Source organism: Diuraphis noxia, unplaced genomic scaffold (assembly GCF_037042655.1).
Source record: "Diuraphis noxia isolate RWA-SAM2 unplaced genomic scaffold, SU_Dnox_SAM2 contig0001, whole genome shotgun sequence".
Taxonomy (NCBI): Eukaryota; Metazoa; Arthropoda; class Insecta; order Hemiptera; family Aphididae; genus Diuraphis; species Diuraphis noxia.
In genome coordinates this window covers 9084030-9228208 of record NW_028301711.1, presented here as the reverse complement: position 1 = coordinate 9228208, position 144179 = coordinate 9084030, and the positions used below count along the sequence as shown (strand labels likewise).

Here is a 144179-nt window from a genome sequence, read left to right as displayed (position 1 = left end):
TTACCGTCAGCGCAGCAAAGTCCATGGGTTTCATCTTTCCATTTTTTTGCATGGCACTTAGGACATAATATAGTCATTCGTCCAATTTGAAGCGCTTTAATATTTAAATAATCAATCTCGGATTGATAATTAAACGCTGATTTCATACTCAAAGCGTTACGTTGCTCCTGAGCACGTGTTTGAGAACGTTCTGGTGTGTTATTTTGTTGCCTTCTGTTATACATTCGAGATGCATTGGCAGTTCTTCTGCTAATGCGTGCTCTTTGCGCTCTCGGCATGATAATGAATTGGCCACTTACTCAAAATTTGGGTAAGAAAAAAAGGTAAAAAAACTAAGTACAAATTATGCCAGTGTGCTGATGCCAGTGACTGATGTTCTCTTAGATTGTTTACTATAATGTAATATTACAAAAACTTTAGCCACAGCAACGCGTGGCCGGGTCGGCTAGAAATATTATAATATACAAACATGCCCGATAAACCAATAGCAACCACTATATAATACACTACTTATTATTATTTTAATCTGCAACAATAAACTAAATTTTTTATAATTTAGTTTGTTTTTTTCTAGACAGATGGCGCCACTGTTGTATTTTTGACATACAGATTTCCTACATTTCGGGTGGATTTTCATAAAATATTCTTTCATAATAACCTTGTCCTATCAGTATCCAATAGTAACTATATGTCATACAATAAGTTTACCATATGTTTCCATTTTATATAAGAACAACTCATCCTCTTTGGGTCTGCAACCTATAGAACCGTAACAACTAAAAATATTTAGTATATTTTTTGGCCGAAAGAGGGCGCCACTACTTTGATTCTGTTTTTGATTTTGTATGAACTTTATACTTTTTTTTTATTGACAAAAGTGTTACTATAACCTTCAGCGGAGTGTCGGGTTTCAGCCAAAAAAAATTTCAACCAAATCGGTTCAGTAGTTTTCTCGGTTAGCGCGGTCTAAGAAAAACCCTTACAATTTTATATAATAGTATAGATATTCAACTCATATTATGTGATAAATTTTCACAACACAGTTAAAATATTAATAAAGAATGTTGAACGCAAACATAGATACAAGCGTATAGTATTTTTCAAACGTATATGATTAAATCTATGTTCACGTTCAACATTAATTGTATTTTTCACATTACAGATTTCAATGTTAATAATATAATCATACGAATTCATGGTTTACACAAACATAATAAGTTTTAATAGTTGTCAATTAATTTTCTTTTTACGAAATACAATACATTATTTGAAATTTATACAACATTTTGTAGGTAGTAATTAAAATATAATATCTTATAAGAATTATATCAACAATTTTCGTATGTATAAAGCGTATAATAATAATAACCTTAAAAGCGTTTAAGTATAATAGGGTTATATGAATATGGTTTTAATAAAAGAAAAAAAAATAATAATAAATGTTATTTTAAAACTGTGTATAATTGATTATCGTTAAAGAATCGTAGAAAATATTAATGAAGAATGTTGGACGCAGACATAGATACAAGCACATATTAGCACATCTTATTAAATCTATGTTCATGTTTAACATTAATTGTATATTTCACATCACAGAATTCAATGTAAGTTTTAATAGTTGACAATGCATTTTCTTTTTTTACAAAATATAATACATTATTAGTAATTAAAATATAATATCTAATAAGAATTATATTAATAATTTTTGTATGTAGGTATAAAGCGTATAATTATAATAATAATAATAATAATACCCTTAAAAGCGTTTAAATATAATAGGGTTAGATGAATATGGTTTTGATTAAGAAAAAAAATAATTAATAATAATAGTAATATAATAAATGTTATTTTAAACTGTGTATAATAATTGTTTATCGTTAAAAGAATCGTAGCGATTTTAATATTTACTATTATTCTTCGACACCGTTTTTACAATATTATATTAAATAACAATATAATTAATGTTTTAAAGTGTATACATCTTAGGAAATTGTTTTATTGTTAGTTAAAATTTTAACGATGAGATATATTTCTCATCATATCTAAAACAAAAAATGCTGAATATGTTTCGGGTACAGGTACGGCGTTAATACTAGCAGGGAATGGGTTACTTTCTAAATGAACTCCTTTTGTTAAAAACCGATTACATAATATACATCGTGTATAATAACAATGATCTTTAAACGCTTCTATATCATTAAATCGAACAAACTGGTATATAGGATTGTAAGTTCGAAAACCAAAAGATCTTTCATCATGATAACATGCACTGCTACACCACTTTTGGGTTCCTACATTTTGTATACACAGTTCAACTAATGTATAATTTCGAAGTGGATCGGTTAAAATATTTAATACATGATCCTTTACCATAAATGGGTAATAATCTCCTACAAATGTTAAGGTGATTTCTGGGTTAGAACGATGATATTCTAAAGATTCTAGAACATTGTTGATTTTTCTATTCCGTGTATTGTTTGAAACGATTGAAGGCATACTGTAATTTATATTTTTAAAAACAATTTTTAATTGAATATTGTACACGTATACAATAATAATGTCGATGTATTCGTTTGAATCGTTCTATATGTAACGTACACCTACCTACCTATATTAAAATTTTTTATAAAAAAAATAATATCTATACTAACGATATATACTTACATTGTTATTTTGTGAAGTTGAAATATTCGAAAAAAAAATTGAACTTTTTCCGTGTGTGTTGGTGTTGAGCGTCGTGATGTGGTATGATATATTATAAGTTAGTGGAACCGTTGTTCAATACAATGCTTGCGATAAAACTGTTGATGTTTTTTTTTTAGCTAGGTAAGTAAAAAAAAAATTAAATTAGATTTATAACTATTTTATGTTGTATGTTAAATGATATATACTTGCAATGTTCTTTGAGAAGTTGAAATATTAAAAAAAACTTTTTTCCGTGTGTCTATGTGCTGAGCAGTGTGAAGCGAATGATATGATGTGACATAATTACTCTCGGTTGATGGTCATTTATCCCTGCTACACTTTTAGCATTACTACGGAAAGACTATCTTGCAGTCGTGCAGCAGGCGCTGCAACGCCCTGGATGTTGCTTTGCATATGTTTTATATCAACGTTATGTTTTATATTAATTTTACGCGAATAACAATATTTCTGCATGGTGCATTAAAATAATTATTCATATGAGTAGCGATATAATATACTATTACTATATACCTACTATCAAGGAGGCGCACTACAGTATTCTTTTTATTGCAGGCGCTGCCCACTACTATTACTATTATTATTGGTCTCAATAATAAAAAAATATAGTCGCACATAATTTACCATCTCTATCAAACAATATAATTTTACACTTCCCGTTTCAGTGTGCTTCAACTGTGTTTAACACTCAATACAAAATAGCAAGACACTTTTAGAGACAGTACGTAAATCCACTCAATATATTTTATAGCTACAAGTTATATCTGAATAAATAAATAATAAAAAAAAAATGTCATTTGTTAGCTCATTAAATAGTAGTAACGAAGAATCGATGATCGAAAGTGATGTAAGTACAAAATAATATGTTTTTTATATAATTTATATTTATTAGTTATATTTTGGAGATGATTAAATACAATAGTTTATTTTGTATAATACTGAACTATGTTGGTTCGGTATTATACATAAAGATGCAAATAAATAGGTGTAGCGTATATATTTTTACTAGATTTTTAGTTACCAAATTTTATTTTATTTCAGAACGATTATAATAATGAGAGTATGAATAACGAGGTTAAATCGGTGAAAAAACAAAACATGCGTAGTAAAAATAAAAAACAAGTAAAATCAAATAAGAACAAAACAATGGCTAGAAAAGTAAGTTAAACAAAACATTTACAGTATAGTAAAAAAATTACATTTTTATTTTTTTTTGTTTTAGAATATTTCATATTTGGATAATATTGAAAGTTTGCTAAAAAATGAAAAAATTGAAACTGATATCATAAATACTATTACAGTAAAACAAGGTGATAATTTGATAAATGTTAAGTCTCCAACTGACGACAAAAGTTCCGAGTACTGGACTATCAGCCACTATAAAGTCAAAAATATTAAGAATGTTGATAGCAAGAACAGGTAATATAATATATTATATGATTTATATATGGGGAGACCAGGACAATTTTTGGATAAACGCTTTTATTACGAATGTAAACTAGTGAATAACATTAAATTATTATCCCTACAAAGCGATACACATTTCTGTCAACTTATATGCTCTTTATTATTTAATCACCAATATTCAAAAATGTATTAACATTATTCACTTCGTCCAGCTATCCGCTTACCCCAGAATATAATATACTTGTAATAAATGTAATATATGTTTTTTTAATAATCATATTACAGTTAGATTAAAAAAAAAATTTTATATTTTTTTTTATAGATGGAAAGAAGCTGAATGTAGTCTTAAAGTAACGATAACCGACCAAGCAAAAGATCAAGAACTTAAGAATAATTTATCAGAGGTTGTACAAACAATATTCACACGCTTTATGTCTGATCCAAAGAGGAAGATAGTAAGATCTAAATTATCAAAGACATAATAATGTATTTATTAATGACGGTAGAAAAAAATTTGAATATATAATAGGTACTATGCAAAATAAAAATTTTTCAGTTTAAATATACTTGTGTTATGAAACATATTTATACATCACTCACATTATATATCAATTAAATATCTGTTACTATTATATTGTAAAAATAAATTATATATTTATACATAGTATTTTATTTATGTATGTAAAAAAAAAAAAATGATTGTATATTTATTTTAAAATGTAGTAAAAAGTAGTGTAGGTACATGAGTTAGTATCATGAAACGTAAAATAAAAAATAATAATAATAATATAAATTACTGGTTAACAGCTGATTGAAAAAAAATTAGACTACTAAGTCTTGCAATATCATATCTGATAATGAGTTATAATGATACTGTAATAATTCATACATAAAAGAAATATCGTTAGACTCCATATTACTATAACTTAAGTCATAATTCTGAATATATTGGTTTGTAAATTCATTCCGACGACAAGAAGAAGGTAACCCGTTTACATCTGCCATGATTAGTGAATATGCTGTGTCAAAAGTCTTTTGATGACTTGACAATTTTTTTTGTTTTTCAATAATATATAAATCAATACAGTGTTGCAATTGTTTCAAACGGTGTAAATCGATATGTGATAAAGTAATATAATTTTCATTAGAATGTAATATAATTGAAGACTGTTTCACATTAATAGAATAACTTAAATTGTCAGTTATTCTTACACGTTTACATCGAGTTTGCAGATTATCGATAATTGCATTGTAATTATTTTCACACATTAATGTAAGCCATTGTTCTAGATCAAGGTTTAAAATCTTTTTAGTTATTTTACATTCTAATAATATAACGATTGAAATCTTTTTGTTAACAAGCAATCCAACTGTTACACTTTTTTTGCCATACGGTCGAATTTCGAATACCTACTTTGAAACAACCGGTGAAATCATATTATTGTAGCTAGCGGCCTTTAAATTCTTATCGATTTTTTTTTGTTCTGAGGAATTACGTTTGTTAAAGTAGTGTTCTGATTGTTAGAGTGTTTATCATATACTGATAATATTGCTAAATATAACAACATTTTATACTAAAATTATTTAAAAATAAAAAAAAAATGCAAAAAAGTAAATACGTGACCTAATTGATAAGTGTGGAAGGGGGAGAGAAAGATTATTAATTATTAATGATTATATACTTACATTAATTTGCATCAAACCTGAAATTAAACCTTATATATTTAAACAGAACTTCACGCCTTATCCATTAGGTCACGTATTTACAAGATAAAGGATTGAATAATAACACATTTAAGTTGTTTAATAGAATTCGATAATTTATTCGATACCTATTATATAACATTTTTTATACATATATTATATACATCTTAATATACTAGCAAGTGGTATCATATGATTCAATTTCACAATTACATTTAGATCTTCCGCATTTGGTTTTTACATATTCAACAAAGTGATTTCCTTTTGATAATAATACATATATACATTCCGGATTATGTCTCGAGTGTTCAATCCATGGTATATCATCTTTTTTCCAATCGTGTAAGACAAGTCCGCAGGAAAAACATTCTACAACATCTTTTACTCCTCTGAATATGAAACCACAATCAGCCAATAAATATTTATTTTGAGGTATATTTGATGGTAATATATCATACGTTTTTAATCTGGATGTAAATGTAATGTATTCCGGATATGCTGGGAATGATTTGCTTCGTACTAAAGAAACTAATGAAGAAATGTCATTGCTAGTTTTTTGTAAGTTCATGTTTTTAAATGACATTGAAAATCAAAACGTATTACTATAAAAAATATATTCTTAAGAGATACGAAAATAAACATAAAACACAACTTGGTTTAACGATAGTTAATTAGTTACTAAAATGTAAAGAAAATTAATTTTGACACTAAAGAATTACAGCACAGTGTAGCCAACATGTGTAAATAATAAATTAATTGTAAATTATTACTGTTAGTAGTCAGATTGTTACTTTTAAAACCACTATCTATTATAATTGGATTACAAAAACATCGTAAAAATTCGTTAACAAAAGATTGTAGTATATTCGATCATTGTATAATCTAACGAAAGTTGAAGTATTTCTAAACTCTATTGCATATCCGTATGATAATTTAAATTTAGATTTTTCAAAATCTAAAAAAAAAAATTTCATTATTTTTGTGTAACAGACGATGTAGGTACACAGTTTTATAATGTGTTATACTTGTTGAGATTTTGTGTTACACAGTGAACGTGTGTAGAAATCTCTTTGTAAAAAAGGTGCTCAGAACATACATTAGGGTTTTTGAGAATTTGTGTTACACGGTGGAGCATGTAGGAATGCCCCTTTGAACTAATGAAATCTCCCTGTAAAAAAGGTGCTCAGAACATACAAATACATACTACTGGCTCAATATGTTGTCTGAAATTAAATTTACGAATTCACTTATAAGGTTTGTACGAAAACAATAAGGAAATACATTCAAAACATTTTAAACTATTCGTTATGAACCTTAGTCTGCGGTGCCCTCGGAAAACACTCGTAGTGCCCTTAGGTCACCTCGTTGCATAGTTTGGCAACCACTGCTCTATAAAATTAACGTAAAATCAGTTCTTTGATTTATAAAGTAAAACATTTTAAAGTAAGTATACTTCTTTACAGAGTGTTCAAATACCTATGTGTAGCGTCCCAGCATAGGACGAACGACTGGTGTTGAGGTTGATGGATTGAAGGAAATAAGTATAACAACTTGATTTGTGATTAATTATTATAATTTATTTGATTGCGAAGTGTATAAAACACTATTACCGAACACGAATGATTTAATTAAAAATATTCTAAGTTCAAATGATTAATTTAGAACGGTGTCTGGCGTGAAGGTGCTTGCACTAACTCTGGTGGCTTACGTCTGATTTGGGTCTAATCGGGGCTCTCCTATATAGTCCTACTCAGCGTTTCCTCTCCTATCGATAAGATAAGTATGTGTCCATGGTCGAGTCGCGCAAAAGCGTATTATTATAATATCGCAGCTTCCCACACTCGTGCGATCGGTTGGTCCACATCCTGGTTATTCGCGATACGCAATCTCCATAACCAGATGACATTAATCCTCTCTCAAGGTATGCTTGTCAATACTGCGATTTCATATTTAGTATTTCGTAGAACTAATTCTAACTATGGCGATATTTTGGAAAGGCTAGTAGTTTGGCCTTCGATACAGCTATTGAGGTCCTACACAATATAACTGGTTGGCGAAATCATATGCCCCGGGGACACTTACGTACATCTACATGTATATGTGGATTTAGTTTTTTTAGCGGGACGTCAGTACATAGCATATGTATTTTAAATACTTTTCAAAATGTTGAATGTTGAATCCAAAACCACTATATAGTGTGACGTGAACTTTATAATTTAAATTAACATTTAGCTATTTGCAAACAAACAGTTTACAATAGGTTATTAAATACAAATATAAGATCATCTGCTCGTCTTCTATAAGCTAAGCTTGTATTGAAGGTGATGAGCTCTTTAAGTAGTATATAATTAGTTACTATACTTCTTTCCATGCAATTAATTATAATCGCAGATATGAAAAAGGTTTTTAATAACTTATTAATAGCTTTTTAGATTCTGAGGTATGTGTCTTTTTTTCTGTCTGGCGTCAACATGATGAATCCAGGTAGGTAGTGCTTTTGAGAGGTCAAAATTGAAAATACTTATTAGTTTTAGAAAGAAATATTTTTAATTATTAAATTTTGTTTTTGGTACAAGTATGCTAGCAGAATGACAAGCAATTCTTCCGCTTAGAATCGTTTTTAATTTTTTTGCAAGAAGTGATTTATCATTGAATTTAAATATGTTATCCATTACAATGACATAGTTGACAGATACTGTACTGTAGTCAGTAGAACATTATCCCCTTTTCAACATTATTTGTTTTTTTTATATTAAATCTCTATAAAAATATTGAACATGTTTAATTATGATAACATTATTAATAAAGCTAAATACATGAAAAATGCACCCATCTAGGCACCATTTCAATATAAATAAATTATATATAGCCGATGTTTAATTTTTTATTATATCTTATTAGATGTATACAAAAATGTTTTTAGTTATAAATTAATTAATATACACATAAAGTTGACTAAGTTGTTATATGATAAAACATACACTCATGCATATTATTTGTGTCATAAGACTATAAAATATTTATGAAATCAAATTAAATATCTTGATATTTTTTTTTTTGTTTTGTTACAAAACTTTCATTTAACATACATGTTTTAAAAAATAGTTTTTGTTTCGAAAACAAATGAACTTTACCTTAAATTAGAAAGTACAAGATCAAGAAAATAATCATCCATACTATAATGATATCCATTAATACTAGGACGCTTAGTAGTAGTAGTTGTAGTAGTTGGACGTCTGGTAGTAGTTGTAGTTGGACGTTTTGTAGTAGTTGTAGTCGGACGACTGGTTGTAGTTGTAGTTGGACGTCTGGTAGTAGTTGTAGTTGGACGTTTTGTAGTAGTCGTAGTTGGACGACGAATTGTAGTAGTTATAGTTGGAAAACTGGTTGTAGTATTTGGACTAATAGTAACCGGATTCATCGTAGTAGTGTAAAAAATTTTTGCCTTCTTCCCTAGTGAATAAAGATACATTGATCCATCGGACCAATATCGTTTTCCCTCGGGGATCATTGGCAGTAAATCTCGTCCCAAAAGTCTTGATAGCCCTTTACACTGGTCTACATTAAATTTCTCTCCTATTACCGGCTTGCTAATCACCATCCGGATTGTTCTCAGTTTCCTTGCGTCTTCATCAAACATATCGTACAACTGTAGACAGAAAGTGAAATATTCAGATAAAAAAAAAGAAAATGAATTAATTATAACTTATAAGTTATAACTGTTGATTAAACAACGTTGATAGGAAATCTATCATCGTATCTGATGCTCTTAGGATCGAATAGGCAACTTAAAGATTGCTTGTCGATTTACACGTTGCAGAGCGTGGAGCGGTATCAGAAGTGACGACGGCCACAATAGGAAAGACGAATGTAATACGGAGAAGCAGAAGCAACAAAGGGATATACGATGGTACAGATTATATTATGATTATATGGGTCCGTGTGGTTGATCCAGTCTGGTACAATGATCACTGTGTACAATACAATTTATTGGGGTGCACTTAAAATTAACTTAACAACTAAGACAGGTAGAAATGACGGTTGACTTGACTCATAAATAAAGCCCATGGACGACTGTTTTGGCGTCTCGCACACCCACTACGAATTATGGTATGTTCCCTCCCACCCCCCTCTCAAATACCAAAATGTCAGAGGGCAAGTGTCCTCTCTCCTTTCCGCCATAATTACACAAATGAAGAATACAATTACCAGAAAAGGACAATGACTATAAACATTTTGAATTACCTACCAATATTTACATAATTAGTTTAACAACGATGACGTTTTGTTTATATATTAACCTGTACATTTCAATGTAATGTCAAGAGTGATATTGGTAAAATCCGAGCCGTGTTCATAATTATTGCGATTTAGACCTATTATTTATTTTTAATTATCACTATAAACTAACCCCTGAAAATACAATTTTTATATAAAAATAAACTGAGTGTACCAATAATGAGTATTATATCACCACAACCACCCGTGTAAAATCGAAAACCTATAGATGAGCACAAGAATGACCTCCAATCACGTGTGTCCCTCCCCATCAACAGCAAGTGAGTAATTGGGCGTCTTGGGACTTGTGCTACAATTACCTAATCTTTTTTTCAAAAAGGTTATTGAGTCTCTATAGTTTTACATTTATAACAGGTAAATCCGATGATTAGACCACTATTAAATTAATATTGTTTATTACAAATAACAAGAAAAGCAAAAAACGAACTTAAATTAGAAAAAAATATTTTTTTAATGACAAAAAATATATATAAATAAAGAAGGGAAAATAATAAGCTTGGTACCTATTAAATTATTTAAAGAAATAATTTCAATATTGTTATGTATTAGAAAAATAGTTACACAGATTATACAATCGTATTTATTTACTGATGAGAAAAAAAAATGTATGATAATTATTATTGTAATGTAAATTGTAATGTTTAATTTTGTACCTGTACAATCGTAATTGTCGAGCTATCATAGTTTCAACTAATAGCTAATAAAAAAAAAAAAAAAAAAAAAAATAACTAGAGCTCCTCGGATAAGTTTTAAACAATTAAACGAACATTTATCTAGTTCGAGTGCTAAACGTAGTAATGTTCATAATAATACAACCATAACAAATGAACCATTTGATTTTAACCCTACAGCAAACAGTTCTATGTCCGTAGATTCTCTAGTTGAAAAGATGTTTAATTTTACTGCATCACCACATACTAAGAAAGGTTTTGGTTTATATAAATATGTAATACCTCAAACACAATTAGTTTATTATGATGATCGAAATGAATTAGTATCTAGATTAAATCTTTTAACATCATCACAAAGAGTTGGTAGTACTGGCGTTAGTAATGAAATCATATCTATTTTAGAAGAATTACATGAGAGGAATATTATGATATAATGACAACCTTAGGGAATATAGCTAATGAGCTACATCGTCCAGCGAGAAAAATATTTCCTAGACGTAGCGTAGATACACAGTTTAAAGATGATCTCTGGCAAGCTGATTTAATAGATATGCAGTCACATTCTAGACAAAATAAAGGTTTTAAATTCATTTTAATTGTAATAGATACATTTACCAAGTATGTGTGGATAGAAGCATTGAAAAATAAAACAGCAAAGGAATGTACAAAAGCTATGTTTAATATATTAAAAAAAGCTAATCCAAAATTGTTGCAGACCGATAACGGTACAGAAATTTATAATAATCAATTTCGAGATTTAATGAAAAAATATAAAATTAAACATTACAGTTCATTTAGTGTTATAAAGTGTTCAATGTGTGAGCGTGTGATACAGACTCTTAAAAATAAAATATATAAACATTTTACTGCAACAGGTACATGGAATTGGTATAATACAATATCAAAAATTATACAAAACTATAATAATATAAAACATAGAACAATTAAATGTACACCAAGTGAAGCTAGAATGGATATAAAAAAAGTTGAACTTAATACGCATAAAAACATAAAAACATTATACAAACCAAAATTTATAATTAATGATAAAGTAAGAATATCTAAATATAAACATATATTTAATAAGGGATACACACCAAATAGGACAACAGAAATATTTACAATTTTAAAAATTTTACAGACCAATCCAGTAACGTATCAAACAATATAATCTTAGGCGGTTTTTATGAACAGGAAATTAAACTAACTGATTTTCCAGACACCTTTCTCGTTGAACGTGTTATAAAAAAAGTTGGGGATAAAATATTTGTTAAGTGATTAGGTTTTAATTCAAGTCATAATTCATGGATAACATTGTCAGATATATTAAAATAAGATTTTATATTATATTATTTTTTTTATTTTATTATTATATTTTACCTTTTCACTGTTTTTCTTTGATAACAATAAAAAAATTTGTTTATTTACATGAAACGTTTAACAATTAAAACATTATATAATACTGATAGATAGCGCTTTTTGTTTATTCGATTGTGGATATATAAAGGTTTTTAATTTATAGTGGTCATAAGCCAATGTATTAATCCCACCATCCTTTATATAACGTTTATCATCGTTAGCACTTGGAACAAGCTTAGTCATAGTTTTCGAATGGACAATATGTTTATTCGATTGAATAAAATTCATTTTTCTATGAGTTTGTTTATCCTCAACAGTTATATATGGTTTATAAATGCATTTAATATATCCATGTAATTTTCAAATCTCATATGATTTTTAATTATATACTTTTTTACACCTTTTGCTTTTTTTTTCCTCCACACCATGTATAGTTTTATACGCATATAATTTCGGTCTTAATGAAACAAATTCTTTTAAAATTGTTCCTTTCATTTCATCCTTAAAATATCCTGGTTGATATTTATGACTCTCGCTAAAACAATAATGATCTTTAGGATAATTAGATGTATCAAAATATGGTAGTAAACTATTTTTTAAATCATCGAAAATGTTCGCCATATATTTTTAGCATGCATATAATCTTTATCGCTTATTTTTTCGTCTATCAAAGAGTTATAAAATTCAGACTTTGATGGTAAAAAAGTATCATCTAATTTACTCCAACTATCGACATATTTATAAGGGAAGATTCCTTTTTAAGTGACTAGATCTAATGCTTTCATGGAAAAGTTTTTAAGAGTTTCTCTAAACCTTAAGTTATCTTCAGATAAATTTAATGCAAGTTTACTTAATGATTCGCTCTTGAAACGGAATGTATCAACAAATTTAATACTAAATCTATGTGCGATTTCTTTAATAAAGGATATATATTTTTCTGTTGAATTAGGAATAACGTGAATATCTTTATCATTACAACCGAGTTCCTGAATTATGAAATGACTATCGTACGACAAATTATGGAAGAAAATTGGTACGAATGAGGGGTTAGTTATTTCAAAATTACATTGAAGACAAAGACCTTGTCTATATTTACCAGTAAAATGACAGTGATCTCGAACTTAAATTAAATTATTATTTTTAAAATGTCTCCAACATTTTCCACAAAACTTAGTATTTTTAAAATTACTTTCTTCTTCTTTAGTTAATTTATTCATCGGTTTATTTGTTTGATAAGTTCTATAAATATTATTTCCAATAACAATCATATTTTCCATAAATTTTTTTGCAGCATAAGTTTTAGATTTTTCGCATCTATTTAATTCACTAGACTTCTTTTTAGGAGTTAAAATACATTCAAAATCTGCATAAATAACAATTGGCATTCTCTGTGTATTTTTATAGTTTTTAAAATAAATAAAATCATCATCCCCCTTTTCAAACATTATTGGTCTCCCTAATTGGTTCTTTCTACAATTATGCTAGTGTTTACTCAACCCTTTCTTACCAATGTTTGTTTTTACATGGCTTTTCACTAAAATTAGTAAAACATCTTTTACAGATAATTAATCTGGAACAGTTTTTAGTTTTCTGACTTCTAATAAATCTTGAAAAAATTTTTATATAACAATAATGTGATGTGTTATTATTATTAAGCAAAAGTAGATCAAAATGTTTTTTCTTTCAGTATTACAAATACCTATATAGAGGGAAAATATGTTTTTTATCATTTAAACTATAAATATTAATTGATACATTATTTATACGTTCAAATTTTTTTATCTGACTGATTGGTGTACATTGATCCATACATTTAAAATCCTAGCCACTTTTTTTTTCTAACATTTCAAAATATTTCTTATTAAAATAAGTTTTATTTGAACGATTATCAAACTTTGATAGTATTGAATATTTAAAATATTTAACATCATTATTTTTTACATTTATGACTGCTCTTTTATCTTTGATATATTCAGGAAGATCTAGATACGTTCCTCCTCTGAGAGGATTTACTATATTAATTCTCAATTGTAATGCATCTATTGTTTTAAGTGACCAGCCAGAAGCTTTTGCTAAAAAATCATCTTCTTCACTTAATAATTTATTGAACATCCCATTCAGTAATTTATTAAAATCAGAGGAATTACATGCAAGTGTATTAGAGGTTTTAAATGTTATATCCTGTACTTCTTGTGTGATAATTTGTTCATATTATACACTATCTACATATAAATTACATTTTATAGATGTTTGTAGACATGATTCCTTTAACTTTGGAATTATTTTGTCCAAAGTATAGTTTAAAAAAAGTGTAGTCTAAAAATTTTAAATTATTCTTAACTATAAAAGTTTTTGAACATTTTTTAAATCTTTCAATTTCAAATATTCGTTCATCAGCATATACCATTCGCTGACGTTTTGTCACCATTTTTCTTTTCATAATTAAGCTGGAAAAAAATTAAATGAAAAAAAAAAATATAATAAACAATAATAATATTGTAATCACTTTATTAATATAAATCATACAATATTTAGCAAACCTAAGCTTTTTACCTAAGTTTAAAAAAAAAAAAATTAAAGAACTTAATTATTATTTAATAAATCATATATGTGTTATGTTTCATATTTATTAAACACAATATAACATATGTATACATATAATACTGTTATAATAATTATAATATAATATAATACAGAATATAAATTATAATACATGGACAACATACTAATATAGTGACAACCAGACAACTGTGTAGTGTGTACTGAGTAGTGACTACTGACAATTAATAATAATAATAATAATAATAATAAGTGTTTATAGGTTAACTGCTGAACAGCAGTGTGACCATACATAACACCCTTACACTTAAGATTTAAATAAATACACAATATAGAGTTGATACAAAAAATTCGAAGCTAAGTAATTAAATATTAATTATTTTGAAATAACAAATACAACATAAGAATAATTATACATAATAGTATTACAAAAATTAATTAATCAATAATATAGGAAGTCTTTCTTTTATATTTGGTTTACGCTGCCTTTTACAATTATTTACAATTATTTCTTCACCTCTCTCATTAGTAACTGCATTTTTAACAATTTTTCCTTTAAGATCTACATTTTCATCACTTTCACCATTTATACTAATTGGTCTTAAGTATCTTTTCCTCAAATGTCTACTTGTTCGTCTAAACTCTTTTTTACACATATCATTCACCCAATAAGATCTAGGTGCATTGGCTTTCTTAATAATTTTTCCATTATATCCTCATGTGGCCTAAATTCGCTACACTTTTTTGCATGTCTATCATAATATTGCTTTTGCACGGTTTTCTTTCTTTTTAAACTATTTTTTACTTTATCGAGATTAATGTATTTTGGTCTCAAAAGACTTTCTAAGACAGGTAACTTTTCTTTAAGTTTTTTAGACATTAACAGTTCTGCTGGGGAAAAACTAACACCTTCAATACGAGTGTTTCTATATTCCAACAGTGAAATATATGGAGATTGCTTACTCTCAACACACTTTTTCAGAATTTTTTTACAGATCCCCACATATTTTTTCAGCTAAGCCGTTTGACTGCTGATAATTAGGACTACTTGTTATCACTTCAAAGTTCCAATCTTTCCCAAAGTTCCTAAATTCAATACGGTTAAATAGTACATTGTCAGCTACTACTACATCAGGGCTACCAAACCTAGCAAAAATAGACATAAATTTAGAAATTATTTCACTCGCTGACTTATTAGAGATATGTAACAATTCTATCCAGTTGGAATAATAATCAGCGACTACCAGATAATACTTATGATCAAACTCCAATATATCTGCTCCTAATCTTTCCCAAGATCTGTTTGGTACAGGATGAGATAATAAAGGTTCTTTAGGTTTAGAACTTTGTAATTTAGTACAAACAGTACAAGACTGAACTAATTTCTCTATGTCTTTATCCATACCACGCCAATATAGTAACTCTCTTGCTCTGGACTTACACTTGACTATTCCCCAGTGTCCTTCATGTATTATTTTTAAAATTGGATCTTTCAATACCTCCGGCACAACAATTTTTTTGTTTAAGAATACTAGTCCATTTATAATCATTAGGTCATGTTTAAGATTCCAAAAAAATTTTATGTTTTGTGGAACTTTATTCTTAGTTATTGGCCAACCAGTATTGCACATTTTAATCAGGGTACTTAGTTCATTATCCTTTTCTGTTTCTATTCTAAATAATTCTTGTTTTTCTTTTGACATAGCCAAACTTTCTACTAACTCAAGAACCACTAACTCTATTTCAGGATCTTTATCACCTTCTATGATTAAAAAATCCCTTGATAATGTAGCGTCCCAGCATACAGGAGGACAAACGACTGGTGTTGAGGTAGATGGATTGAGTGTAATAAGTATAACAACTTAATTTGTGATTAATTTATTAGATATTTATTGGATTACTATGTAAATAAAACACTTTTTACTGCACAAATGATTTAGTTGCAAAATATTCTAAGTCTGAATAATTAAATTGGACTGGTGTCTGGCGTGAAGGTGCTTGCTCTGACTCTGGTGGCTCACGTCTGAATTGGGTTAATCGGGGCTCTCCTATATAGTCCAGATAGTCCTACTCCCTGCGTTTCCTCTCCTATCGATAAGATACGCTTGTGTCCATGGCCGAGTCGTGCAAAAGCGTACGCGTGTATTATTCTAATATCGCAGCTTCCCACGCCCATGCGACCGGTCGGCCACATCCTGGTTATTCGCAATACGTAATCTCCATAACCCGACGACATTAATCATATCTCTAGATACGCCTGTCAAGACTACGATTTCATATTTAATATTTCGTATATCTAATTCCAACTATGGTAATATTTTGGAAAGGCTAGGAGTTTGGCCTTCGATACAGCTATTGAGGTCCTACACAATATAATTGGTTGGCGAAATCATACGCCCCAGGGTCACTCATATATATCTAGGTGTATATGCGTGTTTAGATGTCTCAGCGGGACGTCAGTACATAGCAATAATGTATCTGCAATGAACATCTCTTTTCCGGGTGTATACACAATACTTAAGTCATATCTTAACAATCTCATTCTTAGTCTTTGTAGCCGCATAGTCACTTTATGCAAATCTTTTTTGAATATAGACTCCAGTGGTTATGGTCAGACTGTACAACTACTTTTCTACCATAAATAAATGTATGAAATTTATCGCACGCGAACGATATGGCAAGCATTTCTTTTTCTATTTGAGCATATTGTTTCTCAGCATTATTTAAACTACGGGATGCATACGATACTACATGCCCATCTTGTATTAATGCAGAACCCAGGCCATCTCGAGATGCATCTGTTTGTATTATGATAGGTTTTTTAATATCAAAAGTTTTAAGAATTGGTGACGTTGATAACAGTTTTTTAAGCTTATCGAAAGACTGTAAGTGTTGACTTTGCAACTTAAATTCAACATTATTTTGTGTAAGTTGTCTTAAAGGTGCATTATCTTACTTAGGTTAGGTATAAATTTTCCCACATATTTTACTAATCCTAACAATCTCAATAGCTCTTTTTTAGTGTTTGGATACTTTAATTTTACTACTGCTTCAATATGTTTCTTATCAGGCCTTTACACCCTCATGAGAAATTTCATGTCCAACATAATTTACTGTATTTTGTTTAAATTGAAACTTTTCTTTATTAAATTTTATATTTAATTCTCTATGTCTGTTTAACACTCTAATTAGAGCTCTATCATGTTCTACTTCTGTTGCTCCTGATATAATAAGATCATCAAAATAACACAGCACGCCATCTATGTCACCAAAAGCCTCACTTGTCTTACGCTGGAAAACTTCAGGTGCCGATGAAATTCCGAAAGGTAATCTTGTAAAATATTAACGACCAAATGGTGTAGTAAACGTACACACCTTTGAACTCTCCTCATCTAATTTCACATGCCAGAACCCATCTTTTAGATCTAATACACTAAACAACTTTTTACCTTCTAATCCTGTTAATATTTCTTCAACGTTTGGGATGGGATGGTGCTCTCTCCTTATCGCTTTATTAAGATTTTTTGGATCTAAGCACAACCTAAGTCCTCCTTTAGGTTTTTAACAATCACTAGGTAAGTCACCCACTCAGTTTGTTCATTTATTTTCTTAATAACGTTCCTTTTTACTAGTGATTTAATTGTATCTTTTAATTCAGGAATAATACTAAATGGTACTCTCCTATTTGGGCTTATAACTGGAGTTACATTTTGGTCTAAAGTAATATGATATTTTTTTTCCTGTAAATGCGCCTAGTCCCTCAAAGATATCACTATAGGACTCAGTTATCTGCTCTTTATTACTAACTTTACCTTCCACATTTTCCAGTGTTACTGTATCTATCCTACTAATCAATTTTAATAATCTGCATGCGTCTAATCCTAATATAGGAATAGCATTGCTAATATTTACAATTAAAAACTTTATTTTATGTCTCTCACTTTTATTGTTTATAGTACAGTCCAAAACAACTTCTCCTTCTGGTTTTATTCTCTGATCTCCAAAACTTACTAGGACAGTTTTTGTCTTATCTAAATTTTTTAATTTTAATAAATTAGCTGTATGGAGAGGTAAGATGTTTGCCTCTGCACCAGAGTCCAACTTAAAATTAACATTTACTTGGGTATCTCTGAAACTAACTATTACATTTTTGAACCAAGACTTATTACTATTATTACTAACTAAAGATTGAATAAACAAATTATTAGTATCACATTCACTATCAATTATATGAACATGCTTTTTTTCTTTTCTACAAACCGAGGCAAAATGATTTTTGCCTGTACATTTAGCACAAATTTTATTATAGGCTGGACAACTCCTAGGAGCATGTGAGTAGCCACATTTATTGCATTTATTGGTATTATTAACACTTTTAAATGATTTACTTTTACTTAGACCATTTTTTTTAAACTTAAAATTAGCATTTGTACCTTCCTTTGCTTTTACTGCATTCACTCTCTCGACTGCGTTGGTTTTGGTCTGACTGCTTTGCCCTTGTATTGCGTTGGCCTGTTGTCTGCTCGCCTCTGCAGTTCTACAAAATTTAGCAGCTTTCTCCAGTGTAAGGTTGGATTCTCTCAATAGGCATTCTTGTAGACCGATATCTAATAGGCCCACTATCAATCTATCACGACACAGGTTATTTTTTTCCATAAATTCACATGATGCTGATAATGTTTGTAGTTCGATAATGTATTCTCCGATACTTTGATCAGGCTTCTGCTTAGCGTTGAAAAATTTAAACCTCTCATAGACAATATTCTTACGAGGGTTACAATATTTTTCAAATTGATCTATAACTTCGTTCACTTTGGCAGTAGTCGAAAAATTGAATGTATTATACAATTCAATGCCTTGATCACCCATTAGGTATAGTAGTATAGCTACTTGTTGCTCGTTGGGTAAGGTGTTCGTAGACGTCACCAATACATATAAGTCGTACCTTTGCTTCCATCTTTTCCATACCTCAGACAGGTTACCGCAAAAATTTATTTCTGGAGGTGAATTGAAAGCTGTTACTCCCATGACTTCAGTTTTTTGATCATTAGGCATTATTTCCACGTGTTTTTTTTTTTTTTTAAAGACAAAACACTTTCTAATATCAATTAGTTTACACCTGACACCATGTTATGTTTCATATTTATTAAACACAATATAACATATGTATACATACATATAATACTGTTATAATAATTATAATATAATATAATACAATCTTAAAGTCATACCTCGAAAACAGATCGTTCAGAGTCAGAATCAACACTAGACTATCAACCCACCATGAAATTCAAGCTGGCGTTCCACAAGGTAGCGACATCGCCCCATTTCTCTACATTTTTTACACTGCTGATATCCCAGTTAGTCAGTTCACTCTCATCGGAACTTACCCCGATGACACAGCCATACTTGCCTCAAGTGTCAACCCTATCCTTGCCAGCCATCAAATCCAAACTCACCTAAACATCCTTATGCCTTGGTTCAATAAATGGGGAATTAAAATCAATGAAACCAAGTCATCGCATATAACATTTTCCTTAAGACCACATGACTGTCCGCCGATCATCATGAATAATTCCACTATTCCTCACTGCAAGACCATCAAATATCTCGGTCTCACTTTCGACAGAAAACTCACATGGGGCCCCCACCTCAAGGACAAACGAAAACAATTAAATAGTAGACTTCACCTACTTAGACCCTTACTAAGATCTAACACCAACATTCAAAACAAAATCCTTATATACAAATGCCTCCTCCGACCCTTATGGACCTACGGCATCGTACTTTGGGGCCCAACCAAAAAATCAAATGCAAACACGATCCAAGCATTTCAATCAATTTGCCTACGTATCATTGCCAAAGCTCCATGGTACGTAACGAACAAATTACTCCATGATGACCTACAAATCAAAACTATCCATGACACAACCACCAATTTCTACAAAAGATTTCATGGGAAACTCCTCATGAACCTCAACCACCTCATCACTCAACTGGCCTCAAAAACTCTTCCAGACAACCCCACAAGACGTCTCAAACGCAACTGGTGCAGAGACCTGCTTAACTATTAAAATACACTTATATAAGTCATAAAAAAAATATTTTAAACTCTTTGTAAAAGGTGACTCGACTGCGAGTCTTCCTTCATGTCACTCAAAGTCTTTATATTATTCTTATATCATATTTACTTATTGTATATAATGTACAGATTGTAAATTCTCAATAAACGCCATAATTTATAAAAATAAAATAAAAAATATAATATAATACAGAATATAAATTATAATACATGGACAACATACTAATATAGTGACAACCAGACAACTGTGTAGTGTGTACTGAGCAGTGACTACTGACAATTAATAATAATAATAATAATAAGTGTTTATAGGTTAACTGCTGAACAGCAGCGTGACCATACATAACAATAGGTATGATAAATGACAGTTAAAACTTTGCTGACATCGATAACCTATATAATTTGATTCATCATAATCAGCTTTAATTTCTTTTTTTTTAAAATAAATTTTCTCTCGTCGACTTAAGGTTTGCTTTTTTGATTTTAATATTAATTTCATTCATTATTTTTTTTTTAATTTTTTTCTTCTCTCAGCATATTTTTCATTTTCAGCCTGTTGTTTTAATACTTCATTAATTTATTTTTCAATGTAAGTGTATGATGTCATGTTTCTTTAAATTATATAGATTTTTGCAAACTATCTGCTAGTAATACAATATTAAAATAGTAACACACATCATCATTAAATAATAATTGTTTTTTATTTTTACAAGCAAAAAAACATAGCTATAAACATTAAATTAAAATCATAATTTCTTAGAAAAGTAAATGTCATGAAATGTTTGAAAACGTATCATCATATCCATACTTTTTTTTTTAAATGGGAGTAAAGATTAAAAGTTTTAATAAAATAATAAAATAGGTACTTACATAGTTAGTATTGAAGTATCCTTTTCTAAGACTGACTGATGACTGTTTTCTGAATCTGGCTGGCGGTTGCTCTTCACTGTTGTTGAAGATGTTTTTGTGTTTTTGATGGTAGGTAACTGTTTTGCTAGAGAGTCGAGGATGGTTGCTGTTCTGATAGCTTCTTGGTCTGTTTGAACTGTTAGAGCTGCTGGTGAACTGATGATTTTATGTTTAAAAATTGGGTGTTTTATACTAGAGTTTAACACTCTCTTTGAACGTTGAATATTAGGTACCTCTCATAATCCTGAGTTGATTGTACATTATATTAGGTACTTAATACCAGTTTATAAAAATACCATTCTCTTTTGTACATGTAAGAACATGTTTGTAGTCTTTCATGCAAATTCTTATTACATTATTATATGAGAAGTCTATTTGAATATATACATTCTAATTTATTTTAGATTATATTTGATATTTTAACCAGTTCATATAATGTCATGTTCATATATAATCATTTTTTTTTTCAGTTAATTGCTATTAACCTTTAACGTTTTTAAATCTGAAATCCGGTTCTCATGAGAGATCTAATAAATGTTAATATTATATATACATAAATTATACTATTATTATTGCTCATATCATATTTGAAGTCACTAACGTTTCTATATAAAATCTGATTTTCAAGGTGGTCGGTGGGTGATTATTTTAGATCCTGTTTCTTTAATAGTTCATTTAATGCCATTGACTTGTGTTCGTGTAAAACAAGTTTGTAGAAAGGTTTTTCAAGTCATTGCTATTAACATTAGCATTTTACATATCAAATTATTGTGGTAGTGGCTAATATCTGTGTATAAAAAGCCAGTGTAAAATCATTAACGTTCATCAGTCTTCAAGATTTCAATTCAGTCCTCAACACAGTCTACAACGCAGCTCAAAAATGTCTTATAGAACATCAATTATTTCTTCAGAATCAGAGGTAAGTAAAGTTTTTTAAAAAAAACAAATAACAAATTGGAGGTCAGTCGTAACACTACTCAACGTTATGGTTATAATTAATAAGAAACATACATAAAAAATAAAAAATATTTCTTTTAGATATCGGTTATAAAACCACTTGTACATTTTTAAATAAAAAAAATATATTATTTTTTATGTTTCATAGAATGAACATTTCAGTGAATCCGTTGACTCTAAAGTTAAACCGTTAGCATCAACATCTAAAATAAAAACCACTTTAAAACGTGGTGTTGAGAAGACGAATGAAAAAAAATCTACAAATAAGAAGCAGATGAAAATGGTTGGTCAAATTATTTTTATTATAAATAAAATATATATAAATTATATTTTTCTTTTATAGAATGCATCATACAGAGACAATGTTGGTGATCGTTTAAGATCAGAAGAATATGATGAAGTTTTCAATTCGCTAACTTTTCGACAAGGTGACGGTTTAATTACGATAAAAACTACATTTTGAGGAAAAGCCAACTGATTACTGGGTTATAACACATTATAAATGTTCAAATATTGAAAATGTTCCAGTTAAGGTAAATAATTTATCATTAATTTACTTTTTTTAAACTATTGTTTATCTTTTTCAATAGGTATTTTAATATCACTTCATTTCATGATTTAAAAAAAAATATATAATTATTGGTGGAAGTTTAGTGAAGCTGGTGTTAAGTTGTATACAAACGAAAAGTCAAAAGACCAGACATTGAATGTTAGCTTGAATCAGACCATGCAGTCAATATTTGATACGATGCTACAAGACCCAGGACGCCGTACAATCAAAAGTAAAATAATAGGCTAATTATTATGTTTTTTTTTTTTTTTTTTAATGAGTTTTTATTGAATAAACAATACAATATATTATATAAATATTTATTTTTTTTATACTATTAAATCCTGAAGTATTAAGTCTGACATTGTATTAAAATGGTATTGTAATATTTCATATAGGAATGATGTGTCATCGTTTTGCAGATGAGTGTAATAACTAAAATCATAGTTTTGTATATACCTACTGGTTTGTGAATTCATTTCTCTGACAACTGATAGTTAGACCACGGACGTCGTTTTTTATTAGATCGTAAGCTGTGTTAAATGTGGACTGATAACTCGGTAGACGTTTCTGTTTTTCTGCAATGTAGAGGTCTACACAATGTTGAAGCTGTTTAAGTCTACATAAATCTATATGTGATAAAGTAATATAATCATCATTGATATGTAAAGTAATTCAACTCTGCTTAACATTAGTTGAATATGTAAAGTTATCAGATATTTTTGTTCGTCTACATCTGGTGTGTAAATTATTAGTAATTGAAATGTAATTAGATTCAGACACGAGTGTAAACCATTGTTCTAAGTTTAAAGTAATTATTTTCTTTGATAATTTACATTCTAATAACACAATAATCGAAATTTGTTTATCAATTAATAATCCGATTTTAACGCTCTTTTTACTATACGGACGAATGTCGAAGGTTGATTTTGAAACAATTATAGGTAGAACCATGATGAATAATATTTATAATAATGTTTCAGACTATCAATATGAAAAAAATCTAGTATAATGTAACTGATGGAACATATACTTTGAACTGAGGTTTTTTTTCATCAGTAAACATATTATAATTTAAGTATATTATACTAAATCTGTTGCAAAAAAAAAAGGTAAAACAAATGTGAACGTACAGTTCAGTAGATTATTGTGTAGTGGTGAGTAGTCTACTCCCTTAGTAGAGGGAATTATTTATACTTACTTACCTGAAACATGAAATTAACTTAACGCACTAATCCACTGAGCTATACGTCCACGAGATATTATTTTAAAAACTAACACATATAAGTGTTTATAATATTTTTTTTTTATTTATTACAACATATAATGAAAGAACATGATTTAACAAACGGTGTCGTATGACCTAGTTTCACAATTACAAATATATTCATTGTTACAATATTTATTTAATACTTTTTGAACAAACTGATTTCCCTTCATTAATAATATATATATATACACTTTGGATTATATCTGCAATGTTCAATCCAAACGTCATCTTCTCGTTTCCAACGATAAAGAATAAGTCCACAGCAAAAGCATTCGACGATATCTTCTACTCCTGTATATTTTAACCCACAATTTAAAGGAAAATTTTCGAAAGATCTTAACCTTGAATAAATTGAAGTATATCCTGGATGGGTTGGAACTGAATTATTTCGTATACGATGAACTAATGATTGAAAATCGCTTGAAAGTTTTGGTAAATTCATTTATTTAATTAATTGAAATAATAACTTGAAAAAACACAACTCGAATACACGACGGATCAACATTAACTAAATGTAAAATTATTAACTTGCAACTAAATAGTAGAAATTAAATATATAAATTTTTAAAAACTAGAACAGTGTAACCAACGTGATTAAAAACATAAAAGCAATCTCCCTGTAATTTTTATAAAAATTAGCGATTTTGATTGAAAAAAACAAAAAAAAACGGAAAAAAATAGTTGATACCTACCTACGGTAAATATTTTTGTGTAAAAGGCAAATAGACGGACAATTTTATGTAATCACCGTATTGTGTTACGCGGTAAATCGGTGTTCTCGGAGGAGAACATTTCCGCTTAAACAATTATTTTTACCGCGTAAAAGCTGGCTGTGATTACATAAAATTGTCCGTCTATTTGCCACTTACACAAAAATATTTACCGCATCAACTATTTTTTAAAATTTTTTCAATCAAATATCGCTATTTTTCATAAAAATAATATTTCAAGTAAAGAACAAATTATTTAATAAACTTTTTTATAAAACTTTAAAAAAAACTGAAAATCTAATAAAAAAATAGTTGATACGGTAAATATTTTTGTGCAAGCGGCAAATAGGAGGACAATCTTGTGTAATCACCGTATTGTGTTACGCGGTAAATCAGTGTGCTCCAAGCGAGAATTTTCCGCTTGAAAAAAAATTTTTACCGTGGAAAAGCTGGCTGTGAACATACAAATATATACTACTAATTATAAACTAAAGTAACTTACAGTAAAACCTCTCTATAACGGAATCGCTTGGGACCAACAATTTTTCCGTTATAAAGAGTTTTCCGTCTTAGAGAGGTAAAAAAAAATGTTTCAAGAATTTATGTATGTGTACGTATGTATTAAAAAAATTATATTTTAGGTAAATACATCGTAAAACGTAAATTTATACAAAAAGATTATTATACATATATACTAATGAAGTTTTGAAGAATATTTTATTCCGCATTTCTACGGTCCGCGACTATACGGTCCGGGAGTATACTTTCCAGATTTATACGGTCCGTGAAAATACGGTCCTCCAATTTACATTCCGGAATTCTACAGTCCGTGAGAATACTTTCCGAGCTTATACATGCGTCCTCCGTCATTATATAATTTATAATGCATAGGTTATAGGTACTTAGCTAAGAGGCATATGCCACTTAGGTGGCTGGTGACACACCCATGGAGACGACGCGATGGTAATTAGGAGATAGGAATTTTATAATAGAATTAAATTTCTTTTTGTATAGGTATTATATTATTGTAATTTGATATCGCATGATGCCCTTAAATATGCACGGTATTCTTGTACGGAAATTAAATATCTATTAGAACGCCAACGACTTCGATTATAATATAGGTACATAATTGTTATATTTACCCTTGGGTACCGGAATCGATCCGGATCGTAGTAATTACCCATCAATAATTTCATGATAACTGAGGAATTTATAGTAAAAAGCTATTAAGAAAAATACTATCATGAATTTAAAACATCAATTCCATTAACGCCGTATTATTCAAGCCATACTAAATACCGTATAAAATATTCAAGAATCATCACAATTGTAATTTACACCAAAAATGTTTTATCCTAAATAAAAAAAAAGCGGGTAAGTGGATACAAGCGGGTAACTGTAATGGATGGTATATACCATTCTCTTTTGTCCATGTAAGAACATGTTTGTAGTCTTTCATGCAAATTCTTATTACATTATTATATGAGAAGTCTATTTGAATATAATATATACATTCTAATTTATTTTAGATTATATTTGATATTTTAACCAGTTCATATAATGTCATGTTCATATATAATCATTTTTTTTTTCAGTTAATTGCTATTAACCTTTAACGTTTTTAAATCTGAAATCCGGTTCTCATGAGAGATGTATATACATACTAATTATTTTTTTGATTCTAATAAATGTTAATATTATATATATATAAATTATACTATTATCATAAGCGTGCGCAGACATTACTGGCAGGGTAGTCATACATGATACATTACACATGACATTTAACATGAATAAAAAAATTTTGATAGGTAACTTTATTTAACTGCATTTATCATAGTGAAAAATTATTTTATAAGAAATAATATAATGTAATATCCCTAAATTAGTTAATAAGTAAAAATTTAACAACACTATTTTATATAATAAACATATTATACATGTTTTTATTATAAATGTATAACTCCATACGCCTCTTGGCTGGAGTGTTGATTTTGAAATATTCGATAACTTCGTCTACATCTATATTAAAGCCATATATTGTTCGATGAACATAGTCAGAAGTCCATCTAACCGATCTTGCCCCATTGTGCTTCGCAATTTTGATTTTACAATACTCAGCTTTGAGAAAGAACGCTCACATGAGCAACTTGTCACTAGTATAACTACAAATGATTTAATAGTTTTGAAAGAATTATTAAATATGGCTGCTCTATCAGAATTATAATTTGTCAACCATTGTATCCATTCCTCACATGCTTTTTGATTACTTCTTTTAGGTGTATTTTCCATTTTTTTCAGCAAAATAATTTCTGATTCTAACTCATGAAAATCCAAATTAAAAGCTGAAGCAATTATTTTTGTATCTTCATTATTAGTTTCTAATTTGAGCATACTACCAACACTTTTAATTAAATTTAATGTTTCTTGTTTGAAGCGCACACTTATACTTGAAATCATTACATCTAATGTGGCAAAATACACATTTATCCTCATTTCATCTTTTTTTGTTGATATAATGTACTGTGTTTCATTACAATCAATTTTAGAAGACACTCGTCTTTTTTTCACATCAGGAATGGAAATGTTATTATCTTTGCACATTTCTAGAGTCTCATTGTATATATTTGAAAATGAATCTTCTTCATTTCTCAGAGACTCTAAAGATAGTTTTAATGAATTTACGAGAGAAACTGCGGTTATAAGATCCAAATTTGAACTTTGTAAAGCCATACTCACCTTTAAAATAAGAGTCAAGATTGGATGTAACATCTGTTGAGCGAATATAAAATCAAAAGTTTTCATCTGATGAATTAATCCAAGTGCTTTGGCTCTAACATCTGGTTGTTTCGTAGTATCACCAATTTCTTTTATTGCAATCAATATAGGACCATAGTCTGATTTTACAGCAGAGACAGCCTCAGCACGACAAGCCCAACGTGTATTTGATACAGATTTTAATGTTTTTAATTTTATATTTGCAGAGTTAGCTACTTTTTCAAGTGTTGAATGTATTGTACAACTACTTTCTATAAAGTTGTAAATTAATTGTACAGTGCCAAAAAAATCAAATGTTACTCTATTTTGTCTCCCCAATGAATCAAATAAAACAAGATTGAGGCAGTGTCCATAACAATGCACAAAAACTGTTTTATCATTTTTTTCTTTAAATTTGGCCTGCACTCCATTAAAACTACCTGACATTGAAGCAGCACCATCAAAACAAACTGATGAAACTAATTGCCATTGAATGTCATATTGTTCAATGACTTCACATAATGTATTAAATATACTTTGTGCATCAGTAGATAATAGCCTCTTCATGCACACAAACTGTTCTACTGGACAATTTTTAATACTGTCATAATACCGTATCACAACAACCTATCTATATCCGTGCTAACGACCATAATATATTTTTCCAATATTCTTATTTTTACGTTTTACCGTTTACGCACATTTTGAAATGGTCAAACATATTAGGGTGGGGGAGGGGGGCTAGTTGTTCAGTTGTTCGCAGAGTAGTCAAGTGCCTACCCTGACTACCCCGTGCGCCCGCTTATGACTATTATTATTGCTCATATCATATTTGAAGTCATTAACGTTTCTATATAAAATCTGATTTTCAAGGTGGTCGGTGGGTGATTATTTTAGATCCTGTTTCTTTAATAGTTCATTTAATGCCATTGACTTGTGTTCGTGTAAAACAAGTTTGTAGAAAGGTTTTTCAAGTCATTGCTATTAACATTAGCATTTTACATATCAAATTATTGTGGTAGTGGCTAATATCTGTGTATAAAAAGCCAGTGTAAAATCATTAACGTTCATCAGTCTTCAAGATTTCAATTCAGTCCTCAACAAAGTCTACAACGCAGCTCAAAAATGTCTTATAGAATATCAATTATTTCTTCAGAATCAGAGGTAAGTAAAGTTTTTAAAAAAAAACAAATAACAAATTGGAGGTCAGTCGTAACACTACTCAACGTTATGGTTATAATTAATAAGAAACATACATAAAAAATAAAAAATATTTCTTTTAGATATCGGTTATAAAACCACTTGTACATTTTTAAATAAAAAAAATATATTATTTTTTATGTTTCATAGAATGAACATTTCAGTGAATCCGTTGACTCTAAAGTTAAACCGTTAGCATCAACATCTAAAATAAAAACCACTTTAAAACGTGGTGTTGAGAAGACGAATGAAAAAAAATCTACAAATAAGAAGCAGATGAAAATGGTTGGTCAAATTATTTTTATTATAAATAAAATATATATAAATTATATTTTTCTTTTATAGAATGCATCATACAGAGACAATGTTGGTGATCGTTTAAGATCAGAAGAATATGATGAAGTTTTCAATTCGCTAACTTTTCGACAAGGTGACGGTTTAATTACGATAAAAACTACATTTTGAGGAAAAGCCAACTGATTACTGGGTTATAACACATTATAAATGTTCAAATATTGAAAATGTTCCAGTTAAGGTAAATAATTTATCATTAATTTACTTTTTTTAAACTATTGTTTATCTTTTTCAATAGGTATTTTAATATCACTTCATTTCATGATTTAAAAAAAAATATATAATTATTGGTGGAAGTTTAGTGAAGCTGGTGTTAAGTTGTATACAAACGAAAAGTCAAAAGACCAGACATTGAATATTAGCTTGAATCAGACCATGCAGTCAATATTTGATACGATGCTACAAGACCCAGGACGCCGTACAATCAAAAGTAAAATAATAGGCTAATTATTATATGTTTTTTTTTTTTTTTAAATGAGTTTTTATTGAATAAACAATACAATATATTATATAAATATTTATTTTTTTTATACTATTAAATCCTGAAGTATTAAGTCTGACATTGTATTTATTATTTGAATTCAATGATAATATAATATCATTTTATATAAAAAACAAATTCTGAGTGAAGACGATTTGTCAGTCTAGGATATTTTAACTAAATGATTTCTAAATTTTCAATTTAATAAATGTTGTAAGTATTTGAACTTTAAACAATTATAAAACAAAAACGTGGCGATTTATTTTAATACTTTTCAACTGCTATTATATCAACTTATAGGGAACCTAGTACCTATATCATATTATCATATTTTCAAGCTTTTTGACTCAACGAATAAAATTATATTGACAACTATAGAATAAAAAACTAAAAAAAATTACAATTTTAAAATTTTAAAATTTTAAATTAAAATGTTCATAAAAAACTAAAAAACAGTTAAAATATTTTGAAAAATGTATATTAAATAATTATAATATAATGATAGTGTAACATATGGTACAAATTTTAAGTTTCTACACTTATTCGTTTTTGATTAACAACAAAATAAGAATATTGGTACAAGAAAAATTGAGTGAATATCCAATGTTTTGAAAATTTGAAATTTAAACCTTTATAACACATTAATTTGACTTTCTGGTTAGGAAAACTTATAAAGAATCTTGTGATAAATTTTCAAATCTTAGATTCAAATGGATACATTTTTATGAATTTCTAACTCAATATAATTCGCACATTTTTGTGATTTTACGTATACTATGCTTATAACAAAAATGTTTGACTGTGTTTTTAATATTTTTTGAAGCCTTGTATTACATTCTCAAGTTTTTTATCCAACGAATAAAATTTAATTGAAATTTATAGCAGAAAAAAATTGGAAAATGAATGAGTTCGTAAGCAGCTTAAACCAAATCAAAATGTTATGGTGTATATAGCAAAATGCTGATATAAACATTTTATGAAAATGTCACATATACATGTAAGTTATTGTTTTAGTGTTACACCAACTAAAATTAATATTTTTTTCCGGTGCTTTCGAAAAATATTGGGAATTTTTATTTTTTCTATGCACCAACTAGATTAATTTTCCCACCGGAAAAGTTACCGGAAATCCTAACCTTACCTAAAATCGAAGTATTATTTCAACTATTTATTGTGTAACAGACACAAAAAAATAATAATAATAAAACACACATCATTGTAAAACCAACACATTTATCGCTCCGCTAAGGATCTAAAATATATATTAATTACTAATCAAATTATTATAGGGTGATTAAAATTGATAAAAGCATATTGGTAGTTCATAACTTCAACTATAAAAGGCCCCACAGACGAGGCAAATATAACCCACTCATCTAATTTCTTTCGATACATATTCTTATATGTAACTTTACTTACATTAAATATATTTTTTAACCAATTCAAAGAAAAATTGAATATTAATTCAATAATATATTTAAATTTTAAAATGAGAATATATAAAATAAATATATGCAAACGCGTGAATAAAAGTAAAATCTGAAAATATATAAAAAAAATAGTTACCTAACTCCTGTAAACAGATTTCTATTACGATATGGTATTTTTTTAAATGGATATTAGAAAACATGTGAACTCCTATGAGTCCTTAACCTTAGTCAGTTATATTAGAAAGTTAAATATTTTTTTGGCTGATTAGATTTATTGCTAAGTATGACATCTAATTAGTGGTAAACAATATCAACAATCATCATAATATGTTACACGTTTCTGTTGTAGATATCGTATTAAAAATATTATTAAATATAAAAATAATATTTTTTTTAAAGGCACACAGGTAGGTATTAAAATGTATAATATTATAAAGGTATTTCCTATGATATTTAACAATAGATTTCAGGTGGCGGATTTAACGGTCGCTTATTCGGAGCCCCTCTCTTACCATGTAAACTGGGCACACCCAAATTTATAACGTTAATTTAATTTTTATTTTATAGAAAACAAATTTATAAATTTTATATTGCAAACAATAAAATAATTTACTACCTAATTTTAGGTTAAGTTAGGTTAGGTTAATTTATTACATCGTGTGCGAGATCCCTATTATAGATTAGTTGACTTCATTTTACAAACGATTTAATATTTTAAAATGCTCATAACACACTTTAAAATTTTAACACGAATAAAAAAAAATAAAACTTTGAAAAACGTATTTCAGTTTTTCATTGACTAGACAATATTCTTACAGTAATCAAGTCTCATTAATCCGAACGCGGGCTAATCCTAAAGACTTGATAGTCCGAACGGGCTTGAAAATTATTTTATAATCGCACATGTATGTATGTATACCTTAAATGCTTATTGTAATAATATTTCGTGGTTTCTGCTGCAGAAGTTACAAAAGCGTAGAAAACAGCCATCCAATAGGTTAAAGAAAACGTTGGAAACTGCAATGAACTATAAATACTATAATGTACATTAGATGTTTGCGGAACAAGGCATTATTTAATTGGCTTATTATATGAAATAGTATTTAAAAAAAAAAAATATGATAATAATAAATCAATATTTTTTAAATGAATAGTTACAAATTATTGGTAACTGGCTATATACAGGGTAATCCACCAAGCATGCTCACCCTCTTTTTTTCTTTTATAATGAAGTTATTTAAAATCTGGTTTTTGGAATTTTTATATATAGGTACTCAAAGACCATATTTTCAAATTCTTGAGATTTTTTGTACCACTAAAGAAGTTTCCTGAGGTGATATAAACTTTTGTTTTCAAATGAAAATCCCCCTCCCTTTTTACTATAAAATATTAAGCATATAATGTTTTTTTGAGAATTTTGATGTAGGTATTAAAATCAAAATTCTAATGATTAGTTTTTGAGTTAATTAACTTTGTGTTCTAAAGATAAAAGGTCCCATGGTTTAGGTTTATAAGATATATGGTCTATGGTGGATTTGAAAATATTAGTCATTAATATTAATCTATCAACATAAATAATTTGTAAAAATGACCTATGTATCCTGAAAACTAGTTCCAATCCAGTATATTTTATACTTTTATGAATTGATTTTTAAAGACTATTATCCTGCAGTGATATCGTCGTTTACAGGTGTCAGGAACCAAGAATGATTAATAAGGTGACTTTTGTAATGACTCGAACAGTTGTTTAGGTTGATATAAATGTACTTTAAATTGTTAACACAATTTTAAATTAAAATTATTTTATTAAAAACAAAATAATTAAATATTTCGATCATTGAAAATATTCCAAGTGTCTAGAAAATATTCGATTAAACTCGTTTATTTTCTAAACCCAAATATTATGCTGCACGAATTTTATTATTCTAAGTCCAAATTAATTTATCAGAAAACAAACTAGCGTGATGGTGCTATAGAGGTGCTCATTTGGAGGGTATCTTATATAGTACTACCCTCTACTCCTCAATGCCCCTGTGATATCATTTCTGTTTCTACGGATGCTGGTAACCACCAACTACAGACGGAAATACTGACTACCCACACTCGAAGCAAGTGCGCATCCCGTGCAGGGTGCAGCTGCATTATCAATGGTTACTTTACTACTACCAGAGATTTTAAATAACCTAGATAACTAACTCGCCGTTATCATTGAAGCCACAACATACCGGCCAACTGATAATGCCGCCATTTGCAAAAAGGTCAATATGTCAATATCATGTAATGAATAATGATGTACCTACTGTCAGAGACTGACTTTAAATTTAAGTAATAAATAATTTAAAATCTTTGTGTACTAGTGAAAAGTGAAAACAAAATAATTTAGTTTCGATTTCAATCATGCCAGTTGCCTGTGCAGCTTATGGCTGTAGTAATAGGCGTAAACCTGATGGCGAGTTGTCATTTTTTGGGTGAGTTAGTAATGTTATATTATATTAATAATTGTACTAATAAATAAGGAGTGATTAATGGAAAAATTGTGTGATTTTGTTATGTTTTAATTATTTAATATTTTTTGTTAATTATTAAATATTTATTTTACAGGTTTCCTTTGGGCAATCCTGGGTTCCATGTGATTTGGTCGCAGTAAGTTGGGCGCCATAAATTGGGCGCGGGAATTTAGGCGCAATAAATTGGTCGCGGACCGCGGTGTAATATTATCGCGCGTCATATAGTCGTTTTGTATTAGTTCGCTTCAATTTAATGATATCGTCGGATATCTAAATTATGATCGTTATGTCTATATTGCGGTACCTATCTAAATTATAGGTAAAATGATAGGCTCGTGATTCGATGATTTGTGATTATAAATCCTATAATATGTTATGTTTACTTTTGGACTTTGTATTTTACCGTCAGTATATCGTCAACGCTTGTTACCGATTTGTTACGATTTATACAATTATACAGTGCCGTGTATTTTAATTATTTATATAATAACAATTTTTGAAACAAAATGCCTTTAAATCATTACCTAAAAAAAAAAAAAATATAAAGATTCTGCAATTCGTATTCGAAAATTAACCTCAACATTTGACCCAAATATTACTAATATTCAAAATTATTTACGTGGGATAACTGTTAATTTCCAGTAGCAATTATAATTTAGAACTTTATTTGTATACATTTTTTTTTTTATTATTATTAAGTTATGCATATTGTATTTAAACTAGGTATTTATTAATTATTATATTATTTTGACTATTGTATTATACTATTTGTGGCACAATTTAATTTATATTTTTAAAATTTAAAACTATTTTGACTTATTTGACTTAAATTATATTTAAACTTGCCAATAAGTTATGCATATTGTTTTTAAACTAGGTATTTATAATAAAGTATAAAATATTGTACGTAAGGCATGTATCGTCACTCGCCGAAATTACGTGCGACGATATTACACCGGCGCCCAACTTGCCGCGCCCAAATTACCATGACAAATTTACCGCGATGTATTTACGTGACACCGCAATCCTGAGCTATCAAAACAGTGGTTACAGGCAATGAAAAGAAAACAATATACTCCTTCACAATATTCCAAAATTTGTAGTGAACATTTTTTATCTAGTGACATTTTAGATAGACCTGGTACGTACAAAAAACATTTAAAACCAGATGCTGTTCCGACTGTATTCCCTGCTATGCCTTCATATTACCAACCAATTCCTAAAAAGCCTAGACGTATAGTTCAACGTACAATACCAAAAGAAGTCACTGTATTGAGAAGTAATGAGAACCATCAAGTTATGAAAATAACACTGAAGTTGAAAATTGTACAAGTGTATCAAATGAAAATGAAAATCTTAAAATTGATAAATGTGTTAAAACTGAAGAAAACCCTCTAGATCACTCTGTTATTGCTTTGAGACACAAAGTAAAAATTTTACAACAAAAAGTTAGGAGGCAACAGTTAAGAATATCAAATTTGAAAGATTTAACAAGATCCTTAAAAAAGAAAGGTATTGTTGATGATTCAGTTGAAAATGTATTACTTGATCAATTTGATGGTATGACATTAGAACTTTTTAAGAACCAGCTTAAAAATGCTAAAAAGCTTTCGCATGGACGTAGATATACTGATGAGTTTAAACGGTTTGCTTTAACATTGCATTATAATTCCCCTAAGGCTTATAACTTTTGTAGGTAAATACACGCTATTTTTTGCTTTCTTATTATTTTAAGTACCTAATAATTAAAAACAATTACAACTCTATATATTTTTATGCTTGTATTATGCTTATATGAATTATACAATGGTTAATTTATACTGGTATATTGGTAAAAACCACTTAAAAAATATTTATTTATTTTATAATTTAAAATAAGTAATACTTGTTTTTTTTTGTATTATTATTTATTTTAGAAGTATAATAACATTGCCACACCCATCATCGATTTCTAATTGGACATTTACAGTCAACGCTGAACCTGGTTTTTTAAAGAAGTTTTTGAAGCTCTTCAGTCTTTTCCAACAGAAGACAAAGATTGTAATTTGGTTCTCGACGGGATGTCAATTAGAAAATAAATTATTTGGGATAACCTTACATGTACACCTTACTGAGTCAGATGTTAGTGATCAAGGCATTGAGAGTATAGAAAACAATTGTGATGAGCTAGGCGATGAGATGTTATTAAATAAAATATCAACTATGAATAATAGCTCTAATTTATATGATCAAAAATTAAAATATTATATTATATAGCAGGCTTTGTTGTAAGAACAATTTCACAAAAAGTCTTCTGTATTTCCTGCAAAAAAAGCTTATTACAAAAACAAACAGATCATAACTATGTTCATAATGATTTTTATACAAAATTTGTTGATATTAAAAATTATGTTGGTTTCGTTTCTGCATCATGCCATCATCTAGTGTTTTTGAAATAATTAAAGAGACTGAGAAAATAATTTTTATTTTAACTAATAACTTAGGCAATATGAATATTACAAAAATATCAACAAAAATTATAATAATAGTTAAAAACTATTTTTCTCAGAATTCTCAAATATTTGGTGAATTAGATTGTGAAAATGAAAATATGTTGGCAAGCCCACATAAATTAGAAATAATTAAATTAGTTGTTAGCATGTACTTAAAAATAAGATTTCATGCATTTGCAAAAAATCATTCTTTGGCTATAAATTGTACTAGTAAAAGAAATAAATTCAATAAACTTGTCTTGTTTTTAAACCAATAATTTATAACATGAAGGTAACAAATGTATAATTTGTGGAATGTATATTTTATAATTTGTATTGTGTATAATTTATAATTTACTATGTGTAGTACGATATTCTATATGAACTATACATTTATACCTAATCTGTATAAAAAATAATTAAGGACATTTTTAATCTAAATAATAAAAAAATCAGTAACTATAATAATATTATGTTTTACTATATCCAGCGGCATAATATCTTGACCTCTTTACAAATGGCGGACGTTTACAACAGCTGGATTCAGGTTATGTGATATGTGATATTGATAGTTAGTTATCTAGGTTATTTAAAATCTCTGACTAATCATTATGTCAAATTATTCATATTCTGCCATTGTTTCCCGGAACTCTTATCTATTAACAGTGCGTGGTCCCGCGTCTTGTGTATGCACAACGCCTATCTATAATACCCTTCATATCCGTTAGCTTAAGCTTACACGCTTATAGCTTTTATAATGTTGTCTATTTCTACGAATCGCTTTCTTTTGTGATTATTAAGTATTGTCTCACCTTCCTATGCGTCCCATAATCTAATATTGTTCTTATATTTAATTAACCGTCCCCTTGGTATGGTTCAAACATTTTAATTATTAGGAAACTACTCATTTGAATTTTGATTTTGATACATCAAAATTCTCAAAAAATTATCTACTAAATAGCTAACAGTGATGAAAAACAAAAGTTTGAATCGCCACAGGACACTCTTTTAGTGGTATAAAGAATCTCAAGAATTTGAAAGTATGGTCTTTGAATATATTTAAAGATTCAAAAAATCAGATTTTGATTAACTTCATTATAAAAGAAAAAAAGGAGGTGATCATGCTTGGTATATCACCCAGTATACATAATTATAATTTTGATACGAATTAATATAGTATGTATGGATTTTTGTCATAGGGGTAGCACTGAAAAGGGCTTTTTTCACCAATAAGGCCGGGAGGTCTTTCGACGTTCGGCCGCCTGGTTTGTGCTGTTTGGCTTCGTGTTGACATACTAGTGATATCTTAAGGCATACGCGTTTAGAATTACAGGTATTATCAACACTACTAGACAGGGGGGACCACGAGAAGGTACAGCACACACCCCCGGCCACCCGTATGTATGGATGAAAAAAAAAAATGTATGGATGAAAATACATTACAAATACATACATTTCAAAATTTAGATTGCAATAAAATTGATTTTTATAAGTCAAAGGTAAAAGAATCCGAAAAAAATTGTAATCCAAATGACCTCTTTTCCCTCAATCTCCAGGGGCGTAGCTAGGATTTCTTTTAGGATAGGCCCACTATAAAACTTTTACTCACCGACGGTAATGGGGACTTTTCCTGATTATAGCCTACTATAATTTCAGTTATCAAGTTATCTAAGTTTTAAATGATTATTCTTATAAATAAATGAATAATTAATTTCTTAAAAATTAAAACAAATTGAACCAAAAAAAAGCATATAGTTTCAAAAGATGAAATTTTTATTTAAGTACCTAAATACTAATATTTTTACAAAATACAATTATAAATATTAATTTATATACTCGTAAAGTTGTAATTTATAATATACTTATTATTTTCAAAGTAAAAATTCTAAATTTCCAACAAAACTTTATCTCGATAATTTTGTAAGTATCGAATTTATCGATTACCTATTTTTCAATATTATTTTTACGTATCGTCTATCGACTAGTGCGATAGTCCTAATGGCATTTTAATGATGTCTCCGTCTTGATACAGACAATGAGACAAATTATTATAGTGTTATATTAATATTATACTGTTGTAAAAACGTGTATACGTGTCTGAATATATTATTTTTAATATTATTGGTTTATTTCTAGAGACAATCTGGGTAGGCCCGGGCCTACCAGGCCTGCCTACTGGCTACGCCCCTGTCAATCTCGTTTGGATTAACGAGATGCTATAGTAATTCTAAGATTGGAGATATGTCAATTTACTTATTTTACTCTAAATTAAATACTATTGTTACGTACCCTATCAATATTCAAAACATAGTGTAAGTTTCTACTATGAGTAGTGATATAACTAAGTAGGCAGTTAATATAAAATAACATGCTGAGGTCATCGTAAAAAAGGCGTAGATAATTAAACTACAAAAGCATTGTCACACGTCTCTTCTCGGAAAGTCACTGTTACTAAGAAAGGATGTGAATCGACTAGAATAACCAATTACACCAGGAGACTCAAATTCTGCCTTGTGTCAGATTTCACCACCACGTACGATCACCTACTCCTACGGATAAAAGAGACCACGACAAGAGCTCGTCAGACGGTTTTTAAAATGTGAGCCAGACGGGTTTTTCTAAAATGTGAGCCAAACGGTTCTTAAATTTGAATCAGACGGTTAGGGACATTTAAGACACTTAGAGGCAGGGCGTAAAACCACTCATTGTCATTTAAAACAATATTTCAGAGTAAGGTCGTAATACCGCTCACCAACACCTTTATAGCATATAAACTGTATTTTTGTATTAATTATTAATAATTTGTGAAAATAAAGACATTATTACATTGTAAACATCAGTATTTCATCTCTACGTTGATGTATGAATCGACGTTCAGTCGGGACGTAACACTATAGCAGAATTAAATGAATTATTCAGAGGGGTGAGTGTTGTATCTTCTCGTAGTCTCCCCTGTCTAGTCGTGTTGTAGTAGTCAAAATGTTAAATGCACTTACTACTTTTGTCGTATTCACCGATTAAATTCAAAAGTACACAGACTTCTAGTGGAAATCGAGTCACACATTAACACGATTATAATAATTATTTTTTTTAATTCACCTATTCAAGATGAATATTTGGGTTATTATTATTTATTATTTAACTTTTAGGAAGGTACCTACTAAATATTTTATTTGTTTTTTTAAATTTGTTTGCTCTAAATAAGTTATTATTATGAAACTTATATAAAAATTAAAAAATTAAAAACATAATATTTCCGAAAAACAATTTTTTTCCCATGCTTCCCCATTTGTTATTTTTATGAAAAAACTATAATCTTCATATGTAATCAAAGAAATTTTGTAAAAATAAACTGTTTTATCATGAAAAAAAAAATATATATATTTTTTAATTTTTAAATTTAGCTATTTTCTGATCAAGAACCAGATAACTCCATGCTATGTTCAACTTTGAAAAATATTTTCGGTTACAAAATTTAAAACTAGGATTTTGATATTTAGATATAATTATTTATTGTTATGTCCTCAACTTAAATATACCGACAGATTAATCCTATCTTCAATGCAAAATTGAGGAAAGTGTTATACCTTCATCCTGAACATTTTTCCAAAATGGAGTTATCTGGTTGTTGCACCGGACCCTTCAATTCTACTTTTGATATAATAATGTTACCTTATTCCACACAGACGTCTCTATTGACAATCTAGTCTCATGACCAACATTCTGATTATAATACAGCTTCTGACGTAGGTACACCATTTAAAAATTCACAATAATTTAATGGTATAATACTTTATTAATAATATTGTCCAACACCTAACCATTGAAGGACCCCCGTTTTTCTATTTTCTTTACTTATATAATATTGCATTATTGTTTAACCTAATTCTATTTTGCTACATGTGCTAAAAACTTACTGACTAAGACTTACTACTAAACATTGTTACTTATTATATACATGTTTACTTAACCTAGTCAACAGTTTTACAATTATGAACCATTAATAATAATGATCATTGGTTAAAAATAATAATTTCCATTGAACAATGAATTATATTATAAGGACTTAAGATTAGTTCATTATTATTATAGCTTTTGTATAAATAGGTAATTTATTACGTTATAATTTTCATCATCTTCATGTATGTACCACAATTATTGTAATTTTTCCATGTTTACGGTTAGTAAGTATTATTTGGCTGCATAATTTCGTCATTCAAGATAATATTTGAACGATTAACAGCCGAGAACACTTGAAACTAAAAAAGAATTTACTGTTATTTACTATTACTTTACTCAAGATATGGATAAACTACTGCATTTTTACATTTTATTCTACTGCAAAGGTTGTTTGTTAGCAGTTCAAATTTCTACGATTAGAATATATGCATATTATTAGTTTTTAATTGTTATTTAGAATATGAAATAACTCGTGAACATAGTATACTCATGGTACATCTACAACTACGTATGATAATCTTTTGATTACACTTAGCTAGGGTGGAGATTATTCATATGCTCTTCAACTAGAACATAACATAAATAGTAACGAAATATACTTCCATCTTTTATCAGTATATTTTTACTAGTTTAAATATCTTTAAAACACTCAAAAATGGAGTAGTCAATTTCTGATATATAGCGCGACTACAGAGCAAATGCATTAATATGAATGTATATAACCACCACTGGGTGGCCACTAAACTAAATTTTGAGTGCCACAAATTATGAAAGATAATTCGAAGCGATTCACATTGTTAAGATATGTTTATAAAATAAAGACACCTTAGACACCTTAGACACCTTAGACATAGACCACTCAGATTACTATTCAGGTTCATATCAAGGAATGAGATTTTTCTTTAGAAAAGTACTTTTTATATTATATTAATTAATTTTACATTAAACTTTGTATCAAAATCCGCTTGTGGTTCACGAGCCTCGTTGTGGCCACCCATAGAATTGTAGCGTCTCAGCATATAGGAGGACGAACGACTTGTGTTGAGGTAGATGGCTTGGGAGAAATAAGTATAAAAACTCGACTTGTGATTAGTTATTAATTGGGGCGACTTTGATAAAGTTTGTTGATTTTTTTTTTGTTTTTCGTATAGTTTTTTTTAATACTCATGCTGTAGATCTCAAAATAATGTCGTCGTATCAAGTACTATTTAACCAATATTCCAAATTTTTTATTTTTTTTTGTATATATAATGGATAGTTTTTTTTTTTATAATTTTTTTAAAGTACCTATAAAAGTCAAACGGAATTCGGGGTGACTTTGATACCCTTATTTAATTATATTTATATTGGCTTAACTAATTACTAGGAAGTCTTGAGATTAGGTACAATACGCTGTCAATTGTTTGAACACACAGGATAATATAACAATTTTTAAATAAAAATAAGAAACAAAACTAAATATATATAAATATTAGTCTTGACAAGTATAACAGTTTAAACATAATAATTTCTAAGTTAAAAACAAAACAAAACAAAATATATGTAAATATTAGTCTTAACAAGTATAACAGTTTAAACATAATGATTTCTAAGTTAAAAATAAAACAAAATAAAATATCAATAGCTACATTTATTTAAATATGTTTAAAATGACTTAGCTAGGAACTTACTAGGCAATCTTGAGTTTAAAATATATTGGTAACAGACTGAACGTACAGTTTAACAGTCCAGTCATAATATGCTTATAGTCATAGGTAATAGTCTTCATTTACCTATGCCTCTCTGACATCAAAGAGTGGCTGTGAAAATATATAATTTGCTTCTTTAGTCAGTTTTGGTGTATTTAAAATTGCAATAATATGTATTATATCAACATGTTTCATGTCATCTAATGATTTAAGACCATTGAGTATATAAACATTATTCACAATATTCTTGATAACACTTGCTGACCCACATACCATTATTGTGGTGGCACTTTTAGAGTGGTTTTGAACTTGTACTGGATATTTTGTACCAAGCTTGAATAAAAATTTTTTTTACCTGGGTCATCCTGGAGGTTGGTCTCATCATAATTGAAAATATTATTAGCAGGTATATCTTTTAATACTGAAGACAAATTATCAAAATATGAATTTATTGTAGCAGGGGAGACTTCGGCAACTTTTTGAAGAGCTTCTTCCACAACTTCATCTCTTCTATTAGCATATGAGCGACTGCTCACTTTTTTTTTGTACACACGAACCACTAAAATAATTTAAATACATGAAATATAAACATAAATAAGATTATCAAAGTCGCCCCAATAATACTATGTATATATGAATTAACTTACAAAATTATAATTAAATAACATTTGTACTTACTTTGCGCAGCTAATTTTAAAACGTTGTTTTTTTACATTTAAAATAACGTTGAAATTGAAGATAACACACATTTCAAATAATTGATGATACATCGTTTCTTTATCAATATATACAATAAAATTTTTTTTTCGAACAGTGTAGCCATCCATAATGTACAATTTAATGAAATAAAACAACATTATCAAAGTCACCCGTCATTATCAATGTCATCCCTATATTTATTTGCTTGTGATGTAAATAAAACACTATTACTGGTACAAGAATGATTTAATTGAAAATATTTAAGTCCAAATGATTAATTTGGAATGGTGACTGGCGTAAAGGTGCTTGCACTGACTCTGATGGCTCACGCTGATTTTGGTCTATTCGGGGCTCTCCTATATAGGCCTACTCTCTGCGTTTCTTCTCCTATCGATAAGATAGGTATGTGTTCATGGTCGAATCGCGTAAATGCGTACGTGCGTATCATTAGGATACCGCATCATCCCACGCTCGTGCGGCCATTCGGTTCACATCCTGTTATTCGCGACACACATAATCTCCATGAACCGATGCCCATATTAGGTTATAATAATTAATGATATCCATGCGTTCCTGCCAATACTGCAATTTTGGACTCAACCGATGCCCCTATTAGGTGATATAATTAATCTCAATTGTTACGATAATTTGGAATAGTCTCTTAGTTTGGCCACCTTCTACTCAGCTATTGAGGTTCTACACAACGTAATTGGTTGGCGAAATCATATGCCCCAGGGACACTTAGTTACATCTACGTGTATATGCGCATTTAGATGTCTTAGCGGGACGTCAGTACATAGCAGAATATATGATGAATATTTTTGCATGGTTTGCAATAATCATACGACTGTGTAACATATTTTCGTCCGAGTACCTACATAATGTAAATAGGTATCATTCCATTATTGCTGCCGTGGTTTTATCTGATTGGAGAAATATTAAAGATTTTATTATACAGGGTAGTTTATAACGAAGCATTAATGCCATGAAATATTTTAGCGTTTAATAGGATAGTTGTTGGTGTAATGTTGAAACTATCGTACCGACCCTATCTAAAACGGACACAAGTTTTCGCATGGAAGGGACAGCGTCAGCGGGTATTACATATTAGTGTCAAAATAAAAAAGGCATGTTTTTCCGACCACCCATTTGCACCAAATTCACCTACGTAAACATTTTATATTAATGAACATTTGGTTAAATTATATATTTTAAAAACGTGTATGCAACGAATAATAAAGTTATTTTTATATGACTATAAATTTTAAAGCGTAGAATGATTTGTACAATTGTCTATGGTTTAAAGTGTTTAAATAAGATTGTATTGATTATATTTTATTATTTAATAGGTTATTATTTGAGAAAGAAGTATATTACTTAATTATAATTAAAATATGTGAATTTGGCGCAAATGGGGTATACTCAAAACGAATTAATTTCTCTTACACAAATGGGCAATGCTCGAGTCAGCAGCTACCTCTCCAACGGGCTAAATTTTTTTCACAAACATACACTTTAGGTACCGGAGCAATGATCCTGTCCGGTAGAATTAACCCAATTTTTAAAATTTTTTTTTTACAAATTGATACATGGCAATTAGCAATAGTCTACAGACCACATTGAACTCCGTTTTTCTATATTTTAATAAGAATTTCGTTAACATACTATTTTAAGCTTTTTTTATAAACTAATTTTTACTATTATTTGAAATAAAATAAAAAAATTAAGCTTAATATTTCCAGTAAAAAAGCTTTTTTCATATGAAAAAAATAGTTATCAAAAATCTGACAATTCTATAATGCCTGAGAAACATTCCGGTGGAGTAATTTTTGTTGATTAAATACTGTATCACCCGTTCATCTAATAATTAGGCATCGGGCAGTAAATTAGTAGAAAATTATAATTATTTAAGTGATAGCGAAAATAAAAAAAATAATTTGAAATGTGTCATATTGCAGTCGTTATTGGATATGTACCTAAAAACTACACACGGTACTTTATATACATATATTTGTTTGTACATTTTGGAATAATCATTTTATTCTGTGCATACTTTTTAAAACTGTCATTAAATTCACAATCATTTGTGTCAGTCATCGGCAATCTTTATGGACTCCGCATTAAAAAATTTTAAATTCAAAAAGTACAATTTATATTATATAGTCAGAATATAATATTATAATACATTTATTGATATGTATAAATTATTTTTAATGACTATTTTATAATTTTATTTATTATTTATTGGAGGAAAATGTACAAGAATTATTTTTTATTTTTTTGGAAGAAATGGACATTGGATGAAAACAGTATCTCCTTTTTGGCCGAAAACTCAGTTAAGATAATCAGCTTGCAGTGTAAAATTTTATGTAACAGATTATTAGTTAAAAAAATTATAATCATAATTTTAATAATAATAATTTCCCGATTAAAAAATATTTATTCGTAATATACCATCAAAATTATAAAACAAACATTAATTTTTTTTTATTAGGGCAAACCAGGCCTGCATTGGGTGTGCGTTGGAACGATTGGGGTTATTTATGTTTATTTTTATTTGTATTTTTTAAGTTGGTAGGGTTGCAAATTGCAACACATGTTTGTGTATGTGTGTAAGGATATGTTGCTAAAAAATCTCTGATGGTCACCGGGAGGCGTATTACCAAACCCCTTAGTGCCCCAGCGCCATGTATAAATATCCCACGCTCATTGGTTCATTTGAAAACCGCGCGTAAATAATGTAATACTATTCATTATCAACTACCTATTATCAAAAATATATAATTATATATTATTCCGTATGCTGTGCATATTATTTAGATGGTACCTATATACTATATTAATACTATATACTATACTATTTAACACTAAGTACCTCTTAATAAGTCACAATTATAGGTAGAATAATATAATATATATGTATTATAATATTATCAATACCTACCTAATATTTTATTATTAACAATTAAGTAGGTACTTAGATGGTAGTTACTCACCTAGGTATTAGCAATTTATTAATTCTTTAAAAATTATTTTGTATGTGTCAAGCAAACCAATGTCTTACATACATTTTGTGCACACTTTGACTATCACATTTTGTAGTCTATTAGTTAACTATCATTGATGTGTACATTTGTGTACATTTATTAATCTTATTGTGTGTACTATTTAACTGTAGCTCAAAATATATTAATCATCATTATACTTTTATGTTTTTATTATGTAGTGTACCTCATGCCTTATCATATTATGTTTTTCAATTATTATCATTTACTACAGCATACTATTATTAGAATTTAGAATCATAAATAATGTTACATATTACCTGCGATATGAAATGACTATTGGAATTTGGACAATATAATTTTTAAATTTTATAAAAGTATCTCATTAAACTTTAAAATGAACATTGATTCATTAAAAGATTACCTCAGTAAATTGGGTGATGAATTTGTTTGTGTTATTGATGTTAACGAGTCTTGTGTCGAATCACAAAAGTTTGTAATTAGAACTAATATTTATGATAGTAGTGCTGCCAAAAAGTTTATAGATTTACTTTCTACATTGACTAATACATCATATATATTTCAATCAGAATTAAAAAATCCTACAAAGTAAGAATACCAATTAATATAATATCTATGTAAAGTGTATTGTGTAGGTAATTTACAAAATTAAACTGTTCTAGGGTTATTTTTCACAAATATTTTATTTGTCATCACTCATCAAAAAATAAAAGTACTACTAAAACCACAGAACGTAATACTAACTGTAATTCATCTTTAGATATACTAATAAAAAAAAATAATAAAAATACACGGAAGAATGATCCTTACTTAAAATATACTCCTTCACTTTCGGCTAAAGTGAAAATATTTTGGAATCATAACCATCCAGTGGATTCATGCGATGCTTTAAAATATTTGAGAACAAATAATGAGGTAATTATTTATTTATTAAGTAATATCCATTTTATAAATAACTTCCTCATGAACTCCATAATAATGTAGATCCCTAATTTTTATATTATTTTGTTATGTAAAATGTGGTATTCAGTATAAATAATATAGACTGTATAACAAATTTGATTTGATTGTTTTTATTTTTTTAAATTTAAACTATCATCTTTTGTAGACTGACAATATATTTATTGAGTACTTTGAAAATGGCTTATCGCCCAGTGAAGCTAGAAGTTTGCACGAAAGCAAATTGCTTTTACAAGACAATTCATGTATGCTTCTTGCTAATGGTAGTATAAATCCGACAATGAGGCATGTATACTACCTACATGACGAGTGGAGGAAAATAAATTTTGGACCTGTGCATGCACCACTTTCAAAATTGGAAGAAAAACTTGGACTTTACAATGAAAAGGGTAAGTGAAATGAAATATATACCAATGCATACCTAATATATTTAAATACTTTTAAATTATGCTTCTTTAATTTTAGATGCTTATTATATTAGAAAATATAAGGAATTTTTGGTGTAATAGTATATTAGTATCTATGCATTTATTAATAGCTAGGTACCTACTTATATAATTTAGTGTTTTATAAGTTTATTATAGATTGAGAGATACCCATATTGAAACTCTAATTATTTATAAAATATTGTTTTAATCAATATTTTTGCTATATAACTTTTGGAAATCATTAAATTATGAATAGGTACCTACATCAGTGTAGTGTATGAGTTGGTATTACTACACTAGAGAGCGCCTCTTTTACTAGTTTAAGGTTATTCAATAACGTTCAATAATTATTATTATACACAAATCTTTTGTATGCGTTATGTCGTTACGTCTCATGTTTCTCTTTCTGTTAAGTCCATGGCGGACAATGACATTTTTATAATAAATTAAATACTATGTTATTTAAGTGTTTGTATGTGATGCTTTTTTAAATCCTAAAACATCACAATCAGATACACATATTGCATTCAATTGTTAGTTAACACTTAACATGAACATGAACATTTTAAATAAGTATTAACTTTGTTTTATCATGAAATAAAGTCCATAATAATATAATATACAATATTATATGTAGGATAAGTACCTAAGATGATTTTACTTCCCTATATTTCAGGAGTTCATGTTTCAATAAAACATGATAACCCATGGGCTGTTACTATTGTTACGCCAATTATGAAGAGAGCACAGGAGCTTAAATGTTCAAGTGAAATAATTTTTATAGATTCAACTAGCAGTGTAGAAACAACTAATAGTACAGTTACTAATGTTTTAACCTCATCAAAAGCTGGAGCAATCCCTTTAGCTGTCATAATCCACGAAGGCCAATCTGAGAATAGTTATATTGGGGCATTTACACTTCTTCAGGAAAATTTCCCTTTAAGCTTTGGTGGCCATGAGGTAAAACACAACAATGATATTTAGGTATTATTTATAAAGGCAAGGTAATGTGTTCAAAGTTAAAATAAGCTAGATTTTTATGAATTTAGTCTTTTTGTTTTATAACCTTATGCCTTAAATCAGTTATTATGATTTTAAATTTAAGTTAGTTATTTACAAATTACAAATTTACAAATTACAAATACAATCCCCAAGTATTTATGACTGATGATTCCACTGCCGAAAAAAATGCATTACTTAGACTATGGCCGAAGGCCAATCAATTTCTTTGTAATTTTCACATGGCCCAAGCAGAATGGCGATGGCTTCATGATTCCAAAAATGGAATTAATCTTTCTGATCGTATGCCATTGATGAAGCTATTTCAATCGGTAATATTTAATTTTGATGAACACAATTCAGTTAGCTTATTAAATTACAATACGACAAACCAATCAATAAAAGTTGTACAAGTTCATAGTAATTAATAATTACTTTACATTATATACCTAGTTTAAATTATACTATCCTAATCATAGACATTAAAATTTTTAGGCAATGTATTCTGAATCGAAAAATGACTTTCAGATAATTGAAGCTCGTATTAAAAAAGAAGCACCAGTTAATTTTATTAAGAGATTTGAGAATAACTGTAAAAGACAGAAACAGTGGGTTCGTTATCATAGATCAAACATTATTTATCGGAATCATGATATAAATAATTATGCCGAAGCATCAATTCGAATTATGAAGGATATATTATTAAATAGAACTAAAGCATACAATGTTGTTGCTCTTCTAGATTTTATTATGTCAGTTGGTGAAGAGTATTTCACTCTTCGTATACTTAATCATGCACATGGTAGGCATTTAGAAACCCAAAGATTATATACAAAGTTATGTTCTAAAATGATTGATATTAATGTGAGTGATGTAAAAAAAATTAATGAATCCACCTATGTTATTCCAAGTGTAAGCAATACAAGTGAGACATATTTAGTGAATATAGACAATGGAGTTTGTACTTGCAAAATGGGACATACTGGATCATTTTGTAAACACCAAGCATGGATACATAAAAACATAAAAACACAACTTCCAAACGCACCGGCTGTCACATTAGAAGAACGCCATACACTTGCTATGTTAGCTTTGGGAAGTAGTAAGTGCCCAAAACCAACGTTTTTTTTAGGATTAAAAGAAAATGTATCAACTGCATCTAAGTCAGAAGATATAGAAAATATTGATAAAGATGTACAAAAATTGGAAGAAACATCAAATGACTTAACATCTATTGAAACATCAAATGATTTACAGAGTAATATAGAATGTCACATGAATGAAAAGTCTCCTCAAGAAGTAGCATATGTCCAAAATGAATGGAATAGATTACAGAATATGATACCAACGTTACCACCATCAATACTTAAAAAAATAGGAAACAGATTAAGCCATGTAAAAAATGCATCACAATTTGCTAACTTAATGTGTTCGATGAGTAGAGCATCTTCCAATATAAACAGGAGGAAAGGTCAAATTAAAGTACAGCCAACATCAATAAGTCGTCGTAAAACAGGAGTTACACATGGATCTCGGAAAAAATAAATGCTGGTAGAAGACCATCTAGTCAGGGAAAAAACATTATTCAAAAGAGACCTCATAACCTGAGATACAATGCAGCTCAAAATCAAATGAATGCCAAAAGTCATTAGAATCTAGTATAAGTTTAATTTTAATACAATAATAATTTAAAATATTTGTAGATTGTAAAATATTAAACAATTATTTAATAATGCTTATTAATTATAATTTTATAAGATTCAATAATTTCCATTTTTTTAGAAGAATGAAATAAAAAATGTTTTTCCAAATTATGTAATTTAGTGTGTATTTGGTACTTTTCATTTGTTTATAAAAAGTCAATTTTTTAGGGTCTTATTACTTAGATATCTATTATAATAATCAATTCTTACCTATTTTTAATCAATAATACAAGTTTAAATTAATAAAATATTAATTTAATAAGTACTCAACTGTTGACAGAAGATGGCTGTTAAGAATTTTAGATACCAAACTATCTTTAAGTTCCCTAGTATTATTGATGGTCAAATTAAAGTTGGACTGACAGTATAGTATGTCATTTAAACAATGAAAAATATGTAACATTATTTATGATTCTAAATTCTAATAATAGTATGCTGTAGTAAATTATAATAATTGAAAAACATAATATGATAAGGCATGAGGTACACTACATAATAAAAACATAAAAGTATAATGATGATTAATATATTTTGAGCTACAGTTAAATAGTACACACAATAAGATTAATAAATGTACATAATATTATTTTGATATGGAGAATCTGTTTAATATCATTATTCATTATGTTTAACAAAGACAAAAATATCAATATAAATTATAAATAACTTAATAGAGTATTAATATTTTTTGCAGACATGTTGCAAAATATGAAAATTAATTATAAAATAGATGTATGGGACTGTAAAGTGTTGAGTATGTATATGTTGTGTTGGATTAAAGTATGTAATACTGTAATTTCAGTAACACATCAATGATAGTTAACTAATAGACTACAAAATGTGATAGTCAAAGTGTGCACAAAATGTATGTAAGACATTGGTTTGCTTGACACATACAAAATAATTTTTAAAGAATTAATAAATTGCTAATACCTAGGTGAGTAACTACCATCTAAGTACCTACTTAATTGTTAATAATAAAATATTAGGTAGGTATTGATAATATTATAATACATATATATTATATTATTCTACCTATAATTGTGACTTATTAAGAGGTACTTAGTGTTAAATAGTATAGTATATAGTATTAATATAGTATATAGGTACCATCTAAATAATATGCACAGCATACGGAATAATATATAATTATATATTTTTGATAATAGGTAGTTGATAATGAATAGTATTACATTATTTACGCGCGGTTTTCAAATGAACCAATGAGCGTGGGATATTTATACATGGCGCTGGGGCACTAAGGGGTTTGGTAATACGCCACCGGGAGCTTGCAACTGCAGTCGGTACGTAAGTTCAGATTGGGTGTACGACTGTGACTCAATAAGCCACACATTTAAAATTACTGACTTAATTATGGCATAAATTGGTAGAATATAAAATCATAATATTTATATGGTAATAATAATAATAACTAATAATCTTCCTCATTTAATAACAGTTAGGTATGCTAGGGATATTCAAAAAATATGCAAAACTTAAAATTTATAAAATAATAATTTTCTGATTGTCCAATAAAACCAAGCAAATTGTTATGTGTGTTACATACTTCAAAAAATCATAATAGCTAATGAAAATATATAGTAATCATCAAATATCTCGGACGTAGGTATTATGTTAGTCATTTCATAACATGAATTGTGAACTGAAATGTGTTAGTGTTAAGTAATTTGTAGATATTCTAACTTCTATAATAAGTTTTAAATATATACATTATTATAACTATTCTCTAGCACTATAATTTTATTTTTCCTTATGAATTTTTGAACTCATTTGGTTAAGATTTACTATTAAGTTCTACAAAATCAATGCCTTATTGACGATAGTGTAGTTTCCATATGCCCAATATACAGGTAAGAAAATAAAACTGTAGGATTAGCTAGCATTAGACCTTTTTTTATCTAACCGGTACGCTAATGGAGTTTTCTATCGCCAGCCATTCCCACGCTGATACCTGCTAATGAGTAATGACTAATGACTATACTTAATACATTTGGTGATAGAACCAAGCTCACAAGTCGTTATAATAATATATTAACTACGAAGGAATATCGGTCAACGTGGCGCCGGAGACATCAAGTTTTGTAGTATACAATTTGTAACGCTAAAGAAAAGTGATAAGAGAAAAATGTTGTTACTAATGGAATCCGATTTTGTTCGAATTACCTTTTTACATTAACGTAGGTACCGGTTTGTCATGATTTGTATTCCTTGCGCGGCCTACTTATCAGTGTGGTAGATACCTATATTATTCAACCTATAACATGCCAGGTTAGTGTATACATTTATGTATAGCATATTGTTTAGCGCAGCAGTTCCCAATTATTGTGAAGCCACGGACCCCTAGCTATAACTTAAATTGGTCCACGGACCCCTTTTTTGTAAATACTTATTTTTCAATTTTATTTAATTAAGAAAATGAAAAATAAATTTTTACGATTTATTTTCAATATGATTTAATTTTTAATTTTATAAACATTTTCGTAATATAATAGAAACAAAATATATATATATATATATATATATATAAAATATATATATTTAAAAAAAAATTATTTGATTCAATCTTTATGAGACAAGTGAAATCTTTCTCTTGCTGCATTCTTGATATTTTAACTCTTAAATCAATGTCAATATTAAGTCTATTACGATATTTGTTTTTCATGTAATAGTAGCCAGTTGGTAGAAAATGCTTGTTTGCATCTATATGTTGTGCAAAAAGGGATCAAATGTCTTAAAGCTTTCTCAGTCAGTTGCTTTTGATCATTTTGAACAATTAACCAAAAATCAATTAGTTTTTTATCGTTGAAATTATTTTTCATCGTTCCATTAGTTACCAAATCAATTAATTCATCTTGTTCCTGTTCAGAGAGATTTCCTATTTTTTCAATATCACAGGAAATTGGATTTCTTACCCATGTATTGTTTGGGTCAGGTTGATGAAGATATTATTTCTCAATATTTTGGCCATGCTCAACAAGTGTTTATGTATTTCACTCTTTACCTTCTGTGATAGACATTCACACGAAGATTCCAAAAAAGCTAGTAATGTCAGAAAGTTACTGAAAGAGTTCTTTTCTACACGTATTGCTCAAACTTCGAACTTTTTTATAGTTGCTTCGATTTTATCCTCAACTTAAAAAACATCAATATAAATTCCTTGTAAACTTAAATTTAGTGTATTCAAGTATTCAAACATATCAGCCAAGTAAGCTATCCGAGACAGCCAAGAAAAATTAATTAACGAAACCTGCAAACCTGGTGTTTTAAATTATTGTGACTAACGATTTTTAATTTTTTTAGCTACAATAAGAACAACTCATAAGGAACCTTGTATTAAATTTTCAAGTTTTTTTGGTCGTCCAATATTTTTTACGGGCACTTCAAAAAAAAATTCTCAAAAAAGTTGAAAATTTCAGTGGTCTTTAAATAACTCAAAAAGAGTCAAAATTTCAAGTATTTTCAGTGATTAGTTTTTGAATTAAAACCATATAAAAAAATCGATTTAGTCGAAAACTGATTTTGCGTAAAAATTCCCATTTTTCCTTTTGATTTTCTTGATTTTTTTGAAAACTGTTGAAAAATGTATACTTTTTACCTTTTTAATGCACCAAGGATCTTCAATTTTACATCCACCCCCAAAATTTGAAATTGAAACATTATTTCGACTAGTTATGCTGTACACAGACACAAAAAAAAAAACACACATCATTGTAAATTCAATACATTCATCACTTCGTTCAGAATCTGAAACTTAAAAATTGATAAAAAATGTTGTCGATATATTCAATATAACCAATTTGTAAATCTGATTTTTAGAAAAATTCATATGGTAAAAACACTTATTTAAGTCAAATGGCTGATTTTTTCCAATTTTATTAAATATCAATATTTTCGTTGAGTAAATTACGATCTAGTTTATGTTAGAAACCTTGTAATTTCATATAATAATAAAGTTTTTTTTAAATATTTTATAAGAACATTTTTAAATAAGTGCATGTTAAAATCTTATTATTTTTTTATCGTATTTATTTTAATAATATGTGATGTATAATCTATAAATTCTTATAATTACTATATTTAAAAAAATTGTAAAAAATCAGCCTTTTGACTTAAATAGGTGTTTTTACCATATACATTTTTCTGAAAGTCAAATTTACAAATTTGATATTGAATATTTCGAAAAAAAAATTTATCAATTTATAAGTTTTTTTTTTTATTTTCAATATGCAGTACCTCCAGCTGGGTGCCGAACGAGTCGCTCCCATCTGGTCATAATGAAACATGGCCGGTTTGGCGAACACTAAACAGACTTAGGACAGGAATTGGACGAACGAAAGACAATCTAATAAAATGGGGATTGCTAGATAGCACAGACACCTTGTGCATATGTGGAGAAGTACAGACAATGCAACACATTATCACATGCACAGCTTGCTCCCAAACCTGCACCACAGAAGACATTCACAAAGGCACAAGCCAAGGAATTAACGTAGCCCGCATCTGGGCAGAAATAATATAAATCCACCATTAACGTACCTTTCTATTTTACCTTATTTATTAATATTGTGAATGTTTATTTTAAAGTTAATTTTATTTATTTATTTGTTTATTTTATGCTATACAACTTATATCATTATTATTATTACTGTTACACTATGCGCCTGACACGAATAAAAAAAAAAAAATTTTCAATATTAAAAAATAAAAAATAAAAATGTATCTTAAAAATGTAGCGCAAATGTCTATGGATTATATTTAAAAGAAATTTTTAAAAAATATTGATTAGAACAAAAGTTATTTCATTTGTCAGAATGTCAGATCTCTTTGGGACACTCTGTATACAGTAGATAGCATTTTCCTGATAATTGTCAGTTATACCTATACTATAATAAGTTATACCTATACTATAATTAGCCTAATGAAATATTATATTTTGATTGAAATTAAGTCAATATTTTCTGTAGAGAGTTTATGAGGAAAGTACAAATCCAATCGCGAGCAAAGTTGTTAAATAATATTATTATATTATATTTACTCGTATTTATAAATTAATATACCATCATTATTTAAAGTAATATTCAAAGATAGTGTTTCAATTCGATGTTTTGTAAACTTTTACATATTATTGTAATTTACAAAATAGGTACTCAAAATAAAATTATATATTTCAAAATAATTTTTAATAAATATTTCTATAATACTATACAAATAATTACCTTATAAAAATTCAGTTTGTTGACACGTTTGACCATAGAATATATAGATAATTTTAATAGATTCACTAGGAACTTTATTTAATTCAGTTGACATTTTTTTTTGACACAAATGCCTCTCTGTGAAGCATACAATGAGTCCATTCGGGACCTGGGGCTACTTTTTTTATACGTCGTACCACACCAACATGTTTACCCGTCAACGATGCCACACCATCAGTAAATACACCTAAACAGTTTGTCCACTGAGAATTGTTTTCAAAAAAATAAATAAAAATAAATCTAAAGAGGTATGCACCGGTTTTTGTTGTGCTCAAGCTATTGCTCGTCAAAATAATACCTTATAAATACAGATAATATATCTTTATTTTGAACGTCTGCACTTTCATCTAATTATGGGTTTTGAGCTTAATCTGTTTGATAATTGTTGTTTTATGTTTTCGCATATATCAACAATGCGTCTCTGAACAGTATTTAATTTATTTGCCATTTATTTTCCTAATATTTCTGTACCCATATCTACTGCAGCGGGCAGAATAAGATTTTCACTAATGGTATGAGGTTTATTGTTTTAGCAATTCTATATGCTAATAAATATGAAGCCTTCACAGCAGAAACTGTAGCATGACAATAGGTCTTCATAGCATCTGTATTACTTTTAAACTCATCATTTAAGTGTTCAAAATATTCAATAGGTTTGTTTTTTACGTTTGGGTGTTTGGTATCGAGATGTCTTTTTAATTTAGAGGATTTTAAACTTTCATCAGCTAAAATTTCCCCACATACAACGCATTGTAGTTGAACCATTTTATTAATTTCATAACGTCGAAATCCAAATTTAATGAAATCTGTAGGTAGGTACTATAACTACGATTACCTGATGTTTTCTTGTTTTATACTGAACTGACTAATATAACTGGTTGGTTAGTACCACTGACTGTAGTTTTACGAATCAAAAATGTATTTATTAAGTACAAATTTGTTAAAATAGTTAAAAATGAGTGTTTAATCATAAACTCTTCGTAGTCTCGATGTACCGCTCGTTGCTCAACTGCATATTATTATGGATTATGGACAAACGACCGAGACCAGTCATTAGTCGTTAGCATATTTACCGATAATATAAGAAATACTCGTAATAATTTTACGTCAATTATTCTACAATACTAGTTAGACATCACATTATTAGTATACAACGTAGATTATAGAATTAAATAGTATGAAATAAAATATAACATAATTATTTATTAAATTACGGCTAAAATAACCGTAATCGTAACCGCGAGTCACGACCTATCAACAAATTTCGCAATTCATGGTTTGGGAAACGCTGGTATAATTCAATGTGTATCATGGGTTATTTATACGGTCAACAGTAGGTATTTGTACAGACGTAAATATGACTATTTTAATGAACAAATATGGAATTATAATAATAATAATTATTATTATTAATGTAGAATATGTAAAATTTATGTAATTATCAAGAAATATGCAATTAATATGTATTTTTATTCAAATATGCAAAAATATGCACAAAAAATTAACCATAGAATCTACACAGTATAAAACAGTCGACATTTATAATCAACATTATTCTAGGTGAATTATAGGAGAATATTATAAATTACATATTATAAATCTGGGCCATATTATTACAATATAAGTACAATTTGTTAAAAAAAAATATTTTTAGTGAAATTATGTAATAAATTTAAAATATTTTTAAAGCATTTTGGAATTTGTCAAAAATAGAGACAGATATATAATAAAATAGGAATGCACCACCTGTAAGCGATTTCTGCGCACGCCTACGATGATCTTTAATAATACGTCAATAATACCTTCGACACGCTACTAGTGGTAAGAACCATCACTACGGTAGCCGCCCCACCGCTGAAGTGGCTTATAAATCCAGAACGCAGAGCTAGGGTCGTCATTCGAGTACTAACCGTACCATTAACTTCTCAGTTCTTGCTCAGTTTGATTTCATTCAGTCCATTTAAATTCTTATTTTTTACTTTTTTATACTACTCGCAACGCGATGGAATATAATTATATGGCAAATATATTAATGTTAATAGCTATCGTCTCCTCAGTCGTGGCAACTACGATGACAGAGGAAGAATTGAAAATCAAAGGTAACCTGCTTATATTATGTTATTAATTATATTAAGTTTACATTATGTACCTATCTAAATAATTTATAAATATGTTAAATATGTAAATTTTAATTCAATGGTAAATAATAATATTCATAAGTGGAGACGGTCCATCAGCAGGATATGTTTTAAAATACACGACTATCGATAATTTGGAACTTGTGGTAAATCAAAGTATTGATCGTTCTTATAAAAATCTCAAAGTAATTAGAATAAAAACAATGCACTTTAAGTACATTTACGGTACTCGTTATAAAAGTTTAAAGAGAACTAGACGTCAAAAAACGACAATTCGAAGTTCAAAGCTTATAAATTCGAAACGTATTCACCAAAATGTATTTCTTATCATTAATAGTTTACTTTAAAATCGTATATTAGTTTAACTTATTATTTTCAATAACTATCGAATTATTATCGCTGATATGAATTTTTTTTCAGAACTCAGTAATTTGAATGTTTTTTTTCTTCCCACTTGATATTTCGAAACACTCGGCGATTCGAATTGTCGTTAATGCGAAATTGTTCATAAGTCCCACCAACTTTGAATTATAATGAGTAAACTGTATATTTTACTATATATCATTATATTAATATTTCTACCTGTTAAACAACGCTTAGAACACACTTACACGCTGCAACCTGTTGAAATTTGGTTCTACGTGACACTGTCATATATATAGTGGCAAATGTTATGTATTTAACATAAGATGATATATAAGACCCTTAAATTTTATTGATAATAATAGCAATAATAAACATCTCAAAACATGTCATTAGTGAACTTAAATAATTATGTTTTACACAAAAAATCTCATTTCAATGATGCCATGAACAGTGTTGAAGATAAAACTTCTGCTTACTTATTTAGATTGACTTAAAATTTAGTTGAGGTCAAATTTGAAATATGAAAATGTAAATGCATATTTTATCATAATGCATTATAATAATTTTTTTAAATGTGTATTTTCTTTATTGAAACGACACAGGTGATAACCATGGAAAGGTGACCAACTCTTATTGATATATGTAGTCTTAAAATAGTATTATCTGCACAAGTAAAAACGCTTAAGTTTTATAATAAAATTTAAAAAATTTGGAACGTTTTAAAAATTTATTTTTTGGTGGAAGATTGTGGGGATGGATTAAACATTTTATAGATTATTTTTTTCATTTTCTTATCATTTTAATGTCTTATGAACGAATATTTAAATAATTTTCTATGCTTCTTAGTCCTTAGATACAGACCATCATCGAATTATTCACATACTGTTCCTATTGATATTAATTATGAATTATTATAGAATTTCACTTAAATTTAAAAATCTATTTCAATTATGATAAATTTCAATGCAAAGCGCATACTTTCTTGTTTGATTTCATGACAATGCTTCCGAAATGGGTACATAATTCGTTTCCCGTAATGAGTGTTTCAAACCTAAAATTTTATTTTGTATTTTTCCATATTTTTACGTATTTTTATTTTTAAAGCGTTTTTAGCACTACTATTGGGTCATGTTGTTGGTTTTTAATGCATATTTGTTTAATATATCATACAAATTAAGCCTATTATATTAATGTATATTTTGGTATGTTTAGAATATTGCTCCAAAACATATGTGTATCAACATCAAAGTACCATTAAGTCAATTTTTATAATTTTTTTTAAATAAAATAATAAATAATCATTATCTTATTTATACAATATATGTTCCAAATGTTATAAAAAAAGAATTATGTATGATATTTTTAAAATCATTTTTGGTTATTTCTTAGAGTATATTATTTTGTATGGTCATAAGTGCATTTAAATCTGGGCCCTAATTATGAGTTAATGCCTAATTAGATTTAATGCCTATTCAAAAGATAAAAAATTTTAATTAATATTTAATATATAAAATGCCTAGGAATTCTATATAATACCTGGTGGTTTTTAAAAAAGTGTATAATAATTTTTTTTTTTATACACATTTCCTAAATATTCTGTATAATAACTAGGCATTTCATAAAATGACAAACACAAATTGGTAATCTGTAGAATAGTGAAATAATCCAAAAAAATAAATTTCCTTCTATAATAATTAAGACAATTATTAATTTTATTAGCTCACAAAAAAATATTTATTACAAAGTAGGTATGAATTTAATATTACAGAATATAATGCATAAAAATGAAAAAAAATAATAATTTGTAAATTGTATGGGTAGTGTACTAACATGCAGTTATTAATTATTATTACTATCATATTATTCTATAAAATACAAAAATCTATGTAGAACGTAATTAAGAATAAATAGAATATACTTTTTTAAATTTATTTTAAACTTTGTTAAGACAAAAAACAAAATAAATGTTAATAATAGGATTCTATTATTACAAAAAAAAAAAAAAATATATATTAATAATTTCATATGTTTAAGTTAATAAAAATTGGTTAAATTTATTTATTGCAACACTGTAAATTAGGATGACATTTTGAATTACAATGAATTTTATTTTTTAAACGCTTATACATCTGTTATTTTGACATCTTGTTGAACATGAACATTTAATAAAGCCTTGTCCAGGAATTCTACTTCATTAAATTTATTGATATTACAGATTACTAATGGATTTATTTTAGGTGAAGTTACATTGTCAAATATCAATAGGTGCTGATAATATGGATTTAATATATTACCTATACATAGTTTGGCATTTCATATAATGCTTAGGTAATTTAAAAATTTTTATAAATTGCCAGCTGTAGTTGGTGTTATATATAATTCCTAGACATTTTATAAAATACCAATATTATACACATTGCCGCTAACATATATATATTAGGTAATATCACAGATTATATAAAACCAGATGGTGCACTCCCTATTCGGCCCATGTAATTCTCAAAAATGCGAAAAATCAAAACCTACCTAAAATCAGTGTCACTACGGATAGGGAAAATAAGGCTTTATAAGAAATTATTGTTTATTAACTACACATCACTGACTTTTTTGACACTGTTCAGCCGTTGTACCACAGATTATATAAATATATATTTAAATATATACTACCGAATTACTGTTATTGTTTTGCTGCTCATTGCTAAACGTACGCGGTATGCTGAGTGTTAATTTTTTTATTTAATCTTCATAAATTATTTTTGCAACAATTATTTTATATTTATTTAATAATAAAGAAAATATTTTTCATATTTGATTCTGTAAGATACCCGATTTTTGATATCTGTGAAACTTAGTATAATATTTCATGTTAAACCATGCCCGTTTAGTTAGCTTTTCGAATTATTTTTTGGGCGTAAAATTTAAAAATTAAAAATCGGGCTTCTTTTACGGAATCTGATTTTAATCTTCTCTACCTATATATTTTTTTTTATTTATTTATCTTTTGTGTATTGAGCTTGTGAAGAACATTAAAATAAACAAGCTAACACTTCTGCCACAGACCAAAATTTGTTTTTATTTTAAAAATAATGTATTTCCTCCTTGTCTTTGTGATGTACACAGTAAAATATTTTTAAATTGTGTAACAGAGTCACTATTTCTTGAAGTGTAAATAAAAATATCGAAAAAGAGAAAACAAATTTAGTATTCTGGAATAATATGCACAAAAAAGTATTTTAAATATTTAAAAAACACTTCTCAAAAAATGTTGGGGAAGTATTTGTGTGCTTAACATGAATATCTGTTAAAAGTTTTTAAAAATACAAGTAGATTTGATAAACATAATTAAGATTATAACAGACTAATCAATATGTTGAATTAAAGCTACGCAACATTTTATATGATTTTTGGAATTCCATTAGCATTGAGCCATTGACGCTCAAAGTACAATAATATTATATTATTATGTATTAAATATTATTTGATACAATAATTAAAAATTATGGTAAAAGTTGTTGTACATTAATTTATTTCTCTTATGTGACCCTACTGATTTGAGGTAGGTTCGTGTTATTAGTAAATTGAAGAAGTGCACCATCTGGTTTTATATAATCTGTGGTAATATTATCAGTACCTATTGATATTTGACAATGTACCTTCACCTAATATAAAGCCATTAGTAATCTGTAATATCGATAAATTTAATGAAGTAGAATTCCGACTGCCGCAGATAACGCGATAACTTTGTCACCGTAGTTAACAAAAAAAAGAGCCACGTGACTATTGGTTACTAAAAAAATATGATGTTTTGGTCATTAATAATAATAGTAAACTAATTTATCCTGTTAAAAATAATGATAACAATATTTTACATTATACAACAGAAAGTGATGTTTTTAATGTGTTACATGATGCTCACCAATCGTTAGGACATGGAGGAAGAGACAGAATGTTGTATGAGCTCAATAGTAAGTTGAGTTAAGTAACAGATGTAAGTGTTTAAAAAATAAAATTCATTGCAATTCAAAATGTCATCCTAATTTACGGTGTTGCAATAAATAAATTTAACCAAATATAATATAATATTGTAATAAGGATATGATAAGGAATTGGATCATACGAAAAATGTTTCCTTCGAAGAACCGTTCGTTTTAATAAACCACGAGTTAGCAATCTAGTTTATTATCTATATGTGTGTTGACAAATTACTAGACGCCATGCCATACAATTATGGCCGTATCATAATACAAATTCTTTCAAAAAAAAATATTTATTGATACAATATTACACCGAGTTACAGTGGTGCCCGGCCGCCCCCCTAAATAGATCAATATTTGGCCACCCGGGGCAAATGTCCCCATTGCCTCCCCCCCCCCCTAAATTTGGCGCTGTACTTAATTCGATTATAATATTAATTTAGTTCTCAATCATTATTTAGTAATAAAAAGGCAACAACTCCATTCATTGGAATTTAATACTTAATTTTGTACAATGACGTATAACACAATATAATTTTGAATAAGAATATATGTTTAATAGTTACTATACAAACAATGTAATTTGCATGTGATGTAAATACGGTATGTGTCTTCCTGTGTGTTGCAGCTCATGATATTTACTATCGTTTATGTCCTCCATTTGGAAAAAAGACAAAATTTGAAGTAGAGACTATTTCAACTAGGTCAATGATGTTCGGGTGTGCCTATATGGGACTGGAACATGTTCCGTTATTTCATTTGTTGTTGGAGCGTCCTGAAGAGCAAATCGCGGGACACGGAAATTGCAGAAATACATATAGTACGTTTAAAGAATAATTATTTTTTTTATTAGCTTTATTTAACTATTATAGCTCAACAATTATGATATATGATAATACAAATAAGAATCACAAGAAATGTGAGAATTCAAGAATTAAAATATATAAACGAACTATAAATATAAATATATTGTAGTACACAAATTATTTTATGTAGGAAATCGTAATGAGTTACAAAATAGGTAGGATGTAGATATAATAGCTTTTATGAATAGATTATGGGGAATTCGTCGCGAGCTTAAAAATAAGTTTGGTGAGAAGGGAAAATAAAGGGTTTAATAAGGATTAGATATCAACAAAAAAGCTGAATACTGTCTTGGAATTACTGTTTAACAATTAAAAATTATATTATACACACTCATAATTTATAAAATACTAATAGTATTAAACCAACGGTAAATATTTTTTATAATAACAAATTTAATATAATAATTGAGTGGCTTTGTAATTTAAAAAACAATTTACACATGTTTTGTAAAAAAATTCATAATAAACAATTTAACAATTAAAAATTATATTATACACAGTACACACTCATAATTTATAAAATACTAATAGTATAAAACCAACGGTAAATATTTTTTTTATTATAACAAATTTAATATAATAATTGAGTGGCTTTGTAATTGGTTTTTGTATGGTAAATACCAAAACAAGGTGTTACACATAATCCTACATCACATGAATCACACATATATAATGTGTCTTTTCTTTTATTATTAAAACACATAAAGTTCTCCAATATCTGTTGGCTTCCAATATTTCACTCTAGATTTTGGGGCTATGTCTTCTGTTATTAAATATTGCTCTGCATACTGATTAGTTTCAAACGCCACTTTTCCAAGGACAAACTCTGACATGAATGCTTCAAAAAAATCTAAAATAGGGGACTCATCACTCAACCCAAATTCGTGTTTTTGAACTCCACACTATGTAAACAACATAAATTACAGAATAAAACTAGTTAATTTTTTGTATTTTTCCTACTAATATAATATATAACACTTGTTTGTACACACATTTTAGAACTATTATATTATTGTAGTAATACTAGTTTTTATTTATTGTTTATTAATTTACAGAATAAAAATTCCTTAGTTAGTACAGCACACAACAATACCATATACAAGGGGCGAAGGCCCAAAAATACATTGTACTGCAATAACAAACAATTATAAGTATTATTATAATATAATTTTAGTACATAAAATATATTACCTTAGATGAGTTAAAATGAATGGCCTTGGGGTTAAATTTTCCTGTTGACTTCCATTTGAAGTTCGGTGTATGCAAAGGTTTATTTACATGTTTTTTCTTTTATTTCGTTCAAAGACACCAGTTGCACCAGTTATATTTTGAGCAACTGACACTTCTAGTAAAGTTTCAATTGTTTCAGATGTTCCTGATGGTTGATCTAAAATAGATAAATAGTATATAAAGTTATTGTATATTATATTAGTAAGGTAAATCATTTAGGAATTATAAGCTACTGTGTATCGCACAACAGTATTTACCTTGTTCGACATCATCATCATATGATTGAATTTGTTCTTCTCTGTTATAACGTGACAAAGGTGGCGATTCCAAAGTAGCTGTTGAACAGAAAAGAAAGTTTTATATAAATCATTTATAGAAATAAAAAAAAAATTATGTATTATAAATTATAATTACCTGAATTATCAACATCAAAACTCAAATATTTAAGAAACTCATCATCTGACTCCTCGTTAGCTAATAGGTATATTATCTAGTTCATTCAAAATATCGATGTCTGACAACATATTTTCAAATTGTTTTCTTTCAGAAAACGAAAAAAACCACTCGTTGAAATCGTACTTATGACGAAATTTTACAAATGAAAACATTATCACAGGCTAAATAGTGATATTATATATTTTATAAATAACCTTCTATATAAACAAATACTACTTATATTATTACCAATATTACCATTTAATATTAAAACATTTAAAACCAGTAAATAAATTTTAAACGCAAGTAATGCAACAGCGTAATCAAAAATCTGATTTGAAATATATCGGTTTATCAATAATTAATGCTAGATTGGGAACCCTGGAAAATTAAAAATTTTATTTTGTTTGTAACTTCTTTGACAATTGTCGGATTTTTATTTTTATTATCTCTTTGGAATTGTCTAATCATTTACCATACGTTCGTGTTATCACATCAATAAAATCAGCTATTGTTGATTTTTAAAATGAAAAGACGCATATGTGCGTCCATAGCACCACGGAGTTGCTTAGATTGGACGTATATATGCGTCCATAGCAGTGAAAGGGTTAAAAGTTGAGCTGTGGCTATGTATTAGCATGCGATGGCCCGGGTCAGCCGTTTAGCGATGTGACGACGTGTGCAAGAGTCTCGAATTTGAGGATCTGCAATGCGTTAGGTTTCGTTTTTGATTCGATTCATTTCTTAAAAATTAGACCCTTTGTAGGAAGCCAAGTGATCACTGAAGCGTAGAGCGCATTTAGTCAGGAGGCTACAATAATCTTTGGCTCAAAGTACGGTAAGATTAATATCAATGTGTGGAATACATTATAATAATATACATATGCTATGCATTATTCGTATATAATATGTATAGTGAAATTTACTATAAAGGCACAATTAACATTTTAGTAACATGTTTTATTGGGGATCAGTAGATCACGGATATATTGATATATAATATGCACTTGCATATTTATTCTGGTTGATTGTATATTTGTATGATAATGTGCTAAGTGAGTGTACAATTTGTTTCGTAATATAATAATTTAAAAAATGAAACTTTTTTAGTGTATATTTTGATGTTTATCCATTTCTTTTCTTTTTTTTAAGTGCTTATTTTATAATTTAAATTGAATATTTCATCTTTTAGTGCATATTTCGTAGTTTTATTTTAGACATTTTTGAAATATACATAATTTATTTTAATATACACAAGAATAAAATATTATATTTTTATAATTTCAATTAATATCAAAATAAATTAATAAGTACTTGTAGGTATAAACGGTTTTTCCAAATATCTTAGACCTTAGAATTTATAACAATAATCGGAGAAATAATATACAAAATGGTCGCAACCGTTTGGACTTGGCCATTTAGACTCGAAGTCATTCAGACGCAACCGTTTGGGCACGGGTATATTTAGATGTTGGGTGCAAAAAAACATAAATAATAATAAAACATTTATTTTATTCAGTTGTACGTAATTTTATATTAGGGTATACACTTTGTTCGAATATGGCGTCAAATATGTTAATATATACAAAAATAAATATCTTAATAATTCCATCAATTATAAATTATAATCATACAAATATAAATAACAATGTATACAAATAAAAATACAATTACAAACTTAATAGTGTTGGGCTATCCCTCTCAAAACTGACAAAATTCCATTTTGGTCATAATTTAGAATCCTTTTATCAACATCAATATATTTTGTAAATTTCTTAGGCGGACTATTTCCTACCTCTAATTGATTATAGTAAAAGTTTCTACCAATTGTACTTTTTGAGGACACGTTATAAAATACCAAAAACTTGGATGGTTTACGCCCATCTCCATATTTAGTCTTCGATTAGCAGTTTCGGCGTGGTGTCTGGTTCTGTGTTTTCCGTTCAAAACTATTATACATGCTCCAAACATCAGTTGGAAATAAAGGTAATCGACGACCTCTTCGATTTCTATTAATTCTTCACATATAATTGTCTTCAAACCAATCTAGTAAGGGCTATAATTATTGGTCTGATAAGTAAACGACAGCGATTCAATCGCCAAATCAATATCATTAATAGGAATAAATGTCAATGCTTCAACGATTTTCACTAAGATTGAAAAATCAGAATTCTTTTGATAATTTAACACAATTTCTAGATCACATGATTTTTTATAAATATTTTTGAAAAAATGATAAAGACAACCATATATTTCAGTATTAGGATATTCAGTTTTTATAGATTTCAGTATTGCTTACTAAAAATCAGATATATAAAAACGAATAGTACGACTAACAGGTATTTGATATTAAAAAAAAAAACAAATAAAAATAAGTTTCTTATTACAATTTCATAATATTATTAATAACATATTTGATGCTATATTTAACTAAAACGTATATCCTAATATAAAATTACCTACGTAAATCCAAATAAAATATATATATTATTATTATTATTTACATTTTATTCACGTCTAAATGTACCCGCGCCCAAACGGCCGCATCCATTTATCCTAGATCGAATAATATACGTATACAAAGATAAAAAAAATATCGATTTCGTTCATTCACTATTGACATTATTTCATAAAAAAATTAAGAAAAGTATTAGTACCTACTAGGGTTCTATAATTTTAATTACACATTACAACATTACACGTTTCAACGTTATTTATATTTTAAAAAACATTAATAATTTTTTAAATAATGAGTGTTCAATGATAAAAGAATCACCCGGTATTTGGTTGGTTTTCATAAATCCGCACTCTAGTGATCAGTTATGTTGTGACAGTTTTTAAAAATACTAATATTGATGTTTAATACAATTATATTTCATATTTAACGTATTTATTGTTGACATTGGATACCTACGTTAAGGTGAATATTCAATATTGACATGCACCGGTGAATGTTAGAATTTTCAACACTATGAGTACTGAGTAGATATTATGACCCATCAAGATTGTGTAACCATCCAATTCAAAAAATGACAAAAGTCGGTAAAATCTACCTATTGAAATATTCAAGTTATTTTGTTAAATTATACAATTCATCAAACCTAACAATAATATTCAAAAACAACTTGAAACTACTAAAATACAAATTTTAATAATAAATTCTATTTACGTGATCACAAGTAACTTTAATTTTCATAATAATTTGTTGTTTGTTTAATATGTATACACTCAACACTGTCTTTACAATAGTATTAATATAAATTTATTAAGCCAATGCTGCATGTTGTTGCGGCTTCTAATAATTGTAATATAATTAAATAATTAATACATATTTTGTGGTTGATTTATAGTTAATCTTGTTCTTAACAGTAATTTAATATAAAATAAAATTATGTGATACATATGTTTTTTACAAAATGTCAACATCCACCAAAAATAATTAATGTACTTCACATTTAACAGTGTATATTTACATCTAAAAAGAAATTGACATTCACCAGAAATTTTGGTGAATGTGATATTAACTTTATAATTCCTTTATACATAACCGTATGCATGTTTTACAAAGCACCTTATTACGGGGGAGGGGGCATAGCCCCGGGGTGCTACAACTTTGTAAAACTTTATAAACACTCGGCTTAATATAAAACTTAACTATTAATAAAAAACTGTTAATAACCTACTATATTCGAGGGTAAAATATAATATACTAAAATTCATATTTAATATGCATTTTATCACACGTGTATACGCCCATGTAAACATGCTCATTAAGGTTATGTTAGGTTAGGTTAAACTAAATATTACATGTATATATCAACAAAAATTATTCCCTGGCTAGAACATTCATCATACTCGTTTATATTTTGTTCTGTTGTGTTCTACCAGATATGGACCACTACACTTTCGAGTGTTTGTCAAAAAGTAATCCAACCAACAAAGACGAATTAGCAATGGGCTGGCAGTATGTATCACTACTGGAACATACAGAAGACAAAAATAAAAACAATACGCAATCCTACAGATGTCTCGTGAGTATCTATAGTCTGTACTAATACTATGTCTACGTTTTATTTTATATTCTATATCATTGCAGTGAAAACTTCATAGAACCAATTTGATTATTCGAGAGGTCCGTAATTGGGCCACATGTTATCTACCTGATTCGAATAAAATATTTGTTTACATTTTATTACTCGACAATCGGGCCACAAATTAAATATATATTTTTAAAGTGCACCCGGAGATTGGTCCAATTAATGTATAGCATAAAAATATACGAATATAATATAACATTTGTTATGGTCTCACCGGGTTAGGTCTTACATTGTACGCACGTCGAATGTCGAGTCAGCGTTCGTTCCCCACATTACAAATAATTGTTCATACAGTAATAATATTATAATGCTAAATTATATACTAATAATTAATAATAATAATAATCAGGGTTCATAACACATTTATTAGACTAGTTATTATTTTTATTTCTAATACATAAAAAACAATTATTTTTAAATTATGCCACACGCATATTTCACAAATTTAATATAATATAATATAAAGTCAATACAATTAGTTAAATAATAATTATCATACATTTTTTTTTCTCATCAGTTAATAAATACGATTGTATAATCTGTGTAACTATTTTTCTAATACATAACAATATTGAAATTATTTCTTTAAATAATTTAATAGGTACCAAGCTTATTATTTTCCCTTCTTTATTTATATATATTTTTTGTCATTAAAAAAATATTTTTTTCTAATTTAAGTTCGTTTTTTGCTTTTCTTGTTATTTGTAATAAACAATATTAATTTAATAGTGGTCTAATCATCGGATTTACCTGTTATAAATGTAAAACTATAGAGACTCAATAACCTTTTTGAAAAAAAGATTAGGTAATTGTAGCACAAGTCCCAAGACGCCCAATTACTCACTTGCTGTTGATGGGGAGGGACACACGTGATTGGAGGTCATTCTTGTGCTCATCTATAGGTTTTCGATTTTACACGGGTGGTTGTGGTGATATAATACTCATTATTGGTACACTCAGTTTATTTTTATATAAAAATTGTATTTTCAGGGGTTAGTTTATAGTGATAATTAAAAATAAATAATAGGTCTAAATCGCAATAATTATGAACACGGCTCGGATTTTACCAATATCACTCTTGACATTACTTTGAAATGTACAGGTTAATATATAAACAAAACGTCATCGTTGTTAAACTAATTATGTAAATATTGGTAGGTAATTCAAAATGTTTATAGTCATTGTCCTTTTCTGGTAATTGTATTCTTCATTTGTGTAATTATGGCGGAAAGGAGAGAGGACACTTGCCCTCTGACATTTTGGTATTTGAGAGGGGGGTGGGAGGGAACATACCATAATTCGTAGTGGGTGTGCGAGACGCCAAAACAGTCGTCCATGGGCTTTATTTATGAGTCAAGTCAACCGTCATTTCTACCTGTCTTAGTTGTTAAGTTAATTTTAAGTGCACCCCAATAAATTGTATTGTACACAGTGACCATTGTACCAGACTGGATCAACCACACGGACCCATATAATCATAATATAATCTGTACCATCGTATATCCCTTTGTTGCTTCTGCTTCTCCGTATTACATTCGTCTTTCCTATTGTGGCCGTCGTCACTTCTGATACCGCTCCACGCTCTGCAACGTGTAAATCGACAAGCAATCTTTAAGTTGCCTATTCGATCCTAAGAGCATCAGATACGATGATAGATTTCCTATCAACGTTGTTTAATCAACAGTTATAACTTATAAGTTATAATTAATTCATTTTCTTTTTTTTTATCTGAATATTTCACTTTCTGTCTACAGTTGTACGATATGTTTGATGAAGACGCAAGGAAACTGAGAACAATCCGGATGGTGATTAGCAAGCCGGTAATAGGAGAGAAATTTAATGTAGACCAGTGTAAAGGGCTATCAAGACTTTTGGGACGAGATTTTCTGCCAATGATCCCCGAGGGAAAACGATATTGGTCCGATGGATCAATGTATCTTTATTCACTAGGGAAGAAGGCAAAAATTTTTTACACTACTACGATGAATCCGGTTACTATTAGTCCAAATACTACAACCAGTTTTCCAACTATAACTACTACAATTCGTCGTCCAACTACGACTACTACAAAACGTCCAACTACAACTACTACCAGACGTCCAACTACAACTACAACCAGTCGTCCGACTACAACTACTACAACCAGTCGTCCAACTACAACTACTACAACCAGTCGTCCAACTACAACTACTACAAAACGTCCAACTACAACTACTACCAGACGTCCAACTACTACTACTAAGCGTCCTAGTATTAATGGATATCATTATAGTATGGATGATTATTTTCTTGATCTTGTACTTTCTAATTTAAGGTAAAGTTCATTTGTTTTCGAAACAAAAACTATTTTTTAAAACATGTATGTTAAATGAAAGTTTTGTAACAAAACAAAAAAAAAAATATCAAGATATTTAATTTGATTTCATAAATATTTTATAGTCTTATGACACAAATAATATGCATGAGTGTATGTTTTATCATATAACAACTTAGTCAACTTTATGTGTATATTAATTAATTTATAACTAAAAACATTTTTGTATACATCTAATAAGATATAATAAAAAATTAAACATCGGCTATATATAATTTATTTATATTGAAATGGTGCCTAGATGGGTGCATTTTTCATGTATTTAGCTTTATTAATAATGTTATCATAATTAAACTTGTTCAATATTTTTATAGAGATTTAATATAAAAAAAACAAATAATGTTGAAAAGGGGATAATGTTCTACTGACTACAGTACAGTATCTGTCAACTATGTCATTGTAATGGATAACATATTTAAATTCAATGATAAATCACTTCTTGCAAAAAAATTAAAAACGATTCTAAGCGGAAGAATTGCTTGTCATTTGCTAGCATACTTGTACCAAAAACAAAATTTAATAATTAAAAATATTTCTTTCTAAAACTAATAAGTATTTTCAATTTTGACCTCTCAAAAGCACTACCTACCTGGATTCATCATGTTGACGCCAGACAGAAAAAAAGACACATACCTCAGAATCTAAAAAAACTATTAATAAGTTATTAAAAACCTTTTTCATATCTGCGATTATAATTAATTGCACGGAAAGAAGTATAGTAACTAATTATATACTACTTAAAGAGCTCATCACCTTCAATACAAGCTTAGCTTATAGAAGACGAGCAGATGATCTTATATTTGTATTTAATAACCTATTGTAAACTGTTTGTTTGCAAATAGCTAAATGTTAATTTAAATTATAAAGTTCACGTCACACTATATAGTGGTTTTGGATTCAACATTCAACATTTTGAAAAGTATTTAAAATACATATGCTATGTACTGACGTCCCGCTAAAAAAACTAAATCCACATATACATGTAGATGTACGTAAGTGTCCCCGGGGCATATGATTTCGCCAACCAGTTATATTGTGTAGGACCTCAATAGCTGTATCGAAGGCCAAACTACTAGCCTTTCCAAAATATCGCCATAGTTAGAATTAGTTCTAAGAAATACTAAATATGAAATCGCAGTATTGACAAGCATACCTTGAGAGAGGATTAATGTCATCTGGTTATGGAGATTGCGTATCGCGAATAACCAGGATGTGAACCAACCGGTCGCACGAGCGTGGGAAGCTGCGATATTATAATAATACGCTTTTGCGCGACTCGACCATGGACACATACTTATCTTATCGATAGGAGAGGAAACGCTGAGTAGGACTATACAGGGTGATTTTTTTATCATGAACCAGTTAATATCTCGGTAAGTATTAGGAATTTTAAAATAATTTTTTTTTTAAACTTTCTAGGTTTTACTATTTTACACTGTGTTACAATTTTCATAATTTTAACTACCTCCCTTATTAGATAAAACACTATCAACTTTAGATTTTCAAATGGTAATACCTATTTTTAATAACGAAAATCTATAAACATACTGAAAAAAATAATTTTAACGTTTACAGAATTTTATTTGAGTAATTAGTTTGCGACTTATTAATGCTTAAATATTCGTTCAATTTGCTGCTACTGGGCAATTTTACAAACCCAACAGTAAAAACCAGAAGTCAAAATGAAATTTTATCTCAATTTAACAATACCCATAACGGTCATTATCGATAATAACAAGATAGATAAACAATACCAATAAAAAAAAAAAAAAAAAAAAAAAAAAGGTGTCTTATCATCACTCCCACCCGAACGCCAAGTGTCGGTGAACGACTAGCCAGCAGAAGCGCAGCTGTATCAGCTATAAAGTATAAAAATAACATTTTAACATTTTACACTTTACCATCATGGTTACAAAATATATCACTGGTTACTGATTCCTGGTATACGATCTTATCACGTATTAGTAGATAGACGATAATAAATGTCGGTAAACCGTTTCTGAAAACATGTGGTTAATCGTTATTCGTTAATGTTAGTTTTCCATTATCAAGTATGGAATATTAATTATAAATTAATTACTATTCTTTGACTGTTTAACCAAAGAAAACGTTTTAAGTAAATACTATGTTATGTCGTTATGTGTATTATTTAAAATATAAATTTAAAGGTTAAGCCAATTATTCCAATGCATACCATACCACGAATAATAATACGTATCTTAATTCGTGATGCATACCTGTTATATTTTTTGATCGTGTTTTAATGTTGTATTTTGGTTAACAAATTTGAATTTAATTAAAAATATACCTCTTTCCAATCAGTAATATTATAAGGTATTTGGGAATCAGATTTCGTACTTTGCCGACACCTTATTTGTATAATTTATTGGTAAGTTCAATCCAAATTTAATATATTAGAATTTTATTAATTTTTTTATTAAATGATTTATACATATTATTGACAAATAATAACCATGGTTCAAATATTTTAATTTTATTTCAGTGGCAATTAGTAGAGTTTATATGATTAATCAAAAAATACAATGAACTATATGACTAGAAAGCTTAATTTGACCAGCAATTAATGCAAATTTACATTGCTTGCTACTGGTATCCGATGACTATAAATTAATATGGAATAAAAGAATAAAATATCCATATTTCTTTACATATTATATTTTAATCTTTAAACAATCTAAACAAATTATTATGTAAGTATGAATTTTTTTTATAAAATAAATAATTTGATATTTATCATAATTTTTGCTTATATTTTAGAAAATTAATTTTGTTTTCTTTCAAATTTCAATTGCAATTTGTAGTACTAACTTTTAATTCAAATATTTATAACAAGATTGGATGAACAAATACAATTTGTTATTGTGGTTAGTCACAGCATAGTACATCTCAACTGATAACTTAATAAGTATGGATAAACAATTTTTTTATACAATAAATCATTTCTATAAATAACTTAATGTTTTTTTTTCAGTTTCATTCAGATGAAAAAAGAAAACAGCGCAGCATCAAGACCGCAACTACTTCTATATTTGTAACATTTGTTGATTGTCACATTAATTGTTAATTTTATGTTTAAATAATTAAGTTAAGTTAAGTTATTGATTTACTATTTTCTATAATTAGGGCTATGGAGTTTTTATTAACCTAAATTGGTAAATTGAAAATTTTTTTTGAATACGGTAGTGCCAGTTTTACGTAATATTAAAAGATTTTTATATCATAAAATATTAATTAAAAATTAACATAATTTCAAAAATAAGTGTAAAATTGAATAATTTTTTAAAACATCCATAGCCCTAAAAATATGTTGCAATCTAGAGTAGATAATACATATAAAGTATGTTTAATGTTCATTTAATTTTTATTAATTTATCTAGGGTAGTGGACATGTTAAGTGTTAATATTTTTTATTAGTTATGACCTTACCCAAATCCTGCAATAACTTGCACTACGGAAATTTGTTCATACTCTAGTAAAATTATTGATAACTAATGTGTTTATTTCCTTAGATAATTTAGTAATGAATTAATGTCCATTATTTGTCTATTCACACACAACTACACAAGTTATTTTTAATATGAAATGCAAATTATACACTATATAAAAAAAATATCCCTGAATATTTAATATTTATAAATGGAAAGTCGGGTAGGCACTATGAACAACAGGCCCTGGGCCTATAGCCTCGCATCAGATTGACTCACTTCCTCAATGCACAAAACATGTAATCAAAATGACTTACCTATTCTATTTTTTTTTTTTTTTAGTATACACAGATTGATTTGTAATTATTTATTTTTAATGAAATGAAAACCTTAAATGACAGGAGCTTTGTAAACATATTATATAACTTAAAAAAAAAAAAAAAAGGAATGTGTGATAGACCTTTAACTACTTTAGTCTTGGCTCTAAATCTTGAATCCAAGTACATAAATAATACATTTTTATCTGCATATTTATAAATTATTTTTCTAAATACATAGAAATTGTTGATTTACTTTGTTTTAAAATGAATACATTTATAGTACTATTGGTTTTTCACATTTTATCTGTTCTCCGTTGAGTTAACATCTCACAGAGTTACTTTTAAATACATATATTACTTTTCTGTTAAATACAATTTTTTTTCATTAAAAAACATGAGTAAGATGGATGAATTTCCAAGTTCATATGAACAATTTTTAAAAGTTCATAAAAAAACAGTATCTGATGTGTCCGAATCAGAATTTTATAAAGAAGGCTATTTGTCCATTGTTGTTCAGTTGGAGTCTTTAATGCAAGTAAGTTTTACTATTTAAAATGAAACATAATTAGTAGGGCTCATACTAAGATCATTTTAGAAGAATTTAGTATACATAAAAATATTTTTGAAAATATTTTATCAGAAGCTACATATATTGGAGACCACAAACCAAAGTTTGATGGACGAAAATAAAAGGCTGGAGCAAGAAATTGAAACACACATAGAGGAAATAGGATGTGCTGAAATACAATTAGTAAATCGTTTTTAAGTTAATTAATATACAATTTTTTAATAGCAATATTTGGGTACTTCAATTAGGGTCATGTGCTGATTTTAAAACGTGATCCACCATAGATTGCCTGAGGTCATATGGCAGTTAACGTATTAAATATTTGACATTAACTTTGAATATGTGTTAAAATGCACTTAAAATATTATAGAATTTAATGGTGCAGTGTTTTTGAAATTGGTGAGGCAATAATATAATAATTTGTAAATAATTGTATTTACTTTAGAAAGAGATGAAAAAGAAAAATGAGACACTATTTTTTTTATATAGTGTATAATTTGCATTTCATATTAAAAATAACTTGTGTAGTTGTGTGTGAATAGACAAATAATGGACATTAATTCATTACTAAATTATCTAAGGAAATAAACACATTAGTTATCAATAATTTTACTAGAGTATGAACAAATTTCCGTAGTGCAAGTTATTGCAGGATTTGGGTAAGGTCATAACTAATAAAAAATATTAACACTTAACATGTCCACTACCCTAGATAAATTAATAAAAATTAAATGAACATTAAACATACTTTATATGTATTATCTACTCTAGATTGCAACATATTTTTAGGGCTATGGATGTTTTAAAAAATTATTCAATTTTACACTTATTTTTGAAATTATGTTAATTTTTAATTAATATTTTATGATATAAAAATCTTTTAATATTACGTAAAACTGGCACTACCGTATTCAAAAAAAATTTTCAATTTACCAATTTAGGTTAATAAAAACTCCATAGCCCTAATTATAGAAAATAGTAAATCAATAACTTAACTTAACTTAATTATTTAAACATAAAATTAACAATTAATGTGACAATCAACAAATGTTACAAATATAGAAGTAGTTGCGGTCTTGATGCTGCGCTGTTTTCTTTTTTCATCTGAATGAAACTGAAAAAAAAACATTAAGTTATTTATAGAAATGATTTATTGTATAAAAAAATTGTTTATCCATACTTATTAAGTTATCAGTTGAGATGTACTATGCTGTGACTAACCACAATAACAAATTGTATTTGTTCATCCAATCTTGTTATAAATATTTGAATTAAAAGTTAGTACTACAAATTGCAATTGAAATTTGAAAGAAAACAAAATTAATTTTCTAAAATATAAGCAAAAATTATGATAAATATCAAATTATTTATTTTATAAAAAAAATTCATACTTACATAATAATTTGTTTAGATTGTTTAAAGATTAAAATATAATATGTAAAGAAATATGGATATTTTATTCTTTTATTCCATATTAATTTATAGTCATCGGATACCAGTAGCAAGCAATGTAAATTTGCATTAATTGCTGGTCAAATTAAGCTTTCTAGTCATATAGTTCATTGTATTTTTTGATTAATCATATAAACTCTACTAATTGCCACTGAAATAAAATTAAAATATTTGAACCATGGTTATTATTTGTCAATAATATGTATAAATCATTTAATAAAAAAATTAATAAAATTCTAATATATTAAATTTGGATTGAACTTACCAATAAATTATACAAATAAGGTGTCGGCAAAGTACGAAATCTGATTCCCAAATACCTTATAATATTACTGATTGGAAAGAGGTATATTTTTAATTAAATTCAAATTTGTTAACCAAAATACAACATTAAAACACGATCAAAAAATATAACAGGTATGCATCACGAATTAAGATACGTATTATTATTCGTGGTATGGTATGCATTGGAATAATTGGCTTAACCTTTAAATTTATATTTTAAATAATACACATAACGACATAACATAGTATTTACTTAAAACGTTTTCTTTGGTTAAACAGTCAAAGAATAGTAATTAATTTATAATTAATATTCCATACTTGATAATGGAAAACTAACATTAACGAATAACGATTAACCACATGTTTTCAGAAACGGTTTACCGACATTTATTATCGTCTATCTACTAATACGTGATAAGATCGTATACCAGGAATCAGTAACCAGTGATATATTTTGTAACCATGATGGTAAAGTGTAAAATGTTAAAATGTTATTTTTATACTTTATAGCTGATACAGCTGCGCTTCTGCTGGCTAGTCGTTCACCGACACTTGGCGTTCGGGTGGGAGTGATGATAAGACACCTTTTTTTTTTTTTTTTTTTTTTTTTTATTGGTATTGTTTATCTATCTTGTTATTATCGATAATGACCGTTATGGGTATTGTTAAATTGAGATAAAATTTCATTTTGACTTCTGGTTTTTACTGTTGGGTTTGTAAAATTGCCCAGTAGCAGCAAATTGAACGAATATTTAAGCATTAATAAGTCGCAAACTAATTACTCAAATAAAATTCTGTAAACGTTAAAATTATTTTTTTCAGTATGTTTATAGATTTTCGTTATTAAAAATAGGTATTACCATTTGAAAATCTAAAGTTGATAGTGTTTTATCTAATAAGGGAGGTAGTTAAAATTATGAAAATTGTAACACAGTGTAAAATAGTAAAACCTAGAAAGTTTAAAAAAAAAATTATTTTAAAATTCCTAATACTTACCGAGATATTAACTGGTTCATGATAAAAAAATCACCCTGTATAGGAGAGCCCCGATTAGACCCAAATCAGACGTAAGCCATCAGAGTTAGTGCAAGCACCTTCACGCCAGACACCGTTCTAAATTAATCATTTGAACTTAGAATATTTTTAATTAAATCATTTGTGTTCGGTAATAGTGTTTTATACACTTCGCAATCAAATAAATTATAATAATTAATCACAAATCAAGTTGTTATACTTATTTCCTTCAATCCATCAACCTCAACACCAGTCGTTCGTCCTATGCTGGGACGCTACACATAGGTATTTGAACACTCTGTAAAAAAGTATACTTACTTTAAAATGTTTTACTTTATAAATCAAAGAACTGAGATTACGTTAATTTTATAGAGCAGTGGTTGCCAAACTATGCAACGAGGTGACCTAAGGGCACTACGAGTGTTTTCCGAGGGCACCGCAGACTAAGGTTCATAACGAATAGTTTAAAATGTTTTGAATGTATTTCCTTATTGTTTTCGTACAAACCTTATAAGTGAATTCGTAAATTTAATTTCAGACAACATATTGAGCCAGTAGTATGTATTTGTATGTTCTGAGCACCTTTTTTACAGGGAGATTTCATTAGTTCAAAGGGGCATTCCTACATGCTCCACCGTGTAACACAAATTCTCAAAAACCCTAATGTATGTTCTGAGCACCTTTTTTACAAAGAGATTTCTACACACGTTCACTGTGTAACACAAAATCTCAACAAGTATAACACATTATAAAACTGTGTACCTACATCGTCTGTTACACAAAAATAATGAAATTTTTTTTTTTAGATTTTGAAAAATCTAAATTTAAATTATCATACGGATATGCAATAGAGTTTAGAAATACTTCAACTTTCGTTAGATTATACAATGATCGAATATACTACAATCTTTTGTTAACGAATTTTTACGATGTTTTTGTAATCCAATTATAATAGATAGTGGTTTTAAAAGTAACAATCTGACTACTAACAGTAATAATTTACAATTAATTTATTATTTACACATGTTGGCTACACTGTGCTGTAATTCTTTAGTGTCAAAATTAATTTTCTTTACATTTTAGTAACTAATTAACTATCGTTAAACCAAGTTGTGTTTTATGTTTATTTTCGTATCTCTTAAGAATATATTTTTTATAGTAATACGTTTTGATTTTCAATGTCATTTAAAAACATGAACTTACAAAAAACTAGCAATGACATTTCTTCATTAGTTTCTTTAGTACGAAGCAAATCATTCCCAGCATATCCGGAATACATTACATTTACATCCAGATTAAAAACGTATGATATATTACCATCAAATATACCTCAAAATAAATATTTATTGGCTGATTGTGGTTTCATATTCAGAGGAGTAAAAGATGTTGTAGAATGTTTTTCCTGCGGACTTGTCTTACACGATTGGAAAAAAGATGATATACCATGGATTGAACACTCGAGACATAATCCGGAATGTATATATGTATTATTATCAAAAGGAAATCACTTTGTTGAATATGTAAAAACCAAATGCGGAAGATCTAAATGTAATTGTGAAATTGAATCATATGATACCACTTGCTAGTATATTAAGATGTATATAATATATGTATAAAAAATGTTATATAATAGGTATCGAATAAATTATCGAATTCTATTAAACAACTTAAATGTGTTATTATTCAATCCTTTATCTTGTAAATACGTGACCTAATGGATAAGGCGTGAAGTTCTGTTTAAATATATAAGGTTTAATTTCAGGTTTGATGCAAATTAATGTAAGTATATAATCATTAATAATTAATAATCTTTCTCTCCCCCTTCCACACTTATCAATTAGGTCACGTATTTACTTTTTTGCATTTTTTTTTTATTTTTAAATAATTTTAGTATAAAATGTTGTTATATTTAGCAATATTATCAGTATATGATAAACACTCTAACAATCAGAACACTACTTTAACAAACGTAATTCCTCAGAACAAAAAAAAATCGATAAGAATTTAAAGGCCGCTAGCTACAATAATATGATTTCACCGGTTGTTTCAAAGTAGGTATTCGAAATTCGACCGTATGGCAAAAAAAGTGTAACAGTTGGATTGCTTGTTAACAAAAAGATTTCAATCGTTATATTATTAGAATGTAAAATAACTAAAAAGATTTTAAACCTTGATCTAGAACAATGGCTTACATTAATGTGTGAAAATAATTACAATGCAATTATCGATAATCTGCAAACTCGATGTAAACGTGTAAGAATAACTGACAATTTAAGTTATTCTATTAATGTGAAACAGTCTTCAATTATATTACATTCTAATGAAAATTATATTACTTTATCACATATCGATTTACACCGTTTGAAACAATTGCAACACTGTATTGATTTATATATTATTGAAAAACAAAAAAAATTGTCAAGTCATCAAAAGACTTTTGACACAGCATATTCACTAATCATGGCAGATGTAAACGGGTTACCTTCTTCTTGTCGTCGGAATGAATTTACAAACCAATATATTCAGAATTATGACTTAAGTTATAGTAATATGGAGTCTAACGATATTTCTTTTATGTATGAATTATTACAGTATCATTATAACTCATTATCAGATATGATATTGCAAGACTTAGTAGTCTAATTTTTTTTCAATCAGCTGTTAACCAGTAATTTATATTATTATTATTATTTTTTATTTTACGTTTCATGATACTAACTCATGTACCTACACTACTTTTTACTACATTTTAAAATAAATATACAATCATTTTTTTTTTTTTACATACATAAATAAAATACTATGTATAAATATATAATTTATTTTTACAATATAATAGTAACAGATATTTAATTGATATATAATGTGAGTGATGTATAAATATGTTTCATAACACAAGTATATTTAAACTGAAAAATTTTTATTTTGCATAGTACCTATTATATATTCAAATTTTTTTCTACCGTCATTAATAAATACATTATTATGTCTTTGATAATTTAGATCTTACTATCTTCCTCTTTGGATCAGACATAAAGCGTGTGAATATTGTTTGTACAACCTCTGATAAATTATTCTTAAGTTCTTGATCTTTTGCTTGGTCGGTTATCGTTACTTTAAGACTACATTCAGCTTCTTTCCATCTATAAAAAAAAATATAAAATTTTTTTTTTAATCTAACTGTAATATGATTATTAAAAAAACATATATTACATTTATTACAAGTATATTATATTCTGGGGTAAGCGGATAGCTGGACGAAGTGAATAATGTTAATACATTTTTGAATATTGGTGATTAAATAATAAAGAGCATATAAGTTGATAGAAATGTGTATCGCTTTGTAGGGATAATAATTTAATGTTATTCACTAGTTTACATTCGTAATAAAAGCGTTTATCCAAAAATTGTCCTGGTCTCCCCATATATAAATCATATAATATATTATATTACCTGTTCTTGCTATCAACATTCTTAATATTTTTGACTTTATAGTGGCTGATAGTCCAGTACTCGGAACTTTTGTCGTCAGTTGGAGACTTAACATTTATCAAATTATCACCTTGTTTTACTGTAATAGTATTTATGATATCAGTTTCAATTTTTTCATTTTTTAGCAAACTTTCAATATTATCCAAATATGAAATATTCTAAAACAAAAAAAAATAAAAATGTAATTTTTTTACTATACTGTAAATGTTTTGTTTAACTTACTTTTCTAGCCATTGTTTTGTTCTTATTTGATTTTACTTGTTTTTTATTTTTACTACGCATGTTTTGTTTTTTCACCGATTTAACCTCGTTATTCATACTCTCATTATTATAATCGTTCTGAAATAAAATAAAATTTGGTAACTAAAAATCTAGTAAAAATATATACGCTACACCTATTTATTTGCATCTTTATGTATAATACCGAACCAACATAGTTCAGTATTATACAAAATAAACTATTGTATTTAATCATCTCCAAAATATAACTAATAAATATAAATTATATAAAAAACATATTATTTTGTACTTACATCACTTTCGATCATCGATTCTTCGTTACTACTATTTAATGAGCTAACAAATGACATTTTTTTTTTATTATTTATTTATTCAGATATAACTTGTAGCTATAAAATATATTGAGTGGATTTACGTACTGTCTCTAAAAGTGTCTTGCTATTTTGTATTGAGTGTTAAACACAGTTGAAGCACACTGAAACGGGAAGTGTAAAATTATATTGTTTGATAGAGATGGTAAATTATGTGCGACTATATTTTTTTATTATTGAGACCAATAATAATAGTAATAGTAGTGGGCAGCGCCTGCAATAAAAAGAATACTGTAGTGCGCCTCCTTGATAGTAGGTATATAGTAATAGTATATTATATCGCTACTCATATGAATAATTATTTTAATGCACCATGCAGAAATATTGTTATTCGCGTAAAATTAATATAAAACATAACGTTGATATAAAACATATGCAAAGCAACATCCAGGGCGTTGCAGCGCCTGCTGCACGACTGCAAGATAGTCTTTCCGTAGTAATGCTAAAAGTGTAGCAGGGATAAATGACCATCAACCGAGAGTAATTATGTCACATCATATCATTCGCTTCACACTGCTCAGCACATAGACACACGGAAAAAAGTTTTTTTTAATATTTCAACTTCTCAAAGAACATTGCAAGTATATATCATTAAACATACAACATAAAATAGTTATAAATCTAATTTAATTTTTTTTTACTTACCTAGCTAAAAAAAAAAACATCAACAGTTTTATCGCAAGCATTGTATTGAACAACGGTTCCACTAACTTATAATATATCATACCACATCACGACGCTCAACACCAACACACACGGAAAAAGTTCAATTTTTTTTTCGAATATTTCAACTTCACAAAATAACAATGTAAGTATATATCGTTAGTATAGATATTATTTTTTTTATAAAAAATTTTAATATAGGTAGGTAGGTGTACGTTACATATAGAACGATTCAAACGAATACATCGACATTATTATTGTATACGTGTACAATATTCAATTAAAAATTGTTTTTAAAAATATAAATTACAGTATGCCTTCAATCGTTTCAAACAATACACGGAATAGAAAAATCAACAATGTTCTAGAATCTTTAGAATATCATCGTTCTAACCCAGAAATCACCTTAACATTTGTAGGAGATTATTACCCATTTATGGTAAAGGATCATGTATTAAATATTTTAACCGATCCACTTCGAAATTATACATTAGTTGAACTGTGTATACAAAATGTAGGAACCCAAAAGTGGTGTAGCAGTGCATGTTATCATGATGAAAGATCTTTTGGTTTTCGAACTTACAATCCTATATACCAGTTTGTTCGATTTAATGATATAGAAGCGTTTAAAGATCATTGTTATTATACACGATGTATATTATGTAATCGGTTTTTAACAAAAGGAGTTCATTTAGAAAGTAACCCATTCCCTGCTAGTATTAACGCCGTACCTGTACCCGAAACATATTAAGCATTTTTTGTTTTAGATATGATGAGAAATATATCTCATCGTTAAAATTTTAACTAACAATAAAACAATTTCCTAAGATGTATACACTTTAAAACATTAATTATATTGTTATTTAATATAATATTGTAAAAACGGTGTCGAAGAATAATAGTAAATATTAAAATCGCTACGATTCTTTTAACGATAAACAATTATTATACACAGTTTAAAATAACATTTATTATATTACTATTATTATTAATTATTTTTTTTCTTAATCAAAACCATATTCATCTAACCCTATTATATTTAAACGCTTTTAAGGGTATTATTATTATTATTATTATAATTATACGCTTTATACCTATATACAAAAATTATTAATATAATTCTTATTAGATATTATATTTTAATTACTAATAATGTATTATATTTTGTAAAAAAAGAAAATGCATTGTCAACTATTAAAACTTACATTGAATTCTGTGATGTGAAATATACAATTAATGTTAAACATGAACATAGATTTAATAAGATGTGCTAATATGTGCTTGTATCTATGTCTGCGTCCAACATTCTTCATTAATATTTTCTACGATTCTTTAACGATAATCAATTATACACAGTTTTAAAATAACATTTATTATTATTTTTTTTTCTTTTATTAAAACCATATTCATATAACCCTATTATACTTAAACGCTTTTAAGGTTATTATTATTATTATTATTATACGCTTTATACATACGAAAATTGTTGATATAATTCTTATAAGATATTATATTTTAATTACTACCTACAAAATGTTGTATAAATTTCAAATAATGTATTGTATTTCGTAAAAAGAAAATTAATTGACAACTATTAAAACTTATTATGTTTGTGTAAACCATGAATTCGTATGATTATATTATTAACATTGAAATCTGTAATGTGAAAAATACAATTAATGTTGAACGTGAACATAGATTTAATCATATACGTTTGAAAAATACTATACGCTTGTATCTATGTTTGCGTTCAACATTCTTTATTAATATTTTAACTGTGTTGTGAAAATTTATCACATAATATGAGTTGAATATCTATACTATTATATAAAATTGTAAGGGTTTTTCTTAGACCGCGCTAACCGAGAAAACTACTGAACCGATTTGGTTGAAATTTTTTTTGGCTGAAACCCGACACTCCGCTGAAGGTTATAGTAACACTTTTGTCAATAAAAAAAAAGTATAAAGTTCATACAAAATCAAAAACAGAATCAAAGTAGTGGCGCCCTCTTTCGGCCAAAAAATATACTAAATATTTTTAGTTGTTACGGTTCTATAGGTTGCAGACCCAAAGAGGATGAGTTGTTCTTATATAAAATGGAAACATATGGTAAACTTATTGTATGACATATAGTTACTATTGGATACTGATAGGACAAGGTTATTATGAAAGAATATTTTATGAAAATCCACCCGAAATGTAGGAAATCTGTATGTCAAAAATACAACAGTGGCGCCATCTGTCTAGAAAAAAACAAACTAAATTATAAAAAATTTAGTTTATTGTTGCAGATTAAAATAATAATAAGTAGTGTATTATATAGTGGTTGCTATTGGTTTATCGGGCATGTTTGTATATTATAATATTTCTAGCCGACCCGGCCACGCGTTGCTGTGGCTAAAGTTTTTGTAATATTACATTATAGTAAACAATCTAAGAGAACATCAGTCACTGGCATCAGCACACTGGCATAATTTGTACTTAGTTTTTTTACCTTTTTTTCTTACCCAAATTTTGAGTAAGTGGCCAATTCATTATCATGCCGAGAGCGCAAAGAGCACGCATTAGCAGAAGAACTGCCAATGCATCTCGAATGTATAACAGAAGGCAACAAAATAACACACCAGAACGTTCTCAAACACGTGCTCAGGAGCAACGTAACGCTTTGAGTATGAAATCAGCGTTTAATTATCAATCCGAGATTGATTATTTAAATATTAAAGCGCTTCAAATTGGACGAATGACTATATTATGTCCTAAGTGCCATGCAAAAAAATGGAAAGATGAAACCCATGGACTTTGCTGCGCTGACGGTAAAGTTGTTTTACACCAATTTGAGGATCTTCCAGACCTAATTAAAAGTTTAATTGATAATTCTCACCCTCTATCAAAACATTTCTTTGATAATGCTAGACGGTATAACACTCTGTTTCAAATGACATCGTTTGGAGCAAACGAAATAAGTGAAGGGAACTTCATGCCCTCTTTTAAAATTCAGGGTCAAGTGCATCATTTAATAGGTAGTTTATTACCCGAAATTGGAAATAATGCTAAATTTTTACAAATATATTTTATGTCAGAGTCGGATCAAATATCTATTCGAACAAATATGATTCCAAATATGAAAAGAGGTCTCATTGAATCATTGCAAACAGTTTTGCGTGAAAACAATCACCTCATACAGAGCTTTAGATCTAATCTGGAGTCGAGGTCTTTTGATGAGTTGCAAAACTTAAAGTTAATTATTCATGCTGACAGAGTTCCTCAAGATGAACACAGAGGTCAATATAATGCACCTACCATCGATGAAGTAGCTGTATTATTAGTTAATGAAGATAAAGGTCCCAGAGATATAGTTCTGCACGGTCGGAGTGGACAATTGAGTCGAGTTTCCGAATTGAATAGATCTTATGATGCACTGCAATATCCATTGATGTATACTAGAGGCGAAGACGGTTATCACATTAATATATTACAGGAAAATAACCAAAATCGAACCAAAACTGTATCCTGCATGCAATTTTATTCTTATAGGTTTATGGTTAGAGAAACAAGTCTAAATCATCTACATTATTACAAAACATTATTCAGCCAATTCGCCGTAGATATGATGGCAAAATTGATTCCTGAAAGACTACACTTTATTCGTAACCATCAAAAACAACTACGTGCGGATGATTATGTTCACCTCCGAGATGCTGTTAACAATGATGCAAATATTAATGCTAATAATGTTGGGCAACAAGTAATTCTTCCTTCCTCTTTTACTGGCTCCCCACGTTACATGCATGAAAAAAATCAGGATGCCATGACTTATGTTCGTAAATTTGGCCGTCCAGATTTATTTATTACTTTTACATGCAACCCGGAATGGCCGGAAATAAAAAATGAATTATTTCAAGATCAAAAGTCGTTTGATGGACACGATATAATCTCTAGAGTTTTTCATCTCAAACTAAAAAAGTTTATGCATGTATTAAAAAATAAATATATTTTCGGAGATGTAAATTGTTATGTTTACAGTGTTGAATGGCAAAAACGAGGTTTGCCACACTGCCACACTCTTTTGTGGTTACAAACGAAAATTCAGCCAGATGAAATTGATAAAATTATTTCTGCCGAGATACCAAACAAAGACAGAGATCCTATACTTTATGAAGTAGTTTGCAAGAATATGATTCATGGCCCATGCGGCGAGTTAAATATTAGATCGCCATGTATGAATATTGGAAAATGTAGTAAGAAATACCCTCACAAATTGGTCAAGGATACTCAAACTGGAGATGATGGTTATCCGACTTACCGACGGAGATCACCAGATGATGGAGGTTATACTGCAATATTAAAAGTTCGTGGTAAAACAGAAATCGTGGTTGACAACTGTTGGGTTGTACCGTATTGTCCAGTGCTATCTAGGTGCTTTAATGCGCATATTAACGTAGAATACTGTCATACGGTTAAAGCGATAAAATACATATGTAAATATATTAATAAAGGATCAGATAGAGCTACTTTTTCTGTTAATCGTGAAAACGATGAGATTACAAATTTTTTGAATGGTCGATACATATGTACTTCTGAAGCGTTTTGGAGAATTTTCAATTTTGAAATCCATGATAGAGATCCGACAGTTCAGCACTTGGCTGTTCATCTAGAAAATGGACAGCGTGTTTTCTTTAATGATAATAATCTTCATCAAGTTATTGAAAATCCAAGAAAAACGACACTAACTGCATTTTTTGAACTGTGTTCACATGATGATTTTGCGAAAACACTGTTCTATCATGAAGTTCCTTCTTATTACACCTGGGATAATAGCAGAGGCTGGTTAAAGAGAAGACGGGGAAAAGATGTTCCAGGTTGGCCAGGAATAAAAATGGACACTGCCATTGGTAGAATTTACACGATTCACCCAAATCAAAGTGAGTGCTTCCATTTAAGATTGTTACTAAATTATGTACAAGGTCCTACTTCATTTGAAAGCTTGAAGGCCTTTGATGGAGTCATTCACGCGACTTTTAAAGCTTCCTGTTTTGCTCTTGGGCTTTTAGAAAATGACGAGCAATGGAAAAATACTCTAGCGGAGGCAACTCTTTCAGAAAGTCCTTCAAAATTAAGAGAATTATTCGCAATAATCATAGTTTTCTGCCAACCGTCTGAACCTCAATCTTTGTGGGAACAGTTCAGAAATGATTTTTGTGAAGATATTCTTCTTACAGAGCGCACTCGATTAAATGACTTGCAATTTACTTTTCCCGGTTAAAGTTTCTTTTGCCATTACCATAAACAAAGCACAAGGTCAAACATTCAAGTACGTTGGCGTAGATCTTCGTACAGAGTGCTTTTCACATGGGCAATTATACGTGGCATTTTCTCGAACTGGAGACCCGAATCATCTTATGATTTTAATTTCAACAGGAAATATAACAAAAAACATCATATACTCAGAAGTCTTATAAAATTCATATTTTAATTCTTTTTTTTTCTTTAATAAATTTTATTAAATCTTTAATAAATTTTCTTTAATAAATCTTTATCAACCATAAATTATTTCTTTTTTATCAGTATTTATTTTTATCATTTGTAACGCTAGAAACCGTTTTTTATATTTACTAGCCGATCACAATAAACAATAATATTTGAATAAAAAATTCTACATATCATGGTCCGAAGGCAAAATAAACAACCAATCACGGGCGAAGCTGTGACGGGTCGGCTATTATGTATAAAAATATACTGATAGCATCATCAGATGAAATTAATTTAACACACAATATGAACTATGGACCATAAAAGAGAATTTTTAACGGGCTACGAAGTGCACGGGTTCAGCTAGTATAATATAATATATATTATGTATAAATGTAGGTCTATTTGGCGGGAATTCAATATTTGGTTAGAGGTTTATCATTGAAGTATAGATGGCGCCAGATTAGCTCATGTACTATTTCCCCTTACTTCACCTCTCTTGAGGACACTAAGCGGCCCGGCGGTAAACGTCTCGTTTCCAGTCCAGTGTAGTAGTCCGTGGCGTAGGTATATATTTATTATCATTAATCTATGATTATTTCATGAATAGTTTCAGGTAGGTTACCTAGCATACGAGTGTACAAGTTATATTTTAGTACATTATTTTTTATTGAACATATGTTTTTAATTAAATATCCATAGATTATTTTTATTATTATAAATAATATTAAATAATAACTAAAATCTGAGTAAATATTTTGAAGTACAAAGAATAAAAAATATTTTTTGGTGCCTTTTCCCCTTATTGGATAATTCAGTGAATGGACTGAAACGGTTTGAACCCTAAGTGAGTCAAATAAGTGGTGACCACTGAAAATTACCTAAATATACATTTGAAATATTATGTTCATATATATTATTATACCTTTATAATATCATTAGCGTCCTAAAGCTTGTTTAAAAAAAGTTTAGTCAATTGATACTTATATTCATATAAATTTTAGTAGTATAATTGTGTAATATACCTCTAAGACATCAAACTGGAGCACCTATTTGTGTAGTTACTGCTTACAAAAACAAGCAGAATAAAACAAATTAAAACAAGGTATTCCTAAGATGACAACACTACAACAGTAACTCATTAAGTACTTTTTTGGTATTTTCGATACATATATAAGTTATAAAATAATATATATAATTTACATTAATGTTATTAGGTAGTTGCATTCTTAGTTAATTTGAAATCAGTACTAGTTATTGTAGTATCTGAGTTAATATTCAGTGATCATTTAATATTAGTAACAATAAATTTGAGGGGCAAGTAGCTTTTCTTATTGTTACTGGTTATTGATAGCTATAGTTTTAAATGAATTATGAGAAAATATCAAAATAAAATCCGTTATTGTGAGTATTGCAAATCTGTATCTAAACCGACAATACAATATAAAAGCTAGATCCATTAAAAAATAAGTCAACATATATCATCAAAAAATATTCTAATCAATGACTCAAAATACCTATTAGTTCCACCATATTTAAAAAATTTAAACTCTAAATATACAAAGTATATCTATGTCTATCAAATAATGCATAAATTTATTGAAATATTATTAGTTAGTAGTTACTTAATGACCAGGCAATTGTTATTTGTTTTGCAATATAAATTATTTTAAATAAATGAATTATTTGTCTTTTCATAATTGGTTCTATGCTCACATACACACGCTCACACAGAGCTATCCATTGTGTTAAAATTTAAGCAATCCTACACCTATAGGCTATAAGTTCCGGTTGATAGAATTTTAAATATAAATAAAAATATGTTTATATTATTGGTTGATAATAATGTCATAACTTCAAATAATTGGTATGAATATTTCTTTATTATGTTTTATAATTTTATAAAATACAATTATTGAAAATAATATTGATAAATGAAAAGTAAAGTACCCTTGATCACTTATTTTACAGAAAATTTAAATGTTTTTGTCTGTTAAACATTGGCTACTGCCAAGATAAATTAAGTACAAAATTAAATGTTTTTGATATTATATGATGTAAAAACTAGAATCAGGGCAATATTTATTTATGTAAAAATATAAAACAAATGTTAGCCTGTGCGCCAGAAAAATCTGGAGCCAGAGTGATTTTTAATTGTATTTTTTGTGTCCGATATCGAGCGCTTGCGTCTTTGACTGTATCTGGATATATTCGACTGCAGCAACGCGTATCCTTCGGGGAAACTCGCCTGTGAATTGGCCAACATATGCGGCAAGCCATCGCACGATTTATTAGCGCTAATCGCCATCAGGTACATCATGCCTTCGACGTTTTTGTACATCTTGAATAAGCAAGAACAAAATAAATAGAAAAAACTTAATCAATTTAAACATATTATGTGAGGAAAATAACAAAAGAAATTTGGTGGAAGCACGTATATCTAGGGGCAAAAGATCTTATTCAATCTAATTCAGTCACACCACTATAGCAATTATGCTGTATGATTCCTATGTTTATCCCGTATATTAAGAGGGCGCAACATCCGTATTTGTTGTCTCGGTGTTACAAGCGTGTAACATAGCAAATTCTCGCTCAGCACTATAGTCAGAAGTTCACGTATTACTCAGTTAGCTTAAAAATTATAGTGAATAGACCTACTATGAAACTTGATAATAAGAACATTATCTATGTTTTGTTGTAAGTATTTTTATGATACTTCATTTTTTGAGCGAATTATGACAAATTTTATTTTACAATTTATCATACAAGCATAATTAACTTAAAAACTGGACTATCGTAAAAATATATCCAACAAAACACAGATAATTGTACTATCATCAAGTTTCATAATAAGTCAATTCACTCTAATTTTTAAGCTAACAGAGTAAAACGTGAACTGCTGAGCGTAAATTTTCTTTGATACGCGTTTGTAAGACTGAGACAACGAATACGGGTGTTGCACACTCTTAATGCAATATGTTATTATATGATCGAACTTTACGTTGCTTTGCGGCGCAGAATCTCTCCGTCTTATTTGATTATAATAATTTTGAATTCAAAATATGAAATGATTTTTTTGAATCACATTTTAATAACGAATTTAAATATGTTTACAAATGGACTGGTTGGAAAATCCTAAACTATTGTAAGCACAAAATACTTACGGCACATCTGACATCGTATCCGTCATTCGATTCGATGAATCGGCCGTATAGCCTCATGATCAAACTTCCATCAGTGTATGGATTTGCTGGCGGCGAAGCCGATTGTGGCGTACAGGTAAATACCATTACTGGTCGTTCATTATCTGCAGAATAAAACAGAATTATAATACACGTGTTCAATGAAAGTGTTATGATATTAGGTACATTATTAAATCATATTCATATTACAATATTAATTAAACGTGTACATTATAAATCACTATTAGAAACGGTAAAAATACTAATTAAGAATTGAACGAAATTAAATTATTAATGCTCAAATACAATAAAGCACGTATAGAATAATAACATAATGTATACAAATTGTAATTTCAAAAATTGTAACATATTTATATATTAAAATAGGTACCTAATACTGTAGAATAATTTATTTAAAATATAATTTTTCGTACTCAATCGCAATTAATGTATACCTAACCTTTTTGAATTCTATACTTTTGATCAAAATAATATTAATTTCAATAAAATATACTAAGATTATAAAAGGCATAAATTGTAGTTTGTAGTAACATTGTTATGGTTATATTTTAATTTTTTTTTTATTTCCAATTAAATTAATAAAAATGGCTATAGGTACATATAATAAAATTTGTGTGATAATTATGATCAATGTTTTTCTTTTGTATAAAAAATAAGAAAAGCGTTATTTTTGGTATATTTGCTATATATCATATCGACATACATAATATTTAAATGTATCACATTTTTCGAAAAATGCGATGCATAATTGGTCCTGCCTGTTTAATATATGTATTGTACTATACTAAAAACTAAAATAATAATTTGTATCACGTACCTGGCTTACACATACGTTGTCCAAAGTAATTCAAACTGCCAAATATCATGAAAAATGACATTTCCGTATCGTACTTAGTCTGAATTTCGAATTCGATGGTGGCACAACTTTCAAACTTTGACGAATCTTTATCATAAGAAATGACATCAAAATTTCTTGTTTCAATTATGGGGCATCTCCCACGGGTAATTGGACTTACTCTATCTGTATCTGTATGAGTAGCGAAGTTATATTTAAAATAAAGACAATATTTATACAAAATAAAAAAAAATTGGTCATAAAATTTAATATCTACAGTACCTATATAATAAGGTTAGTGGTATTATAAATTCAATTTAACGAATAACGAAATGGGAAAATTCATTTCGGTACTTACCAAATTTAAAATTATCAGTTAATTGCATGCTGGCTGCCTCTCTGGGAATAATGAAAATAACGATAAATGACATAATCACTACTACTATCGACGTCATTGTGGTTTTGTCTTTTTTATATTTAGGTTAGGTTCAATATGACGAAGAAAATTGACGGAATCGAACTAACAGTTGAAAAATATTAAATTATCTATATGAGTGAGAGAAACGAGACGGATGAGCTGGTGAACTGTAAGAAGTTGGTATTCTGATTGCAATATGGTAGTGAAACACCCTTCGCAAGCTATTTTATATGCCGCCTCATCGCTAGTGGTGGTGGTAGCCATGGCCATCCCTTCCACCTGCTGTAAATAAAAGTGACATCATACCACAGACTTTTACTGATTAATACTCCCGCCCACCAAACAATTTATATTACAGTAATGTAATGTGTTTATTCGTGAAGTCGTACCTAATAGCGGTGGTCGGTCCGAGCAGGGGCGTGACAAAGGGAGTATCTAATTCCTCACATTTTATTTAAGGGAGGGATGATCGTTAAGACACATAAGAATTTTGTACACATTTTCTTGCCCATAATCGAAATAATATAAATCACGGTTTGAAAAATGCCACTCCTATACTTATGTGCCGTCCCTGGAGTGCAATGACGTAACCTACCCCTTGAGTCGGGACCGACAACGAAGCAATGAGCCAATGAACTTGCCCGCTGGCGTAGAAGAATATTATAAAGTAGTCTAAATAGTAAACACTCAAAATTGTAAATTTATGTGTACGATATTATAATAATTGTACTGGGTGAAAAATTGTTATATCACTTATATCGTTGTATTGTTCAGTTTCTATATTAATAAACCACTGCGTACTATAATCCAAAAGATTATTTTCTACAGAAGCGTCAGATTTGCCCATACAATATATGAGACCGGCATTAAAACGTAATATGTCGGTTGTGTATCCATCGTCTGTTCCCAATACTCCAAAATATCATAAAAATCGTGTCGACATTTGACGTAAGTACCTACAAAAACCCACACACAAAAGTTTAAAGATATATTTGTAAAAATATAAACTATATCAGATTAAAATTTGTATATTATTCTGTACTATAAAATAAAAATAAAATTTTATGCTACACGTACATGTATTAACTTTGTAAATTATATTAAAATTAAAATATTGATTAAAACAAAAGTTATTTAATTTGACATGTTTTGTAGTTCCTTGTCTTGTTTCTAGCTGCGGAGCAAAGGTGTATCTCAAGGTCTATCCTAAGAATTTTTGTCAAAAACGCATTAAATTTCGGCTATACCCTTTATCATAGGTTACATATTTTAGGTTCTGAACGGAGTGATAAATGTATTGATTTTACAACGATGTGTGATTTTTTTTGTTTTTGTGTCTGTGTACAGCATAACTAGACGAAATAATGCTTCAATTTCAAACATTGGGGGGTGGTTTCCGATGTAAAAGTGAATATCCTTGGTGCATTAAAAAGGTAAAAAGTATACATTTTTCAACAGTTTTCAAAAAAATCGAGAAAATCAAAAGGAAAAATGGGAATTTTTACGCAAAATCAGTTTTCGACCAAATTGATTTTTTTATATGGTTGTAATTAAAAACTAATCACTGTAAATACTTGAAATTTTCACCAAATGTTTTTGTTAGTGTTATCTATATACTGTTTAATTTTAAAGTTTTGACTTTTTTTGAGTTATTTATAGACCACTGAAATTTTCGATTTTTATGATAATTTTTTTTTGAAGTGTCGGTAAATAAATGTTGGAAAATTTAATACAAGGTTCCTTATAAGTTGTTTTTATTGTAGCTACAAAAATTAAAAATCGTTAGTCACATTTTTTTTATAAGCGTTTATAGTTCGAATTTTTACGAAATCTGTAGAAAAAGCGAAAATTCGCAAGTCATTTTGAAGTTGAAAAATCATAAAATTTTTAATTTTATATAACTAAGAACTAAAAATACAACACTAAGTTTTCCATAAGTTTTCCTTCGAGTAAGAAGACTCGAAGCATCATTATTAGAAAATGTTAATCGCGTTTGAATTTTAAATTTTTACGAAATAGCGTAACGATAACGATTTATCCTAAAACGATTTTAAATATTTGTTATTATTCAAAAAGTATAAGTCGTATCTACTTGAAAATTTCATAAAATTAATAAAATACATAAAATGTATGTCACAATGGTTAAACTTTCGGTATATTCAACAGTCTACACAAAATAAACTCAATCAAGATGTAATTTTAACTGACCAATTAGTAGTAATTTGTTTCAGTACCGGTATAAGATATAGTAGATATAGTAGGTATCATAATCACATTCATAACATTTTAATTTATTATTATTATTACCTATTATAAGTTTGTAGCTGACTAGATAATATAATCACGTCATATACATGCATGCTTTTTATAAAATTTATAATATAGTGTGAAAGGCAATTATTTTTCTATAAAATAATATGCAATATTGAATTTATTTCTATTATATCATATACATAACATGTGCATGGGATTTTTTCCCGCAATTCCCAAGTCCCGCATCAATATTATTATATTATATTTAATTCACATATAAATAGTGTATTATACAATATTCATGATCCTAGCTAAATCATACATGTTTACAAGTACATGGTAATTATGTCTATATTCGGTTTAAGCAAGTACCGATAAGATATAACGTTTAAATCGTTTAATATTCAAAATTTGAAAATCACTTCATTCAAATAAGGTGTGTTACCCTGGCACCCCAAGGTCAAAATTTTGACTTGAAAACTGTTTGGTATTATGTAACATTTTGTAACCGCATCGGTGCACCGGAAAACGGCGTTACAAATTCCTAGTGCCAGTGTAACATTACTTTATTAGATGTATAAGGCAACAGCTCAAAATGTTGGTAAGTTAAAAAGCTTGACAATTTTATACAAGTTCCTCCATAAGTTGTTATTGTTAAAATTAAAAATATGTAAATACTTAGACTGCAAATGCTGCATAGGTACAATTTTTATTCACAATAATATTTGTATGGTGATACTTGAATCATTTAACATACATATATTTTTATATTTTATAATTGTATTATATTTTACATTTTAATGCAAGTTTTTAGGGGAAAATGATTGCAATCTTCCTATAATAGTATAATAAATTACTTTAATTACAATATTATCATAAAATACTTTGTAAATATAATATATAGGCATACAGGCCGGTTGTTGACTAGTTTCCCTCAACTTCTGTTTTTTGCATTTTAAAATATACCATTTATACCCTCAACCAAATGTACCATTTGTCATTTGCTCACAAACTAATATACCGGTGGCGGATACTCTGAAATATTTTAAATTCAGGTTTATAATACCAACCCGTAAAATGGAGGAGGTAAATAGGTAAATAATAATCAAAGTATAAAAATAATAGCTCAACTGGTACAAAGAGAATATTTTAACAGAGTGCTTAATTTTAGATATGTCTAAGTGTAATTATAATTATTGTTTTTATTATTTTATTATATCTAACTATTCATATTATTTTTATAAATGTTACCTATCATTTTATACAATTTTTTTTATTAATTGCGTTTTTTTATGTTACAAATTGCAATACCTAATATCTTTATAATTTATATATATTTAATTGCAATTATAATTTTATACTATATTACCTTTTTTGACAACCTACATTTTATGCCACTTATAATTATTGTATTTATACGTTTATTCTAAATATTATTATCACTTACATATTTTACCTCTGCTATTTTATGGATTGGTATTATAATCATTTTAATCACACCTACTGTATAGTGTATAGCAGAGCCTAACTCACATTTTCACTATTTTTTTTTTTACTTCATAGTCATTTACTTGTTATAGTGCATGTACAGAGCACGATTTTTTTTTTGTGTGTGGGAGTGAGCGGAGCGACGGAGACCCCCTACTATTTTTTTTACTTAAACGGGGGGACGGTACAAAATAATGTCCGAAATAATTTTTAATAAAATATGGATTTTTAATTGATGTCAATTATATAGCTATTTTACTATTTTTCATATCAAAATTATTTTTAATATGAATTTGTCATTCCAACAATGAAATTACCAAGGTTTTTTTGCAGTGTATAGCATCAGCATCACCATTGGTTATAAATACTAGTATAATAGTAACGGTATCACGTCTTATAATATACCTATAGCAGATTTTTTTATCTTTGTATATTTATTATTATTTTATTTTCATTCATAATTCTAAATTATTTAAAAATATAATTACTTACCTTACACAAAACACACTTTAGATATAATTAATATTATGAATTTTGAAAAAATAATAATTTAAAAAACGCAAAATAACGATTTTACTGTAGGAACCAGCTGAGTTTTGACTTAAATCCACGATTCACGATATAGTAGAATTGATGAAGGAAAAAGAAATTAAATGATTACGATGTTCTCATTGTCTATTTTTTTATTATATTTATAAATAGCTAAATAAGTTGGGACTATAATACAATTATAAAAATAAACAACACAACAGTAATAATTTAATTTAAGTATAAAAATAGATATTTTGGCAATTGCAGTGACTTTGAATTCAACCTCTTACAAACTTCTTAATTTTGAATACTAAATAGGTATAAATTGTATAGGTACTATTTGTACGACAATGATTTTAAATAAAATAAATAAAAATATGAGTAGTTAATTATTTATGGATGTCCATTGATATTGTACAATATAAGATAGCTTGATCTTATTATAATATACAACCATAGTGATAAATATAACTCGGAAGTTAGCATGTTTTTAAATAATCGTTAAACACATAGCAAAGTACCTAATATAGATATGTGTTTACTTAAATAATAATATATAATACGAGTTTATATTTCAAATTTATAGTTGCATATTTGAAAATGATTTATATGAATGAGTAAGATTTAATTTCCAACTTGAGAAAATATCAAAAAGTTCAGTGTAATGCTCAAGGTAATTAGTACTATATTACTAAAAATATATAAATATATTCAATTAAGGTGATTATTAAAAAAAAGCGGGTAAGTGGATGTCGCTCTGCAGCTCTGCTGTACATTAGGTGGTGGGGTGGTATACAAAATTTTGTATACATTTCTAGCTTAAAATAATTTGCAAATATTCGTAATTTTTACGTATTTAGTCAATATTTGAACTTCAAATGCTAATAAAAAAAAGAATTGTGAATACGTATTTTTATAATTTTTTAATTACTATAAGAATAACTTATGAGGAACTTTGTATTCAATTTTCAAGTATTTTGATAGGGCCGAAAAAATTGTATCAACCCTTCAAAAAAATTTTTCTGAAAAATTGAAAATTTCAGTTGTCTATTAATATCTCAAAAAAAGTCAAAATATTTTGAAAATTAAATCATGTAAAGAAAATTCCAATCTAAATAACTGGTAAAATTTTCAAGTATCTACGACTTATACTTTTTGAATAATAACAAATGTTTAAAATCGTTTGAGGTTATGCTATTTCGAAAAAATTTAAAATTCAAATGCACCTCAAATTTTTCCTATAACGACGCTTCGAGTTTTCTCTATATCTATTTGAAGGAAAACTTAGTGTTATATTTTTAATCCTTAGTTATAAACAGAAAAAATTTTATGATTTTTAAACTTCAAAATTACTTGCAAATTTTCGCGTTTTCGACATATTTCGTAAAAATTTGAACTATAAACGCCTATAAAAAAAAATTGTGACCAACGATTTTTAATTTTTTTTAGCTACAATAAGAACAACTTATAAGGAACTTTGTATTAAATTTTTAAGTTTTTTTGGTGTTCCAAAATTTTTTTACCGACACCAAAAAAATCGAAAATTTCAGTGGTCTATTAATAATTCAAAAAAAGTCAAAACTTTTTGAAAATTAAACTGAATATATATAACACTAACATAAACATTTGGTGAAAATTTCAAGTATTTACAGTGATTAGTTTTTGAATTACAACCATATAAAAAAATCAATTTGGTCAAAAACTGCGTAAAAATTCCAGTTTTTCTGTCATTTTTTTTTTCTCGATTTTTTTGAAAACTGTTGGAAAATGTTTACTTTTGACCTCTATAATGCACCAAGGATCTTCAATTTTACATCGGAAAAGTTTGAAATTGAAGCATTATTTCGACTAGTTATGCTGTAAACAGACACAAAAACAACACATCATTGTAAAATCAATACATTCATCACTTCTTACGGAATCTAAAAATGTAACAATTTTTATTTCATACTAAAACTCAATGTACCTACGATAAAAACAAACCTGAAAAAAAGAAAATGATTATCTTAGAAAATTAATTAAATTAATCTATACATATAATAAAATTTATCTATTTCTGTATCATATCTTCAAATATTCTTATTTATTACAAATATGCTTTTTTAAATGTATATTTTTTTAGGGCATAAATATATGCATATTGTAATTCATAAGGTTTGTAGTGTATACCTACTGTATACTTATCATTATTAAACGATAAAAATTTGTATTATCTTCATAAACGTGCACACTGTGCATCGATACAGTGCATGGAGCTTTCACAGTGCTTCGTTAAAATTTATTTTTGATTCACAAGTGACCAGTTGATATTTGTTTATAAGTCTTTTATATTACATTTTCATGTTTATTTCACGTTTCATGTGGAATGTATTGAAAAAAAATAATAATAAATAATATAAACGATAAAGCCATGCTAGATTTGTATACTTAAATAGATATATAATCGTATTTTTCTCAAAGGTGAGCAAGTTAATGAAATTAATTAACTCGAGTTAAGTTCAGTTTAGAGTTAACAGTTAACGAATTATGAATTTAACTCGATAAGTTGAAAATTAATATGGAAAAAAATGTAATATTATAATCGTATTTTAATACAAGAAACACACTAAATAATATGTCTTAAAATACAATATACTACATAGTAGGTAGGTACATTCCCGATAACTCCTGAACTAATTACGAGAACTATAAATAAATACACATAAATTTAATAATATAATAAATTACTTTTTGTAAGTAAAATTCAATTTTTCGTATAATTGTTTTTTTTTTTAAATTAAATTTTTAGTGCATATTTCCATGCATATAACATAGTATTTTCACTGCATATAATCAGGTTCATTGTAAATGATTTGTATTCAATATATTACATGTTTTAATTCGGGTTTTGCTGCTGCAGCTATGGCCATACAGGAATTAAAATAGTAAATTGCATTCTCCTAGTAAATATTGATCTCCCTTTCAGGTATATATTTAATCTTTTTATTTCCATATAATTGATAATATATTATTAATATACTAAAAATATTAAAAAATAGGCTTTAATATATTGAATAAATATAAATAAAATCTTCTCATAATAAATAAACAATTAAACTAACTTAGTGTCCTTGAGTGATAAAAAAGTACAAACATTGTTAACCAACCATTAAAACGCTTACAAATATGTTTCTGTAATCTAGAAAATAAATATTCTGTTGCCTATATTGCAATATTAATATTTAAAAAGAAAAATCCTTACTAATACATAGGTATAGACACATAGCATATTATTATGACAATCGGTATACATTTAAAAAATATATTTTAAGTACCTATCACAGTAAAATAATGTTTTTGTAGTTTTAAGTCATTTTATTATTTTATTTTAGAACTAAACATAATATTATGATATAAAGTTCCTGAGCCGCGGCCGATTCGTATCCGTCAAAAACCAGACCACCGATGTTTCATAGCATTAATTATTAAGGGGGCGTTACACTTACATTTGTTGTCTTCGTCTTACTAGAGCGTAAAATATCAAATTTAACGCTCAGCAGATTACGTTTAGTTTCATTAGTATAAAATGAGAGTGAATTGACTTCTTATCAAATTTAAAGGTTAAATTATTATCTAGACAATGTCATAGGATTTTTATTATATTTTAATTTTAAAGTGAGTAATTAGTTGTATAAAAAGTACAAATAATTTACAATTTAAAAATATTTATAATCATCGATATACAGTGAAACCTCTAAATACCGGACACTCTCGGTCGCTTAAACGTCGTCCGCTATTAAGAGGGGAAATACAGTGAGTACACATTTCACCGTCCCCAAAATTCCGTCCGTTAAAGCAGGTTTCACTGTATTTTTTTTTTAAATTTAAATATTATTTATTAACTACAGGCTACTATATGATTTCCATCAGCCAAATAACATTTTTTTCATAATCTAAGTAAGCTATATCAAAATATAATACAATTAGGTACAATAGAAATACATTTAAAAACGGCGTTTACCACAGTACCTATAAAAAGGATTTTTTAGTATTTATACAGGGTGTCCCACAGAGATCTGACATTCTGACAAATGAAATAACTTTTGTTCTAATCAATATTTGAAAAAAATTTCCTTTAAATATAATTCATAGACACTTGCGCTACATTTTTAGAATACATTTTTTATTTTTTAATACTGATAATAAAAAACTTAAAAATTGATAAAAAATTTTTTGAAATATTCAATATAGCCAATTTGTAAATCTGACTTTTAGGAAAAATGTATACGGTAAAAACACTTATTTAAGTCAAATGGCTGATTTTTTACAATTTTTTTTAAATATCAATATTTTCGTTAAGTAAATTACGATCTAGTTCATGTTAGAAACCTTGTAATTTCAAATAATAATAAAGCTGTTTAAAAATATTTTATAAGAACATTTTTAAATAAGTGCATGCTAAAATAAAATTATTTTTTTATTGTATTTATTTTAATAATATGTGATGTATAAACTATAATTTATTATAATTTACCTAACGAAAATATTGATATTTAAAAATTTTTTAAAAAATCAGCCTTTTGACTTAAATAAGTGTTTTTACCATATACATTTTTTGAAAATCAAAATTTACAAATTGGCTATATTGAATATTTCGAAAAAAAATTTTATCAATTTTTAAGTTTTTTATTTTCAGTATTAAAAAATAAAAAATAAAAAATGTAGCGCAAGTGTCTATGGATTATATTTAAAAGAAATTTTTAAAAAATATTGATTAGAACAAAAGTTATTTCATTTGTCAGAATGTCAGATCTCTGTGGGACACCCTGTATAGTGACCAGCTTATTTTAAAGGCGGTCGGATATGAATTGTCTATTCTCAGACCACATTATGTAAACATTGTATTATCGAATATTTCATTTGACAATAATAAGTCAATTGGCACTCATCCCCTCAAAGTCATTTGTTAAGGTTGTTTCACACAAAACAAATGTTCAAGGTGGAACGTGATTTAAAATTGCCACGAACATTCGTTCAAAATTAAACACCTGTATTTAAGTAACGGTGTTCACACAGAAATAATCGTTTGGATGCAAGTTGTGAATAATCGCAAAAAAAACAGGATTGTTCTAGTCATATTTACTGGTGATAAGAATGCTGACTTTTGGTCTGAAGAGAATTAGGAAGAAATATTGGAGAAATGCTATTTAAGTACCATGACTATTTTGAAAAAAGATTATGGGTAAAATGTTGAAAGTATTTGTTTTTTCATAAAATGTTTATATTAGTATTTGATCTATATAATAAAGAATAAAAAATTTAAACTTTTATTGAGCTATTTATAAAGGCATAAGAAATATGCGATATTTATTAGGTTTTCAAAAATTATTGTAGATAAAAAAACATTTGAAAATTTAACACATGGTTCGTTATAAATTAATTATTGTTAATGGTAATTAAAAAAAAAAAAAAAAATACTAGAGCATAAATTACAATAATTATTAACAAATGTCTGATCTAAGAACTCAATATTTATAAACAAAAAAGTTATGTTTTAAACAAACTTTTTATTTTACACATTAAAGATGAATGAGAACAAATTCAAATTATAAAATTGATATTTCTATTTTGTACAATTAATATTTGATAAATTAGGTACTTATAATAAAATTGCAACAAAGAAATATTCTATATTATATCAGTTATGAAACATATTAAGTATTATTTCTACAATCATTTTGTTATTTTGAGATAAAATAAAAGCTTAAAATAATATTTTTTTTATATGAAATATTGTCTTTTAAGAGTAATTTAATACTTTTAGAATAAGTAGTTTTATAGTATTATGATTGGATTTAGTAATTTATAATGTGAACATAATTGAACAAATAAATTTAATTAATTAAAGTAATTATATTAGGAGCAAATAAACAATGCACTAAATATTGGATTGAATGAGATGAATCTTTTAAATTTAAAGAACAATCTACCACCTATATTGAGTCCATTGATCAAAAAAGTTTCAAAACCCATAACACATTGTTATTTTAAAAATAATAACAATATTTCAAATAACATTAAAGTTAATAAATGCAGATAAGTTTAAAGGTAACAATTGCTGGAGTAATATCTAAAAATTCACTATTTTTTTTTTTTTAATTATGTGTTTAAAGAAACAAACTTTAAAATTGTTGTTTAAAATTGTCGCTCTTTTTACATTAAGTTTTACCAATGAAATAGTTTCTAAATCATAATTAATTTTTTGGTATCCTCAATAATAATAATAAAAAGGTTTTAATTATTTTTATCAATAATACGTTATGTCTATTTATGCTAAACATTATGTAACAATCAAATTTTGGCCTAAATCCTTGATTTTATCTGACATTAACAATTTAATCTTTATAAAGTAATATTTAAAATAATATTATTTATAACTTAAATTAATTGAATCAACAATCAAAACATTGATTTTAACTTAGGTAGTTAAAATTTTTCTAAGTATATTACATCAAAAATTACAATTCACAATATACTATTAAATTATTATTTATAACAATTTAATGCCTTTTTATATCAATCTGAATTATACTCAATTTTCAGGTTTGTACTAAGTTAATTAACTAAAATTAGTTATATGAGTATAGCCCATACAATTTTCTCAACTAATATAGATAACAGCAAAATCATTTTTAAACTTATAACCTCATTCCAGTGGTATTAATTATTATAGCCAGTATACTATTATACTACTATCTATAATTATTAATCTAAACATTTACAAAAAATGGTTTAATTTTATAACTTGTAAGTTATTATTGTAACGAGTTACAGATTATTTATGTCACATTCTACGTATTTGCTTAGGTCAATAGAATGCAGAAACGTAGAGTACGAGCATATATATATTATTGCCATCACGCGATAGTCGAGTCTGAACCACTATGCAGAGACTATACAGAGATCTAAATGACACAAACAGGATCTAGTTAACAGGGGATCTATTTAACCACAAGGAACTAGTTGACCATAGGAGACCTAGTTGTCTCAGGATCTAAATTACTAGAAAAATACACGAAAATATTCAAATTTCAAAAATTTGTGAAAATAATTATAATTTATAGGGTCTTGAAAGTTTATGTCACAATATTATTATTTACTGATTTCTCTGCGGCATACCGCATACGCAAATACACAATAGCATTTTCAAAATATTTCAATAAATGCTAAGCTTTTTATAACACCGACCTATTCACACCATTCTACCGGACTACGTTTCTCAGTACAATATTAAATCAGTATTTAACACGAACTAAGATACTAAAGGTAGTCAAGAACTCAAGACTATAGCCATAAGTCATTCAAAGGAATTCGCGCTTTCAATAACATTGTTCAATTTTCAAAAAATTAAGGTTAACAGGTGAGTATAGTTAATTTTTTGTGTGAGGTAAGGGTAACATATTTAAATTTCTTTAATTTTTTAGATGAATATGAATTATTTTATTCTTTAGTTAGGTTATTTATTCTTAAATAAAATAGGGAATTTAAACATTTTCTATAATTTTTTATTTAGTATTTACCAATTTAGTCATTATAATGAGCTATAAAATGAAACCTTTGTAGGTACAACAATATAATAATATTAATTTAATATTGTTGATTTATTACTAAACTATTGTCTATTAAGAATATTTTAGATTGAAGAGTTATTTCAATGTATTTACCAATTTAGTCATTATAATGAGCTATAAAATGAAACCTTTGTAGGTACAACAATATAATAATATTAATTTAATATTGTTGATTTATTACTAAACTATTGTCTATTAAGAATATTTAAGATTGAAGAGTTATTTCAATGTACTATGTCAACATTTAATATTAATTAATAAATAAATAGTAAGACATAACCGTTTTATCATGAAAACTAAATACTGTCTTTTTAACTTTTATTTATTAAATTGTATGTTTAAATGTTACTGTAAATTAACTTGTTTGAAATAAACAAATTTAACATTTTAAAAACAATACAACTACCTAATTAAACAATTTATTATTACAATTTTAAAATTATTGAAGAACGAAAAAAGTTGTTTATTTAAAAATGAGGAAAGTAACTAGTTTCTATCTTTAAGCCAGGAACGATAAAAAATTTAGCTCCTTTTTAACAAGATGTAAACTAGTTCCTTTTTTAAGGAACTTTCCAAGCACTGGACAATATTCACATGTGTCACAACTCCCAAGTCTATCTCTAACTTTACCTATCATTAAAATTAGAACTGACATTTAAATGTTAAAAATAGTATATTTAATTTGTCTTTAAACTTTAATAATTGTCTCGGAGCAAAGAATTCTACCTCGTGAACCTAATAAAGTAATAAATAATATTAGTTATAATTGTTATTATACTGACACAAAACGAGTATACATTTTATATTTTTCTGATTTTTCTGATTTTCAGATTATTTTATGAGTTATAACAAAGTCAAATATTGTGTTAATTTATTTTAAGTTTAATACAATGCTAATCGAGAGATTTATTTTCCGTAACTTGTAATTTCTAATACAATTCAATATTTCAATACAAATTTTTACAATGAAAGTATTTTGTATCTTTTGGCAAAATAAGATTCATGAAATTAATATAAAATGTATCACAATGCAAGATGCAATATAATTGTATTTTTGATACTGCCCAACCCCGATGGTAACTAATTTAATAGTTCACTAAATATTCAATGGATCAATAATGAGTCTTTAGAAGAACCTCCATAAGGAACTTAAGGTAAATATGTATTATACTTTTGTACTATATTATAATTTATATTTTGAACTACAAAGATTTTAGTATAACAGACCCAGGCTACAGTTTTTAATTTACATTTATTCATTATTCGGTATATTATTTAATAAGTCATTAGTTTAAAAAATATTATACATTACATTAATATATATAAACTTAATTATAAAATTATTGCAATAATATCAAACTCAAAAATAAGCAATTAATGCAAGTCTTGAACCCTGATCATTATGTTGGTACCTATGCATTAATCTGGCAACATTATAATAACATAAAACTTAATATTTTGATTTTTGATTTTCATGATATGTAAATATAAAATAAATAACAATAAAACAATTAAATATTAATTATATATTTGTAAGTTTACATTGATAAATTTTAAAATTGTTTTTAATCATAATATTATTGTATAACTTTCAACTTGTCCTCTACACAGTGGACATCTGTAATAAGGTCGATGGCTATATGGAGGCATAATAGAATATCTTGTAAAGCAAGGCTCACAGAGACCTTGATGTAAACAAGGTAAAACAATTACAGTTGGCGGCGAAAATATACATATGTAGCATTGTCGCTCAACTATTGGGATGACTAAAAAATTAAAAGATTATAATTATCAATCAATAGTTGAGATTAATTTAAATTATAAATAATTACTATTTAGGTCTTCATTATAGATCCAATTTACATGTGGTCTAATAGCCTGTGACCTAGCCATTACATTTTGTTCATCATCTGAATTGGAGTTTTCTAAAACTAACAACAAAAAGGCGGGTAAGTCGTGGATGTCGCTCTGCTGTACAGTAGGTTACAAGTGGGTTACTGTAATGGATGGAATTAAATTTGAATCCAATGATATTATATCATTGTATACGAAAAACGATTCTGAGCGGAGACGGTTTATCTGTCTAGGATATATTATAGATTATTATTACTTATTAGTTATTATTAATACGGCAGTCAGTAAGTTGAACATTGCCGTAATTTTTACGTATTTAGTCAAAATTTGAACTTTAAATGCTTATAAATAAAAATTGTGACTATATATTTCTTTTATTTTTCGATTGCTATTGTAAAAATATATTATGAGCCTTGTATTAAATTTTGAAATCTTAGATATAATAGGAAAATTTTTTATGAATTTCTAGCATAAAATAATTTACGAATTTTCGTGTTTTATACATAATATGTTGTCAAAATTTGAACTTTAAATGCTTATTAAAAAAAATTGTGACTATGAATTTCTTTTATTTTTCAACTGCTATTGTAACAATATGTTAAGAGCCTTGTATTAAATTTTCAAGCTTTTCTGCCTAACAAATAAATTTTTATCGATATTAATTTAAAAAAAACTAATAATGATCGAAAATTTCAAATGCCTATGAATAGTTCAACTTAAGTCGAAATTTTTTGAAAATTTCATGGTGGATAGAATATACTTATATAAACATTCGGTGAAAATTTCACGTATTTATGGTCATTCGTTTTAAAGTTACATCAAAAACCAAAATCGATTTTGTCGAAAAATGAGTGTGCGTAAAATTTCCCGTTTTTCCGTTAATTTTTAGTTTGTTTTTCTCGATTATTAAGAAAAGTATTAAGAATTTTTTACTTTTGACCCCCCAAAGTACCAACTAGATTCACTTTCTGATCGAACGAGGTACTGAAGTCAAAAATCGAAGCATTTTTACTGCCCCAAAACGTGATGACAGACACACAAAAAAAAAAAAAACACACATCATGGTAAAATCAATACATTCATCGCTCCGCTCAGAATCTAAAATTATTTATTTTTTTATCATTATACATGTTTATTAAAATGTGAAAAAATTAAGATAAACAAATATGGCATTAGCTCAACTATAGATTAAGGGAACTAATTTTTTATTTATTTAGTTTTTAATCAAAATGTATTATATAACTCAACAACAGCAGTTACATTACAAAATATAGTTAGATATAATAAGTATGAATTAAGATTATAATTATCAATTAATAACTGAAATTAATTTAAATTATAAATAATTACTATTTAAGTCTTGATTTTGGATTTGGTTAGCCTGTAGTCTAGCTATAACATTTTCTTCATCATCTGAATCAGATGATACATCAAAAACTAAAACAATGACAATGATTTTTTTTTAAGTTTCACATTTAATATTATTAATTTCTTACGATTTGGAGGAACAGGTTGTCGTAGCCGTGGAGGCGGCAATAATCTTGCAAGAATTTCTTCCCGAAATTGATGATGTGGTAACTCTAACAAAATTGGAGATGGAAGACGTGGTGTATTCATAGGTTCTATATGAAGTGGTTGAGGTTGTGGAAAATTCACTGGTTGAGGTTCTGGGACATTCACTGGTTGAATTTGAAGTGGTTGAGGTCGTAGGACACCAAAATTTGGTGTTGCATGTCGTGAACAGACAAGAAACTCCAATACAGAATACCGCCCTTCATTTAATAGCCTCATTGCCAAATCTAAACGCCTTTGGTTGTCTATCCATACCTGCCGTTGCGGCTCTCTTATTTGTTCGCCATCAGTTACCGCAGAATAGTCAATTAGTATACCTCTTGAGTATGTAATTAGACCTTCTGTAAAATTACTAATAGATAATTATTAATTCAATTGAAGAAGCTTAGTTAAATATGTTATTTGTTAATTCGACATGCACCTTGTTTTCATTTATAGTGTATACCTAACAAAAGAATGAATGTCCACATATTATGTTCATACGTTTAAACATAAAATTTGTGCGATTTTGAAATTTAATCTATTTTATGTATAAATCACTTATTATTGAAATGTTTGGCACAAATGTCTAACACTAACAGTGACCTATCCTTCAAAAGTATCATATCCCACGAGAGAAATACCCTTCTACTATCACTGACCTTACTCTTTTTTTATTATATTATATAGGTAAATACATAATATTTTAAATAATTATTTAAATTTAATAATAAATCATTATTGTTACTCAGAAATATCCACGGTTCTGGGTGGTTCTGTTTCCCATATGCATGCGTAAGTGTTGATGGCTGACTTCCAGTACATTATTAGTGCGCCAAATTGTATCATTCACCGATAACATATCTGCATTAACTCCTATTATTCATAAAAAAAAAATATAATATTTAGTTAGTGTTATTAAATATTTAACTGCAGACTTTTATATTTACAAACCTTGTAGCCATGTCGACCGATAATAGTCAAAAAGTGCATTAAATTGTCCTCTATTTTTGCCTAAACTTAATTGCACATTTTCGCGGTAGACATTTTTAATACTTTCAAAACCCTCCATTATTAAGTTTTGTGGCAGAAGAGGTAATGCCATCAACAAATGGACAATATCGTAAGCCACTCTATTATGTGTGCATAATTCTGTCAATCCTAAATCCGTATAGAAACATGGTAAGTGTTAATGATTAATCTCAAAATGTATAGTGTCGATTATAAGTCATTATATCCACATTCACTATTTTTTAATGTCTAATATAGGCAATACAAAAAAAAAACAACTTTTAGTTCTAAAAGTATAACACATAAATAATAATGAATAATAATAAAAAAAAATTAATTAATAAGGATACGCTTATATAGTTTATACTGTAGGAATATAAATTTCCAAGGCCCACAACTGTGTAACATAACATAGGTATAGACGGTACATTTATAGTGTTTTATACATTATGTTACAGCCAAAGACGTTTAAGTAAATTTTACTACCAAAAGTCATTGTTTAAAGGTCTTCTCAACATATCATAGTCGTATGTTATGTAAGTATATTTAGTATTGTTACAAGTACCTTCTATCAATATTTAATTTGTATAATTTTTAATTTAAATTGATATGGGTATTAACTTTTCAAAACAATATATTATAATACCACAATTATAACTTGTATATAGCATGATTTGAATTCTCGATACTCTGATAGTCTGATACTTGAATACTTATCAGATAAATACAGTAAATATAATAGCTTACCAATATTTCCAACTTTTCTCCATACAGCGTTCGAAGAATGAAACCAACATCCTCGTATCACAGTGTTTGGAAATAGTGATCTTATGGACGCTATTGCTGCCCTTTCAAAATCAATAACAATTGTTTGTGGTTGCCATTCCGGTACTAAAGTTAGGATTTTATTTAATAGTGCTGAGTATGCACATTCTGTTTTCCTAGACATGAGTGCAAATCCAATTGGAAACCCCTAAGATAAAAATATTTAATACATTTAAATAGGTAAATTAGCTATTTTATTATTGAATAGGGTCCCTAGTATATAATTGCAAACTAAACTTACAGTGTTAAATGTTATGCCCATTATGACATACAACTGTTGGCACTCATTACCAAATGATGGTGCACTTGCAAATGTGCCATCAAACAAAAATGTTGTACCAGTTCTAAGTATGCTGCAATTTTATTATATATTAGTATATTGTTTAGTTAAAATTAACAATATTTTGTGTTTACTTTATAACTTCAGGTAAAATAAACAGTAAAATAACTCCTTCCTGTGGAGTGTTACCAATTATGCCGGAATACAAAGTTACATCATCAACTTTCGATAAATGGTGATAATCTCCACTGAGTTGATGATGGAACTCAGTCATTGACCGAGGACTTACTGGCTGGGTCTGACGTCTATGTCTCCGCATCGTTCTTTGATGTGAGACAAATCCACCAACGTGCACATTCACAAATTCTGCTGAAGCACATGTCTTAATAACATTAAAAAATTTTATTAATTATAAAGATATTTAATTACACTCATTTTCAAATTAAATTAGAAAATTAGTCGGTTTAAATTTTTGGATCTATTCAATATTGTTACCAGTGTTTTTTTAAGAACCTATTATAATATAATCTAATCTTTTAGTATTTTTCCAAAAACGTTAAATAATTTTTGCTTTGAATTAAAAAAAAATGGGTGTCAGTATCAAATTACTGGTTTTATTTTTAGGTGGATACCAATACATAAATACCTCATAATTTCTTATTATTTATAGTTGATGAATTAATAATTAATAATAAATCATTTATTTTGATAAAATGATCCTGGCAAAGCGTATAATTTCTAATATAAATTTATTATTGTTAATTTAAATCATAAACATTAAATAACTACAAATTATCTAAAGGATGTCAGTGCAATATTAGTTTTCTCTCGGACTCAAGCGCAATGTAGATAAAAAATCAGTCACGTAAAATTGTTTTTAATTATTTTTTAGTACCCTATTACAACAATTATAGAGGATAATATTTTCAAGGGTATTTTCGTCGGTTTTATATTTTAATTTTTATTATTAATTTACTTAACCCTACTTATTGTCTATTGAATTATTTTGTGATGGGTGATTTTACTCAAAAACATAAAAAAAAATTATTTCACGTGAATGAGTTTTCTCTTTGTGGCATGGGGGCCAGAGAGAGAAAACAAACAGTGCGTTCACATCATTTTAAATTCAGAAAGAGCGCTTACTCATAATATTATTTACATTTCATACCTATATTTTCAGGAGACAATAAACGTATAACAAGAAAATATTTAAAAAAATATATCATATGATAATTATTTTCCAATTAAGTTCCTCGCTGTATTATATAAATATGTAATACTTACTTCGTTATAAATGACTCGAAGAGATATTTGTTCAGCCTGTGCCCGTTGGTTACAAATATTTTTAAAATTATTTAGTGCCAATTGGTTTACTGGATGTGTTTCGTGGCATGTAATCAGAATAACTTTAGACGTGTCATTATTAAACACTCTGCCTTTTGCTCGACAACTAAAAAGAAAATAATATTTAAAATATAACCATAGGTAGGTACTAATAGCACAGCCATTTAGAATATACTTAAAAAATACAGCAAGATCACTGGTCAGCATAATATAGTTATATTAAATTAATACTACATTACTACCCACCAGGATGACAATGACTTTTAAAATCGAATTTATGACTTCTAAATATTTAAATATAAAAGAAAAAGGAAGGTATTATGGGTACCTATTTGTATAATAAAACATAAAGTTAATTGTTTTAAATTATTAAATTTACCCAGCTCTCCAGGATGCACAACGAACCGTAAAATGCATTTGACATTGTCGATTTTTCCAGTAAGTGTATCCATCATCATCCTTAAACTTTCGTCCTACACCTCTGGAACCTCAAATCTCTCAAATGACTTTTTCCATTATAAAATTATAATTTAATATGTTTTATTATGAAAATGTATTTATTTTGAAACACTATACCGCATCAGTGCATCACTCATCCAACGTGCGTTCTACACTGGACTAAAATACAACAGTCAACAACTACGATGATTATTGATTGACGAACGAACGATTAATGCGGGTTATTAAGATTTAACGTGATTTAATATTAGTATTAATCTGGAAAAAGGTGTACTTTATTGAATACCGAATACTACGAAGTACGAATTTAGCTAAGATATTTAATGTTTAATAATATCTTTATAAGGGTACCTAATTTATGGTTTCTGATTTACTGATTTCTGGGTAACTGAGAAGTTCTTTTCTCGGGTTGACATTATTTTAGATTTTACAATGATGCGTTATTTTATATTCTGTGTGTATACAGAATATAATATGTAGGTTGAATTAATTATTTTTAAATTAATAAACTGCAATTATATTTTATTGATACATGATTAATAAGATTTTATTAGTGAGTACCCAGCTAGTAGGCACAAAATGCACAACGGAACATAGGGTGAAAGTTCCATATAACGTGCGTGATAATTTTGATTTACCAACTTTTAAATCGTATTCTAACATTTTTAATTATTTTTACATCATAAACATTGCCTTTATAGAACCCCATTAAAAACGATGGTAGACAGGTTACGTACGATTTTGAAAGGGATTAATATTTGCAATTCTATCTATTTTTTTTTTATTATAATATAGTATATTGAAAATAATTAAAATTGAAAACCTATAGGTATATTGTATTAAATAAAACTACGATTTGATTAGTATATTATGTATATAAGTACCTAATTAATGTTTTTTCCTATATTTTTAATTTAATTCATATTTTTGAGGAACTGATTTAGGTACTATCTATAGTCTTAAACTTCCGTAAAATGTTTTTCTAAAAGCTTGTTACTTAATACAATTAATCATGTAATAGGTAATAATATATAATATATTATTATAATAATTTAATATATAATATTTTTTGTTTTAATAACCAACTTCATAACACTATGAAGTTTTAATTTAAATTGTCTAAAAAAAAATTCATATTATTTTTTTTGAGATTAGGTATTGGGTTTCAGTAAAAACTGCTTATAAGAAACTAAGTTTCAACTTTAAATTGTATAGAAATTTTACACTTTATATTATTAATTAGGTACAAAATAAATGGAAAGTTTTCGTGATATTATCAAAATTTAAAACTTTTAATTGTATACTTGCGTTGTAAAAAAAGCGGGAAGTTTATAAGGCACTGATGTACATTAGGTGTCTAGACTTTAGAGAAGTCACTGTAATAGTGTAATGGATGTGTTCAATTTTAATTCAATAATATAAAATCATTGTACACGAAAAACGATTCTAAGCAAAGATGGTCTGTTAGCATAAAATATATATTACAAAGCATCAGGGCTACGGGGAGGGTTTAGGGGGTTCACCCCCCCCCTTTAACAAAGTAAAAAATGTTAACATTTCTAGTACGATTTAAGAACAACCATTTAAAGTATAGTTACCGAATTAAATAACGTATACTATTGTATTTTATATTAAGGCGGGGTGTTTCAATCACTACAAACCACTGTTACCGCTTACAAAATACCTACATTTATTAAAATGGACCAAGTTTACACAGAAAGTCTAGATGACCTAAGGGGATTTAGTTGACAGGGGTACTAGTTGACTCATAAAGATCTAATTAATCCCGGGGGATTTAGATAACCATGGGGATCTTGTTGACCGGGGATCTAGGTGATACGTCACCTTTGGATTTACTTTAGGTATAATAACCTACTTCATGGATAATAATCATAATAATTAAATTATTCAACTCGTACTCTGCTACTCCTGTGATCTTCAATTAACTATCCTTCAGATCAGGGTTACTCAGGTGATAGTATACTGTATAACATTATTATTATTTAACCATTTAATAAACTCATACGTTACTATATCATGTTTAATTTTATTAGGTTATGAACAAGTCTATCACCTGAGTAACCATGTTCTTGAGGGTAGTATATTAAAGATCACAAGACTATGAGTTCAACAATTGAATTATTATGATTTATCTATGAAGTAGCTTATTAGTAGGTTATACCTATAGTAAATCCAAACATTAATGTAACTTAAAAATGTAGACTCAATTGTTGTCCAATAATCTCTACATAGCGCCATAGCGGTTCAAATTGAACTGTTATCTGATGATCTCTACATAATGTTTCAGACTCGTCTGTCTGGGTGCATTGCCAATAATATATATACTCATACTCTAAGTTCCTGTATTCTGTTAACTTAAGCAAGTTTCTGGAGTGTGACATAAATGACGAGTCATAAATCTGTAGATTGTTACATTATTCATAAACTATTATTATGATTTTAAGTTTGTTGTTATTTCGTATTAGTTGTTGGTTCATCAGTTAAAAGCTGAATGTCCGTTTCACATATTTGTGTTTAATAGTTTTATAACATTTATCACTTCGGAATGAGTTAAGTAATTTAATGACTTTTAAATACAAATATTTTTTTTTAAAATTAACTTAATTAATTAATTGAAGTTAAATTAATAGTATTAGTTACCTTAATTTAATCTTAATAAATGTATTAAAAATGTAAATTTTAATTTAATTGAAAAATATATACTTAAAGTTAATGTAATATACTAAAAAAATATTGTTAACTTGCTCGGCCTTGTTATTTTCTTTGTGTACTATTTGTATGAATGTAACTAACTTGATAGGTTTTATGTTCAGCTACATTCAGATCTTCAACATCTGGTTATAAAAATATATAAAAATATTAGTTAAACTTTACTATGTCTTAACCCGTCAGAAGTCGTGTATGAGCGTGGCGCTCATTCCGTTATTAGTTTAGCTACCACTGGTTTCAATTTAATTTTTAAATTGTTGAAAACTTCGTATACCTTATGCTATCTTATCTAGGCCCTTTTCTAAAAATAAAATAACCCGGTCCTTAGTCTTGTGTTGAAATGACAATAGATTAAACTTGTCAGTTCTGATAAAGTGAGCGGCGTGCTCATACGCGACTGTTGGTGTATGTATTTTTCTCGTATAGTTTTTTATATGTATATACATTATTTTTTTTTTCATCTCCAAGTATATTTTTTTAAACTAAAGCTATAATTAATTATAATGCATGTATTTTAATTTTTCAACTCAAAATATGATTTATTATTTTGCAATAATTATTATGTATGTATTTTTAAATTTTTATTTCAGAGATTTCTATCTTAGTTTTTTAATTGTAATACGTTTTGACCTAGTATTGTAACTACCATTTATTAATAATAAATAAATAAAGTGATCCTAATTAATTATTCATAATAAAATTCTCATTTACAGTTCGATTTACAACATTAATTAATAAAAACTGGGAAAGTGAGCGCCGCGCTCATACGCGCCTAACTGTGTTACTAACATACATGCGCCTACTGACGGGCTAAATTATTAATTATAGTCTAAATAATTCAATAATTTAATTATAAAAGTAATCATTACCTTTCAAGCATTTATTGACAAAAATTGTTTGACCACTGAACATGCTGCTTTACCATGTAATCTTGGTTTCAATGTCTTTGAATTTTGGTAAACGGTCAAGAAACTCTTCGTATTCAAAAATGGGATACATCTTAAGTTATATTATTAATTCTTAAAATCTAAAACCAGATTAATTCAATAATTCAATATTATTCATAAAATATTACAGAATATACAGTGAAAATACAAAGTAGTTCTTAAAATTGTTTATCTCGTATCCTTGTTATGACAAGGTTTACAGCTATCAACATGTATATTTTTTGTATATGTCTGCAAGTAGTTGTGAACAAACTCAACATTTTGAAATGAAGGGAACAACTAATTATGTTGTTATTATGCAGTATCTCTAATGTCTATGTTCATATTCTGACTTCTATAAAATAGGAATCAATGTATTATCAATGACATCATAAAACCTATGGTTATCCAATCATTATACAGATGCATTGACATCTAGACTTTTAGCTGGGCACATCATCACTTGACCTGTCCGAATGCTTCTGAAACGAGAGTTAAATCAAATAAATATTTTATACTCAATGTAAGAGTTTTTTGATGTTTTTACCTCGATTGTAATAACAGTTAATGTGGGACAGATTACCAGCAGCAGGAACCATGTCAAATTGTCGACCATGTTCAAGCCATTTTTTTATTATTACAATAAATTTATCACCAAGTATATCCATAAAAATTGACGGTTAATTATTCAATAAATGTTTAATCTAAACTATTTTACAAAGAGCTACTATGATCGAAAAATTGTGTTTTTACTTGTATACCTAGTTAAACGAATATTTTTTTTTTGATACTGTAGGTATCTAGAACAATTTGAAGTGTTTTAAGTAAAGGAATTTAAACGACAGTAGATCACACACGTGTGTTTCATATTTTTTAAAACATCAAGAACATTGTCACAATTACAACATTAATAACAAATAAATAACAATTTTTATGATTTTAAGTCAGATTAAATATTATTGATAATTTAACTTTATGAATTTTTTTATCATTTGAGTCTTATCTTTTTCATTAAAATAATCATCGTCTTGGAACATGGTTAATATTCTGATAAGACCGTGATAATAACAGGAGCGTCTAAACACAGAACTGAACCGTGACCGTTTTGCGCATGCGCTAGTAACATTTCATAAATTGAAATCTCTTATCTGTTATCAGGTTATTACAACCATCTTATCTTATATCTATGATTACAACTTTTAAAAAATAAAAATCGTTTAATTATATTCAAATAATATTGCAATTTTGAATTTACTTGTATTAAATATACCATAATGTTGGTCTATTTGCATACATTTGTTTGAAATATAGTCTAAAGTCTTTAGTTTCAGGATCATTCATCAGTTTTATTTCATCAGATTATTTTTCATTACACTGCCTGTGAACAAGACTTATATTATGATGTATAATATTGTTAAATTTGTATCAGGTAATAATATGTTATAAACTTATATTATTATATATTTTTAATTATTAAGTTTTTATGTTTTATAGGAAAAAATTGAAACTAAATGTAATGAACCCAAACTAACAATTCTTTATAAAGATGGAAGATTGTATGCTTTAAAGAAACAGAAAAGTAAATAGTAAATTGTCATATTATTTTCTAAATTAATAATAATGGTAAAAATATTAAAAATTATTTCTCTATAACAAGATATAGAGTAAATGTATAGTGTTAATATAATGTCCCTAAAAAGTATAAAATGGTTTTAATTATAATGTAATACATAAAAAATAATTGAGTAATAGTAATAATAATAATAATAATCAGTCTTTAGACTTCATCAATTAAAATGTATAAATTAGTGTTCTTTAAAATATGAATGTTCCACATCATTTTCCTGCAATATTTTTAATTTTTTGTTTAAAAAGGTGTCACGTAGATCATTACTTTCAAGTTCAGAAGGTTTAAACAAATCGTTTTCCGGTTTTTTTCGCTTTGATTTTGTAGAAAAAAAGTTATTTTGAGGAATTATTTTTTTATTAGGTGGATCGTTGTTTATTTTAATGAACTCTTTACTTGGTGCAGATTGTTTTGATATTGCTTCAATAAATGCATTGAGAGCATCTATCTTTTTAATAGCTTCTTTAAGGTGATCAGAATCTTCAATTAAATGGATTTTATTTACTGTACTCATAGCTTTTTTTTTAAATATTTCATACAAGTTTTCATTTTCATTTGTGTTCTTTAAAGTTTTCATGTGTATATCTATTTCTTGTGTATCTATTGTATGTTTATTTTTCTCATTTAATTCCGATTTGCCCACGTTTGTTGTATAATTTTCCTGACTTAATGCAATAGTATGAATATGCTTACAAATAATTGATTTTATGGAGTAATCTAAACAAGTGCATTCAAATGTATGAATGCATATTTTACATGTACTACAAACTATTACACAACATATTTCCTCGTTAATTTGTTTAACAACATAAGATTTACTTGGTGTATGTTCACTATCTACATTCCAGGTATTTGCATCGTTCTTGGTAATTTTTAAATTAAGTGAAATACTGGTTACATGTCTTTTTTTAATTTCCTGTATTCTTGTTGTTGATTTACCCTTTGTCAATTTGATCATTCTTTCTACTTTTTTATCACGTGTGAATCGTCTTATTGTCATTATACTTTTATCCAATCTTCCAATTTTACATCCATTTAAGTAATGATACTTAATAGTTTTATGCATTGATTCCAGATGCATATTGCAATTTACTCCCAGTCCTTTTCTGTAACAATATGCCCATAATGTTGCTCTATTTGCATACATTCGTTCAAAATATACTCCAAAATCTTTGGTTTCAGGATCATTCATCATTTCAATAATAAATTTGGTTAAAATTTTTTTGAATTCAGTGTCACTAGATATTGTTTGAAGCATTTTCAATGATTTATAAACCGTTGATTGTTTTTCCTTACGCTGAGGTCCAATAATTTTATTTAAATTTTGTCTCCAGGCTTTATCGACATGCCATGAACAAAAAATGCGATGTGGAACTGGACCCATTACAGTTTCCCATGCCAAATAAAAAGTTTCAACGATATCAGTCATAAACGTTTGGGGTTTTATTATACCTGTGACATCATGAATAACTGTGAACATAACAGTATATATTTTTGTATCTTTCAGATTAGTATACATAAAACAACATGGAAACACTGAACCAAAGTCATCTATAACCATTAAGGTAACTAATTCAAAATCGTATCCATTAAGTCCGTGGGTCCCGTCAAGACATACTACTTTTCCTTGTCCAAATTTTTGTAGCAAGTGCATTTGACCAGGGTCCATTATAATTAAACAAAAATCATTTACTTCTAATTTTCCAGTTATATCAAGAACTCCTGAAATTCAAAATTAGTCCTTTAAGGGGATTGCAACGCACGTATTTTTCATACGTTTTAGACCAATAAGCGGTGGTAAATTACACATACTTCGGAATGTCCGATTTAAATTTTTTATACCTCTTTGAATTCATTGATAAAATATCTAGGCTTCTTAGGAAGTCGATTTTCAATTTTCAATTTAAATTGCCCTTAAAATAACCATTTTTTTTTAGAAATCCTATGAAATAATTGCATTACATTTGTATTTATTTTGGGCACATCTGATTTTTAATTTAAAAAAGTGACTCCTAAGAAGCATAGTCTAGAAGTTTATAAATTCAACCATTTTTTCGAAATTACAATCGAACTTCGGGAAGTATGATTAATTTACTACCGCTTTTAGTAGTTTTTATAGTCATGCAAATAAGAAAATACTTAATTTTTCGCGATAGAATGACATGTGCGTGCGCGTGTGAGAGTTGCTTCCGGCGCGGTTGCTCGACGTGACAGCGATTCTCGGAAACAATTAGCAGATAAGGATAACTGGATAGGTATACAAGAATAAGTAATAGGCAACAATAATAATAATAATATTTTTCCAAAATTAAATACAATCAATATATTATAATATACTACCTATGAATCATTTTATTTGAACACTACACTCTGATCAGTAAAGTTGTCTGTAAGTTTCCGGTGGTTTGTGCTTTTATTTTATTCTTTTACAAAATGGGTAAAGACTGGCGTTTTGGCCAAAAAAACTAGGTGTAAGTTAAGTGCACCTAGGTTAAAAAAACACCGATTGAACAATTTACAATCAAGAAAGAAAAAAAGTGTTATAGATCAAAGCTGCGATGATCAGGTAATTATATAAACAGATATTAAAATTACAATAATATAAATATTCTAAAAAATTGAAGATTATTCTCTACCTATTCATTATTCTTTTATTTTAATTGTAACAGGAAAAAACACATTTATTAGTGTCCGAAAATGTTTTGATAGATGATATTAAGAATATAGAAATTACTACTGACAATACAATTCGTCACGATAACGTAAATATGTAAGTGAATATATTATTCTAAAAATAAATAAATTATAAATATATTTATAATACTCTTTTTGTATTCATTCAAATTAAATTTATATTGATGGCAAGATTAGCATTGTTAGGTCCATGGTGCAAAATGAGCTTTTGCTCCAGGGCGATACATTCTTTGAGGCGGAATATACGTTTTTCGTATTATAATTTATCATTGAATTCAAATTTAACACAACCATTACAAATTCTAAACAGCAAAGCGACTTCCACGGTTTTTTTTATGTAAATAATAGTTTGAGGATATTTTGCAAATTTATGCAATGTTTTTTAGGCATAAGAAAATTTAGATTTGTATTTTGTTAGTTTTTTGAAGTCAGAAGTTAGAATTATGTTTATTATTATCTACTATACTCATTGAAATTTTAAAAATACTTAGATTAATTTGTAAGCTATATTAAGTTATAAAAAAATTAATGTATTGTACAATACAAATTTAGACACAGTCTATAAATTTAATTTCAGAGACCACCCAGTTAATGTTTCAGTAAATGAAGAACTGAAGGAAAATACTGCAGGGTTAGTTTTTGTGAATATTATATATATTTTGAAGAAAATGATTTTTATACATTTTTTTAAATTATAATATGCATTTAATTTTAGGGAATGTAAAGGTAGACGTTTTGTTGACATAGAACATTTATTTGAAGCTATTAAACAAATAGAACATAAGCCTTTTAGTTGTACTTTTAAAGACCTAACATTGAAAAAGGAAATAAAAAATGGTTTCCTTTCCGAATTTGTTTTTCAATGTAATATTTGTAATAAAATGGAATATATTTCAAATGAAAATCGTAACAGTACGTCCATGTCAATAAATTCGGCAATTGTGTCTGCAACTTTATGCACGGGTCTAGGTTATTCACAGCTAGATATGATTTCGGCCATTTTAAACATGCATAATATGTCCAATCCAATATATCAAAAACTTCATAATGAAATACTTAAACATACTCAAGAAGTAGCTTTGGATGCGATGAAAGAAGCTGGCAGAGAAGAGGCCAAACTTGCATTGGAGGATAATAGTGTAACCGACGATGGAATACCGCTTATCACCGTTGTAGCTGATGGTACATGGTCGAAGAGGTCATATAAAACAAATTATAACGCCCTTTCTGGTGCGGTGAGTATTTATTTATCTTTTGGGTTGGGCTTTTTAATGTTAATAATCTTTTATGGTCAATTGACCACATTTAGTGAAGTCGTTGTTTTTTTCTTTTCAAATTCTATTCATATGTATGTATTATGATAATTGATTTAATTTGCAAGTGTACAATGGACATTCAGCCAAATTTAAATTTAAAATAATCCTGTGACTATATTTAGATTTTTGCTTCCAATATGAAATACTTAGGAAAAAACTTCAGATAAATTTTCAAATCTTAGCTATAGCCTATAACAGAGTTGGGCAAAATTTAATCTAGATAATTATTTGAATACCTATTTATTCGAATAATTTTCAAACATTATTATTCGAATAATTTTAAACTATAATATTCGAATAAAAAGTTATTCGACTAAATTTCAAACCATTATTATTGGAATAATTTTTTATCTACTACTATTTAAATTTGTTGTAATTGTTACGAAATATTATCATTCAATATTATTCAAAATATAAGATCATTAAATTATGATTATCTAATTTATTACTCACTCAATAGATCTATTTTTTTATTCATAATATTTTTGCATTTTCCCTAGTTTTTTTTATTCGAATATCATATTTTAAAATTATTCGAATATTAATGTTTGAAAATTATTGAAATAATTGTAAAAAAATCATTCGAATACATTTTTATTCGAATAAAATGTTATCTAAATTATAATTATGGATTATGGATTTACTCTCAAGTTTTTTTTTCGAATTCCACTTAAAACGGCGTATGAAGAACCATGTATTAAATTTTAATCGACATTACTTGAAAAAAAAAAACTAAAATTTTTCCAAAATTTCACATAGATACCCTTTGTTCAAGACTTAAATAAGTTCAATAGTACTACCTTTTTATATAAATTGATAAAATACATGTTTATGTAATACAAATATTCATGAATAACAGAAAAAAACATAAAATATTTTAAAAGTAGCCAGTTATATTATTATATTGTATTGTATTTTATTTTATTTTACTTATAATGTATATTATGTTGATTGTTGATGTAATATAAACATTAAATATATGCATTCATTAATCCATTTATTAAAAATAAATTGTTCGTATAATTTACAGCTCATTTTAACTTTTATATAGCCCTCAATTATTGGATATAGAACTAAAAAAATTCTTTTCATGGATATTCGAAATAAATTGTGTACTGTGTGTCAAAAAGCCGAATCAAGTGGGAAAAAAGCTTCAAAACACGAATGCTTTAAAAATTGGGATGGAAGCTCCACTTCCATGGAATCTGACATAATTCTAGATGGTTTTCGTAAAAGTCTCTCCATGCATAATGTTATTTATGACACTCATAGGAGATGGTGACTCAAGTGTAATGAAAAAATTAACACTTTCTAAACCTTATGGACCTGATTTTTATGTAAAAAAAATTGAATGCATAAATCATATACTGAGGAACTATTGCAATCGTATCTTAGATATATCTACTCGTCGAAAGTGTTCATCAGGAACAGTTGTTCCTGGGTTTTTGCGAAAAACTTTGAAAGATAGACGCCTTAAACTACGGTGAGTGTAAATTAATTACCATACATTCAATAGAATGCGTACCTATATACTAACGTTTGTAAACAGGTTTTTAATTTGAAAGTATTATGAAATTGCTCTTTTTTTTATTTATCCAATGTTATGCTAATTTATGATGTACCTATAATAATAGATGTGCTGTAACAAAAGCTATAGCATTCAGAAAAGAAATGAACCTCACGCATTCTGAAAAAGTAGCCCTTTTGAAACAGGATATTTTAAATAGCCCATATCATGTATTTGGTTATCATAACGGATGTGCTAGGTGAATATTATTTCATTGATGACTATTTCATAATTTTAAATTATATACAACATTTTCTGTTTACCTAATTTAGTTATTTTTGTAATGGGCCGAAAGAAAATGAGGTGAATTTGGTCCCGCAAATGGAAAGCTGTGGTATATGGATAGATATACTTGGAGCGAGGAATATAGTCGCGCATCATTCATCAAGCTTAATTTATAATGTCAACAATAATGTCGTAGAAGGTTTCAATAATGTCATTGCAAAGCATGTTGGTGGAAAAAGAGTTAATTTTTCTTGTCGAGGTAACAATATCCATACATAAATAAATATATGTTTTTACGTATATATTCGTATTTTTAATAAATAATAAGTATTTTTATTTTTAATCTCATTTCAATAGGAACTACTCTTTGCTATTTGAATAAATATACATTTTATAAAATTAATTTTATATATAGGATCTTATAACGCTAGATGTAACACTGCAGCTACATCATTCAACTATAGACCTAGCTTTTTGAGCCACATACACAAAAAAGTTACAAACATCAGTCCAGGAATTTTTACTAAGAAATATATAAAAAAAAAAGAAACGTCATGTGAAAAATTAACTAAAAAACGTTTAAACTTTGAAAAAAATAGGTTATTGTTTTATTATTTTTATTATTGTTATAATAGAAATAAATATAAACAAACAATAAATTATAACATTTTGATTTCACAGCTGTAAAAAAAAAAAATTTGTTTGCTGGTCCAGATGAAGACTATGGAGCTCTTGAATTGGAATGTGAAATTATTGATATGTCACCTGAGGAATACCAAAATAAAATAAAAATGTTTATGCAAAAATTAATGTTGAATTCTGACGAAATAGCAGCAATTGAACGAGATACTATTGGGCAACAAGACAATGATCAATGGCGAATACATAGAAAATCAAGGCTAACGGCATCTAATTTTGGTAAAGTCTGCAAACTACGACCAACGACATCTCGTGCAAATACAGTTAAAAATATACTGTATGACATTTTTCAAGGAAATTCAGCGACAAGGTATCTTTTTGACTGTATTACAAAATGTATTTTATTTTATTTAAATTTTAATTATTTAAAAAAAAAATTATGTATAGATATGGGATTGAAAATGAACCAATAGCTAGAAATGCAGTACAAGAAAAATTAAACATAGAAATAAAATCCGCTGGTTTATTTATACATAAATCTCTACCATATCTGGCAGCAAGTCCTGATGGATTAATTGACAATGACTCTATTATAGAGATAAAATGTCCACCTAGCATTAAAGAATTTACCCCCGAGGAAGCTGTACAAAATGGTAAATTGAAGTGTATGATTGATTGTGAGGGAAAGCTTATTTTAAAGAAAACCGATAATTATTATTATCAAGTCCAGGGACAACTAAATATAAGCGAGAAAAAGTTTTGTTACTTTGTTGTGTGGACTCCTAAAGGTACCAGTATTATTTTAATATTTATAATTCAATTAAAAATAATTTTTAAATATTTCATAGGTTTTGTCATAGATAAAATAACCAGGGATACTGAATTTTGGATAAATAAAATTAAACCACATGTGAGCACATTTTACATGGAATCCCTTCTTCCGGAAATGATCGATTCAAGATTCGATAGAGGGTTACCCATAAGGAATAGTAACCCGTATACAGATGTGTAACTTTTTTTTTATATTTGTAACTATACGTTATAAAAAATAATTATACTATAATTGCGTTTATTTATTTATTTATCATTAATCATGATATCACATAAGTGGCAGTAGTACTTAATAATAGTAACAACCATATTATATTCTACAAGATCAAGATGTCATTATATAATATATAAGTTAATGAGGTAAGCATAAGATTGACAGTTTGACACCTATCCTATTATAAACAAATAACATACCCGGATTTTTATCGCTTGTATAAAACTATTATACCTATTTTTTGGTTACAAAATTCAATAAATATAGATAGATAATCATAAACGGTAAACGTATATTACAGCAAATATATATATATATATATATACAATATACATTTTATATAATATATATAATATATATATATATATATAAATAATTGTGTCTGACCGTCGCCACCGTAAACTAGATAAGGAAATAAACCATGAACTGTGTAATCATGCGGGTAGCGGGTGATGGTTGGGAGGTATACACACACTAATGATAATTTACTACGCACACACATGCACGACTTGATTAAAAACATCTATAATTTTGCCTATACAGAACCCCTTAAAAATTATCCGTTTGCAATCCCCTTAATGCATTAATTACATTTATATTACCAAAATATATGTTGGTAATTTGAATTTTTCTTAATTTCTGAATTTATACTTATTAAGTAAAAATTAAATTACACATAAAATAATGTAATACCTTCCTAACTACATCTAAAATAAAATAATTTTTGTTGTAAAATTTACCTTGTTTTTTATAGTATTGAACTGGATTATTATCGCCTTGCTCTTTCATTTGTTCAACCCAAATATCCACACTTGTGGAATCATCTTTATGCAATTGACCGTCCTGAATTGATATATTATACTGATGCTTGATGTTATGAAGATCAGCCCGAGTAATTAGGTCTTCTCTTTTCAAATTGTTTCCAATGTTATCCCTAAAATTATCCAATATTCTACCAACTGTCACACCTTGTGACAACTTTGCAGCGACTTCATGTTTTGTTGTAACTGGTAAACCAATGTGTTGCAGTTCATTTTCTTCATGTCCATAATGTTCTTTATAAAATATTATATTACAATTGTTTTGGTTTAAGGGCTCGAATAATATTATATGACTTGTACAATTTGAGTTTATTTTTTTAGTTCCTTGTGACTTTATTAACCTTTTTGAATTATCTTTTTCTTTATAGGTGCCAGATCGACTACATTCATAATAAGTTCTACAACCATCATTGCATTTTCTTTTTCCGGTTTGGTGTGAATATTGACAGTTATGTTTTAGTTCATAATTTTTTAACCAATTTTGAAACTCTAGAATTTAATTTAGGATATTTTTTAGTACATTTAATAAATAAATAAACATTATATTATGTCATGGTGTTACCTGATACACTAGAAAAGTGCATTATTTCTTCTTTTATACACATTCCATGTTGTGTATTTAGATGTTCAATAAGCAATTTTTTTTTTGAAAATGTTTTGTCCATACAAGATATACATTTAGTTAACACTTTTTTTTTTGTTTCACTACTTACATTGTGTTTATTTAAAAGATGTCTGGTCAATGAAGACTTGGTCGAAAATTCTTCTTTGCATATATCACAATTAATCGCCATTTTGAACATAAAGTTAAAATAAAATAGGAAACTCTATTTTTTGTTTAATACTATACTGTATACTTGATCAAAGTTGCCTGTCATTATGGTATGATCATAACTCTCATGTAATTATATATAGCTATTTATAAAACTTTTATTAGGAAAATTTTAGTACTGTAAATAAAAGATAAATACAAGATCCAATAAAAATATTGTATGTAATAATATGTTTAGGATTACCATGATGTTATAAGAATTGAAAATGAGCTAATATTATTTTACAAAATTAATTTCCACAATTGTATATTTGTATTAATATTATTCATATTTTTTTATATAGGTAAACAGTGATAATATGTCTTATGAAAAATAATAAAAAATTCTTAATTTTTATTCATAATTTAAATATATTTTTTTTATTCTTTGATTATCTAGAAAGGAAATAATAGGTCAAGAAAATACAAAATATAAATCTAATATAAAATAATTAAATATGCGCTTTATTAACTTAAAACATTTTACTAACATGTAATATTTAATTTATTCTAATAACAAAAACAATTTTGTATTTGAAAATTCATTATTTATGTAATTATAAAATTAATAATTCATAAATATAGATTGACAATCTTTCGGATCCATAGCTCCAAGAGCAGACAGCGTCCAATCATCTATTGTATGATGTAACATACAACATGTTGTCTTGAATATTATTGTTGACATTGACATTGAGTTTGGCTGCCATCTTACACTATTCTGCGTATAACTGCTATTAGATTATAATTAAAACCATTATTAATTAATTTAGAAAATAATATGACTATTTACTATTTACTATTTACTTTTCTGTTTCTTTAAAGCATACAATCTTCCATCTTTATAAAGAATTGTTAGTTTGGGTTCATTACATTTAGTTTCAATTTTTTCCTATAAAACATAAAAACTTAATAATTAAAAATATATAATAATATAAGTTTATAACATATTATTACCTGATACAAATTTAACAATATTATACATCATAATATAAGTCTTGTTCACAGGCAGTGTAATGAAAAATAATCTGATGAAATAAAACTGATGAATGATCCTGAAACTAAAGACTTTAGACTATATTTCAAACAAATGTATGCAAATAGACCAACATTATGGTATATTTAATACAAGTAAATTCAAAATTGCAATATTATTTGAATATAATTAAACGATTTTTATTTTTTAAAAGTTGTAATCATAGATATAAGCTAAGATGGTTGTAATAACCTGATAACAGATAAGAGATTTCAATTTATGAAATGTCACTAGCGCATGCGCAAAACGGTCACGGTTCAGTTCTGTGTTTAGACGCTCCTATAATAACAACTATGCTTCTGAATTTCTGATCATAGTCTTACATAGATAATATATATTTATATATATGTATTTATATATTATCCATGTAGTCTTACCTAACCCAACCAACTCCTGGACACGCCGAGAGGATAAGATGACGAAATGTTAGTAGGTGGACGGAGTACGGGAGAATCTGATTTTGTATCGTTACTAACACAATATATCTAGGTGTCATATATGTTACGGTCAAAAGTCGAAATCGGGCAAACCACGGAAATGACTAGGAAAAACGCGAACTACCCACAATTTTTAGACAAAATGTCATTCTTCGGCTTTTGACCAGGCAAACCTTTTTTTTCCTACGGTATCGCAGGGGGCCAAAAATACCTGGTGAGACAATTCGCCAGCGCCCCCACATCGTTAATTAGTTCTAACACAATAAAATACATGACATACATAGTACAGTTAGTATATAGACCACATGCGCGGCTCACAATTTAATAGATAGCCCTACGCTATATAAAAGATGGCCTTCGGCCTACAACAAAATTCACTTAACTAAGTTTCTACATAAGCTGCCGGTGGTCTTCTTTGACGCTCTCTTTCTTCTTTCTCCCTTACTTTTAAGACTAGGTCCACGTATTTGTTGACTGCGTTCCAATTGTGCGTCGACACCATCATTAATGCGATGGCGGTTGATGGAGTGAAGTCTCTGTTGATTCGCACCTCCAGATCCCTCCTCTGCCGCCACCACCCGTCGCACAAGAAAAACGCGTGTTCGGAATCGTCAATCGACGCTCCGCAGTCGACACAACTGGTATTTTTGACCTTTTTAATTTTACGCAGGTACTTTCCAAAGCCCCCCTGCCCGGAGAGAAACTGTGAGAGATGATAATTCACCTCACCGAATCTCCTACCGGCCGGTCCAACTTAATATATTTGATATCAATGTCTTTGTCCATCGGCTAGTTTCAGCGACGTCCAATTTTCTTTGACACTCAGCTTCGATGGGGTATCTGGGAGCTGTGTTTGGCGTAATCGGATATTAGTAGAGATTTTGTAAATCATATTATAAATGATTTAGTTCTGATCTAGGATAGCTTAAAAATAGTGCACGGGAAGCCACATTATTCACAAAGCGAGCTTACCAGGGCATCAAAAAAATCATTTATACTCGGAATAAAGAAAATCAGTCTAGAAATTGGAGTGAAGAATTGAGATCTTGTCCATTCGCTATAAATAGTGCTTATCAAATGGAGGTATTAAATGAAAATTAAATGTATGTTTTAAATGAAAATGAAAAAATTTTAGTCAATCAATCTGAACAACAAAAACAAAATTTTAAAAAATCACTGGAAAAGGCTGCTGATGGATTAATGGCGGAAGCGAAAAAAATAAAATCAATTTCCACCTCTAACAGTCGGAACGACAGTGAAAATTCCAGTTCCTTGTGTTGATAGTGGAAAAGTCGATGCAAATAATATGTTAAGTGTTATATTAAGTATTACTGACGATGGATTCTATAAAGAAGAAACCAACAATGAAATGTCATCACTATATGCCAGGAACCAAATATTTCAATGTAAAGAATAATTTATTACTAGCGATGATTTATTAAATGCCAAATGTAGTTAAATTTTATATGGCGATTTTGCATTATAATATATAATTTATTTTACACTTACCAAATGCAGTAATATCTGTTATTGTGATACCTATTCTTGTTCTTAGTGACTAATGATATGAAATTGAAATATATATTTAAATATTTGTTATGCAACCCCTTTAATAAATGTTTAGGAATAGGAAACTCATAAACTAGCTAACCTAAGTTGGTTATATCTTATACATCCAACGATCAAACCAATCAATAATAATAATAATAAAAATCATTTTCACTACCCACATTTTAGTTAAAAACATAACACTTAAGATCATGTTTCATTTGACATTATTTGGTTTTTAAAATTCGTAATTGGTTATTCAAATGCCAAATGGTTAATTGTCTGCTGTGTAGTCGTTTTAAACTTGAATTTATATTTATATCATTCAAATAATTGTTGCATTAGATACGGAAGTATATCTTTAGCACGACTGTCACTAATTAATAGTCTTGGACTTATGATTCTTATTTATCTAATTACATGGCATACAATATATGAACTGAAAGTTATAACAGAAAATCATATAATGAAGCTAATGGTGGCCTAAACGTGTATAAATATAATCGTCTCTTAAATTAAAAAAGTGGTGGGTAGAATAGTTGGTAGGTACTTGGCAGATTAGTATCTTATCTAATGATAATCGTATGATACAGTTATTGTCTTTACTATATAATATAAGCTATTACTATTACTTGGTAAGTTTATGTAATAAGCAATGATGGCGGTATGTAGGATTATTTGAAGCATTTGCTTTACCTACGTCTGAAAGCCCTTTGACCATTGCTGTTTATTAGAGGTGGTGCTAAAAATATTTAAAATAGGTATACAATATTATGCTTCAACACCTCCACAATTTCTAAACACCACTGGTTATAAGTATTAAATTGCGTAATTTTATTTATTGATGAATAATAATAAATTATCACGCCAATACTGCTAATGATAATAATTTCTAAGGACATCACATTCATAAATAGCATCAAGTAAATCTGCTTAGACTCATCATTCTATCATGGTAGGTATATCCACATTATTAGATTTGTATCTAAGTCTTTTTTTGGTGGATGTCGCTCTGCTGTACAGTAGGTTACAAGTTAGTCATTGTAATGGATGGTATTAAATTTGAATTCAATGATATAATACCTATCATTGTATACACAAAAAGGAATCTAAGCGGAGACAGTTTGTCAGTCTAAGATATTTTAACTAAATAATTTGTAAATTCATTATTTTTTTTTATAATTTTAACTTTTAACGGTGATTAAAAAAAAACGTGACAAACTGTAACTAAACATTTTTAAAATGGACATCCTGAATAATTTTAAAACATCACTGGTAACTAACTATTACTACTTTATATATAATAACAAATTATGAATCTTTTGTGGACGAGGAAAAAATAGGAATATTTTCGATTGCCACTTGACGTCAAAATAAATTATTCTAGAAAAAATTTTGATCGAAAATTTGTTAACTACTCAGGTCATGTTTATTTTAACTTAATGCAGTATATATAAAAAAAACATATCTTAAACAGTAAGAAATTGTAATCTTAAAAATCTTAAAATTACAAATTATACAAAAGAAAATCAGTTATGGCTATTTTCATGAAAATATTAAGAAATTTACCTGTAATGTTAAACATATATTTAAATAACATTTTTACAATTTGGATCAATATCATTATAATTTTTTATAATTACTTTTTCAATGTTATTATATTTTAATTCAGGAATGTTGATTGCAGTAGTTTATGTTTGTACATATTATCAAATTATTATATACTTAATACTAAATTTAATTTTCTACCATCAACAAAACTATTCAAGCATTATTCATTAAGTAAGTAGATATATTATTTTAATAATTATAATGTTTATATTTTATTTAATTATTACAGCAAAAAGGTTTTTAAAAAATTAAAAATTGAATAATAACTACATAATATATTAAACATACTGTATATTATGTTATAAATAATAGTAAGTAAAATGATTACCTAATAAAATAAGAAATAAAAAAATTATGGTTATATTAAAAGGATTTCAGTGCAATATTTAATTTCTTTCTCGCCACATAGCACATTCATAAAAAATTGAATTACCAGTTACAAAAATTATTCAGGATAATATTTTTGTGTTTGAAATATTACGGGTTTTATATTGAATTGTTTTTTCAATTAAAATAAAAAAAAAATGTTTGTACTTTTGACATTATAAAAAATAGAAAATAAAATTATTCTCAATAACTTTTGTAATAGAAATTGTAATCTTAGATCACTAACGAATACGTAGTGTTACTTCGTATATGTGCGTCGGTCAGAGAAATAAAAAAAATATTGGGCTGACATATTCTTAAATTACTAAAAAAATATTAGGGTTTAAAAAAAATGATTGAAAATTATTTTTCGTTTAATATCTTCGCGTACGTTGGGTACTTATTACTAATAAAACGCTCTGGTTTCTCTTCATGCCACGTGTCCTTGATCATATCCGCTGCCTTCTCAGCGATCATTAGGACCGGCGCGTTGGTGCTGGCGGCAACAAGCGTGGGCATGACGGACGCGTCCACCACCCGGAGTCCATAGACACCGTACACCTGGAGCTGTGGGTCAACCACGGCGGTCTTGTCACCTTCGGGACCCATCTTGGCGGTACCCACCTGGTTGTATGTGGACACGGTGTAGTGCCGGATCATACACTCCCAGTAGGCGTCGGTGTGCAATGGCACGGATTTACAGCTGGGGAACGGTACGTCGTGCAGACGGCTATCGTACTGGCGGAAAGCCGTGGTCTGGGCCATAGCTATTACAAACCTGATGCCCCTCACCAATGTGTCCACGTCCTCTCTGACCATCAGGTAATTGGGCAAGATTATGGGATGCTCGAATGGGTCGGTGCTTCTCAACAGGATTTCACCTCGACTCTTGGGCCTTAACAATATCTACAGACATATTATGTTACAAAATGTTGATTATAACCACAGGAGTAGATGAGAAGGTGAGTGTTGGGGCTTAGACGTCTTAAATTTGGCAGATAATATTATTGGAATTTAAATATTGTTCTCATTTCAAATTTAGACTACTATTAATTAAAAACAAGTGGACATATTTTCAGCTATGATATTAAAGATCTATAAAATCATTTTTTTTTTTTTTTTTTAATGTCTAATTAGAATTGTTTTTCTTAAAAACTTATACCTAAATTGAAGTTAGGTTAAAATAATAGTATTGGTTAGCTTAATTTAAAATTGATTTATGTATTAATATTTTTAATCAATTTGACTTAATTCAATTGGAAAAAATACTTGAGTTAGAAAATATCATTAATTTGCCCATTATTTATTACTAAACCTGATATTTGAATAAGGCATTTTACTTACAGGTATAGCGGACCAAACGTCTTTGTTAAGAATCGATTTATACATCGATTTGTAAAATGTTTCTCTTAGCCCGTGAGCTTTCCACGTTTTGAATCCACCATTACCAGAAACAGTGGAACCGGATACGATGTGCAACCCGATGTCTGGTTGGTCTTTTGATAGATTGCCCCTTTTTGAATTGATAAATGCCATTCCTTCTACACCACCCATGACTGTTAATGGCCCTTCGCCCTTCGACGCATATCTGAATATCGAGTCGAGGTTTTCCGTTCTCTTATGCGTTAGTGATACCTGTACAATAGGTTAGGTTATGATATTATATTATGATATTTATTTATTTATTTTTATATATGGTAAATTCTAATTTATAGCAGTAAATCTGTACAGAAAGAGTAATTAAAATATTTTTATTATTTTTAATTAATATATATCACCTCTTTGTTAATCAAAAATGTTAGACCACCAAGTCCGATGTGGTCTTGTAGATTTTTTCCGACGTCTAAACTGGAAATAATGGGTATACCCATTTCTGCAAGATGTTTTTCAGGACCTATGCCCGATAGCATAAGTAGCTGAGGAGAATTGATAGGGCCCGCTGACAGAAGCACCTCTTTGTGCACACGAACGTAATACTTTGTGTTATTTTTCACCATTTCGACGCCGGACGTGATGTTTGTTATAGGATCAATTTTTATGCGCGTGACAATCGTGTTGAGCGTGACATGCAGATTTTTTCGCAGCCTGGCTGGTCTCAAGAATGCCTTCGCCGTACTGCACCTCGAACCATTTCTGATCGTTCCTTGTGGTATCATAAAACCCATTTGCCGGTGGCCATTAATGTCGTGTACATCGTATCCCATTTCTAGTCCGGCCGAGATGAATGCTTCGGCTAATGGCGTTTTATATGGCGCTTCTGACACCGTCAGATATCCACCAGCCGAATGGTACGGGGTACATGTTAAGGACGAGTTTTTGTTATCTTCCGATTTTTTAAAATAACGAAGCACGTCATTATAGCCCCAACCGGAATTACCTTGTTTCAACCAGTTATCATAGTCAGTTGGGTTTCCACGGGCATACAACATATTGTTTAATACGCTGGACCCACCTAGAACTTTACCCCGAGGCCAATTACACCTTTTATCATTCATAGCTGAAATACAATAAAATATATTAAAAATCAGTTTTACAAATAAAATATGTATATATGCATGTATGTACAATATTACGTTTATAGGAATTTGTTACATTTTAACTTTTAACTTAAGGAATATCTAGTAGAAATAGATTAGGAAAAATGTAAATTTCATTCAAAGTTAAAATAACAGAGACTGTTTTTGTATGATAAAACTTAAACCAGATTCGATGTAGGTATTAATATCATAATAGCACATTTCATATTTAAGAAATATAGCGAAGAAACTACCAGGATACTTAAAAATGTTAATATTTGTGTCGTATTCAAACTATGAATGAAGAAGAAGGTAATAAACATTATAGATCACAGATAATGAAAAAAAGTCAAACATAAATAATCTTTACATATTATTAACACATGAGGCGATTTCTAATGACATTTATATCTTATATCTGAAGTTCTACTGAACAAATTTTTAATGATTTCTTTTTCTAACGCAAGTACTAGCCACTAGGTGTGCAAATGAGCTATCAAAAGAGAAACGTCTAAAAAAATTAATTATTGAAATTATGGTGGGGGGTGTCATAATAGTGAAATAATTTTATAAATTACTATAAAACGTTCTTTATTAACTTATTGAAATAAAATTAAACTATTACACTGTTAGAGAATCACATTTTTTTTTTTTCATTATACTGGTTATTAGAAGTATATAATTTGTCGAATATTGTTACATAGCGACGAGCGTTGTTTGCGTTGCACACACACACACTTCTTTACAACCCCCCTACTCTTACGTCTACTGTAATACTACAAAAATATAATTGTTTCGTCGTCGGCAGTGATGACGTGCGTTACTGTCTTGTGTATACTTTTACATTGTGGCATTATACAATAACAGTGAAATTTTTAAATAATATAAAAATATTATTATTAAATTTAGTTTTGTATGTTTAAATGGAATATCAATTAACTCCCATAGTAGGTGATGGAAACTATTTCTTTCTTTCCGTGATATATACAGAGTGATTCTTTTAAGTGGGTACACTAATTATCTCAAAAAGTATTGACTTTTTTCAAAATATTTTTTTACATGGTTTCAAGTTCTTAAAAACCCAACGTTTTTATTAAAAAATTATATTTTTAAATATTTTTTATCCTTATCATTTTTTAAGTTTTTTACTTTTTTGAAAGACAACATAGAGTTTTAATTTCATATTCCAAAGCAGAATATTTTTCTAAGTATTTTGATATATAAAAATCGAATTTGGAGCTAGTAGTTTATGAGTTATAGGTATTTAAAGTTTAGATTGGCAGAGTGGAGTGGTACGGGGTTACCCCGCAAAATATTTGTCCACTACTCCGTTTGTCTAAACTTTAAATACATATAACTCATAAACTACTCGTCCTAAATTCGATTATTATGAATCGAAATACTTAGAAAAATATTATGCTTTGGAATATGAAATTAAAACTCTATGTTGTCATTCAAAAAAGTAAAAAACTTAAAAAATAATAAGGATAAAAAATATTTAAAAATATAATTTTTTAATAAAAACGTTGGTTTTTTAACAACTTGAAACCATGCAAAAAAATATTTTGAAAAAAGTAAATACTTTTCGAGATAATTAGTGTACCCACTTAAAAGAATCACCCTGTATATATATAATGTTTGCAAGACTGGGAATGTTAAGATTTTTTTTAGCCGTGTTAAGTTAATATGCATCAATAAAAGTTGATATAATTTTTTTAAACTTTTTATTGAATAAACAGTTAATTTTTTTACAACGCTAGCCTACTTTATTTTTTACAAACCTAAAACTAATTTATAGACTATATGACTATATTAATTCGATGATTTCACGTTAAAAAAATTTATAGTCAAGTTACTGAGAATCTAATTATAACTAGTTAAGTTAAAAAGTTAAAATTCAATAACATTTTTAACATAACTTTAACTTCTTAACTCGATAATGCCCAGCATTGAATTTTTAGTACGCAAGAAAAACATTGAGATATACAATTAAGAGTTGTTAACTTGGCGATTTAGTGGTTACATTCATTATTTGTTCGTCAGGATGTTAATTAAGAAAAAGAAACGATGACAACATTTAAATATAATGTCTATATTATAACATACTGCACGCTCCAAACTTGGTGGATGGTGATAGATAGACTAACTGCTATTAAAATCACAAGATTTAAAATAATAAAAAATATTAAAAATAGTCTACGTTGTATTCGTAATCGGTCGACATACGCTGATAACGTAAACATAATATAATAATAATAATAACAGCTTATAGGTTGTTGTCTTCCTGGTCTACACGACATAAGGTGATATCACAAATATAAAAAACATATACAGTGAAACCTCCTTTAACGGATGGAATTTCGGGAACGGTGAAATGTGTATTCACTATATTTCCACTCTTAATAGCGGACACCTCCAAATAGCGGACGACATTTAAGCGACCGAGAGTGTCCGGTATTTAGAGGTTTCACTGTATACATAATAATAATTAAAATGACTGCATTTTATTTATTTATTTATTTTTTTTTATGATCAAAAGCTCGGCAATTATGGCCATTAGCTGTTTGTAGGGGGAAACGATTGATTTTGAACACGTAAGGCATGTGTGGCAAGGATTTGTTGTTAGAAACCCAGGTGTCAACCATCCAGGTGCTATCAACACCGGATGGTATGTACACACTCGGAGCGTTTCATCTGCAATTGAGCGTAGGACAACACCACCCCAAACCATATATTTATTCATCAGTGGCGTATTTAGGCAGGATTTTGTTAAAGAGGGATATTATAAGTTAGCAATCATTTAATTTCCATAAGAGAAGAGAGTAGTTCACTTAACATCGAAATCACAATATTATAAATATATAATAAATAAGAAACCAAGGGGTATCTATCCCCATCCCATGTAAATATGCAACTGTTTTATAAATATACAACATTAATATATCTTTATATATAAATGTGAAAATGAAAACCTATGAGTGATATGTAACTACTGAACCGATCGTTATGATTTTTTTTTTTTAAATTAAAGAGCTCATTGCGTAGAAGAATTATGCTTTTGATCGATTCTCTAACTGTCTAACTTAATAAACAAAGGAGTTATAAATTTTCATACAATACAGATAGAAATTTTTGTTTATAAATCGTTGCCATAAATTATAGTTAATCGTTTTAAGTCGTTGCCACGAGTTCAAACAAACCATTTATTATAATAGAATACATTAACTATTTGTTATTGTACATATTCAATTAGTAAAAATTAACGGGCGTTGTGCGCGGTGAATGCATTCCGCGGCTAACGGCTACTAAGGACGAACCGACTGACCGATATATTCTGACATGCGTAAGAATTTATCACAATGAAAAGGAAAATTAATTTAGGCCATTCATCGAATATAAAACAATAAAAATTTAGTATAAAATGCGAAGTATGAGTTTTATTAGTTGTTAGTCTATTTCAATTTAGATATTATATGTTGTATTCACTGCTTTCTTTTGTCGTATATTTTATTTTAATGCACATGCGTAAGCTAAATTTTGATATACATCAGACAGAGATAGTTGTGATCTGCACATGGTATTAGCATTATCAAAATGAAAAATTCGACGAAAGAAAGCGGCTATCACTTACAGTATAAATCACTATTTTTTCCGGTCAACGCCGGGTAATTCAGCTATATATTTAAATGTATAAAAATATACTGCTATAGCATAATGAAGGATTTTGTATTAATTGATTAATTAACTCACCGTTAGTGGAATTAAGTAAAAATGGAAACTTGGTATAACTTAAAAACTTTAGAATTAAATCATACACAAACAACACAAGGTCCGCGATCTACCGCAGGTAGATTGCCTACCTGATAATATTATACTTCTGCAAATCAGAATTTTTATTCAGTAACGGAAAAGTTAAGATAAGTTTTGAACACCATTCACCGATTATTAAATAACGAATTGAACAATTTTTGAGTCATATAAATTTAGTACATTTAACTGGCTACGAAATGCACGGGATCAACAGTATATATATTTCATCATGGTAATACAATAAGGTACCTAATAACTAATTATTACTATATTTAATTTGTCAAAGAATCAAGAAAATAATTGTAATAAATTAGGGATTATGAATAAAAATAGTCATAACTACACGCCCATTGTATGTTGAAATGAAATATTTTGCCCTTGGGTGTGAGAGAAACAGAATTCAGGACGGCACGTTTTATATTAATTGAGATTACTTAATTGAAGGCAAATTGTAAATATTTTCAAGCGCCTTATTTATATATTAATACTTATATTTATTTTATATTTTTCCCCCAATCAATTTAATTATTTATAATTCCCTCTTTTTATTTTTTTTTATTTTATTCTTTACTACTTTTTGAGTTATTATAAATATTTGAAATATAAGTTTTAAAAATTGGAATTAAGGGATTTTGGATATGCCTATAAAAATTTACTCATAAATACTTATATATTTTATACTTGTATGGAATTTAAGTTTTATATTATGCCCTTGTCATATATAAAATGTCGACACCGGCACTCTCCTTGCGTATGTTTCCGACTGATAATTATTGTAAGACCAAGATATTATATTAATTTTAGAAATTTAGAATGTATCAATTCTTAACATCATGTTTGACTACATTTATTTATTTTAGGTAGGTACATAAGTATTAGGTACTCACCCAAACACGCTGTGTTTTGAGGTTCAGTTTTATATTGCCAATCAATCGCAGATAGTTGCTGGTGGTCAGCCAACAAAGGCACACCTGATAGTATGGTTTCATGTCCACCAGCTTCTATTAGTAGTACACTCCAATTTTCATTTTCGGTCAATCTATTTGCCAGAACCGCACCTGAGTAATTTTTGTTGCATTTTTATTTCATATTAAATATAGGTATTTAAATTTGAAGAAATGATCAACACGATACCGTGATAAAAAAAAATATTATGTGAGCATAACGCATGTTGTATTATAATTTTATATGATAACAAATAATGTATTATTTTTACCTGCTGATCCACCGCCAACTATGATAAAATCATAATGACTGAGTATTAAATTTCCAGGCTGGTCTATGATTCCTGAACTAGTATCCGTTACATCACTTTGGAAATAAATAATAACTGCATACAAAATGGGCAGGAAGACCATTTTCGTTGCCGACTTTGCATATATTATCGCGGATACCTCCTCCATTTCTTTTTATATCTTTGTTTTCACGCCACTAGTATAATAACACAAGCGCAGAAATAACACTCCCTTTCTCTCAATTAACAATTATGTATATTTGCCCGCTATATTGTTGTTGTTGCTTCACTTCTATATGATCTAAGGGCTATATTGAAATATGTTAAATTAGATTTTCATATTATAATATATTTAGAAAATACTTTCACCGTTAAGCCGGATTTACAGCAACACGTCGTAACCGTGCCATGCTAGGGGTCGTAATTATGTTTACAACTAGTAACCATATTGGTTTAAAAGTTGAGCTGTATAAGTGTAACTTTTCTTTGTTATACACGTTTACAACTTGGATATTACATGATACCAAAACAGTATCGTCCAATCACAATTGCGATTAGATCAACACGACAGTACACAAGACGTGGCTATGAATCCAGCTTTATTGGGCTATAATATTTTACAGCAATGTGTTACTTGGTAAATATTGAAAAATAAACAGATTTTTAAATAGGTATTTACATTATATTTTTAAATTGTTTTTATTTAAACTGGCCAGACTATATAGATTATAGGAAAGACAAATTAATATAGGTCTAGCACTATTATCATACCTACAATATACCTGGACAGTGTTCATAACTAGATCAATATTGATTAACATTCAAATAAGAAACTGTATTTTTATCATACGTTTAAACATTAAAATATGATTTAATCTTGAACCTCACAATAAAACACGAATTGCAGTATTGACTTTTATAAAAAAAGTTTTAAATAATACCTAAACAAATTGCAGTTTAAAAATATTGTAGTCATCAATCATCGTATTTAGTGGCTAAATTGTGTGCATGTGCTTTTTATAACATGGCTGTGCCATTAGTAATTAAATTTAATAATAATAGCTCTAAATAATGACAAAAGCTAATAAGAATTTACTTCACATACACTCTTTTTAACTTTAGGTAATTTTAAATTAAAGAAGAAATGAAAATGAGTCACTAGAAAAAGGTAATGATGATTTGATGCATGTAAATACTAAAAAAATATTTAGACGATTTTGCGTCTGCACACTTTCTTCGAAAGTAGACGCTTGGATTGGGGACGTAATTGTTTTTCAATTTATATATTTATATTATTCCAATATCGATTCACAAAAATATTTCAGATATAAATCAAATCAGAGATAGATTCGCAAAACTATATAAGTATTAGTCCCCGAATCCATCATAACAGATAACACAATATACGAAATATTATGTGCTGGTTATTTCGTTACAGCTAACTGCAAATATCTATTATCTACTTTTCTACTTTATATTTAATAAATAGCTAACATTTTTTACAAATGATAGTTTGAGGATCATTATCATTATCTACTTTTCTACTTTATATTTAATAAATAGCTAACATTTTTTACAAATGATAGTTTCAGGATCATTATCATTTTGTGTTAACTTAATTTTTAATAGTTATTTAATTTGATTTTAGAGTATAATAGTATATTTTGAAAGTCGTTCTTCAATTAAATTAGAGATAAATAACGACCTGCTAATTTTTGGAACTAATTAATTTTACAATAAAACCTATAGAAATTATATTAGAGTGAAAAGATTATTTTTACAAATTGTATCACAATATTTTAATTCACAGTTCAAAGTATTATACCACAACATACTAGTATTCATATTAGATGTTTATAACAATTATTTAATATTATTAATGATTTGTTGATGTTATATACATTATTACAATTTGTATAATATGTTTAGATAATATTACTATTAACATCTTTACAGTTTGTATATTTTTTTTGCATCAACACGTACGACGTACCGAAAAAATGTATTTAAATGTGGACGATTATTATTATAAAAATTATGATAGATGTATATTTTTTATAATCATATACTAATTTTATATTGTTATTTGGTTTGTTTACTGGCGGAGTTTACATGGACCAAATGTTAGCTGTTCTTATCTGGTGCAATTAGCAACTAAGGGCCGTTTCACTTGGACGCGTATCATACAGGTTTTTAGTTAACATTGATTAAGATTTCGACTCATCAAAATAATATGTAGGTACGCGTAAAATGTCCTTTAAAAACACGTTTGCTCGTTCAAATAAGAATATAGGTTACTGAGTGGTTTTATTGTAAGCATACTTGAGAATAAAATGTTAGAAGAGATTCATATTTGATTCTGTAAGGAGCCCAATTTTCGATTTTTAAATTTTAAGTCCTAAAAATAACTCTCGAAAAAAGGAAAAGAAAAACGGGAATGATTAAATATGAAATTTTACACGAAGTTTTACAGATATTAAAAATCGGACTTTTTACGGAACCAGATATGATTATCCTCTACAATTTTATCCATAGGTATTTTTACAATATAATCACTCATTAACCCATATTCTTTGAACGCGTAAAGTATATCTTATAAGAAAAACGTAGATAATTACGGATTGCGGCGACGGCGGCTTTATAGTGAGTACATAGCTTATAACGCTCTGTCTTGAGCGTTGTATGTCTACACGTTACCTTGAGATGTCCTCTTAAGAGGCCATACTGGCGAGCGAATGTAAGTTCCCACACGAGATATAGCAGGTAAAAATTACCCCTGTATATCCGTACGTAAGGTCCCACACGAAAAAAAATACACTTGTACGTAAGTTCCCACACAAAAAAAAATACACTTGTACGTAAGTTCCTACACGAAAAAAAATTATACTAAACACCAAGGCTGGGCAAAGAAAAGTAACTTAACTTAATTTAAACTTAAAATTTTTTTATTTTAAAAATAAAAATTTCAGACACATGTTTATATAAATTGCTTATAATCTTAACTTTTAATTCGTTAATGCTCAGCCTTGCCAAACACAAACTTCCTTCCCACTTTATTCAGACTTAGGACTGACAAATAACTTATATAACTTTTATAACTCAAAAATAATTATACACAGTATGACACTATGACTATGTAAAGTGTTTGAGCTTTCGCAATAAACCAAATAAAATTTGAGTTTTTTACTATTACCTATTATTATTATTTTATACCTAAAAAAAATGAATTGGATTTTTTTATCTAAACAAAAACAAAACAAATTTTAAGTTGTCATTCCTAAGTCTTAATAACTTAACTTTTTCCGCTTGGGAACTTACGTACGGCCGAAATTTTTTTAGTGTGGGAACTTACGTACAAGTGTATTTTTTTTCGTGTGGGAACTTACATATGTACTCGCTTACCTGCTATGTTTTGTGTGGGAACTTACCAAACCCCACACTGGCAAGGAAAATGCGTCTTCGTCGGAATGACGCATATGATACGCGTCCATGTTAAACGGGCCAAAGAGTCACTAAAAAAAGGTACTATTGTGATGTAGTTTACATGCGCCCTATTTAGCTAGTGAACGAAATGTGAGAGATCTGGATTCTTAGGATTCTACAACTGGGCATTACAGTTTATTGTTATAACTATTTGAATGGACCACTACAATAGCAGGTAGTTCTCCTTTAGTATTACAGTAACGTACACATGAGATCCAGCGCCGATAATTCACCCACCGATCATTTATAATGAAAAAATGTACTATTGCTCATGGGATTAAGGGTTCTTTTGAAATGAAAAAGAGGGTAAGGTACATTTTTTCAACAATATCGGACAGCAGGTAAGCATTACTAAAACGTCGACCATAACCCAAACCAGAAATTGAAGATGGACGGAGCATATAAATACTGTTAGAAGTGAAATTTCGCATTTTATTTTAGTTTTTGAATTGAAATAAACCGTATTGTGTCGTACACTTACAATGGACAGATCCGTAGCCAAGAAGGTTAATGGGATTATAATAGCATACCTCTCTACAAACAAATTCCTATTTAGACCACACAGAATAACATGTTCATTTTTACTAACGATATAATATATATATATTTATTCATAACAACACGAATTATAGGTTATAATTTAATAAATAGGGTTCGACTGTATTAGTAAATACTTATTTTTACTGCGATTAAATAATTTATTTTGGACAAGTGATTAATTCGTTTTAAATGATTTTTAAATAAAATGAAAAGTGAATATACGGACTTATGGAATATTATAATATACAGTATGTTCATGGTATATTACATTAGATTGAAATGAGGTTTCGGGAATTTATAGGGAGTGCCTAAATATATATTTATAGACAAATTTCAAAATTATAACACTCGATATTATAGTAATACAATCTACTTTTTTGTTAATAGCAACTCAAGTTGTCTGAAATTATATATTTAAATACTCCATATTAACTCTCAAAAATTGTATTTCAATCCAAGGTCATGCTGTTGAAATATTAATGATTGATCTAATGTGATAAAAAAAAATGTATAAGAAAATATGAAAATTGTGTAACAGGTACTTTGTCTTGCAACCATTTATTAACGTTAGAGCGGCCTTTAAAGAATAAAATGTGTTAAGGTAAATTCCATATTCGATATGAGGTCTTAAAAGGAAGAGACGTAAAATGATAATCGTATGCGATCGTTTGGTGGTAATATGTAAGTACCTCACTATAAGTTGACGTATCCGTCAAATTTTAATTTAAGATTATGTAGGTTATTAGTTTGAAATGCAGGCACGAGCCACGAGGGCAAAGCGTTATAGGTATCAAAACGTGTAACTAAAACACAAGTAATACGACCAAGTTAAATATTTTGGGTGTGTACCTATAGAGTCTACAAGTGATTGTTGAATGTTGTGGCACGTGTATTTAATTTATAATAATGAATAGCAAGTGTTGAAAAAACATAGGATAATAAAACATTTATTTATTTTTATTAAATATAAATACGAGACAAAAAAAATATGTAAAATGTGGGAGTTTGAGTTAAAATCTTTATTTTAAGAAATATTGAAATTAAAATACAAAGAAAAGCTCCCTCCTAGTCATAACGTGGAGTCGGCATATGCGGTCGACAATAATAATTAAAACAATAAATCTATGGCTAAATAAAATAATAATAATCTAAGACATGCAAGACTACCAAGATATTCTAAAAATGTATGTATACCTATGTAATACAGTATAATATACTCACAAGACTTTTATGTACAGCACTACAGCTACAGGTTAATGTGGATTCTGTGTGTCTGGCTATGGTGTTGCTGAGGTGAAGGACAGTTGCAAACAAAAAGTGAATTGGCGACTGACAAAATGTACTGGCATCCGTATAGTTGACCACGCGCGCTACCTGTGCCATACTTGCCAACTTCGTCCATCAGGAAATGTTTACCGTTTCAGTTAGATTAGGTAGTAACCAATAACCATATTTTTGAAACAAAATATAAGTATTATAGAATTTAACTATATATAGTAATATGTTGAATGTTTCTATAAAAATAATAATATTAAAAATAACATTAACAATAATCTCATTGAAATTATAATAGTTTAATAATTATTATGCATTATAATATAATTGTAATTTT

The 144179-nt window shown here is 27.9% G+C and overlaps 10 protein-coding genes, 2 long non-coding RNA genes and 2 pseudogenes across 13 annotated transcripts; 6 read left to right on the top strand and 8 right to left on the bottom strand.

The window, feature by feature from the left end:
* The first annotated feature begins 2932 nt into the window (after positions 1 to 2932).
* On the top strand, positions 2933 to 4770 carry LOC149059471 (uncharacterized). Its single transcript, XM_089218206.1, has 5 exons — positions 2933 to 3160; positions 3259 to 3550; positions 3745 to 3861; positions 3926 to 4122; positions 4433 to 4770. The coding sequence occupies exons 2-5, from the start codon at positions 3494 to 3496 to the stop codon at positions 4590 to 4592; spliced, it is 531 nt and encodes a 176-aa protein (XP_089074332.1). The 5' UTR covers positions 2933 to 3160; positions 3259 to 3493; the 3' UTR covers positions 4593 to 4770.
* Positions 4771 to 5985: 1215 nt separating this feature from the next.
* On the bottom strand, positions 5986 to 6471 carry LOC149059470 (baculoviral IAP repeat-containing protein 7-like). Its single transcript, XM_089218208.1, has 2 exons — positions 6273 to 6471; positions 5986 to 6203 (listed from the first exon to the last, which is right to left on the bottom strand). The coding sequence occupies exons 1-2, from the start codon at positions 6395 to 6397 to the stop codon at positions 5990 to 5992; spliced, it is 339 nt and encodes a 112-aa protein (XP_089074334.1). The 5' UTR covers positions 6398 to 6471; the 3' UTR covers positions 5986 to 5989.
* A 16073-nt stretch (positions 6472 to 22544) lies between these two features.
* Positions 22545 to 23128, top strand: LOC149059469 (uncharacterized). The gene is made up of 3 exons (XR_016189973.1): positions 22545 to 22612; positions 22799 to 22933; positions 22994 to 23128. It is a non-coding gene; the product is annotated as an uncharacterized LOC149059469 (long non-coding RNA).
* Positions 23129 to 27205: 4077 nt separating this feature from the next.
* On the bottom strand, positions 27206 to 28507 carry LOC149059468 (zinc finger MYM-type protein 1-like). The gene has a single exon (XM_089224299.1). The coding sequence runs from the start codon at positions 28505 to 28507 to the stop codon at positions 27206 to 27208; it is 1302 nt and encodes a 433-aa protein (XP_089080425.1).
* Positions 28508 to 57035: 28528 nt separating this feature from the next.
* Positions 57036 to 70715, top strand: LOC149059467 (uncharacterized). The gene is made up of 4 exons (XM_089218201.1): positions 57036 to 57221; positions 62229 to 62420; positions 68020 to 68162; positions 69983 to 70715. The coding sequence occupies exons 1-4, from the start codon at positions 57125 to 57127 to the stop codon at positions 70544 to 70546; spliced, it is 996 nt and encodes a 331-aa protein (XP_089074327.1). The 5' UTR covers positions 57036 to 57124; the 3' UTR covers positions 70547 to 70715.
* An 8076-nt stretch (positions 70716 to 78791) lies between these two features.
* Positions 78792 to 79277, top strand: LOC149059466 (baculoviral IAP repeat-containing protein 7-like). The gene is made up of 2 exons (XM_089218209.1): positions 78792 to 78990; positions 79060 to 79277. Exons 1-2 carry the CDS (start codon positions 78866 to 78868, stop codon positions 79271 to 79273), a joined length of 339 nt encoding a protein of 112 aa, XP_089074335.1. The 5' UTR covers positions 78792 to 78865; the 3' UTR covers positions 79274 to 79277.
* A 1215-nt stretch (positions 79278 to 80492) lies between these two features.
* Positions 80493 to 82353, bottom strand: LOC149059465 (uncharacterized). Its single transcript, XM_089218205.1, has 5 exons — positions 82103 to 82353; positions 81713 to 82004; positions 81402 to 81518; positions 81141 to 81337; positions 80493 to 80830 (listed from the first exon to the last, which is right to left on the bottom strand). The coding sequence occupies exons 2-5, from the start codon at positions 81767 to 81769 to the stop codon at positions 80671 to 80673; spliced, it is 531 nt and encodes a 176-aa protein (XP_089074331.1). The 5' UTR covers positions 81770 to 82004; positions 82103 to 82353; the 3' UTR covers positions 80493 to 80670.
* A 3210-nt stretch (positions 82354 to 85563) lies between these two features.
* LOC149059464 (uncharacterized) lies at positions 85564 to 87717 on the top strand. Its single transcript, XM_089224293.1, has 3 exons — positions 85564 to 86166; positions 86578 to 86870; positions 87171 to 87717. The coding sequence occupies exons 1-3, from the start codon at positions 85564 to 85566 to the stop codon at positions 87715 to 87717; spliced, it is 1443 nt and encodes a 480-aa protein (XP_089080419.1).
* Positions 87718 to 89878: 2161 nt separating this feature from the next.
* LOC149059463 (uncharacterized) lies at positions 89879 to 92412 on the bottom strand. Its single transcript, XM_089218207.1, has 3 exons — positions 91944 to 92412; positions 91088 to 91230; positions 89879 to 90264 (listed from the first exon to the last, which is right to left on the bottom strand). Exons 1-3 carry the CDS (start codon positions 92002 to 92004, stop codon positions 90034 to 90036), a joined length of 435 nt encoding a protein of 144 aa, XP_089074333.1. The 5' UTR covers positions 92005 to 92412; the 3' UTR covers positions 89879 to 90033.
* A 13352-nt stretch (positions 92413 to 105764) lies between these two features.
* LOC149059462 (uncharacterized) lies at positions 105765 to 116219 on the bottom strand (annotated as a pseudogene). Its single transcript, XR_016189972.1, has 13 exons — positions 115789 to 116219; positions 115185 to 115723; positions 111506 to 114440; positions 111067 to 111232; positions 109917 to 110164; positions 109744 to 109855; positions 109425 to 109650; positions 108621 to 108827; positions 108415 to 108542; positions 107612 to 108028; positions 107466 to 107552; positions 106094 to 106192; positions 105765 to 106027 (listed from the first exon to the last, which is right to left on the bottom strand). The product of XR_016189972.1 is annotated as an uncharacterized LOC149059462 (transcript).
* A 700-nt stretch (positions 116220 to 116919) lies between these two features.
* Positions 116920 to 125969, bottom strand: LOC149059460 (uncharacterized). The gene is made up of 4 exons (XM_089224284.1): positions 125738 to 125969; positions 125095 to 125664; positions 117265 to 118590; positions 116920 to 116933 (listed from the first exon to the last, which is right to left on the bottom strand). Exons 1-4 carry the CDS (start codon positions 125967 to 125969, stop codon positions 116920 to 116922), a joined length of 2142 nt encoding a protein of 713 aa, XP_089080410.1.
* On the top strand, positions 118425 to 124372 carry LOC149059461 (uncharacterized; annotated as a pseudogene).
* A 461-nt stretch (positions 125970 to 126430) lies between the features above and the next one.
* Positions 126431 to 127189, bottom strand: LOC149059459 (uncharacterized). The gene is made up of 3 exons (XR_016189976.1): positions 126944 to 127189; positions 126794 to 126878; positions 126431 to 126720 (listed from the first exon to the last, which is right to left on the bottom strand). It is a non-coding gene; the product is annotated as an uncharacterized LOC149059459 (long non-coding RNA).
* Positions 127190 to 130989: 3800 nt separating this feature from the next.
* LOC149059458 (glucose dehydrogenase [FAD, quinone]-like) lies at positions 130990 to 143972 on the bottom strand. Its single transcript, XM_089215834.1, has 6 exons — positions 143789 to 143972; positions 138527 to 138852; positions 138198 to 138368; positions 132763 to 133481; positions 132329 to 132619; positions 130990 to 131890 (listed from the first exon to the last, which is right to left on the bottom strand). Exons 2-6 carry the CDS (start codon positions 138711 to 138713, stop codon positions 131348 to 131350), a joined length of 1911 nt encoding a protein of 636 aa, XP_089071960.1. The 5' UTR covers positions 138714 to 138852; positions 143789 to 143972; the 3' UTR covers positions 130990 to 131347.
* Positions 143973 to 144179: the final 207 nt, after the last annotated feature.

Bases quoted from the DNA above. Each gene is read 5' to 3' on its own strand.
- LOC149059467 (XM_089218201.1), top strand. From the start codon at position 57,125: ATGGAATATAATTATATGGCAAATATATTAATGTTAATAGCTATCGTC. The intron at 62,421-68,019 runs GTACGTTTAAAG...GTGTTCTACCAG, and splicing joins AAATTGCAGAAATACATATA to ATATGGACCACTACACTTTC. The intron at 68,163-69,982 runs GTGAGTATCTAT...TTCTGTCTACAG, and splicing joins CGCAATCCTACAGATGTCTC to TTGTACGATATGTTTGATGA.
- LOC149059465 (XM_089218205.1), bottom strand. From the start codon at position 81,769: ATGTCATTTGTTAGCTCATTAAATAGTAGTAACGAAGAATCGATGATC. The intron at 81,338-81,401 runs GTAAGTTAAACA...TTTTTGTTTTAG, and splicing joins ACAAAACAATGGCTAGAAAA to AATATTTCATATTTGGATAA. The intron at 80,831-81,140 runs GTAATATAATAT...TTTTTTTTATAG, and splicing joins AATGTTGATAGCAAGAACAG to ATGGAAAGAAGCTGAATGTA.
- LOC149059468 (XM_089224299.1), bottom strand. From the start codon at position 28,507: ATGAAGAGGCTATTATCTACTGATGCACAAAGTATATTTAATACATTA.
- LOC149059463 (XM_089218207.1), bottom strand. From the start codon at position 92,004: ATGTCATTTTTCATGATATTTGGCAGTTTGAATTACTTTGGACAACGT. The intron at 91,231-91,943 runs GTACGTGATACA...TTTATTCTGCAG, and splicing joins ACAACGTATGTGTAAGCCAG to ATAATGAACGACCAGTAATG. The intron at 90,265-91,087 runs GTAAGTATTTTG...TGCTTATTCAAG, and splicing joins GATACGATGTCAGATGTGCC to ATGTACAAAAACGTCGAAGG.
- LOC149059466 (XM_089218209.1), top strand. From the start codon at position 78,866: ATGTCATTTAAAAACATGAACTTACAAAAAACTAGCAATGACATTTCT. The intron at 78,991-79,059 runs GTATGATATATT...TTTCATATTCAG, and splicing joins TTTACATCCAGATTAAAAAC to AGGAGTAAAAGATGTTGTAG.
- LOC149059460 (XM_089224284.1), bottom strand. From the start codon at position 125,969: ATGGCGATTAATTGTGATATATGCAAAGAAGAATTTTCGACCAAGTCT. The intron at 125,665-125,737 runs GTAACACCATGA...ATTAAATTCTAG, and splicing joins GCACTTTTCTAGTGTATCAG to AGTTTCAAAATTGGTTAAAA. The intron at 118,591-125,094 runs GTAAATTTTACA...TTTGAATTTCAG, and splicing joins TCAATACTATAAAAAACAAG to GAGTTCTTGATATAACTGGA.
- LOC149059471 (XM_089218206.1), top strand. From the start codon at position 3,494: ATGTCATTTGTTAGCTCATTAAATAGTAGTAACGAAGAATCGATGATC. The intron at 3,551-3,744 runs GTAAGTACAAAA...ATTTTATTTCAG, and splicing joins AATCGATGATCGAAAGTGAT to AACGATTATAATAATGAGAG. The intron at 4,123-4,432 runs GTAATATAATAT...TTTTTTTTATAG, and splicing joins AATGTTGATAGCAAGAACAG to ATGGAAAGAAGCTGAATGTA.
- LOC149059464 (XM_089224293.1), top strand. From the start codon at position 85,564: ATGATTCCAAATATGAAAAGAGGTCTCATTGAATCATTGCAAACAGTT. The intron at 86,167-86,577 runs GCAAATATTAAT...ATTTCTGCCGAG, and splicing joins GAGATGCTGTTAACAATGAT to ATACCAAACAAAGACAGAGA. The intron at 86,871-87,170 runs GTGCTTTAATGC...TGAAAATCCAAG, and splicing joins TATTGTCCAGTGCTATCTAG to AAAAACGACACTAACTGCAT.
- LOC149059458 (XM_089215834.1), bottom strand. From the start codon at position 138,713: ATGGAGGAGGTATCCGCGATAATATATGCAAAGTCGGCAACGAAAATG. The intron at 138,369-138,526 runs GTAAAAATAATA...AAAATTACTCAG, and splicing joins AGTTGGCGGTGGATCAGCAG to GTGCGGTTCTGGCAAATAGA. The intron at 131,891-132,328 runs GTAAGTAAAATG...ATATGTCTGTAG, and splicing joins ACGTTTGGTCCGCTATACCT to ATATTGTTAAGGCCCAAGAG.
- LOC149059470 (XM_089218208.1), bottom strand. From the start codon at position 6,397: ATGTCATTTAAAAACATGAACTTACAAAAAACTAGCAATGACATTTCT. The intron at 6,204-6,272 runs GTATGATATATT...TTTCATATTCAG, and splicing joins TTTACATCCAGATTAAAAAC to AGGAGTAAAAGATGTTGTAG.